The sequence below is a fragment of the Arachis ipaensis genome, chromosome B6 (assembly GCF_059453495.1).
Source record: "Arachis ipaensis isolate K30076 ecotype BB chromosome B6, ASM5945349v1, whole genome shotgun sequence".
In the NCBI taxonomy this organism is placed as follows: Eukaryota; Viridiplantae; Streptophyta; class Magnoliopsida; order Fabales; family Fabaceae; genus Arachis; species Arachis ipaensis.
In genome coordinates this window covers 146,133,018-146,258,939 of record NC_142441.1, presented here as the reverse complement: position 1 = coordinate 146,258,939, position 125,922 = coordinate 146,133,018, and the positions used below count along the sequence as shown (strand labels likewise).

The following is a 125,922-nucleotide window of genomic DNA, read 5'->3' as shown; positions in this document are numbered from 1 at the left end:
CAAGAAGATGAGGAGGTGAATTTCTTACTCTAGAAGAACGAGTAGAGGAATGAGGCATGACAACAGGAGCATCGTCCGGTCTGGAATCATCAGGAGATGGAAAAGATGAAAGAGGAGGAGGCTCGAGGGATGGACTTGAGATAGAACCTATAGTATCATCACTAGAAAAGAGATCAACATTAGGGTTAGTAAAAAACGGTGACAGAGTAGAAGGAATGGACTCAAAAGAGAAAAAACTAGAGAACATGCGATACTCCCAAAGACAACATGACGAGATATACAAATACGTCGAGAGATAGGATCCCAACAATGATAACCCTTGTGTTTAGAGTCATAACCAAGAAAACAACACATACGAGCCCGAGGTTCAAACTTATTGTATTCATGAGGCTGAAGAAGGACAAAACAAACACAACAAAAAACACAAAGAGAACTGTAATCGGGAGAAGTATTATAAAGACGCTCAAAGGGAATAGTGTTACCAAGGACAAAAAAAGGGAGTCTATTGATAACATGAACAGTAGTGAGAACAGCTTCACCCCAAGTACGCTCAAGACAGGAAGAGAAAATAAGCATTGCACGAACAGAGTCAATAATATGACGGTGTTTATGCTCAGCTCTGCCATTTTGTTGAAAGGTACCAGGACAAGAAAACTCAGACAAAGTACCCTATTCAGTGAGAAAATTTAAAGGTTTGGAGTCACGATATTCCATAGCATTATCACGTCTGAAGATATTAATGACCTTTGAAAACTGAGTTCGAATTATAGTGGCAAAGTTAATATAAATCTGAGGCAGCTCATGACGATTAGTCTTCAAATAAACCCAAGTAAAATGTGAATAATCATAGAGCTCACCAAAGAGAAGAAACTGCAAATTCGGGGCAGAGAACGAGAAAACGGAAGGCAGAATCAGAAAGAGCTCACCAAAAAATCTTAGAGAGGGTCCCACTTGTCTGCCACGTCAATGCCACATCAATAGCCACGTCAGCAGAAGGATGACACGTGGCGTCATCTGAATGGGGAAGAAGACATGCTGGCGAGTGAACTAGAACACGGGTCAACCAGCGAATCGGACCGGATCGTGTGCGGGTTGCTGGGAAGCTTGGCGGCGCGACACATGAATGCTCTTAGACCGTGCGATCGTCACCAAGATCCAACGGATGCTGAAGCGTCTGGAGAGGAGAACAATGGAGGCGAGCAGTAAGGTTGCGGCAGTGCATGGAGGCGTGTCCGGCGGAGTCAGACAACGGAGAGGAACTCTGTGTACTTGTGATGATGAGATGAAGACAATGATATGGTCTATGACAAAGAAAAAGATCGAGAAAGCAAGCAAAAATAAGGAAGAAAAGACTGCTGGGAGAAGGAAAAGAAACAAGAACTATGAACGAACATTCATGGAGAAAAAAAAATCTAAACTCTTGATACCATGCTAGAAACACGAGAGTAATGTGAAGAGTGTATTATTGAGTCTATGTCAAAGTACAATGTACAAGGGGTATATATAGGTGCTAGAAGAATCAAAGTAATAAAAGCATACAATCTTACAATTAATATATAGATATACTATATAAATATAAATGATACTAATTGATCTAAATTGATTCTAATGATTCTCTAACAATGATGTTGTACATTTTTCCATAAAAAGTACTAGAAGTTCATTACAATTTATTATTTGTAGTTATCAATTAGTCATCAATATTAAAAAATATAAATTAAAATATTTTATTAAATTACTAGACTTAAAAAATTAGAATAATAACTAAAAATAACGAAAAAAAAAACAGTAAATTCTTATTACCCTCTAATATTTCTCTTTACTAATAACTAACACCAATGACTAAGTAACAGAATCAGTAACAGTATTGCTAACTAGTTCTATAAGCTCAATTGAATTGACATTTTTGGGCCTCTCTTTATCATTACTTCTACGACCCCCTTCTCAAAATCATAGTGTAGGGAAAATGAAAAATTATTAACAAGGGTTTTTGAAGGATGAAAAATAATAAAATACAATTGATGTATTGATATATTAATCAATAGTGATTTACAAAGCAAAGTTATGAGTATCTTTGTTCAATCCTCAAGAAATCTTTATGGTTAACAAGCACAAAAAATGAATGCAATCCATAGTGTTCCTCTTCTTGCATGAAACAATTACAAAATCCATCTAATATAATGATGATGAAGAGCAAAAATGGACATCAATTTGCAAGAACCTATGAAGATAAGAATTAGTAGTAGAAACATTCCCTTTACTCTCTTCCTCTTCTAATTGCCTAAGTGGCATTGCAGCAAGGAAAAGTTTGATGAACTCTTTACAACATTCTTTCCCTTTACAAACAATTTTCTTTGAAGGCTCATTCCCATTTTCATTCTCCATTTTCTCCACCTTTGAATGCATCAAACTTGAACCATCAAACTTCAATATGAATGCTCTTTTGCACCCTTGAAATAATCTTTCCCCTAAAGTGTCAATTATGTAATAAGCATCTTCTTCCACTTTTAGAACAAAGAAATGGTCCTTCCAACTCACAATATAAACTCTCGACTCATTACTAGCCCTACTTATCTCGTCCCAAATCTCGTCGAACGACATAGCGCCTTGTAGGCACCGGAACTTCTCCGGGGCGAAGAATCCGGTGTAAGATTCCGAAGGAAGAACAATCAAAGGCCTCAAATTAGCTTCCAAGATTGTCTCCAAATCAAAATGCTTATCCGGAAAGAGCTTTAAGTATGAACCAATTTTACAAAGCCTTCTCCATTCAGAGGAACCTTGTGTTATGAGCCTATCAAATTGGGACCTTGTTGGTAAGTCCTTGTTAGAATGGAGGAACCAATGTGCTATGAACACTGCTAGTGCTGAACATGCACTATCACCTGAGGCTTCTTTGCTTCTTTGGTCAAATGATGCAAACAACACATTTGTTTTCAGCTTGGAATTCCCATCTCTGCTTTTAACTTCCATATTTTCCCATCCCTGCATGGATTCAGAGTAAAACTTGTTAGGTGAAAATTAAAATTCAGATGTAGTTAAATTTACGTGAAATTGTTAGTTGAATGCAACCTAGCCGCTTGTGTAGTAGATTTCTTGTAGCAACTGCCCTTGAAGTAATTTTACATTTTTTGCTAGTAATTCAAATTATCACCTTTCTTTTAAGAAATTACTAATTAGAAGGTAATACATTACTTTCAAGAGTAAGTTACTATTTTTTATATGTGAAAATTCAATTCATCGTAATAATAAATAATAAAATTAACTTTGTATCCACGAAAAATAAGTATATTATTATGTATACTTTTAAAAGTATAGAATATTAATAAATTTTTTTATGAATTAAATTAATATTTGAAATTTTTTGGGGGAGATTTTTTTTCATAAATATAAAGCTAATTTCTTTTATTTTTGAATAATTTTATTAGCATTAAGAATTTTTATAAATAAAAATAATAGTTTATGCTTAAAAAAATCTAAATTACTATTCACTAATGAATGTGATTCAATAAAACAAGTAATTCAAGTAAATTAATAACATAATCATTTAGATATATACTACATGAACACAAAAAATATTTTTTTTTGTATTTATATACAAAAATCAATTATGCTGTTGTTATAAAAATATGAGTTAATGTTCGTTCTTAAAAGATCATCCTTTTTTTAAATTGATCTCCAAAACTTTTTTTAATCAAATTTAATGTTCAAATATTTTTTTAGTCAAATCAGTTAAATATATTTTTGTTCATTAAACATCTTATAAATTATCCAATAACAAACATCATATCAAGATTTTCAATAAAAAAAAAAAATAAGTCTGTCCTTTTTCACTAATCTTCTCAAGAAAATAAAATCTTTCCCTAAACATTAGCCATTTCCCTTGTAATAAGAACAATATAATTAAGAAAAAGAAGATTATATGATGTTTTTATTACATACCATAGAAGAAGTTAGATGAGAGGTGAAAGTCTCTTGTTTCCTTTTAGCTGCTATAGACCTCCAACATTCCTTAAAGCTTCTACTCCATGCTAACATTGATCCATTTCTATTCACTCTTGATCCTCCATAATAGCTTCCATTGCTACTACTGCTATCACTGCTGCTGCTTGTGGACTCAATTGTCGACTCATCGGAATCAAACTCGGTCGAACCGTCCGATTCATAAGGATTCCGTTGAGTTCTTTGATCAAACTCCACCATCTCAATAACCCTTTGTTTGTTCTCTACTTCACCCATGTTTTCAAATGTTCTTGGCAAGTAATCATGAAAATTCCTCAAGTCCATTATGCTCAAAGAGACCTGTCATCAAATGTATCATAGTGATTATCAATTCATTAGAGCATAATTAGATTAAAAGTAAACGGAAAAAAATAAATCCTTGACTTTTTATCTCAAAAATAAATAAGTGGTGGACTAATTAAAAATATAAAGGCATCCCTCACGTTTTAAAGTGCGAGACATCTAAGTCTCATAAGGTAGCGTTTGTTTTGAAGTATTCAGATAGAGACTAAGAGATTGAGACTCAATATCATATTTGTTAGTTCAAAGACTGATATTAAAATTTCTGTCTCTATCCCCAAAATTTCAGTATTTCAATACTTCTAAAGAGTAGAGACACAAGAGACTAAAATTTTTAGACATAGAGACTGAAATTTTAATAACATTTTATACCTAAAATACCTTTATTTCAATTAATTAATTCTAATTTTACCCTTTGTACAAATTAAATTAAAGTTTTATTCTTGTTTCAATTTCTGTCTTCCACTTTATACCAAACAGAATATTGAGATTTATTTCAATCTCTGCCTTTCAGTCTCAGTCTTTCCGTCTCTGTCTCTCTACCAAACGCGAGACCAATGTATCTTTTATATTTTAAATAGAGAAACTTAAATATTTTGTATTTTAGAAAGTTAGGAACGTATTTATATTTTCAATAATTAATCAGGGAGTCATGTATTTTTGAATTAAAATATTAAGGACGTATTTATTTTTTTCTGTTAAATTAATATAAATGATTATACAACAAAATAACTCTTTTTTCTATGTTTTAATAATTTGACAAATTAAAATGAAAATAAGGAAAATGGACTAGGAATATACCGAAAGTGTGGACTTGATGTGCAAACCATGAAGATTCAATTGAATTGGAAGCGTTTTATGAAGCAATTGAGAATTAGATTTAGTTATCTCTTCCATTGTAACATCCATGGAAACTTCTCCAGCTACCACCATATTATTAGCCTTACATTCTCCTGCATCATCCTCCCCCTGCATTTCATTTTCAGACACACTTTATTTAAAACAAAACACAAACACAAACATCAAACTCATGAATTATATTTATATACATGAATCAAACTACTAAAACTTTGATTGTATATAAAATTCTCCATATTAGATTGGGAATTTGGGATAAAATTATTTTGCACTATAAAGATATCTAATCATATATTATTAAGTCAACAAAAATAATTGACTCAACTATCTATTATCTTAAATTTTTTTAATAAATACTTTTTTTCTAATAAAAAAATAAAAAATATATTAAAAATTTAAATTTCGTATATTTTTATAATTAAGAAGTTTTAGGTAATAATCTTAACACGTGGATATATATTAATTAAACTCAAATAATAATTAAACTCATTAATAACTCCAAAAAATTAAAAAATAAAGTCAGTACTAATAATAGTTCTAACAATAATTATTAAATATTAAATAGAGTAAATTTTGACTATTTTTTATCAAATATTTCACTAATAATTAATGGTGAAAATTCAGTTGCATTTCACGTGAAATTGATAGTTGAGTGCCATTAGATGAAAATTTAGTCAAATCGATCAAATCATGTAACAGCTCTCAATTATCAACTTCACGTCGACTGCACTTGGGTTTTTACCATTATGAATAATGAATAACATGATGTTAGTTCTTACATGTAAGATATGAAATTCCACGTGGCATGCCCCAATTGAGGACCGGTTATCTTTGAGTGCAAGTTGAAAACCGGATAGATCACGTGCGTACCACGTGACAGTTGTGGGTTCTTCAGAACTCAGAAATGTCTTGATGGTTGTGTTGTGTGTATAAGCAGGTTTCGTAATACCATGAAGAAAGGGAAAAAGAGTGCTTCTCCAAATTGAAGAAGAAGAAGAAGAAGCTTTTACTTTCTGGGTAGCTGTTCCCATAACCTGAATAACGAACATGTTATTAACGTTGTTGTCGGTTCCAAAAGTTCCCAATTCCAACTTCAATTGATTCAACTTAACCACATACTTGTCTTTCTTCTGCCACTTCATCTTCATCTTCTTCATATATTATTTGACCAAATTAATTAAGATTTCATGGATGGGAATAATGATTAATGAATCTACTTAATTTAATTTGGCAGCTCATGGCTAATAATATGTATGGCGATTGAGTTTTCAACTACTTATATATAAGTTTGATTTTGATTTATGACATATCGTGTGTGCATGAATTTAGTCACGTGCGTGTTTTTAGATAGATAGACATTGTATGTTTTGGTGTTTTCCTCCTTTTTCTTGCATATGATGTGTTAGATGTGGATTCAAAGAGGCAAAAGTGTTCTCCGATCGATTAAGACCACGTGTTGATTAATGATAAATTTAAGAAAATACAAAATAATAAATTAATTATATTACGTTTATGTATAAAAATATATATTATTTTAAATTTTTTTAATATATATTTTATATTTTAATGTTTAACTGATAGTTAATCTAGTGACTAATTCTTTTTATGTATATATAATAGAATTGTAAAACTTTTAATAATCAATAATTAATTATTGATATAAATTTTGGATACATAGTAAGTTTTAAATTTTAAACGTGATATGATATATATATTGTTGGTTATTTTGTTCTATTCATAAAATCGGTTACTTTATTAAAAAAATGTTAGATATACAATTTTTTTTTCAATCAAAATTACAGATTTTTAACGACACAAATCGGTTGAAAGTTGACATAAAACTTGTGTATGTAGAAGAAAAGCTCTTAATTGGAGTAAAGAATTAGGTTTAATTTGTGGATAGTATATGCTAATGATATGCGGGTCATTCTTAAAGAAAGACAAACAAGTGGGAGAGGACGAAAAATTCAAATCCAAAATCTATATCTAAAATCTAATAAAGAAAGATAATGATATGGGGACGATTATTATTAGCCATGCATGCACGACTCTTAAGTATGAGAGATTTTCTCTTTTTTTTTTTAGAAAAAAAAGACAAATATGACTAGTTAACTAATTATTAAATTATAAATTTAATTATACGTAAAAAGATAAAAATTCAAGTGTAGTCAACTTTATGTGAAATTAATAATTAAAAATTGTTAAATAAAAATTTAATCAAATTAATTAAATTATTTATTATCTCTTATCTATGATCAACTTCACATGAAGTTGACTGCACATAAATTTTTATCATATAAAAAATAATTTTTCATGCATACCTGCGTCTCACTAACTTACAAGTAAGGTTTATCAAAAGATTTTGTAAGTATATTAAAAATATTTGTAGAATTTATGTTCGTATAAGTTCCTTTTTTTTTTCCCTAGATGATGTAATATTTGCACCATATATTTACCTAAAATATTTGAGCCATATTCAGTTACTTTACAAAACAAAATATATGCTTATTATTGTCCTTAGCTTGTAAAAGAAATTATGGCTGAGAATATATGAATAAACATTAAACAATGATTATTAGTGATTAGTGGATACGTCAAATGTGACACATGATAATACACGGAAACACGTGGAATTCATTTTGCACCACCTAATTAAGCTTCCTATAATTTTGGCTCTTATTATATTGCGAGTACATTTTTTTATTTTAATTTTGGGGGTTGTCTTTTCTCTCTTTAATGACTATTTTATTCATTTGATCAAACAAACAAAGTACATCAGATATAATATTAAGGATTTTTGCTAAATAGGCAGCGTTATTTAAGTTATTTAAATAATTTTGATAATGAGATAAAGATTATATATAAGCATAGAGTAAATTCCTAAATTAATTTTCAAAAAAATTATTATAAATTTGATTCTATATTTTTTATGAAAAAAATTTAAGAACTAACATAATTTATTATTTTTTGCTAATATTTATAGTCATTAACCTAATTTTTTAATCTAATAATTTAATAAAATATTTTTATTTATAATTTTAAATATTCATAACTAAATACTGACAAAAAAAATAAATTTTATTAACTCTCTAATATTTCTCTTTTTTATAAGTACTTTTAAAAGCTTCATTAGATAATTTTATAAATTTTTTTTTTCTAAAAATTATTATTTGATTTACAAAATTTTTATTATTATTTAAATCTTTTTATCTAGGCCCTACAATGCTACTTTTTTTTTCAGTTTTATAATATTCATCATTTAAAAAAAATGACCCATTTTGATTCAGTTTATATTTTGAATAAATAAAAAAATGCATAAAATCTTTTAAGATGATGGTTATTAGGTATTATGAAACGAGTAAGTAATATAAAAATTTTCCATGATTATTAAATTATGCTGAATATAATCTTTACTTGAGTCATGCATCCGCTGTTGAATTATTTGGTCGTATCATTGAAGGATAATATTTGCTAATAAGTGACTGTTTCTTATCTTATTATATATCAGTTCGGCCATTTTGTGTGATTCACTAAAATTCACGAAACGAACTCCATAGAACTCTGTGGTTGGGATTACTTTGGATTATGAGCTGTACACAAACCAATTTCATTCAATTATTAGGCAACCTTTTTTGCTGTCTGCTCCTTGGAATCTAGCTGTATATCTTATGCTCTTCGATATCATCATTATTTATATCTAAATCCACGGCTTATAGATAGTATCCGAATTTCGGGGTACATGTTTAAGGAAATGAGTCTTTTCAATTTTTTTTTTTAAATAATATGATCTTTTATTATTTACTATTTTCTTTTATATGTGTTCAATATTAAATAGTAGACTTAGGAAATGAATTTTTTTATTGTTTTTAATTTTCCTATAAAATGTGATCTCTTATCGTGTAATCTTTAAATAAAATTAAAAAGAAATATGTAAAAAATTATTAAATAATAAAAAATTACACTTTTAAAAAAAATTGAGAGAAATTATTTTTTTAAACACATATTATTGGGATAAATATTCGACCCATAAAAAAATTTGACGCATAGAAAATCGAAATACACTTAAATGACTCGGCTACTTGGCCGATTAGGGAGAACTTCTTTCGACTTCGACAGAAATGATCAAATGAAGGATAGTCAAGGTCGAGAGATTGCTGGTTTGAGGTGAGTCGATCACTAGGGTCAAAACTAGATACACCACGTGGATAAAATGAGTACACGATGCAAGAACGTGAAGTTTGGAAGACAAGGCAAGACAGAAAGTGAGGATACCACTAAAAAGATTTTTTAGGGTCAAAGTAAGGTCGTAACTTGAGAAACAGGAGGAATTAAATTGTGGTTAAGATTTTTCAGGAATAAATTTATCCTCATGACCTATAAATAGGAAAAACTCAGAAGAGTTAAAAGATTTCAATTAACAACACTAGATCCTCACATAAATTTATAAAAATTTTCAGTTTCAGTGACGCAAATGAAGAACATAGAGTATTAGTGTAAGTGCATGTGAATATCAGGAGTCTATTTTTATTTTATTTTTCTTTGTTTTCTTTTTCTCTGTTTAATCCATTTTCTTTCATTTTTTCACTTTTTCGATGTTATTATATTCTTCTTGAAACTTAAGTTTTACTCTTATTTATCTAAAATTTTTCTTTACTTATCTATTTTATTTTTCTTTATTCGTCATAAATTTGCCACCAGCATTTCGATGCAATTTGTTTCGATACTATTATAGAGAGATTCGAATTTGCGATTTCTATGCCATTTGAGTTATAACTCATTGGCCAAATAGATATAAATTAATTTGTAACATTGTGTGAATTTAATTTAGTTCTAAAAAATTAACTCGTCAAAAAACAGTGAAAAGGGTCCAAACTTGTAAAAATGATTCCCATTACAATTTTAAGTAATGTAATACTTTTAATAGATTTTTGCACTTAAAAATACCATAACTTAAAATATGCATATGACTTTTAATTTTTCACCCATTAATCAATTAATGCTCTTGCAATATATAACTATAAATAAATATATCTTGAAATATGCTGAATTGTTAATCGACTAATGCTCTTATTAGACTAATGACAAATATATCAATCTATTTATATAACTTATATAACACATTCACTATTCATTTTTAAGTAAGAAAATTAATAAACTAGACATGTCAACATTAGATTGGTTACTATTTGGTCCCTGTTCAGAGGAACCAATAAAAGCAAGCAATTGAATTTGAGTCCTCCACTTTTCATATTTAATGTTCTATTTTTTCTATTTTTTATTTTGTTACATCTCATAAGCCGGCAATTTTACCTAATCACATTCTATGTATAATAATCTAAGGTACAAAAAGGCAATTCAATCATCCAAAATTGAAAGCGTGTATAAAGGTGATTATTGGCTTTTGAAACTCTCTCAAATCCCTTATACTACATGTTTTCAAAATTGAAATGGTTTAGCATGAGTGAAAAAATATATATTAATCATGGTTTGGCGTGACCAAATATATAGGTTTCAACACTTTAAAATATATATTGAAATGGTTTGGCGTGACCAAATATAGATAGGTTTCAACACTTAATTAACGTGCACGTTTTACTCAAATACATATTAATCATGGGGTTATGACTTATGACTTATAAATTATGAAATAGAATTATGGAGAATCAACTAACCAACTTTAAAATTTAAGATTTATAATTTAAGATACAAGATTAACGATTTATAATTTAAAATTTAAGATAAATAAAATCATTTTAAAAAATTTGACTACTATCAATTAAGAAAATTAGTTACCTAATATTATCTATTGAAGTTATTTATACTCGCGTTTAGGAGTGTTCATGGATCGAATTCGATTCGTATATCTGCGGTATTTATCCGAATCTGATAAAAAAATGCAGATATCGATCCGATCCGCAAGGTTATTGGATCGAATCGGATCCGCAAGATTATCGGATCGAATTGCAGATTTCATGCAGGTATTCGCATCCGCGGATCCGCAAAAATAAATAAATAAATAAGTAAATATTTTTTTATATTTTATTTCAACTAATAATTATCATATATGTTGTATTATTTTATTTTTATTATTTAAAAAAAATATGTTTAATAATATTTTAAGAGTAAATATATTTAAAAAAGTAGAAAAATAGTATTTTATTGATTTTTTTAAATAAAAATAAGCTTTTTAAAGTATTTATATATTTTGCGGATATATCCGATCCGATCCGATACGCAATGTACGATCGGATTGGATCGGATCCAAACTAAAAAATTATGGATATTAGATTCGATCAATAATTTTAATGCAGATCAGATTAAGATTTTGATCATATCTAATCCAGTTCGCATTCACCCCTACTCGACGTGAAACTTTAATTCATTCTCTTCCTTTGAAATCTTTCAAAATCTGAAAATTCAATGTCAATATAGATAAAAACAAAAGAATAATATAAGTTGTAGTTTAAAAAAATTAAAAGAGCCTGAGTCTTTTGATTTAGAAAATGAAGAGAGAAGGAACCATTGGTGAATTTTTTATTTTTTTTATTATTAATATTTAAATTTTGCTAACTTGTGTCTTAAGAACCCAAATTAAGTATATTATAAAAGAAAATATTTTGTAAAAATTATTGTAAAATTATTTAATATTTTTACGTTTTTAAAATATTGAATACATTAAAAATATTAAAAAGTTTTTATTATTATACTTTAAAATGGTACCCTTAGACACAAGTTAGTTAAATCCTTATTCTTTTTATATCATGTGTGCACATTAATTGAAGGATTTTTTACGTATATAAATTTAAAAAAAAAATCAATATTCCATTATTCTTCTAAACGAAAATCAAAATACACAAAACAAAGGTGTTGGTCGTTGGAGCAAGATTTGCCTAGCAAACAAGCCACTTTACATTATTTATTATGATCACTTGATATTTAATAAAGTCGTCTTAAACCATCTAACCAGAGCATATACAATCAAAGGATTCAAATATCTATGTGCGTCTTTCCACAGCACTAGAAATGAGTTCTAAGAAAAGATAAGTCAACTTTGCACTCTTAATCAATTGAGGAATAAACAATAAGTTCTGATATATATGCAAGAATATTCTATACAGTTACCCTGACAAATTTTGAACTATTTTACCATGTTATAAATGATGATTATGCTTTGTTCTAATAAAATTAGTCAAATTATCCAAAGTATAATATATCTCAGATGATCTTATGTGACTTTTATCACCAGCAAGAAACACATGAACCCCGTCTACATCTTCTATCCAACTGCACCCTGGATTCTTCTGCATTCCCTTCTGTTTCAGCAATTGTCTAATTTGAGCAAGATCATGCCACCTACCAACAGAAGCATATAAATTTGCTAACAATACATAGTTTGCAGTGTTATGAGGCTCCAATTCTATGAGCTTCTTTGCTGCAATTTCTCCTAATTCAACCTCACTATGAATATAACAACCTCCAAGTAGAGCACTCCATGTCACTGAATCAGCTTCCATTGGCATGTTCTTCACAAGCTCGTACGCTCTCTTGAGCTTGCCAGCACGGCTCAATAGATCAACCATACAAGTATAGTGCTTCAGTGTGGGAGTCACATTGTAAGTATCCATTAATAGAAAGCATTCATGCCCAATTTCGACCGATCCAACATGAACACATAAGGAAAGAACTGATAGGAAAGTCACATCGTCTGGTCTAACCTTTCTCGCCAACATCTGGCGAAACAGAGCGATTCCTTCTTCCCAGTCTCCATGCATCGCATACGCTGTTAACATGGCGTTGTGAGACACCAAATTAGGGAGTGATATCCTATTGTAAACAACATAGCAGTACCTAAATCCGCCACATTTCGCATACATGTCTACAAGGGCAGCTCCAATGTAAACATTAGTATCATACCCTGCTCTTATGGAATATGCATGAACCTGTTTTCCCCTTTCCATTGTGGACAATTTAGAGCATGCTGCAAGAACTATTCCAATTGTGTATATGTCAGGCCTTAAATTCAAACTCTGCATTTCGATAAACAATTTTATCGCCAAATTGTAAAGTTTATTTTCCACGTAACCTGCTATAATACCATTCCATGTATACACATTCGGCTCGAAACCATCGTCTTTCATTCTCAGAAGAAGCTCTCCGATCACTCTAATTCTATTACAGCGTGCATAGCCGGAGATTAAAGCGTTCCAGGTTGCTAAATCTCTCTCACTCACTTCAGAAAATGCCGTTTGCGCAGCCACAATTTCATTGCATTTACAGTACATTTCCACCAAAGCTCCACCAACAAAACTATTGGAGTGCAAACCTCTAACAATCGCATGGCTATGTATCACTTCCCCTGTTTCTATACAAGCCATATCAGCACAGCCATTAATCAAACTTCCAATAGTGAAAGAATCGGGTTCGATTCCTTCATTCAGTGAATCTTGAAACAAGATAAAGGCTTCTTCAAGCATAAAATTGTCAACATACCCTGAAATCATAGAATTCCATGAAATTCTTTCCATTTCTACACCTTCTTCCCTCATTTGATCAAACAACTTCCTAGCCTTCAAGACTTTACCATTTTCAGAGTACCCAGCTATCATTGTATTGTAAGAAGCTGCACACTTTCCTGAAAATTTCGAAAACACTCTAAATGCACTTCCCATGTGGCAGCACCTTCTATACATGTCCATTAATCCATTCACAACAAAACTATTCAAGAAGATCTCATGCCTCATGATATATCCATGGAGTTCCTTGCCAAATCTAATCCGTTGTAGCCTCGCACAAGCCGGAAGAACACTAGCCAGTGTTTGCGCATTCGGTTTCATACCACTTCCCAGCATCTTGGACAGTACCTCAATTGCCTCAATATCATAACCGTTTCGTGAAAATCCTCCAATTACTGCACTCCAAGAAACAAGATTGGGCGTTAAGCCACTCTTTGACATGATCTTCAAAAGATCAAATGCCTCATTTACCATTCCATTGGCAGCACATGCATTTATCATAGAATTCCACGAGACGCAATCCTTCTCGGGCATCCCTTCTAGAACCTTCTTCGCATCTTCTAAGCTCCCACACTTACCATACATATCAATCAACGCATTGCAAACGTAAACATTCGCGACAAATCCTTGTTTCACAAGCATGCCATGCAGCTGAATTCCCAGCTCCAATTCTCCAAGACCACAACAAATGTTCAGAACCACAGGGAACACGAAGAAATCGAGTGGCGTGCATGCCGGTTCACGTATCAACTCCTCTGACAATTGATAAGCCTCCTGAAGAAGCCCCAGGTCAACGTGAACACGCAGGATTGCGGTCCAAGCGTGCGAGTTTCTAAGCGGCATTGTGTCGAACAGTTGGCATGCATCGTCCAAAGAGCCGTTGCGCGCGTACATTTGTAGGAGCTTGGTTTGTACGAAGCCATGGCCGCAGAAACCGGACTTGAGAGAGTGAGCGTGGAGCTGTTTTCCAAAAGTGAGGGAGGCGCAAGAATCGAGAACGGAGGCGTAGGTGGTGGTGGTGGGAGGGTTTTTGAGAAGTGTGTTGTGGTGAGTGGGGTTTGAGGGTTTTAGAGATGAGTTAGTTAGTGGTTTCGTTAGGTTGTTAGTTGAATGTTTTGGTGGATTTGTTGGTGTGAGAATGATGGGTTCTAAAAGCAGGGTTTGCATGTTATCATATATGAAGGGTCACTGCATCCATGCATGGATACAAGAATTCTCAAACCCTTTTATCATCTCATAGTTTAGAAGTTTTTGGAACAGTAATACAACAAAATTCCAATAGGTCTAAATTTTTTTCCTTTTTAAATTTAAACAACTTCAAGTACTTGCAGACAATTAAGAAAAGGAATTCAAAAATAGTGTTTTGCAAAAAAAGTGTATTGAGATGGCATAATATAAAAAAGGTTTAATTATGATGTGGATTCTTATAGTTTTGCAAAATTTTTAATTAAGTTTTTATATTTTTTTTAATTGGGTCCTTGCATCAAATTTTATTTTTAATTGGGTCCTATATTTTTTTTTCTTTTATTTAAGTTCCTACACTAATTTTTTTTAATTGGGTTCCTATATAATTAAATCAATTACTGTTAAGAGGAACTTAATTGAAAAAAAAATTGGTATAGAGACCCAATTAAAAGGAAAAAAAGTATAGGAACCTAATTAAAAATTTTGCGAAACTATAGAGACTAACAGAGTAATTAAACCTATAAAAAAAATATAGACATCGAAAATTCGTTAGGAGCGAAAAGTAATTTCGCTGGGCAAAAAAAAGTTTAGCTTGGAATAAAAATTCGTTAATTCTGTTATTATTGATTTTTTTTTCATCCCACTAGCTAGGGGTGTTCAAATCTAAATCGATCCAAATTAAACCGCTCATCTAATCCAATCTAAATAAAAAACTTATTAAAACTGCACTAATTCAGATTTGATTATATTTTATTTTTAGCAAATCGCAGTATCGGATCGGATTTTGGATCTACTTTTCATAACCGATCCAATTCAATCCAAACTGTACAATGTGCTATAATATTATTATTTTATTTACAATTATACTTATAACATGTTCAATTTGTTACACATTTTTATATTATTAATGTATTATTATTTAATAAATATTTTATGTTCAAAATGTTATTTATTTATTTTAGATTAAATCTTTATAGTGGTCTCCCAGATTCATTTCGTATACCAATTTAGCCCCTAAAATTCTAATTGCACTACTCTGGTCCTCAAGATTGCGTTTCGAGCTAGATACTAACCCTTCACTCAAATTTCGGCGTGAGTCGACAACTGGCTTGCTGATGTGGCACAGTCACTGCCACCTAGGATCTACATAACGGATAGATAACGTGGATAGTGTTTTGCAATTCCCTAATTTAGTCCCTGTCCCCTTTATAAACCCTAAAGCTTCTTCTGCTTCCTCTCATTCTGATTCTCTCCATCGACGTCTCGTTCTTTATCTCTTGTCTACATCAATAGTCGTCCTCCATGATAGGAACTGGGAGTCACATTGCAAGAAGCTCAAACTGGTTATCATTGACGAAAAACTGGACAAGAAGCACAACACGAAGCAGGCATAGGTGGGTTCCGGAGTGGTGCGGCTGTGGTTGTCGCTTTGTGCTTAGGTGGTCAACGACAGAGACACATCCTAACAAGCCATTTTTTATTGTCCTAACTATAATGTGAGTGAAGGTAACTTCTTTGTAATTTAAATTTTTTGTGGTTGTCATATTAATTTGTAGAGTGTAGAGGGTTGTTTGCAGACAAGTAAAAAAAAAGGTGTGGCTTATTCGTTTGGGCAAATTGTGTGCAAGAGGAGCTGGCTGAAAAAGTTGTTCCAGGAGATGATGATGGTAAAATGAAAATGAATTTTGCATGGCGGCTGAACAAAATAGAAGCAGACTTTAGAAATCTGAAATTCATGATTCAAGCTCTTGGTTTTGGGTTTTTGGTACTTGTTGTTTTTGTATGAATGATGCTTCTAAAGAGTTGAGAACATGGCAATGTAACATAATGTAATATAATGAATGAAAGTGTTTTGGTCTATTTTAACTATTGTGGTTGTAGCTCTATGAACTCCATGGTTCTATTATTGATGTTATTTTTATATAATGTAATATCATGTAAAATGAACAGACAATACAGTTAATAATTAATAGCAAGGTTGATTCAAACCATCCATAGTATTACTTAATCAAAATCAAAATACCACAGAACATTCATAGTTTTTACACAATGCAACCATAAGTATTTGACAAAAGCAAGTAATATGACATACTTGACCAAACTTAACAACATGAACAAATTAAAGTAGCTTATAGTGAGCATAGTCACAGTTTTTTAAACAAACGATGAACAGTACTAGGTCGCAAAACTGATATCTTAGTCTTAAGTTCCACTTCTTCCGTGGGTGCTTGAATCTAGGAGTGGGTACAAATTTCAGAAAATTTGTGAAGCGTGAGGTAGAGGCTGAATTTGCTCCTTTCATTGGATCCACTACTATAGAGGGTGTTGGAGGTGGTTTAGCACTTGCTTTAGTTAACTACACAAAAGACATATAAGGAAGGAAAACCCAAACTCATAGGCCACTACCAAAGACTCTAAACTTTTTTGAGAGTTATTAGTGAAGACGTAATAAAAAAGTTTAATGAAGAATTATTATTAAACCTTTTGAGAGTCTTCTAGTTCAGAACAACTTAGTTGTGACAGATCGATCTCTGAAGCGTGACCAGTTAAAACATCAGTATCTGTTGCAGGAACATTATTTGTAACAGTAACAGTAGCAGCAACTGTACCAGTAACAGTAGCAGTAGATGTGGATGTAGTAGCAATAGTAGTGGATGAATAGTAGTAGTAGTTGCATCTGAAGTAGCAACAGTAATAGCAGTTGCAGTGACCTGAGCAGTAGGATTCTTAGACCATCTCCAGTAGGGAACTCATCCCAGTTCTTGTTTATGGCTTACCTGTCATAAAAAGTAACTCCACATCAGCTTTTGCGTCATAAACAGTAAATAGGAACTCAAAGCATCTCTCTCTTCTCCATTAGGAGGAACTAACTTTAATCCCTGTTGTGGTCCCACTTAATTAATTAATTAAAATACTTAAAATAAATGTAATTAATTTTTTCAATAATATAATTTAAATTTATAAATTAAAAATAATTCACAGTTAAAAGATATTAATATTAAATAAAGGATAATTATAGTGTACAGATTGTGAGTTACAGATATTTGGATAGGAAGAAGGCAGAAGTGACAAGTGTCTATGAGCGTTGCGGCTGGAAGCAGCTTGTAAGTCTTTGTGGAACGGTGCGGAGCCGCTGAAGCTGGAACGGTGATTGGCTCCGTTTGTGTTTTTTTTTTTTTTTCTGTTGGAATCTCAAAATAAATAGTTGGAGCTAAGCATGCTGTTGCAATGATTGGGTCAGGGACCAAAAACGTTGCAATAAGGCTTTGGTTGATGTAAGTGGTATTATGGATAGGAAAAACCATAATGTAGGAGGAATATAGCATTGAAGAGTATATGACCCCTGAACAAAAAATAAGAGAGTGTACGACCTAGAATTAGAAGTGAGTCAAGTTAGCTTATGAATTAACTTAAGTTTGACTCGTTAATAATTTAATAAGTTAAATTTGGGAGTCGAACTTAAGCTTGGAATTGAGTTTGTAAATTAAATGAACCGAACTTGAGTTTGAATAAACTTACCTCATTAATATTATATATATATATATATATATATATATATTAACGATCTTAATTATTTAAAATTTTATATTTTTTTATATATAATTTTGATGTAGAACATAAATAAAAAATATATAATTTATTGGTAGATAGACAATATATAAAATTGATCTTTTAAATATTTTTTAAAATATATAAGATATAATTTATTGATATAGATTTATAGATTATGATCCTATTATTTGAGCCAGCTCGTGAGTTTGAACCAGCTTGTGAGCTTTCGGTGAGTTGAGCTTGAGCTTAAGAAATAGGCTTAATGGTTAATGAGTCGAACCGTAAGCCAAACTCAATTTTCGTGAGCCAAATTTAAATTTGGTCTAGTTCGATTTAGTTCGGCTCACTTCCAACCTTAGTATGACCCAAATAAACAATATATATATATATATATATATATGAGGCTAGGAAAAATATTTCTAAGTTAATATAGGATGTGTGATTTAAGTGATCTTAAATATGTGATTAGGCACAGTAAAATTAATAATAGATATATGACACCATTTTTATATATATATATATATATATATATATATATATATATATATGAGGCTAGAAAAAATAGTTAATATAGAATGTGTGATTTAAGCGATTTTAAATATGTGATTAGGCACAATAAAATTAATAATAGATGTATAACAGTTTTTTTTTAAATAAATTGTATAAAACATTCTAAACCTCTTTCTGGGTATTGTTAAAAAATTTTAAGTCATTTTTAGAAATTTCGTTATAAATAATTAAGATAAAAAATTTTATTAAATAACTTTGTGAATTTTCGAAGATTGTATTTCACTTTTTTTTTTATAAATTACTAAAGTTATAAAACTATCAAATAATGGAGTTGATACTATTAAAATTATATTCTCTCCTTTTAAAATATTAGTCTTTTTGTTAGAAAAATACACCAATTTATTAGATTTTCATCATTATATTTGTAGAAAATAAATAAATGAATAAAATTATAAAAACGTATATATATAATTAAAAAGTAAATAGTTTATTGAATACGAGTACTTAAACATAATGAATATATACAAGTTAAAATTCTCACTGTTACATCTTTTTATATAATAACATTTTTTGGCCTATTACAAAACTTATGTTGTTAATCATGTATAATTTAATTATATTGTATCACATGTTTTTTATTTTTTATTTTTTGTATACTCACATCAGGATTTATAATCTTCATTGAGTTTTAGATTTATTGTCTATAATCGAAGTTCCTATAGTTAGAATGCTTGATTTGATCATATTTCCAATTAAACCAAATAACTTAACTATATATATAATAAAGACTTGATGAAATATAGGAAAATGATTATCTATTAATAACTAATGAAGGAAATTCTTTTGTATTTACCTGCATTGAACATATCCTTAATTTAAGTATTTTTTTAATTTGGATTTTCTGTGAATTCAAAGGAGGACAACCCAACCAAGCTGAACACAACTCAAAATATTTTTTCACACAACCCATATGATTCATAGTACGCATCAAAGTCTCAGAAGAAGTTATGTTGCCCCACATAATGAGAAAGAAATGACATAAAACCCACCCTAGTATCATTATGGGACACAAACGAGTGGGCAGATTGGAACCAATCTTTTTTTTTTAAATGCATTGCAACACAAAACCAATTCAGAACTAACAGCCATCCGCTTCGTACACTAACCCGAGGCAAGAGTGCCACCGACCTGGAAGAGGGCCGGAGGCACAACCACTCCCTCGCTACGACGATGCAACTGGCGATTTGCGAACTGCGAAGCGAGCTTCGCCACGACGGTCCGCGACGAGCACACACAGCTCCCGAGCCACCAGCAGCGACAGCAAGCAGACCAACGGCGGCGATCCTCGTAGACGACGCTAGGATATGCTTTGCTGAGAGGATAGGCATGACGTAAAGACTCAACTTGCCTATCGTATTTTCCTCAATTTTGTTTTTGGAGCGCTCACTAAGGCCCAAAACGGAACCTCTCACCAACGGAACCGGCACGGACAAACTCCGTTCCATCTCACGCAATTCCCTCGGCTCACTCGACCCACCCATCAGCGCCCACACTTAGCTGAGACGCTAACAGCCTGCTCCAGCCGCACAAAGAAAACAATACGTGTCAGCTGGAGATATAAGGAAACGACATATCTGTAAATCTGTACAAAGTTACCTCTGTACAGTAGATCGACCCTTAAATAAATTCATATATAACAATAATACACAATATATAATTCGGGATTACACTAATTTGTAAAATTAATTAATACAAAGAAAAACATAATTAAGCTCTAAAGTTGACGACAAACATTATGAAATTGCCATATGTATTCAATCAAGTTCTCTTTCAATTGTCTATGCTGCTGTCTATTTTGAAATTGGATATTTTTTTGGAAAAATATAAAAATTAAATTTATCTTTTGATGTAAGTAAATTTAATTAATTATAATTTAATATGATACTATAAATAATATTTAATATTAATTATGATATAAATCATTAATTAAATAAAAATTTAATTATTTAATCTAATTAATTATTATAATTATTAATAAATTAATTATAATTTAATTACTTAATTAATTATTATTTAAATAATTAATATAAATTATTAATTAAATAAAAATATAATTATTTAATATAATTAATTATTATAATTATTATTGAATTATTTAATATACCTATTTAGTTAATTAACATTATATATAATTATTTATTTTCTAACTAACTTGCCAAATGGCAAGTGTTGATTGTTTCACAGGAGTCCTTGTTCAGAGGGACTCCCCCTCCTTGGAATTTGTGTGGGAACTCCTTTCCTTTCCACTCCAACGCATAAGCCTTCTTTCCTTCTGACATAACAGCAATTGAGCTTCAATTTTTACTCCTGTTAGAGATGCTTTTAGGATCTTTAGCAACTTTGGCAGCTTTTGCAGCTACAGCAACATCAACTGCAGCTTGAGCAGCATCAAAAGCTCTCTTCTTTTCACATCTTCTCTTGGTATAATCCTTTTACAGACAGTACTTACAGGTGAATTGTCTTAGCTGTCTTTTCATGGTTGAACTTGGCTTAGATTTTTTGGTAGAACTAGTGCCGTCATCGGCATCCTTCTTCCTCTTTGTTTAAAGATTTTCTGGCTTTCTCTTGATTGGTGGTCCCAATGACCTGTTATACTGACTTTGTTAGCAGAAAGATTGACCAGATAGAGGATTAATGTGGTACTTATATATTTTTTTATAAGACTCCGTGTTGATCAATTTGTGAAAAAATCTTTCGAGTGCTTGTTCACTCTGGCAAGTGTAGCACAAACATGAAACATAGAATCCTTACAAATTATCATTTTAAGACATTAAAAAATATAAGATTGTATAAGACAACATTAATAAGCAACAATTCATGAAATACTTGATGAACTGGATTAAAAAATATAATCTGCCAACCTCTAAAATTGGCAGGTGCACAGTCCGTTTTCCAAGTCAACCACACGGTTGGTAGAACGCCCATAAACTTCAAATTTCTAATAGCGAGTATCTCCAGCCCATGAAGTCTATTGTTATGTTATTGTTATTTTTTTAAAATATTGCTGAGACTTGTTATGTCATTGTTAATTATTTAAAATTTGATGTTAAGACTTATTATATGTATTTAATTTTTTTAATTTACAAAACTGGAAATCTAATCCAATCCAAACCGCTTGAAATTGGATCGGATTGGATCAGATTTTTTTAAAAAAATCATCCAATCTAAAATCGCACCGCAAATAAAATTAGTGTTCAAATTGAATGAATTTTTGATTCAAAATCATTCCAAATTGTACTGTAAACACCCCTACTACTAACAAAAAAATTTCTCTACTAAAAAAAATTTTCATCTCTAATAAATTGCTTACTTTGATATGTACTTCTGTCATTCAATTAAGACTTTTAATATACACATTAATTCTTCTGTGTTAAAATATTTAAGCCTTGTATTAATACCAGAGATTAGTTATTATTTAAAAAAAATAATAATTGTTTTGATTTTTTTGTTTGTAAGTACAAAAGGTGCCCGAGAGGCCAAGACATAAAAGAGCATTCCAAATGGACAATTTCAAAAGTCCAAGACATTATACTAGCTAGTGCAAGAATATACCCCAAAGATGCATCCATCATAAATTCATAATACAAAACATTCTTAGTTAATTTAGATCGGTCTAGTGATTACTTCATTAGTCTGTTTAAATAAATATAAAAAATTTTAATTTCATCTTATATATGTAATAATTTATTAATTAGTCAATGATAAATTTTTAAATAAAACTTAAATTCATAATAAATTAATTATTAACTTGTTAAATTAAAAGATACCATAAAAAATATAAAAAAAAAAAATACAAAACATTTTTGACCGTCGCTATCCGTGCCATCACACATTTTCTGTACTAACAGTTCCACTCAAGATTTTCTTTCTTCACATGATGTATTGTGCTCAATTTCTCTGCCCTTCTTCAATTTGGTACATATTAACTAGGAAAATCAAGCTATTTTCATGGTCATTCATTATTTCATTTGACACGTGGATTTTGGGTCCATTTTTTGGTAAATTATAAGATGAGTTAAACTAATTTTCCACATAGATATGCCAAATTATATATGATATTATTCTATATATATAAAGTAAATATTATGGACTTGATTGGTTTTTATTTTTATTTTTGTTTTTATTTACAGCATTTTATATTTTTATAATTTTGTGACAAAAATAAAAGAAATAAAAATAGAAAAATCATATCTTTACAATTTACGGCGTAACTTTTTATAAAATTTTAAAAAGCAAAAAATAAAAACACTAACATTTCTTATACATGTGCCACTACCTTCTAAAACAACCATATTACTTATATATTAAAATCAGTTACCAAAATCAGTCACTAATATAAAATATACGGTAAAATATAAAATACATATTAAAAATTAGTTAAACAATACGTATATTTTATATATAAATATATAATGACTGATATTAATGGCTAATTTTAATATACAAATAATTCTAAAATATTAATATAAATATATATATAAAAAAAAGTATTATTCATAAGAAATCAAGGTGTCACGTGCCCTGCACCAGGGCTTGGTATAGATTCAACAAGAACTCTATCTCCATTGCCATGACCATTACTAATAAAGCTTGAATAACTCTCACTTGAAGAAGGTAGGGTACCCTGCAAAAGAGACACATCTTTTGTTCCCATTTTGACACTAATCTTTCTTGCATCCAAGAATGAGGAACAGCACACAATAACAATAATAAGAGTGATGAACAAAACAGAGTTTATGCGAGCCATGTGGAACACACAGATAATAATGAAGAAGAAGAATATAAGGAAAGTAGTAGTTAATGTGTATTTGTTCTTGTGATATATGCTGAAGATAGATTGAAGCATGAGTGCATGGTGCTATTTATAAGTAGTTGAATGAAAGAGAGAGGGACAAGTATGAATCATGTTATTTGGCCAAATTGTTGCACTTGCACTAAGAATTATTGGGTTCATGTGACCATAGAGTACAAAAATATTTGTTATACTTTATTTTCTAAGTATAACATTAAACTAACTAATTTATTATCCATCATTAAATAGACAGAAGATAAGTTAGTTTTAGGTTTATTTTTAGGTATTTATTGTCTACCATAATGATTCAAAAAAAAAATGAAACAATGACTTTCAAAATTAAATAAAACATCATGATTTCTTAAAGATTATTTCTATTTCTCAAAATGTACTAAATACGCCGTTATATATTTTTAAAAAAGACTCTAGAGATTTTTTATTTTTAAAAATTTGATAATTTTATACTAAGTATTTTTTTCTGAGATTTTTGTTTATTTTATTTATGCTAATGACCGAAATTAGAAAAAGTCATAAAAATCAAAATTTCTCCTTATTTTTGTATATAATTTATATATAATTATTCAAATATTTTAAAAAAGAATCAAATGCACCATGCAAGTTATTTATCATTTATTAAAAAAATGCATTTTGTCAAACAAATAATTTTTAAGAGGTCATGATATTGTTTATTTGTGTTTAGATAATCATTTATAGGATGATTCTTAGAGTGCTAGTAAAGTGGTGAGTTTGATTCGTAGTTCAGTAAGGGAGTTTCACACTATTTTTGTTATGCATCAATCTTTGTCTTCTCCTTCGCTTTGTTTGCACTGGGTTTCACCTCCAGTTCATTCTGTTAAATTGAATTGTGATACTAGTTGTTTTGCTCCTTTTGGCTATGCTGGTTTTGGTTGTATTATTCGCAATCCTGATGGATGTTGGTTGAAAGGTTGCACTGGAAAAGTCGAAGTGTGCAGTGTTCTTTTTGCTGAATTGTATGCAATTTGGAGAGGTTTACTTTTTGCTTGGGAGAATAGATTTCGTGAGGTTATTTGTGAAACAGACTGTTTAAAAGCTCTTTTCTTGGTAAACCAAAGAATGCTTGGTAAGGATATTCTGGAATGGGATTTGGCAAAGCATATACAGGAGGTTATGAATTGGAATTGGAGAGTCTCTATTCTTTTAATTCAGAGGAATGCACATAGTGTTGCAGATTGTATGGCTAAAGCAGCTACTTCTGGCGCGGACATTCACTCGAATTGGAGCCAACCATGGAGTGAGCTTCAACATCTAATAGATTTAGATATGAATCTAGCTAATTAATTTGATTTTGTCTCTTTTTTTTTTCTTTCTTTTCTATTTAGTCAAAAAAAATAATCATTTATAGAAAATTGGATTTTGAGAGAAATAAATAAATAAATAGTGGCAATCACACAACTCACACAAGAAACATGAAAGTTGATGTTGGGTTAGGTACACGTCAAGTGAACTTAGACACGGTGGCTTTGGTTTTAACAATGAGATATTCGTTGCCCTTATTACATGTTTGCTCCAAAGTTCTTGGAGTTACTTGGAGAGTAGAGTTTTCCATAAATGTCACAATTTCTTTATTTTTTTATTTTTCACATTGTTTAATTAACAATATATATATATATAGAGAGAGAGATTCAAATTATATAAACACATAACTAACTTGAATTGGTCAATTAGTTAGTTCACTCGTGTGTTGATGTAAGTGTTGAATATTTGAATATTATTTAATACATATAACGACTCATTAGCCAATAATAAACCTTTAAATAAGGTTCAGATTCACAACAAATTAATTTTAAACTATTAAACTGAAGTAATCCCGCGTGAAAAAAATAATTATATGGACACATCACTTTAACATTCCATTTATATAGTGGTCCTAGCCTCACATTTCCATCGAAGACACTAGTCTATGTTGGTTCATGAATGAATTCAATTATGCATATTAACTTTGACTTTGAAACTTTGATGGCTAGCAACTCAAATGTATTGGAAATTCGTGGAAGTTATTACGAACTTTTCATTAATGTCTAAAAGATATTTCCTTTCATTTATTTGATGTCATTGTCACTTTTCAGAACAAATGTTATTTAAATGAATTATTCAAATACATCAGCAGTTAACCCAATATTTTTTATGATAATTAAATGAGTTTTAAATGTAATTTTACAAGCTTTTTTTTTAACGGGATTTTTCAATCCGATGTCAAAAATTATTTTGTCACGGATTGGAATATCATCGTCTAATGAAGTGTTGCATGCATAAGTAGGATTCAAATATCTAACATTTACTTTACTTAAATAAATAAATAAACTAACCACTAATCAAACCTAAATTAATTTGTTATAATAAGTTTTTTTGTACAACACAGAGTTAATTAGTGACTTAACTCTTAGAGATGTTTGGGTTTGATTTCATTATGTTTTATTAGAAAAAATCATCTGATCCAATCATCCAAAATTTAATTGGATTGAGCTGCTAAGCGAAAGAAAAAAGTGAAAAAACTTAACTTTCTCTCTTACAACATCACAATTTACTTTGATATGTTTTGTCTTTTTTCAGAAAACCGAGTTAGCAACTATATGTGATGTCGATTGGTTTTTCACTTGTCGCAAAACAAGTTAAATGGTTGTGGATGATGAATCTTGAGATCTTTTAATGACCACATCAACTATCATCCTTATTTTGTGATTTGTAAGAATGTTAAAATTTATCAGTTCAAATAAAACTGCACATTGTTGGATTCAAAAATCATAATAAATTATATATATTTCGAATAGAATTGATTTTGATTTTAAAATCGATCTATAAAGTATACAACAAATTCCTCTAATGAAAAAATGAAAATAGAGTAAGTAGATTGACCTGAGAGTAGGGGGAACGAGCCAAAATCCGTCGAGCCAACTTACGTAACTCGCCAAAAAAAAAATCGGATGGGTTAAAAATTTGAGTCTGCTATAATAAAAAAGTCCATCTAACCCATACCGCCTAATCCACGATTTTTAGTGAGTTTCGGTTGGCGAGGCGGGCTTGTGTAGTAGATTTTTAGCTTTAAGATGATAATTGAATTTGTAACATTTTTTTTTCTTGTATTTGAAATGTTTGTTCATTATACTTTAAGTTATAATTTAGACTATGTTTGATTGATTAGAGACTTGAACAATGTTTAATTATGTATTTTGGATAATATTTGTTTTATTTTAGAGAATGTTGGTGTTTTGGCCCAGTCCAATAAGGGCTGGAGGTCCACCCGACCTACTTCCGAAACCAACCCAGACCTGCCCGAGCCAACTCACCTTTTGCGGAGCCATCCTCCGGAGAGGGTCTGGACAGCTGGTAGCCTGGACAGTTGGTGAATGCTTCCAAACGCAGGAGCCCAAACAAAAGGGTCCACTCGACAAGTACAAATAAAGGGAAGGGGACCTACCCCTCTCCCAAGTACGTCATTCTTTTACCCTAATTAGCCACCTTATCATACAGACACTTACTTCAGCATTGGAGTGTCCTTTCAGGTGGCCCTACCTACCGACCTACCGACGCTCGTGACCGCACTCCCCCTCGCCAAGCTCACACACAGGTCCAGATTCCTTACATCCCACCGTTGCTCACACCTAACTGCCCAACCGACCATTCATTCCAGCTAACCACCGAACATTGACGCCGTCTGTAGGAACTTGACGCGAGCATGGAGCTTATCCCTCGTATGGAGGAAGTACGAGAGGCGGGAGGAGCTATCCGGGCATTCAGGGGGCCGCCTTAGGAGTAGAGTGAGCTCGGGAACCTCCCAGGAACGTCGAGGGACCTCCTCTCACCAAGGCGACACCCATGCTCGATTTCTGGAAAACCATCATGACAACTCTCAAATCATGCAGGAACTCAGGTACAGAGTCCAAAACTTGGAGCGGGAGTTGGCGGCGAGAGATCGCTACCATCCCGAACATAACTGGGACTTTCACTTACGTTCAGAGGCTCATCTGAGCCTTTCGCGCACTCGAACTCCCTCAAGGAAATTGGAAGATCACCAACAAAGCACCAAGAGGGACGATGGGCGCGATCAAACTGACGCTCACTCCCTCACCTATACCCATGGCAGATCGAAAGCCCATGGAGAACAAAGGGGAAATCGAAAGAGGAAACGTCGAGATCCCATCATAATGGGAGCGACTCCTTTCCATCCATCCATCTTTAAGGTCCAGCTGCCGAAGAACTTCAACAAGTCAACGGACATGAGGTATAATGGAACCAAGAATCCACAAGAACATTTAACGGCCTTTGAGGTTAGAATGAACCTGGAAGGTGTGTGCGATGCCGTTAGATGCCGTGCGTTCCCCGTGACCTTGATGGGATTAGCGATTCGTTGGTTCAATTCCCTTCTCCAAGGGTCCATCACGACCTTTGCAGATATCGCACAGAAGTTCCTAGCATAGTTCACCACCTAAATCGCCAAAGCGAAACACCTATTAACTTGCTAGGAGTGAGTCAACGGGTCGGCGAACCGACGAGAAAATATCTTGACCAATTTAATGATGAATGCTTGGAAATTGACGGTCTCACGGGCTGGGTGGATAGTTTGTGCCTCACTAACGGTCTGGTAAATGAGGATTTCAAAAAGCACCTGACCACCAGACCAGTCTTGACGATGCAGGAGATTCAAAATGTGGCAAGAGAGTACATTAAGGACAAGGAGGTCAGCCAAGTGGTAGCTGCCAACAAACAGTAGCTAGCTAACCCGCCGACTCGCCAGACCGGCAACACCGAAAAGCCAAGAGAAGTGTCGAGAGAAGGGAATCCGGGAAGCCATACAAACCGGTTTCCCAGGTGGACAAGTTCACCAATTACATTCCATTGTCCGTTCCCATAGTAGAAGTCTACCAGCAGATTGCAGAGAAGGACATCCTGGCCAAACCAAGGTAGTTGAAAGACAGGACCGGGAAAAACAAGAACCTTTACTGTAATTATCACAAAGGTTTCAGACATAAGACACGAGATTGCTTCGATTTGAAATATGCGCTGAAGCAGGCCATCCAAAAAGGAAAGCTAAGCGAGTTCTCACAATTCATCCGAGAACCAAGGAGGAGGGAGAGAGAACGTTTCGAAGAAGATCGAAGTCGAACTGTGAAGCTAAGGCAAGGTTTCCCCGAGAACCCGAACACAACCCTAACGATGGTGGTAAATGTAGTGGTCAGAAGAAACGCCTTACCTAAGTCAAGATCGGTAGTGAAGAAAGACGCCATGGTGTTAGCCGTGTCCTCAGGAAATCACAAGATTCATGCTGGAAAACTCCCTGAGATATCATTTGGCTCGGGGGACCGCTGGTGTGACGACCTTCCTGAAGACCCAACAATGGTAATCACAACGAGGATCAGGACTGGTCTGGTCAGATGAATCTTGGTGGACACAGGGGCTGATTCGAACATTATGTTCCGAAACGTGTTCGATATTCTAGGGCTCAAGGAGAGCGACCTCAAGGACCATCGTCATGGAGTCGTAGGGTTGGGTGACGATTACATCAAGCTCGACAGCTCTGTCATCCTACCAATTTGCGTAGGTTCCGGGGCGAGTAGGAAGTGCACAATGGCTGAGTTTGTGGTCTTGAAGGATTCTATGGCGTATAATGTCATCATTGGGAGGAGGACCATCAACGAACTATCGGCTATTATTTGCACATAGCTCCTCGTAATGAAGTTCGTAGCGAATGACGAATCAGTGAGATTGATCCGGGGAGACTTGGAAACGGTGGTTGCTTGTGACAATGCCAGCTTAACATTGAAAAAGAAATCAAAAGAGGCACCTGAGGTGTTTTTGGCGGACCTCGACACCAGGGTTGACGAGCACCCGAGGCCTGAACCACAAGGTGACCTGAAAGATACGAAGGATAAGTTCACGTTATGAACTGTAACCTCCCCCATGAGTTAAAGGAATCTTTGATTGATGTTATCAGAGCTAATGGAGACCTCTTTTCTTGGACTCCAGCCTACATGCTAGGGATAGACCCCAGCTTCATCTCACATCACCTGGCCGTGAAGCCGGAGGCCCAGCCGGTCGCACAGCGAAAAAAAATATGTCATCAGAGAGAGCTGACGAAGTCGCCTGACAGACAACTAGCCTGTTGGAAGCCGATTTTATCAGGGAACTCGACTACTCCATATGACTCTCAAATGTGGTGCTTGTGAAAAAGGCGAATGGAAAGTGGAATATGTGTGTTGATTACTCAAATCTCAACAAGGCGTGTCCCAAAGACTCGTTTTTCCTTCCCAACATTGATGCCATGGTAGACGCGGCGGCAGGCTACAGATTTTTAAGTTTTATGGATGCATATTTAGGATACAACCAGATCCCAACGCACCGGTCTGACGAGGACAAGATGGCGTTTATAATGCCAGGCGAGACTTACTGCTATAAGGTCATGCCGTTCGGGCTGAAAAATGCGGGGACAACATACCAAAGACTGATAAACAAGGTCTTGAGGGACCATAATGGCAAGTGAGTAGAGGTCAACGTAGATGACATGCTAGTGAAAACGACCGAACAAGCAGCTTAGTAACCGATCTGAAAGTCAACTTTGACTCACTCCGAAGGCACAACATGAGGTTGAATCCCCAAAAGTGCGCGTTCGCCATGGAAGCAAAAAAATTTCTTGGATTCATGATCGTACAGAGAGGAGTAGAAGCCAACCCGGATAAGTGTGAATCCGTTTTTCGCATAACAAGCCCTGGATGCGTGAAAGATGTACAAAGGCTAGCGGGGAGATTGACGGCCTTATTTCGCTTTCTCGGCGCCTCGGCAACTAAAACGCTACCTTTCTTCAACTTGATGAAGAAGGGGATGGCCTTCGAGTGGACCCCGGCTTATGAAAAAGCTTTCAACCACTTCAAGATAATCTTATCGAAGCCACCAGTTCTCGATAAACCAAAAGAAGGAGAAATCTTGTACCTATACCTGGCTCACCTCTCGGGGAGCCATTTTCCGGAGAGGGTCTGGACAGTTGGCAATCTGGACAGTTGGTGGATGCTTCCAGATGTAGGGGCCCAAATGAAAAGGCCCACTCGACGAGTACAGATAAAAGGAGGGGGACCTACCCCTCCCTCAGGTACGTTATCCTTTTACCCTAATTAGCGGTTTCATCATACAGACACCTACTTCAGCATTGGAGTGTCCTTGCAAGTGACCTCACCTGCTGATCCACCAATGCTCGTGGCCGCGTTCCCCTTCGCCAAGCTCGCACCCAAATCCAGATTCCTTACATCCTACCGTTGCTCATAGTTAGCTGCTCAACCGACCATTCATTCAAACGAGCAACTGAACATTTGGTTTCATTATTTTATCTTAAAAAAATTGGTTAATAATTATATTTATTAAATATTTATAATTATAAAAATTTTAGCGTTTGTAAATTTAAAAATTATAATTTTTTTATATTTTTAAAAATTATAAATTTATTAAAATATTTGTGAAATTATATATTTTTTAATATTAAATAATTTAATAATTTTTTAAATGAGACGGAATAAAAATTTAGAACTACCTTAATAAATAAAATAAAACGGACTAACTTATTGAAAGACAGATTTTTGATGGAGCAACACCCTACCTAAAGGGCATGGAGAGTGAGGGTAGAGGATTATTCTTACTATTAATGTTGTTGACGAATGAAGGATGATATTGTTTTCTTTAGTTGTGACATTATCATCATTCAAGTTAGATTTCAATGCTTCATTTATTGCCGATCTACTTTGCTTCAACAGTATAGTAGAATTTTTTTTTCTTTTGGGAAAAAACAGTATAGTAAATTTAACCAGTTGTCCTATGTAAAAGAAAATCTAACATAAAATTTTTTGTTTATATACGTGAGTAATTTTATATTTTTTATGATAAAAACTTAAATATAATTAATTTTATGTAAAGTTAATAAAAAAGAGTCATTAAATGACAAATTTATTAATTTATTTAACAATTTTTAATTATCAATTTTACATAAAATTAACTGTACTTGAATTTTATTTATTTATTTTATTTCAAAAATAAATTTGTTTTAAAATATTATTTTTAAAATTGAATTAAAATATAAATAGATAAAATCCACTACAAGAGAGGCGCTACATTGCGCGTTTTTTTTTTAATTGGGTAAATTAGTTCATCTTTTGACTGAAACAGTGTTTGAATGATAACAAATCTAAAAGAGATATATCAATAGAAAACACGATTAAATTTCGACAAACTAATTCAACTACCATTCGGTCTAAATAAAAAACATTTATTTGAAACGATTGAAATGCCTTCAAAAGAAGAAAATCTTAAGTTCCCATTCAAAAAGAATGCATAACGTGAATCATTAACAATGTATTAATTTGTGTTAGCTAACACTATTCTTTAGTAATCTTAATATTCTTTATCCAAAAGTAGATGTGGATTTGATACCACTAAAATTTAGGGATAAAGAAAAAAGTGTTTAAATTTAAAATATACATTATATTATTCCAAAAATAAAAGTGATAAATTAGTGTAAAACATAATAAGTGCTAAAAACTTAAAATATTCTCCCACTATCTCTTAACGAAATGAATAGTATTAAAACTGGGAACGAATTTTTACATGTAAAAATTTTACATAACATTGTTATATGTTAATTTAATAATTTTTATCGTTGATCATGAAATTATGTAGGAGTAGATATGTAAACCACAAAAATATTTAACCAATGATACCAAAAAAAATTTTGCATAACTTTTACAAAAAATATCAAGAATTTAATTTTAATATATTAATAATATAAAATATTTTATATAATTATTCAATTATATTTAATTTTTTATATAATTATTTATATAATTAATATAAAAAATAATAATAAAATTATTTTATAAAATACATCAAAATTAAATTCAAATATCAATAATGTCCTAAATTTATTATATAATGGCAAACGTGTTGTATGAGTTGAGGACTTGAGGTAGAAATAGTAAACACCACTTTCTATTTCATTTCCCAAGTTCTCAATTCCCTCTCCTTTCAAATGAGATGGGAAAAAGTTGAAAGCAAATTAAATACGTCTAAATTGGGGTTTTATTATTGTTTATTTACACTATGCTTGTTTGAGAGGAAAATGGAAGGAAAGAAAAAGAAAGAAAGAAAATAAAAAGGAAAATGATTATTTTTTTTGTTTGGTTGGGAAGGAAAATTAGAAAAAAAAAAAAATGAAAGGAAAAAAACTGGTGGGATCCACCAATTTTTTTTCTTTTCAACATTGAAAAGAAAATAGAGAGAAAACTAATGTTTCTCTATCTACTTCTAATGTTATCCCTTCACTTTTTCAATATATTTTATAATATAGGAATAAAATTGTCTTTTTATAACATTTCTTTCTTTCTTAATTTCCTTCTATTCAAACACATCTAAAGAAAATAAAAATTCACTCAATTTCTTTTCTTTCCTTTCTTTTCTTTCTATTTCTTTCCTCTTTATTTCTTTCCTTCCAACAAAATGAGTAACACAACAAATAGTTTTTTTTGGATAAAATATTAAATAGATCCTTAATAATATTTAATAATAAACTTAGTTATAAATCTTTGAAAAAAATTAAATAAATTTTTTAAAATTGAAATATTAAATTAAATTTTTTTTATCTTAGTTATAATTCAAATGATATAATTTTTTCATACTCACTTAAATTCAAATCTCACTCTTAAATTTAGAAAAAAATTTTTTAAAGATTTACTTTGACACATTTTTCTGTTAATAACTCCCAAAAACCACACGGTGCTCATCCTTCCAGCTCACAGTTTGAATTCCTTCTTTCCTGTTCTCTTTCTTTCTTCATCTCAAGATTTTTTTTTTTAAAAAAAAACCTGAATTTTATCAATGTTTTCAGGTATGAAATCAAGACTCATGAAACTAAGGTAAACCTTTTTGTTGGTCAATTTCCCTGGTCAACAATGTAATTTAGTACTACTTATCTTTTAAAAGCTTCTTTTCATAGTTTCCACCTTTTAATTTGTTTTTTCCTTCTCAAAGTAAGAAAAATTCAGCTTAGAACATATCCTGTAGCATGTTCCTGGTAAGTGGTTAGAGTAGAACACATTTATGTTCTTTATCTTTTGAACCTTGTTATATAATAATCTCAGCATTATCATTGAATTTCATAGCTTCAACAAAGAGAGTTATTTGTTAGACATTAGGTTTTTGGATAGCAGTCGTAGGACAAGTTCATGGCAAAAAATTGGTCTCAATTCAATGTTAATATGGATACCTTCTTCTGTTTGGGTATCCTTCTACAGTGTGAGATTGTGTTTGCTAGTATTCAAAGGGTAGGAAAGGTATTTCCAGGTCTAGAAGGTTCTCAAATGAATTGGGTAGATAGGGATGGAAAGTTTCTTGTTTCCAACAATAAAGAATTCACCTTTGGGTTTGATCGAACCCAAAATGATACCACATTGTTTCTATTAGCAGTGGTCCACACTGCTAGTTCCATGGTTGTTTGGTCCGCGAACAGAGCGGTTCCTGTTTCGAATTCTGATAGATTTGTGTTTGATGAGAAGGGTAATGCTTTTTTGCAGAAAGGGGGGAAAATTGTTTGGTCTAGTGACACAGGTGGGAAAGGGGTTTCTTCAATGGAATTGAAGGACACTGGGAATTTGGTTTTGATTGGGAGTAATGATAGTGAAGTGATTTGGCAGAGCTTCGATGATCCGACCGATACATTGCTTCCAATGCAGGAATTCCATAAGGGAATGAAACTTGTTAGTGAGCCTGATTCTAACAACTTTACCTATGTTCTTGAGATTGGAACGTCCGGTGATGTCACTCTTTCGGCCGTGTTACAAACTCTGCAACCAATGCCATATTGGTCTATGCAGAGTGATAGCCGCAGAATCGTCAATAGAGGTGGCAATGAGGTGGCTTCGGCAACCATTGTTGCGAATTCTTGGAGGTTCTATGACAAGAATAAGTCATTGTTGTGGGAATTTGTTTTCAAAGATAATGAGGCTGTGAATGATACTTGGACTGCAGTGTTGGGAAGTGATGGTATTATCACATTCTACAGTCTCCAAAATCAAGGATTGGATGGCGTCGCGCCAAGAAGAATTCCAGAATATTCTTGCAGCACACCGGAGCCTTGTGATCCCTACAATTTATGCACCGGTGACAGAAAGTGCAGCTGTCCTTCTGTTCTAAGCTCTAGGCCTAATTGCAAACCGGGTTTTGCCTCTCCTTGTAACTCGAAAGGTGCAATTGAGCTAGTTAAGGCGGACGATGGACTAAACTACTTTGCGCTCGGGTTCCTTCCACCCTTTTCGAGAACTGATCTGATTGGTTGCAAGACTTCCTGCAGTGAAAATTGTTCATGCCTTGCTATGTTCTTCCAAGAAAGTTCAAGAAGTTGTTTTCTATTGGATTGGATTGGAAGCTTTGAGAAGTCCGATAAGGATACTGGTTTTGTCTCTTACATTAAGGTCTCCAGGGATGGTGGCACTGACAAAGGTGATGGTGGAAATAGTAATAAGCAAACCGTGATTGTTGTGATAATTGTGGTTTTAACATTGCTTGTTATTTCTGGTATGATCTTTCTTGGCCTAAGATACTACAAGAAAAGTGAACATTCAGCCGAGACTCCCCAAGAGAATTCGGATGGTGACACTTTCTTGGAGAACTTAACTGGCATGCCAATTCGCTCTGGCTACAATGATCTTGAAATCGCGACTAATAACTTCTCTGAGAAGCTTGGGCAAGGGGGTTTCGGCTCGGTTTACAAAGGAGTCCTACCAAATGGAACAGAACTAGCTGTGAAAAAGTTGGAAGGAATTGGCCAGGGGAAGAGAGAGTTCAGAGCTGAAGTTAGCATAATTGGTAGCATTCATCATCACCATCTGGTTCGGCTTAAAGGATTTTGCGCCGAAGGAACTCACCGGCTTCTTGCTTATGAGTACATGGCTAATGGCTCCTTGGATAAATGGATATTCAACAAAAACAATGCAGAATTTTCATTGGATTGGGACACAAGGTTCAATATAGCGCTTGGAACTGCGAAAGGACTCGCATACCTTCATGAAGATTGTGACTCAAAGATTGTTCATTGTGATATCAAACCAGAAAATGTGCTTCTAGATGAGAACTTCAATGCCAAAGTTTCAGATTTTGGTCTAGCTAAGCTCATGACGCGCGAACAAAGCCATGTTTTCACAACACTAAGGGGGACTCGAGGGTATCTCGCCCCTGAGTGGATAACAAACTACGCCATATCAGAGAAGAGTGATGTATACAGCTATGGTATGGTTTTGTTAGAGATAATTGGCGGCCGGAAAAACTATGATCCGGCCGAAAGCTCGGAGAAATCCTATTTCCCATATTTTACATTCAAGATGATGGAAGAAGGGAAACTAAGAGACATTGTTGATTCAGAATTGAAAGCATATGAAGATGATGAGAGGGTAGACATTGCAATCAAAGTTGCATTGTGGTGCATACAAGAAGACATGAATCTAAGGCCTTCAATGAGCAAAGTTGTGCAAATGCTTGAAGGTCTTTGCACTGTTCCTAAGCCACCATCAAGATTTTCTCCATTAGGATCTAACATTCACTCAATTCCTTTTTCTATGTCAACTAGTGAGGCTGGAACTTCTTCATCAGCACCATCAGATACTAACACTGAAGCTTTTCTCCGTGGGGTTCAACTTTCAGGGCCAAGATAAGTAGATAACACTATAATTCTACCTTTTTTTTTTGTTTCTCTCTTTTCATAACCTTTTTGTTTTTGAGGTGTTAAATGAAAAAGGTGTCAGTTGTAGACGGTTAGATAAGTAGTTACTTGTGCAGACTTTGCACATATTAAATTCTTGTAAAATTTTGCTATATACTCAAACTTTGTCTATACTTATACAGTATATAATAAAGATATAAAAAGGATTGATGCATAGTTTTTTTTTTTTAAATATTCTTTGTTATATATAATTTATATATAAAAAATTATTATTTTTAATATTTGAACTCCAAATTTTTTAATTAAATTATAAACCGTCATTTTAACCGATTTCACGTTTATTACTTTTAGACAGCTAATAAATAAATAATATCTTAAGAATGTTTTTAAGCAACAGTAAAAAAATTAAAATATTATATTCTTCATTTAATTTTTATGCAGTAATTTAGTCAATATATATAAAAAATAATAAAAATAGAGAAAAATTCTAACGACCCCTAATAATTACTCCAAAATATAACGAGGTCCGAACAAAAAAAATATCTATCAATTCTAATTGACACTTAATAAAAAAAATCAATAGTTTGATGTGTTATATAGACATGTTCCGTAAACCAGGATAAAAAATAGGGTAAAGGACAAATAGGTCCCTAACCTTTTAAGACGCAGACATTTTAGTCCCTTAAAATTGGAAAATACATTTCGATCCCTCACCATGTAAATTCCGTGATAATTAAATCCTTCCGTGGAATTGGTACTCAAAACAGTAATGGAAATTGCTGAGGTGGAGGGGTGGAGAGTGATGTCGTTACAGTTGTTGAAGTGGATGGAGAACAAATTGTTGAAGGACAAATTAATCTTTAATGACCAAAACGACGCCGTATATGCATCCCCACTTTCATGCCCATCATCTCATACCTTTCTTCCTCTCTAGCGTCCTACACCATCACCCTTTCTTCTCTTACCATTCTCTTTCTTTCCCTTCTTTTTTCTTCAAGTCACTTAATATATATATATTTTGAAAGGGTCTATTATGTAAATCTATAAAAATTATTCACACATATAGATTTTATGTGTTTAATTTAGATTAATGACATTAAATATTTGTCAATACATCTGAATATTTTATTATTTAAATATGATATTATATTAATAAAAAATAAAAGTTATCTATTATAAAACTTTTTATTTGTTAAGCATTCTAAATACTGGAATTCAATTCAATTTTATAGTTTTACTAATTCATTCCAAATATTAGAATTCAATTCCTATATACTATTAAAAGTTTCTAATCAGGCTGTAAAGTATAATTTTTATCTCTAAAATTTGTCAAAATTTTTAAAAATATTTTTAAATTTATTTTATTTCAATTTTGTTTTTGAATTTTTTTATTTGAATCAAATATATCCCTTATAACTAAATTTTTAGAAAGTTTAAGACTAATTCGATAATAATACATGACAACTATGTCTGATTTACTTGTGTTGAAGCCTTGAAGGTTGTTCTTGTGAATTATTGTTAAATTAATCCTAAATTTTTTAAAAAATTAGCCACTAGATGCTTAAAATTTTTTGGAACAATTAAAATAACATAAAATTTAAAAATATTTAAATTTTTTTTAACAAACTTCAAAAATAAAAATATACTTTATTCTTTATTAACTTAAAAGTTGTGCCAGCATTATAATAGAAAAATACTGTATTAAAACGATAACGTTAAAAAGACAAAAAAAAAGTCTAAATTTATTTTATTTAATTTTTATTGATTATTATAATTTTTATTAATTATTTTTTGGCTGGTTTAACTAATTTTTTTTGTTATTGAATTTTTTTATGTTAATTATTATTATTATTATGTAGATAAATATGAATCATCAATCAGCAACGAATTTGGAAATAAATATCCATAGCAATAAGGAAAAATATGAGGTATTTAAAGATTTTGGTAGATTGAGGTAAATATATTTTTGGTATTTAGATAAAGATGATTTGATAATAAAAAATGTTATGGAAAAAAAAAAAGAATCAGCACCAAATCAATTACTAAAATAATAATGTGATCTTAAAAAGAGTGTATAACCAAAAAAGGAAGAAACTATTAAATTGAATTGGATTTTAATTTTTTTAAAATAACAAATAATTATTTTGGGTATATACATATGAAGAATTTAATTTTCGTGCATTATTAACATAAATTTTTTTTTTACAAACAACCAATTATATATTAGCACATTAATAAAAATACTTAATTTCAAAACTTATAACTTATAAAATTATGCAAAAATTTGATTAAATAATCATATATAGATATAGAGATGACAGAACGAGTCAAACCCACCATAAAAAATAAGTTGGACTAAAATTTAAAACCCACAGAATAAAAAAAAAGCGCAAAACTTGTACAATCAAATTCACATATTTCGGCAGCGAAGGACAGACCGGCCTCTTAAGTCAAAAATTTTTTTTTTTTTAACAAAAGAGTTATTAGTGTTATAAAAATTAACAATTATATAATTTTTAAATATATTATTTTTATTTTTTTGGTTATCTATAATATTCTTTAGCATGTTAAAAATTAATTTGCTGTAAATTTAAACTCCATTAAATTTATTACTGACCAATAAAATATTGCTGGTTATTTTAAACCTATTTTTATTCTTCTTTTTGTTTTTTATTTTAATTATTTTATTTTACACTTTCATGTATATATTCAAATTATATTATTTGTTTTTTAAAATAAAAAATATTTTATTAATAAATATTATTTTAAATATTTTTTTTTAAAGTTTAAAATTTAAAAGAAAATAGTAAAACTATTTTTATTTGTATTTTTTTAGTTATAATTTTTTAAGTTAATTTTATTATTTTATTTTAAAAAACTTAAATCAGCTAGCATTTTAAATCCGCTTTATTTAAAGCAGGCCACCTTCCTCTCTCTTTTTTTTTGGACAGATTTTGGCAGGAGACGGACTATTTTTTGCCACCTCTAATCATATAATAGGATAATACTATTTAGTAATTTACTCATTTTATTTTGTTTACAAACATTATTTATTTCAATTTTTAATTAATCTATCAGTAATGTTAGAGAGATAATAATCTAAAATCAATTTATTTAATTTAATATCTATAATTTTATATATATAACATTCATAATTATATACTTATTATATCTAATTACTCAATTATTTCAATAATAATTAAAAAATAAAATAAATAATAATTAAAAATATAAAATATGATCATTTAAAATTATTTTAGGTTAATTTTTTATTGTCTCCTAACATTATTTGTTAGTCTACCATTATGACCAATTCTGTAATTTGTTATTTACGTTAATTACTATAATTTTTCTCCTTATATAAAGATCTACAACTTCAGAAAATTTAAGAAATCTAAAATATACATTATTTATAAAATAGATGATAATTGTGGACTCAATTTTTTGGATATGAAATCAATTAACGCATTGTTCTTAAATATGAAGAACATGTTTGTTTATAAAGTATATGGAGGTGTTTCTTTATTTAAATTCAGAAGAACAAATCGGATGCACTAATTTAAGTAAAGAAAAAATTTGAGGCTCCGAATTTAATTTGTTAAAAATTGAAATTAAGTAGTTCACTATTCGAAACCTCTGAATTGTGTGTAAACAATTTTTTTTTTTTACTTCTAAGAAATCGGTGCCTCAATTTTTAATGATAAAAAGAATAAAAAAATTAAAAATCTAAATTAGCAGGTCAGTTTTGCAAACAAAAAAAATTAATTATAGAAAAATTGAAATCTGAGACTCAGATTTGTATACATATATATACACACCAGTGGCCGCCTTGCAGAAATTTTATCGTCTTCCACTCATCTTCTTTCTGATTTTTTTACCGTTTTGAGTTTCTTCCTTTTTTATTTTTTTTTTAATTTTTGTCCATATAAACTATCAGTGAAGCATAGTTTTAAACAAAATAGAAGATAGGATTATGTTAAAATTATATTACCATGGTCAAATCTTATTACAAACACTTGAGGGTGTAAGATTTGTATGCAAGAATCCATGTGAACTTGTTGTTCCTTTTACATTACTATTTGAAGAATTGAAAGGTGTTATTTGTGAAAGAGTAGACACGCATATATCAAAGACCATATCGAACATTTTGTATCGACATCCTATATTAGTGTTTAGTGGGTTCGTTAATTTCCAAACGAAGTATGTCACTGATGAAGGAGTATGCGAGAAATGTTTTCAATCTATTGTCAAACTCGAGCACAAGTGTCCTATATCGAGTTATACATTGAGTTTCAACAATTTGAAGCTGATCAGAATATCAAATGGAGAGATTACAGCAGTGACAACAAAGATGAATTCGAAGGCAACTATGAGGTTGTTGGTTCAAATGAAGATGATGATGAAGCTGATGACACTATAGAGACAGATGTGGAAGAAGTGGCAAATGCACTGGTTAACCAAAATCTGTTTGAAGAGCCATCTTTTATGCGCGTGTTAGATTTGGAAACTATACATATACTAAAATTTTTAACATATTTCAATGCGGGCAGTAGCTTTATAATATAAATAATTAATTTTGGTATAAAAGAGTATGATTAGTATTAAATTCTTTATGCAATTAGTGATGTTTAATTGTATTTATAGAATAATAATAAGATTAGCATTATTTAGTTATATATAAAGTATAAAAAGTATTAATGTGTAGATTTTATAATTTTGGTTATTTTATTATTTTATATGTACAATTTTATAAATTTATATCACATATTGAAATATATAAAATCTATATATATGTGTAATAAAAATTTTAAAATTTAATTATATGTTTAGATAATAAATTTTTATATGTATACTGTATATTTATATATTTAAAACGTATATATTTATATTATATATGATACATATTTAAAGTGTACTTCTAACTATGTAAGCATTAATGTAGAAATTTTATATATATATATAATTTATTTATGTATAATCAGATTTATTTAGGAATGTTATAAATATTTGAAGTTTCAATTGTAAATTTATTTATGATATATTATATATTTTATACTAATTATGTAAAATTTAAAATCTACGTATATACTTATTTATGTTATATATTATATATTTCATACTAAATAACATAAAATTTAAAATGCGTATATATTTATATATTTATTTACATAAATTTAAAATGTATAATTATTGATGTAATATATTATATATTTTATACTAATTATATAAAATTCAAAATCTAAGGTTATATATTTATATATTTATTGATATAAATTTAAACTGCGTGCTTATTTATGTATAAGTATACTTTTAAGAGAAAATTAAGCTCTACATTTTCCAAAAAGCATCAGTATACATGTACATCAAGATGTTTCTAATTCAATAGATAAGAACATATTTGGTCTTCCTGAAACGTATCTAATAATCCCCTAAAATATCTATATGGCCAATTCACACCTGTTAATACGCTATCTATTTACACATTTTTTTTATTACTAAAATTTTTATACAGATATTGAAAAACAAAGTAAAACATTTTTCAAAGTTCTATAATAAGTCATATTATCAGTTAGCTAGCGGAAAGTGTCATGGGACACCAGAAATCAGAATAAGAAATGACATATGAATCCAGGTCCAGATATGCAATAATGTCAGTGGATCGTTAATCTCTTTACAGTCAAAGCGAGTTGCTCTACACAATGCTCTATACAAGTGTGTTAGGGATGCTGATTTTTAACCGATTTCATGAATCCGAGAGAAGTTACGAAGCAATGGTAGAAATTTTCAATAAACTGCTGACCTAGACTTATCAGCAAATAATATTGATCCAAACAATAATAATATGTGACATTTCACATACCTCTCCATGGCAACTTGATCATTCAAAATCAATCAGTCTTTTACATATTTGATCCAGGTCATATTAATGGAACTTCCTCTGCAATCACTAGTACTAGGTGCAACTCCAAATTGATGTAAGCATTCAGCTTTCATGTCCTCCTGACTAGTTATAGTTGTTTCTGTCATAGGAAGACCATTTATCGGCAGACCTAGGATTAGAGCCATATCTTCCAACGTAACAGCACACTCGCCTACTGAAAAATGGAATATGTGTGTATCTGGGTGCCATCTCTCCACTAAAACTGTTACTAAAGCCAACTAACTTTAGATCACTCCAAGTTAGAATACCTGATAAAATCCAGTTGCCCAAACAAGATGCTCGACAATCAGATTATATGATTTCGGTGAATTTCTTTAGACACACCTCAAATTTCTTACACCCTACAAAATATAAACAAATAATAACTCAAATTATCTTACTTAATTAATCATATATAAATTAAAATACGTAATAATTAATGTTAAATTTATTGAAACTTACACAAAATTATCAAGTAAATCAATTTTTACTTAATTATCATTATAACTAAGTATCTTTATCAACAACATCCACATGAACATATTCAATTTGTTTATAACAACAAATAAGCCTTTATCCTATACAGAACCATAAACAAAAAGGCCATAATTAATTATGGTTTAACACATAATCTAATTAATTATTATCTTTAATAACATAATTATTTTTTGCAATAATTAGTTCAAATTCTTATCTATTCTACTACAACTATAGTTTATACATTAAAACCAAAAATTCTAATTCATATGTGCATATAATTTAAAATAATTACTCAATTTATCGACAAACTAAGCTCTATTAATTTATTTGTTAACATTCTTTAATTAATTCATCACGAAACTAACATTAAAAAAGTACTACCAACAACCTCAAATTCAGGTAATATAACCAACAAACTAAATTTCAATTACACATTCTACTAACAAATACAATTAATAAATTTATAAAATAATTATAATTATAGCATAACAAATATAATACTAATTATTATTCTCAACCATCATATTATTATTAGATTTAATTACTCTATTAATTCTTATAGTTTCGCAAAATTTTCAATTAGGTCCCTATATTTTTTTCCTTTTAATTGGGTCTCTGCACCAATTTTTTTTTAATTGAGTCCCTACACTTTTTTTTCTCTTTTATTTGAGTTCCTGTACCAATTTTTTTAATTGGATCCATATACAATTAAGTCAATTACTACCAAGAGGGACTTAATTAAAAAAAATTAGTGCAGGAACCCAATTAAAAAAAAAATATAGAGACCTAATTAAAAATTTTGTAAAACTATAGAAATTAACAGAATAATTAAATCTTATTATTATTATTATTATTATTATTATTATTATTATTATTATTAACGTAAACTAGCTACGTTATTGTTATAAACATATATATGCATGTAAAACTAACAACGATCTAAATAATGTTAATATTATCATTTATTTACTATAACTAATATTAACTCACAAATATTATTATTATTATTATTATTATTATTATTATTATTATTATTTAAAAAAATACTTACATAATTAACTTGGCTAAAATAGTTAACAATGTAAAGTTTAGGGTAATCAACTTCTTTTATTTTTTTTTTTTGGCATTATGATTAATTTTTTGGATGGGTAGGAGATGAATGATGAGAGTAAATAGAAGTGTTGCAGAAAAGGAATCGAAGAAAGTAATGTTGATAGGTGGGGGTGGCCACAAATCTGACGCTCAGATTTGCGGTCCACTCCTCACCGTTAGATTAGTTTCATTTTTTTCTTGGTCGTTAGATTTTAAGAGTCTCAAATCTGAGGCTCAAATTTTATAATCTCTATGGCTGCATTTATTTATAGAGATAGGACATTGGGACATGGATACAGAGACACAAAATCATGTTTGACAAAAAAGACATAGATAGAGATAATGTGTTCAGAGACACTGAATTAGTGTATTTTGTGTCCACCCTGACAGGAAGGACACGGAGACATTAACAAGGGACACAACTTATTTTTTATTTTTTCTTTTATTATTCTTATTAATTTTTCATAATTATATTTTTTATCTCAAATTTTTTGAATGGAAAAAAATAAGAATAAATTAGATTTTTATAATTTGTTCTAATTTATCACCAAACAGAATACAAGAACACAAAATTTTGTGTCTCTGTCCATCAATGTCTTATCTTGTTCTGTTCTCAGTGTTTTGTCCTGTCTTGTTCTCAGAAACAAACGCAGCCTATCATAACTGTTGGATCTCTTCAATTTAAATCTGACCGTTTGATTTTTCTCCCAAAACTCAAATCTGAGCCTCCGATTTGTCTTCCACGCCGTCACGAACCGTCCACACCCGTGGATAACACACACCGGCAATAACGGTGAAAAACACCATTAAAGTCCCAATATTAAAATTAAAAAGCGTCCTAATTGTGAATCCCATTCGGGAGAATGTGTAAAATATTATATTTAGACATATTTCGCACCGAAACTAATTTGCTTTGTCACTCTTCCATTTTGTTGGGCTATTCCTTGTGATCAAAGATAACAGTTGAGTTATTCAAATTCAGACTCAAAAAAAGTTACTTATAAACCATCAATGTTTCAGGGATTTGGATTCTCTAAAGTTTGAATTTCACTTTAGAGAGTAAAGTGTGATCTCTCACCATTTATTTTATAGGTGGACTAAGAATAAATATGAGAAAGAAATCATTCAAGGGTAGAAGATCACACTTTACCCTCTAAAGTACAAATTTAAAATTTAGAAGATCCAAATTCATGTTTCAGACCCCAAAAAGATAATAAATAAAAATGGAAAACCCCTTCGATTTAACTAGCAAAAAATAAGACCATCGATTTTTTAGCTTTTTTCAACCATGGGTAACTCTGTAAAAGGTAGCGTGCATATCCATAAAAGAGAGATAAAAAAATCTGGACAACACATAACACTGACAATGAAAAAGTATCAGGAACTACTGTTAAACTTGATGAATGAAAGTATCAAACAACAATTATGAGGATAATATTCAATATCCTTCAGCATTACTTGCACATTTTGGACTTTTCAAAGTACATATTTATCATATACATTGCTGCATTATTTAGAACCTATAGCTGTAAGGAATAAAGAATGAACATTATTATCACACTAACTAGATCACTCACCTACTTTTGCTTGTTTGGAATAACAAACAGAGTTTAGGCTGTTGAAAAACAGTTATTTTGGTACAAATAGAATGAAAATCTTATTTTCAGATTGATGCCTCAGAGAGTAAGCTGCCACTAGATTTTTGAGATCTCCTAGGTTGCCTCTGAAAATAAGGGTGTACATCGCGAACTCCATCCAAGTACAATGGCGTTTGCATTTCTACAAGGCGCGAAACCTACCAAGCATTCCAAGAAAGAGCCAATGTTAATGATGTTCTTTCAAAAGGTTAAAAAACATAATCAGCAGTGTTCTTGCTTCCATTGAAACTAAAAGCTGGGAGGTCATACTTACAGCTCTATGAAAGGCAAACATCTCTTCTTGACCGGATAATATGGATGTGATACCAACAGGAGTACCTCCTGAGCCCACATTGCCTTCTGCTAAGACATCACGGCGAAGTTTAGCATTTTCGGTCTCTGTTTCAAACTGGAAACTGAAACCAAGACGAGATTGTGGAGGTTCAGTTAGCAATGCAACCTTGATCACTAGAATACCACCACCAACAGAGTTGATAAGCCTTATATAAGCACTAGTTTATACACTACTGAGAAAATTCTAATAATAGGATATACATAAATCAGTAGCTATTTATCAAATTTATGTGCCTTCTATCCCAAATTTGATAGAAACCTGAGAACTAAAAAATTCAGATTTCAGATACAGGGTATTTAGGGCCTCCAACTTTTTAACTAAATCAATAAAACATCACTTTTGGAATCTATCAGTACAAATATTGCATTTGCTAACAATAGAGATTGGTGAAATTATGACTAAAATTCCTTATTGCCTCGCCTCACATATTATGTATGCCACATTTTAGCAATTGTAACGCGGTTTGTAAATCAGTCAACATAGACTTGCAGCACACTTTCGGGATTTTGAAAACAATTTTACAGGGTCATTCTAGGAAATAAATACATATGATAAATGTTTCACAATTTCTTTATATACAAGGTCCTCCCCCCCCCCCCCCAAGGACATTGCAATTCATGAAAATACCTAGATTTGGGAATTCAATGAAAAATGTTTATAATCTGAGCCATCTGTTCCCAGCTACATGGCATCAGAAGAAAATTTAAGACTACAAGCATAAGAATCAATTACCAGGTTAGAGCTCCTCTAAAGGATTCATACTTTTTAATCTGAAAGTTCTTTCTGCACAACATAAATAACAGAAATCAACAAGGTTACCTCTCCAAGTCAAAAAGTGTGCCATCCTCAGTTCCTTGAAATAATTCATCAATTGAGGAGGATGCCAAGCAACAAAGGCAACAATGATGATTGTACAACTCGTCAATTAGGGTTATAAATCTCCTTGCCTGAAAAGTAAAATATATACAACATAATAATCAAAACAAGACAGGACTATGCAGAAATAATTGTACAAATTCAATGCAATGGCTGTTATTTAGGAATATTCTATGAAACAATGCAGATACAGAGTGAGAGAATATGAGTTTCATAACCTAAAATTTCCCTTCATAGTAAAATAAGGCAATTATCAATACAGTTGAGGTCAACTCAACCTTTCAGTAACAATACCTTGTCACGGATGCGCATACTCATCACTGGAATATCAGATATGAAAACAGTGTGATAGTTTTCAGCAACAGCAATATAGTCAGCTGCACCCAACTGAAAGCTGAGAGAGAGAGAGAGAGAGAGAGAGAGAGAGAGAGAGAGAGAGAGAGAGAGAGAGAGAAAGCAAGTTGTCGTATATGCACAAACACTAGAAAAAAACTTGAAAGCAAGTTACATCGTAAGAATGGGGATTAAGGAACAACAACAAAGCATGATATTGTACTATTCCTACCCTTTTTCAATTTTCTAGAGTTTTTTAGTGTTTTCAAGGATTTTTCTAGGGTTTTCTATGATTTTCTAGGATTTTCTAGGGTTTTCAAGGGCTTTCAAGGGATTTTTAGTATTTTCTAGAGTTTTTTAAGGATTTTCTTGGGTTTTTTTTGTTTTCTAGGATATTCTAGTATTTTCTAGGATTTTTTAGGATTTTTTAAAGTTTTCTTAGATTTTCTAGGATTTTCTAGGATTTTTCTAGGACTTTCTAGGGTATTCTAGTGTTTTCTAGGGTTTTTTAGTGTTTTCTAGGATTTTCTAGGATTTTTTGGTGTTTTCTAGGGTTTTTTAGTGTTTTCTAGGGTTTTTTAAGGATTTCTAGGATTTTCTAGGTATTTTCTAGTATTTTTCTAGAATTTTCTAGGGTTTTCTACTATTTTCTATGATTTTTTGGCGTGTTCTAAAATTTTTTTAGTGTTTTCTAGGTTTTTCTAATGTTTTTATAGGGTTTTCTATATTTTATAGGGTTTTCTAAGGTTTTTTAGGGTTTTCTAAAGTTTTCGAGAATTTTTTAAGATTTTCTTGGGTTTTTTTGGTTTTCTAAGGTTTTCTAGGATTCTCTCAGATTTTTTAGGGTTTTTAAGGTTTTCTTGGATTTTCTAGGATTTTCTAGGATTTTTCTAGGACTTTCTAGGGTTTTCTAGTATTTTCTAGGATTTTTTGGTATTTACTAGGTTTTTCTAGGATTCTTTAGTGTTTTCTAGGGTTTTTTAAGATTTTTTAGGATTTTCTCGGGTTTTCTAAGATTTTTTGGTGTTTTCTAGGATTTTCTAGGATTTTTCTAGGGTTTTTTTTAGTGTTTTCTAGGGTTTTTCTAGGGTTTTCTAGGGTTTTCTACGTTTTTATTAGGTAAAATTTATCTTCATTTTATTTATTTAAGAAAATTACCCAAAAAAAATAAATCAAGACAATTTTTTCTTTGGTAAAAAAAGAGACAAATAGTGGTGATGATTATTAAGGAAAAAAAATAAATCACCGATTTGAAGGACCACTTGGAGAATCTACCATATCAGATGTTACCTGTGGTTTTTGATTGGAGTGTTGAAAATAAGACATGTAAAGAATCTTTGAGCAGAGGTACCAACGCTTGCAAGGGAAAAAGTATTTGAGTGGAGGAAGAGAACGGATATGGTTACCGGTGTCAATGCAACCAAGGTTTTAAAGAAAATCCATACCTTCATGCTTGCACAGGTAATTAACTAATTCTATTAAACATTCATCTATTTTTATATAGTTTGTTAACTTTTCTTTGACAACTTCAATTTGTTTTCTCTGTTACTGCAGACATTAATGAATGTGATAGGCAGATTCATACATGTCTAAGTAAGGATAACTGTCTCAATTCAATTCAATTGAATCCTATTCATGCTTTTGTCCTAACGGGCAATCAGAAAAATAAAAAACTAAAACAACGGCCCAGCCCACCTCCCTAAATCCAGTTGGGGATCTGTAACATTGGCTTCTTATTCCATTAGCAGGCTCCCCCTTCCACTACCAAGGCAAACAAGATTATAGAGCTCTGTCAAGCTTATTCCCTGCAACCATCATCTTGCCACATGTCAATACATCCTTGCATCTGTATACATAAACGTGTAGGTGGACACATCCTATGTTAATCCATGATAAACTCTGCTAACTCCTTTATCGTTACTCTAAACTCGTTCTATCTGTCGCTCTCTATCCCACGTTATATTTTCTTCTTTAACCCACCTTCTATCATTCAAGCAACGTATTTTTGGGGAAAATCCTAAAAACAGAATAGTTGATTTGCAGCCATTACACGCGGTAGAGTTTTCTTGGCAAAGCAAGACTGAAGTAGCTTTGATAAATAGTGAAAAATGATGTATTCCCCTTAGAAATGAAAAAACGAAGAACAAGAAAAAAGTTCATGTTTGCCAATAATAAATGAAATAAGAGAAATTTGAATTGAATCCTTATTACATAGAACTACCCATGGATGCAATGAATGTTTATAATTCCGAATATATATATATATATATATATATATATATATATATATATATATATATATATATATATATATATATATATATATATATATATATACTCATATAAGGAGCATTTCACTTAAACTCTCTCTCTCGCTCACAACTCTCTCTTTCTCACACCTTTTGTCTACTTTTTCTTTGTTCTCACTTTCTCTCACGGAATGGACATGTTATTCTTTACTGTTATATTAGTTCTTGTACAAGCAGTAGTAGCTAGTAATCAAATATCTCTTAGTAGATGCCAAAGTAAGTGTTATAGTATTCAAATTCCATATCCATTTGGCATAGGAAATTCATCTACCGGTGCTACCTATTTTTTAGAAGAATCCTTTGGACTTACTTGCAACAGCGCTATTTCCAATTTAATATGGGACAATAAGCCAGTCATAGCCATAAACGTCTCCCAAGGTCAAGTAGATATATTGATTTTTGCCATCTAAGTTTGTTATGATAGTCGCCTTGATAATCCCGTTAGTCTTACCCCTCCCTCGGAATCACAAATAGTCTTTCTTTCATCATTTCAAACAAAGACAACAAGTACATAGTTGTTGGCTGCAGTACTTTCGGCTATCTTACTATCTACAGCAACACCAGCGGTTCTATAGTGGGGTGTGTAACACAATGTCATAATAACATGAGTATGGATGAGGGACATTGTTCCGGCGACGGGTGCTGTAAGGTGGATATTCCTACCAGAATAACAACGGCCACAATTCAAGTAGCAACCTATCTCTACTGTAGCTATTCCTTTGTCGTCAAGAATGGTTACTACTCGTTTTCGAAGGACCACTTGGAGAATCTACTATATCAGATGTTACCTGTGGTTTTTGATTGGAGTGTTGGAAACAAGACGTGTAAAGAATCTTTGAGCAGAGTTACCAACGCTTGCAAGGGAAATAGTACTTGTGTGGAGGCAGGGAGCGGATATGGTTACCGGTGTCAATGCAACCAAGGTTTTGAAGAAAATCCATACATTCATGCTTGCACACGTAATTAACTAATTCTATTAAACATTCATCTATTTTTATATAGTTTGTTATCTTTTCTTTAACAACTTCAATTTGTTTTCTATGTTACTAAAGACATTAATGAATGAGATTGACAGATTTATACATGTCTAAGTAAGGATAACTGTTTCAATTCAATTGGATCCTATTCATGCTTTTGTCCTAACGGGCAATCAGGAAAACAAAAAACTAAAACAATGGCCCAGCTCACCTACCTAAATCCAGTTGGTAATATGTAACATTGGCTTCTTATTCCATTAGCAGGCTCTCCCTTCCACTACCAAGGCAAACAAGATTATAGAGCTCTGTCAAGCTTGTTCCCTGCAACCATCATCTTGCCACATGTCAATACATCCTTGCATCTGTATACATAAACGTGTAGGTGGGCACATCCTATGTTAATCCATGATAAACTCTGCTAACTCCTTTATCCTTACTCTAAACTCGTTCTATCTGTCGCTCTCTATCCCACGTTCTATTTTCTTCTTTAACCCACCTTCTATCATTCAAGCAACATATTTTTGGGAAAAATCCTAAAAACAGAATATTTGATTTGCAGCTATTACACGCGGTGGAGTTTTCTTGGCAATGCAAGACTGAAGTAGCTTGACAAATAGTGAAAAATGATGTATTCCCCTTAGAAATGGAAAAACGAAGAACAAGAAAAAAGTTCATGTTTGCCAATAATAAATGAAATAAGAGAAATTTGAATTGAATCCTTATTACATAGAACCACCCATGGATGCAATGAATGTTTACAATTCCGAATATATATATATCCTCCTATCAGGAGCATTTCACTCAAACTCTCTCAAACTGCATCTCACTCAAACTCTCTCTCGCTCACAACTCTCTCTTGCTCACACCTTTTGTATACTTTTTCTCTGTTCTCACTTTCTCTCACGGAATGGACATGTTATTTTTTACTGTTATATTAGTTCTAGTACAAGCAGTAGTAGCTAGTAATCAAATATCTCTTAGTGGATGCCAAAGTGAGTGTTATGATATTCAAATTCCATATCCATTTGGCATAGGAAATTCATCTACTAGTGCTACCTATTTCTTTGAAGAATCCTTTGAACTTACTTGCAACAGTACTATTTCCAGTTTAATATGGGATAATAAGCCAGTCATAGCCATAAGCGTCTCCTAAGGTCAAGTAGATATATTGATTTCTGCCATCTAAGTTTGTTATGATAGTCGCCTTGGTAATCCCGTTAGTCCTACCCCTCCCTTCGGAATCACAAATAGTCTTTCTTTCATCATTTCAAACAAAGACAACAAGTACATAGTTGTTGGCTGCAGTATTTTCGGCTATCTTACTATCTACAGCAACACCAGCGGTTCTATAGTGGGGTGCGTAACACAATGTCATAATAACATGAGTATGGATGAGGGACATTGTTCCGGCAACGGGTGCTGTAATGTGGATATTCCTACCGGAATAACAACGGCCACAATTCAAGTAGCAACCTATCTCTACTGTAGCTATTCTTTTGTCGTCAAGAATGGTTACTACTCGTTTTCGAAGGACCACTTGGAGAATCTACCATATCAGATGTTACATGTGGTTTTTGATTAGAGTGTTGGAAACAAGACGTGTAAAGAATCTTTGAGCAGAGGTACCAACGCTTGCAAGGGAAATAGTACTTGTGTGGAGACAGAGAGTGGATATGGTTACCGGTGTCAATGCAACCAAGGTTTTGAAAGAAATCCATACCTTCATGCTTGCACAGGTAATTAACTAATTCTATTAAACATTCATCTATTTTTATATAGTTTGTTAACTTTTCTTTGACAACTTTAATTTGTTTTCTTTGTTACTGCAAACATTAATGAATGTGATAGGCAGATTCATACATGTCTAAGTAAGGATAACTGTCTCAATTCAATTGGATCCTATTCATGCTTTTGTCCTAACGGGCAATCAGAAAAACTAAAAACTAAAACAACGGCCCAGCCCACCTCCCTAAATCCAGTTGGGGATCTGTAACATTGGCTTCTTATTCCATTAGCAGGCTCCTCCTTTCACTACCAAGGCAAACAAGATTATAGAGCTCTGCCAAGCTTGTTCCCTGCAACCATCATCTTGCCACATGTCAATACATCCTTGCATCTGTATACATAAATGTGTAGGTGGACACATCCTATGTTAATCCATGATAAACTCTGCTAACTCCTTTATCCTTACTCTAAACTCGTTCTATATGTCGCTCTCTATCCCACGTTCTATTTTCTTCTTTAACCCACCTTCTATCATTCAAGCAACGTATTTTTGGGAAAAATCCTAAAAACATAATATTTGATTTGCAGCCATTACACGGGGTAGAGTTTTCATGGCAATGCAAGACTGAAGTAGCTTTGACAACTAGTGAAAAATGATGTATTTCCCTTAGAAATGGAAAAACGAAGAACAAGAAAAAAGTTCATGTTTGCCAATAATAAATGAAATAAGAGAAATTTGAATTGAATCCTTATTACATAGAACCACGCATGGATGCAATGAACTTTTACAATTTCGAATATATATAAACTCCTATCAGGAGCATTTCGCTCAAACTCTCTCAAACTGCATTTCACTCAAACTCTCTCTCGCTCACAACTCTCTCTTGCTCACACCTTTTGTCTACTTTTTCTCTGTTCTCACTTTCTCTCACGGAATGGACATGTTATTTTTTATTGTTATATTAGTTCTTGTACAAGCAGTAGTAACTAGTAATCAAATATCTCTTAGTAGATTCCAAAGTGAGTGTTATGGTATTCAAATTCCATATCCATTTGGCATAGGAAATTCATTTACCGGTGCTACCTATTTCTTAGAAGAATCCTTTGAACTTACTTGCAACAGTACTATTTCCAATTTAATATGGGACAATAAGTCAGTCATAGCCATAAACGTCTCCCAAGGTCAAATAGATATATTGATTTCTGCCATCCAAGTTTGTTATGATAGTCGCCTCGGTAATCTCGTTGGTCTTACCCCTCCCTTCGGAATCACAAATAGTCTTTTTTTCATCATTTCAAACAAAGACAACAAGTACATAGTTGTTGGCTACAGTACTTTCAGCTATCTTACAATCTTCAGCAACACCAGCGGTTCTATAGTGGTGTGCGTAACACAATGTCATAATATCATGAGTATGGATGAGGGACATTGTTCCGGCAATGGGTGCTGTATGGTGGATATTCCTACCGGAATGACAACGGTCACAATTCAAGTAGCAACCTATCTCTACTGTAGCTATTCCTTTGTCGTCAAGAATGGTTACTACTCGTTTTCGAAGGACCACTTGGAGAATCTACCATATCAGATATTACCTGTGGTTTTTGATTGGAGTGTTGGAAACAAGACGTGTAAAGAATCTTTGAGCAGAGGTACCAACGCTTGCAAGGGAAATAGTACTTGTGTGGAGGCAGAGAGCGGATATGGTTACCGGTGTCAATGCAACCAAGGTTTTGAAGGAAATCCATACCTTCATGCTTGCTCAGGTAATTAACTAATTCTATTAAACATTCATCTATTTTTATATAGTTTGTTATCTTTTCTTTGACAACTTCAATTTATTTTTTCTGTTACTGCAGACATTAATGAATGTGATAGGCATATTCATATATGTCTAAGTAAGGATAACTGTCTCAATTCAATTGGATCATATTCATGCTTTTGTCCTAACGGACAATCAGGAAATGGATCCGTTATAGGAGGTTGCCATGAGAAAATTCACAGAAATATGCTTCCAAAAATTGTCATTGGTAAGCATTTCACCGGTTACATTTATTGTGCAAGCTAGAGATATTAATATAATACAAAAAAATTGTGTATACATCCAATTTTAGTTACAAGTTAGAAAGATTACGGGATCGATCAGTTGGTATCTAATTGGTAGATATTTAGTATACATGTAATATCATTGTAAGATAAGATAAAATATGATATGATAATATTAGACAACATAGTTAACTATTACATTTTGAAAAGGAAAATTATTGAAGAATTGTAATTGTATACAAAACATTACATGCAGGTGCAGTATTCATAGCTGTTTTCGTGGGAACTTGTTTGTTATACCTCAGATACCAAAAGGGAAAACTCACCAACTAAAAGAGAAGTTTTTTAAGCAAAACGGTGGTCTTATTTTGCTACATCAACTCTCTACAAGAGAAGAGTCCTCTCGTACAACTAAAATTTTTACTGCCGAACAGTTGAAGAAGGCCACCAACAACTACGATGACAACTTAGTTGTTGGCAGGAGAGGTTTTGGCACAGTATACAAAGGACTTCTAGAGAATGACAAAGATGTTGCCATCAAGAAGTCCAAAACAGTTAATCCTAAACAAGTTGAGCAATTCATCAATGAGGTTATTATTTTGTCTCAAATTAACCGTAGAAATATTGTGAAGCTTTTGGGTTGCTGTTTAGAAACAGAAGTCCCTCTTCTTGTCTATGAATTTGTAAGCAATGGCATAGTCTTCGATTTTATCCGTAATGAAAACAAGATAAATAATTTCACTTTAGAGAGTAAAGTGTGATCTCTCACCATTTATTTTATAGGTGGACTAAGAATAAATATGAGAAAGAAATCATTCAAGGGTAGAAGATCACACTTTACCCTCTAAAGTATAAATTTAAAATTTAGAAGATCCAAATTCATGTTTCAGACCCCAAAAAGATAATAAATAGAAATGGAAAACCCCTTCGATTTAACTAGCAAAAAATAAGACCATCGATTTTTTAGCTTTTTTCAACCATGGGTAACTCTGTTAAAGGTAGCGTGCATATCCATAAAAGAGAGAAAAAAAAAACTGCACAACACATAACACTGACAATGAAAAAGTATCAGGAACTACTGTTAAACTTGATGAATGAAAGTATCAAACAACAATTATGAGGATGATATTCAATATCCTTCAGCATTACTTGCACATTTTGGACTTTTCAAAGTACATATTTATCATATACATTGCTGCATTATTTAGAACCTATAGCTGTAAGGAATAAAGAATGAACATTATTATCACACTAACTAGATCACTCACCTACTTTTGCTTGTTTGGAATAACAAGCAGAGTTTAGGCCGTTGGAAAACAGTTATTTTGGTACAAATAGAATGAAAATCTTATTTTCAGATTGATGCCTCAGAGAGTAAGCTGCCACTAGATTTTTGAGATCTCCTAGGTTGCCTCTGAAAATAAGGGTGCACATCGCGAACTCCATCCAAGTACAATGGCGTTTGCATTTCTACAAGGCGCGAAACCTACCAAGCATTCCAAGAAAGAGCCAATGTTAATGATGTTCTTTCAAAAGGTTAAAAAACATAATCAGCAGTGTTCTTGCTTCCATTGAAACTAAAAGCTGGGAGGTCATACTTACAGCTCTATGAAAAGCAAATATCTCTTCTTGACCGGATAATATGGATGTGATACCAACAGGAGTACCTCCTGAGCCCACATTGCCTTCTGCTAAGACATCACGGCGAAGTTTAGCATTTTTGGTCTCTGTTTCAAGCTGGAAACTGAAACCAAGACGAGATTGTGGAGGTTCAGTTAGCAATGCAACCTTGATCACTAGAATACCACCACCAACAGAGTTGATAAGCCTTATATAAGCACTAGTTTATACACTACTGAGAAAATTCTAATAATAGGATATACATAAATCAGTAGCTATTTATCAAATTTATGTGCCTTCTATCCCAAGTTTGATAGAAACCTGAGAACTAAAAAATTCAGATTTCAGATACAGGGTATTTAGGGCCTCCAACTTTTTAACTAAATCAATAAAACATCACTTTTGGAACCTATCAGTACAAATACTGCATTTGCTAACAATAGAGATTGGTGAAATTATGACTAAAATTCCTTATTGCCTCGCCTCACATATTATGTATGCCACATTTTAGCAATTGTAACGCGGTTTGTAAATCAGTCAACATAGACTTGCAGCACACTTTCGGGATTTTGAAAACAATTTTACAGGATCATTCTAGGAAATAAATACATATGATAAATGTTTCACAATTTCTTTATATACAAGGTCCTCCCCCCCCCCCCCCAAGGACATAGCAATTCATGAAAATACCTAGATTTGGGAATTCAATGAAAAATGTTTATAATCTGAGCCATCTGTTCCCAGCTACATGGCATCAGAAGAAAATTTAAGACTACAAGCATAAGAATCAATTACCAGGTTAGAGCTCCTCTAAAGGATTCATACTTTTTAATCTGAAAGTTCTTTCTGCACAACATAAATAACAGAAATCAACAAGGTTACCTCTCCAAGTCAAAAAGTGTGCCATCCTCAGTTCCTTGAAATAATTCATCAATTGAGGAGGATGCCAAGCAACAAAGGCAGCAATGATGATTGTACAACTCGTCAATTAGGGTTATAAATCTCCTTGCCTGAAAAGTAAAATATATACAACATAATAATCAAAACAAGACAGGACTATGCAGAAACAATTGTACAAATTCAATGCAATGGCTGTTATTTAGGAATATTCTATGAAACAATGCAGATACAGAGTGAGAGAATATGAGTTTCATAACCTAAAATTTCCCTTCATAGTAAAATAAGGCAATTATCAATACAGTTGAGGTCAACTCAACCTTTCAGTAACAATACCTTGTCACGGATGCGCATACTCATCACTGGAATATCAGATATGAAAACAGTGTGATAGCTTTCAGCAACTGCAATATAGTCAGCTGCACCCAACTGAAAGCCGAGAGAGAGAGAGAGAGAGAGAGTAAGCAAGTTGTCGTATATGCACAAACACTAGAATAAAACTTGAAAGCAAGTTACATCGTAAGAATGGGGATTAAGGAACAACAACAAAGCATGATATTGTACTATTCTTACCCTTTTTCAATTTTCTAGAGTTTTTTAGTGTTTTCAAGGATTTTTCTAGGGTTTTCTATGATTTTCTAGGGTTTTCTAGGGTTTTCAAGGGCTTTCAAGGGATTTTTAGTATTTTCTAGAGTTTTTTAAGGATTTTCTTGTGTTTTTTTTGTTTCCTAGGATATTCTAGTATTTTCTAGGATTTTTTAAGATTTTTTAAAGTTTTCTTAGATTTTCTAGGATTTTCTAGGATTTTTCTAGGACTTTCTAGGGTTTTCTAGTGTTTTCTAGGGTTTTTTGGTATTTTCTAGGGTTTTCTATGATTTTTTGGTATTTTCTAGGGTTTTCTAGGATTTTTTAGTGTTTTCTAGGGTTTTTTAAGGGTTTCTAGGATTTTCTAGGTATTTTCTAGTATTTTTCTAGAATTTTCTAGGATTTTCTAGTATTTTCTATGGTTTTTTGGTGTGTTCTAAAATTTTTTTAGTGTTTTCTAGGTTTTTCTAATATTTTTATAGGGTTTTCTATGTTTTATAGGATTTTCTAAGGTTTTTTAGGGTTTCCAAGAGTTTTCTAGAGTTTTCGAGAATTTTTTAAGATTTTCTTGGGTTTTTTTTGTTTTCTAAGGTTTTCTAGGATTCTCTAAGATTTTTTAGAGTTTTTAAGGTTTTTTTTGGATTTTCTACGATTTTCTAGGTTTTTTCTAGGACTTTCTAGGGTTTTCTAGTATTTTCTAGGATTTTTTGGTGTTTACTAGGTTTTTCTAGGATTTTTTAGTGTTTTCTAGGGTTTTTTAAGGTTTTCTAGGGTTTTCTAAGATTTTTTTGTGTTTTCTAGGATTTTTTAGGATTTTTCTAGGGTTTTTTTAGTGTTTTCTAGGGTTTTTCTAGGATTTTCTAGGGTTTTCTATGTTTTTATCAGGTAAAATTTATTTTCATTTTATTTATTTAAGAAAATTACCCAAAAAAAATAAATCAAGACAATTTTTTCTTTGGTGAAAAAAGAGACAAATAGTGGTGATGATTATTAAGGAAAAAAAATAAATCACCGATTTGAAGGACCACTTGGAGAATCTACCATATCAGATGTTACCTGTGGTTTTTGATTGGAGTGTTGAAAACAAGACGTGTAAAGAATCTTTGAGCAGAGGTACCAACGCTTGCAAGGGAAAAAGTACTTGAGTGGAGGAAGAGAGCGAATATGGTTACCGGTGTCAATGCAACCAAGGTTTTAAAGAAAATCCATACCTTCATGCTTGCACAGGTAATTAACTAATTCTATTAAACATTCATCTATTTTTATATAGTTTGTTAACTTTTCTTTGACAACTTCAATTTGTTTTCTCTGTTACTGCAGACATTAATGAATGTGATAGGCAGATTCATACATGTCTAAGTAAGGATAACTGTCTCAATTCAATTGAATCATATTCATGCTTTTGTCCTAACGGGCAATCAGGAAAACAAAAAACTAAAACAACGGCCCAGCCCACCTCCCTAAATCCAGTTGGGGATCTGTAACATTGGCTTCTTATTCCATTAGCAGGCTCCCCCTTCCACTACCAAGGCAAACAAGATTATAGAGCTCTGTCAAGCTTGTTTCCTGCAACCATCATCTTGCCACATGTCAATACATCCTTGCATCTGTATACATAAACGTGTAGGTGGACACATCCTATGTTAATCCATGATAAACTCTGCTAATTCCTTTATCCTTACTCTAAACTCGTTCTATCTGTCGCTCTCTATCCCACGTTATATTTTCTTCTTTAACCCACCTTCTATCATTCAAGCAACGTATTTTTGGGGAAAATCCTAAAAACAGAATAGTTGATTTGCAGCCATTACACGCGGTAGAGTTTTCTTGGCAAAGCAAGACTGAAGTAGCTTTGATAAATAGTGAAAATGATGTATTCCCCTTAGAAATGAAAAAACGAAGAACAAGAAAAAAGTTCATGTTTGCCAATAATAAATGAAATAAGAGAAATTTGAATTGAATCCTTATTACATAGAACTACCCATGGATGCAATGAATGTTTATAATTCCGAATATATATATATATATATACTCATATCAGGAGCATTTCACTTAAGCTCTCTTAAACTGCATTTCACTCAAACTTTCTCTCGCTCACAACTCTCTCTTTCTCACACCTTTTGTCTACTTTTTCTCTGTTCTCACTTTCTCTCACGGAATGGACATGTTATTCTTTACTGTTATATTAGTTCTTGTACAAGCAGTAGTAGCTAGTAATCAAATATCTCTTAGTAGATGCCAAAGTAAGTGTTATGGTATTCAAATTCCATATCCATTTGGCATAGGAAATTCATCTACCGGTGCTACCTATTTCTTAGAAGAATCCTTTGGACTTACTTGCAACAGCGCTATTTCCAATTTAATATGGGACAATAAGCCAGTCATAGCCATAAACGTCTCCCAAGGTCAAGTAGATATATTGATTTTTGCCATCTAAGTTTGTTATGATAGTCGCCTTGATAATCCCGTTAGTCTTACCCCTCCCTTCGGAATCACAAATAGTCTTTCTTTCATCATTTCAAACAAAGACAACAAGTACATAGTTGTTGGCTGCAGTACTTTCGGCTATCTTACTATCTACAGCAACACCAGCGGTTCTATAGTGGAGTGTGTAACACAATGTCATAATAACATGAGTATGGATGAGGGACATTGTTTCGGCAACGGGTGCTGTAAGGTGGATATTCCTACCGGAAAAACAACGGCCACAATTCAAGTAGCAACCTATCTCTACTGTAGCTATTCTTTTGTCGTCAAGAATGGTTACTACTCGTTTTTGAAGGACCACTTGGAGAATCTACCATATCAGATGTTACCTGTGGTTTTTGATTGGAGTGTTGGAAACAAGACGTATAAAGAATCTGAGCAGAGGTACCAACGCTTGCAAGGGAAATAGTACTTGTGTGGAGGAAGAGAGCGGATATGGTTACTGGTGTCAACGCAACCAAGGTTTTGAAGGAAATCCATACCTTCATGCTTGCACAGGTAATTAACTAATTCTATTAAACATTCATCTATTTTTATATAGTTTGTTATCTTTTGTTTGACAACTTCAATTTGTTTTCTCTGTTACTGCAGACATTAATGAATGTGATAGGCAGATTCATACATGTCTAAGTAAGGATAACTGTCTCAATTCAATTGGATCCTATTCATGCTTTTGTCCTAACGGGCAATCAGGAAAACAAAAAACTAAAACAACCGCCCAACTCACCTACCTAAATCCAGTTAGTAATCTGTAACATTGGCTTCTTATTCCATTAGTAGGCTCCCCCTTCCACTACCAAGGCAAACAAGATTATAGAGCTCTGTCAAGCTTGTTCCCTACAACCATCATCTTGCCACATGTCAATACATCCTTGCATCTGTATACATAAACGTGTAGGTGGACACATCCTATGTTAATCCATGATAAACTCTGCTAACTCCTTTATCCTTACTCTAAACTCGTTCTATCTGTCGCTCTCTATCCCACGTTCTATTTTCTTCTTTAACCCACCTTCTATCATTCAAGCAATGTATTTTTGGAAAAAATCCTAAAAACAGAATATTTGATTTGCAGCCATTACACGCGATAGAGTTTTCTTGGTAATGCAAGACTGAAGTAGCTTGACAAATAGTAAAAAATGACGTATTCCCCTTAGAAATGGAAAAACGAAGAACAAGAAAAAAGTTCATGTTTTCCAATAATAAATAAAATAAGAGAAATTTGAATTGAATCCTTATTACATAGAACCACCCATGGATGTAATGAATGTTTGCAATTCTGAATATATATATATACTCCTATCAGGAGCATTTCACTCAAACTCTCTCAAACTTTATCTCACTCAAACTCTCTCTCGCTCACAATTCTCTCTTGCTCACACCTTTTATCTACTTTTTCTCTGTTCTCACTTTCTTTTATGGAATGGACATGTTATTTTTTACTGTTATATTAGTTCTAGTACAAGCAGTAGTAGCTAGTAATCAAATATTTCTTAGTGGATGCCAAAGTGAGTGTTATGGTATTCAAATTCCATATCCATTTGGCATAGAAAATTCATCTACCGGTGTTACCTATTTCTTTGAAGAATCCTTTGAACTTACTTGCAACAGTACTATTTCCAGTTTAATATGGGACAATAAGCCGGTCATAGCCATAAACGTCTCCCAAGGTCAAGTAGATATATTGATTTCCGCCATCTAAGTTTGTTATGATAGTCGCCTTGGTAATCCCGTTAGTCCTACCCCTCCCTTCGGAATCACAAATAGTCTTTCTTTCATCATATCAAACAAAGACAACAAGTACATAGTTGTTGGCTGCAGTATTTTTGGCTATCTTACTATCTACAGCAACACCAGCGATTTTATAGTGGGGTGCGTAACACAATGTCATAATAACATGAGTATGGATGAGGGACATTGTTCCGGCAACGGGTGCTGTAAGGTGGATATTCCTACCGGAATAACAACGACCACAATTCAAGTAGCAACCTATCTCTACTGTAGCTATTCCTTTGTCATCAAGAATGGTTACTACTCGTTTTCGAAGGACCACTTGGAGAATCTACCATATTAGATGTTACCTGTGGTTTTTTATTGGAGTGTTGGAAACAAGACGTGTAAAGAATCTTTGAGCAGAGGTACCAACGCTTGCAAGGGAAATAGTACTTGTGTGGAGACAGAGAGTGGATATGGTTACCGGTGTCAATGCAACCAAGGTTTTGAAGGAAATCCATACCTTCATGCTTGCACAGGTAATTAACTAATTCTATTAAACATTCATCTATTTTTATATAGTTTGTTAACTTTTCTTTGACAACTTCAATTTGTTTTCTCTGTTACTGCAGACATTAATGAATGTGATAGGCAGATTCATACATGTCTAAGTAAGGATAACTGGCTCAATTCAATTGGATTCTATTCATGCTTTTGTCCTAACGGGCAATCAGGAAAACAAAAAACTAAAACAACGGCCCAGCCCACCTCCCTAAATCCAGCTGGGAATCTGTAACATTGGCTTCTTATTCCATTAGTAGGCTCCTCCTTCCACTACCAAGGCAAACAAGATTATAGAGTTCTATCAAGCTTGTTCCCTGCAATCATCATCTTGCCACATGTCAATACATTCTTGCATCTGTATACATAAATGTGTAGGTGGACACATCCTATGTTAATCCATGATAAACTCTGCTAACTCCTTTATCCTTACTCTAAACTCGTTCTATCTGTCGCTCTCTATCCCACGTTCTATTTTCTTTTTTAACCCACCTTCTATCATTCAAGCAACGTATTTTTGGAAAAAATCCTAAAAACAGAATATTTGATTTGCAGCCATTACACGGGGTAGAGTTTTCATGGCAATGCAAGACTGAAATAGTTTTGACAACTAGTGAAAAATGATATATTCCCCTTAGAAATGGAAAAACGAAGAACAAGAAAAAAGTTCATGTTTGCCAATAATAAATGAAATAAGAGAAATTTGAATTGAATCCTTATTACATAGAACCACCCATGGATGCAATGAATGTTTACAATTCCGAATATATATATACTCCTTCAGGAGCATTTCGCTCAAACTCTCTCAAACTGCATTTCGCTCAAACTCTCTCAAACTACATTTCACTCAAACTCTCTCTCGCTCACAACTCTCTCTTGCTCACACCTTTTGTCTACTTTTTCTCTGTTCTCACTTTCTCTCACGGAATGGACATGTTATTTTTTTCTGTTATATTAGTTCTTGTACAAGCAGTAGTAGCTAGTAATCAAATATCTCTTAGTAGATTCCAAAGTGAGTGTTATGGTATTCAAATTCCATATCCATTTGGCATAGAAAATTCATCTACCGGTGCTACCTATTTCTTAGAAGAATCCTTTGAACTTACTTGCAACAGTACTATTTCCAATTTAATATGGGACAATAAGTCAGTCATAGCCATAAACGTCTCCCAAGGTCAAATAGATATATTGATTTCTGCCATCCAAATTTGTTATGATAGTCGCCTCGGTAATCCCGTTGGTCTTACCCCTCCCTTCGGAATCACAAATAGTCTTTTTTTCATCATTTCAAACAAAGACATCAAGTACATAGTTGTTGGCTACAGTACTTTCAGCTATCTTACTATCTACAGCAACACCAGCGGTTCTATAGTGGTGTGCGTAACTCAATGTCATAATATCATGAGTATGGATGAGGGACATTGTTCCGGCAATGGGTGCTGTATGGTGGATATTCCTACCGGAATGACAATGGTCACAATTCAAGTAGCAACCTATCTCTACTGTAGCTATTCCTTTGTCGTCAAGAATGGTTACTACTCGTTTTCGAAGGACCACTTGGAGAATCTACCATATCAGATATTACCTGTGGTTTTTGATTGGAGTGTTGGAAACAAGACGTGTAAAGAATCTTTGAGCAGAGGTACCAACGCTTGCAAGGGAAATAGTACTTGTGTGGAGGCAGAGAGCGGATATGGTTACCGGTGTCAATGCAACCAAGGTTTTGAAGGAAATCCATACCTTCATGCTTGCACAGGTAATTAACTAATTCTATTAAACATTCATCTATTTTTATATAGTTTGTTATCTTTTCTTTGACAACTTCAATTTATTTTTTCTGTTACTGCAGACATTAATGAATGTGATAGGCATATTCATATATGTCTAAGTAGGGATAACTGTCTCAATTCAATTGGATCATATTCATGCTTTTGTCCTAACGGACAATTAGGAAATGGATCAGTTATAGGAGGTTGCCATGAGAAAATTCACAGAAATATGCTTCCAAAAATTGTCACTGGTAAGCATTTTCACCGGTTACATTTATTGTGCAAGCTAGAGATATTAATATAATACAAAAAAATTGTGTATACATCCAATTTTAGTTACAAGTTAGAAAGATTACGGGATCGATCAGTTGGTATCTAATTGGTAGATATTTAGTATACATGTAATATCATTGTAAGATAAGATAAAATATGATATGATAATATAAGACAACGTAGTTAATTATTACATATTGAAAAGGAAAATTATTGAAGAATTGTAATTGTATACAAAACATTACATGCAGGTGCAAGATTCATAGCTGTTTTCGTGGGAACTTGTTTGTTATACCTCAGATACCAAAAGAGAAAACTCACCAAACTAAAAGAAGTTTTTTAAGCAAAACGGTGGTCTTATTTTGCTACATCAACTCTCTACAAGAGAAGAGTCCTCTCGTACAACTAAAATTTTTACTGCCGAACAGTTGAAGAAGGCCACCAACAACTACGATGACAACTTAGTTGTTGGCAGGGGAGGTTTTGGCACAGTATACAAAGAACTTCTAGAGAATGACAAAGATGTTGCCATCAAGAAGTCCAAAACAGTTAATCCTAAACAAGTTGAGCAATTCATCAATGAGGTTATTATTTTGTCTCAAATTAACCGTAGAAATATTGTGAAGCTTTTGGGTTGCTGTTTAGAAACAGAAGTCCCTCTTCTTGTCTATGAATTTGTAAGCAATGGCATAGTCTTCGATTTTATCCGTAATGAAAACAAGAGAAATAATTTCAATTGGAAAAATCGTCTCAAAGTTGCAGCAGAGGCAGCCGGAGCTTTATCGTATCTTCACTCAGCTGCTTCCATACCAATTGTCCACAGAGATGTTAAGAGTGCCAACATTTTCTTAGATGCCAAAGTCTCTGACTTTGGAACTTCAAGATTCATTCCACTGGATCAAGTTGCATTGGCTACAATGGTGCAAGGAACTTTTGGTTATTTGGATCCAGAATTCATGCAAACCAGCCAACTCACTGAGAAAAACGATGTGTATAGCTTTGGCGTTGTGCTGGCAGAGCTTCTTACAGGACAGAAAGCTCTTTCATTTGAGAGGCCGGAAGGGAAGGAAAATCTTGCTATCTACTTTCCTTGCCTGAAGGAGAATCGCTTGTTTGAAGCTCTTCAAGTTGGAATCTTGAATGAAGATAACAAGCAGCAGATTGTGGAAGTTGCTAATGTTACTGCAAAGTGTTTGAAACTCAAAGGGGAAGAGAGACCATACATGAAGGAAGTGGCAGGGGAATTGGAAGGAATAATAATGCATTAAAGTTTGACTAATATACTAAATTATTTTATTAAAAGTATTTCATATTACTCTATAAAACTATTATAAATTTAGCATCTTCAACCCACTCCTGCATAGTGCATTATTTAATGGGGTAAGTACGATTTTGGTCCCTAAAGTTTAGTGCCAGAATCGAATTCGTCCCTCTTCTAATTTTGGATTTATAATCGTCCTTAACGTTTTTTTTCGTATTAAAATCGTCTTTTTTTTTTTGGACAAAAATACCCTCACCATTACCAACACAATTACCTCCTCCACCAACACCAACACCACCGCCACAACCTCCACCAACAGCACCACCAACACCACCACCACCAGTACCACGACCACCACCAACACCACCACCAACGCCGCCGCCATCCCCCTCCCCCTTCCCCTTCCCCTTCCCCTTCTCCTTCCCCCCACCCGCCCCGACGTCCCCTCCCCTTCCCCCCACCCCCACCCCCACCCCCACCCCCACCCCGACGTCCCCTCCCCGCCGCCCGTTCCCCCCACCCGCCCACCCCCACCACGCGTCCCCTCCGCCTCCCCTTCCCCCCACCCCGCGTCCCCTCCCCCTCCCCGTCTCCCCTTCCCCCCACCCCCACCCCCATCCCGCGCGTCTTCCCTTCCCCCCACCCCCACCCCCACCCCCTCCCCCTCCCCCTCCCCCTCCACCTCCACACAGAGAAGCAGAAACAGAAAATCAACAAATTTAACAAAGAAAATCAACAGAAAATCCACACAGAAAGCAACAAATCAACAAAGAAGCAGATGGTGGTTCCTCAGAAATTCAAAGCACAAAGAAGCAGATGCAGAAGGCAGAGACAGCGGCGGACGGTGGTTCTTCATGTGGCGGCGGCGAGGAGAGTAGAAGAAGAAGAAGAAGAAGAAGAAGAAGAAGGTGGTGGTGCAGTGCCAGAGGGCGACAAGGCGGCGGCGGGACGGCGAGACTGCAGCGACGACGGAGGCTCCCGGGCGCCGTCCCCCTCCCCTCTTCCCTTCCCCTCCCCTCTCCTCCCCCTTCGTATACCCTTTTCTTCTCCCACCCCCAACGCATTTTTACGCGTTTTCTTTTTTTTTTAATTTTATAATTTTTATTATTAAAATAGGAATAGGGGTAGTTTAGGAATAAAATAAAAAATTTTATTAAAAAAGACGATTTTAATACAGAAAAAAACATTAAGGACGATTTTAAATCCAAAATTACAAAAGGGACGAATTCGATTCTGGCACTAAACTTTAGGGACCAAAATCGTACTTACCCCTAATTCACGTGTAAAACACTTATAATTTAGCACCTTATTATTTTAAATTATCTTAAATTTAACCCTAGACAATCTTAATATACCAAAATTAACAAATTAATTTTTATTGTTTTTAAATAATAGACATCATATTTAAAAAATAAAACGATAATAAATCCTTTATATATTTTAAAAAAATAATAACTTGTTTTCTAATTTTATTTTTTTAATAAAAAATAAATAATGCATTAAAGTTTGACTAATATACTAAATTATTTTATTAATAGTATTTTCACATTATTAGCAATGTCCACATATACATCACCATTTTCATTTTGACCTTACAAGTTACAATGCATATTCCTTGGTTGTTTTGACCATAACATTCAAAGACACCAAGCAAATTATATTGCGAAGAAGTTTCATCAATTAAATTTACAATTTATCCACTCCATCACAAGATCCAAGATATGATAATACAAGTTTCTTGAATTCTCATTGCTTTTGTTGTTGGCCAATGATCACTAAGAGGCGTTCATAGTTAACATTCTCTCAGAGACAAGAGCGACATCATAAGTTCATAACACACCATTTTTCTTTTAATTTATTTTTCTTGAATATTTAAAAACGAAAAAGATTGTCTAACATCAAAGTTATAGATAATTCTTTTACCTTCTTAGAAAATCTTAAATTCATCTCATAAAAAAAATATATTTTTTTTAAGATACAGCAATACCACGAAGTCTTTGCAAATTAAGCACCAACATGAAACTTGAATAACTAGTTAATTACTTACTGTTGTAATGTACCAATTGGAAGTTGAATAATTAGTTAATTACTTTTATTAAACTAACAATAGCAAATTTATTTATTTCATATTTCAAATAATATTTTATTAAGCTTGCTAATTGCGAGTTCATTATTTTATATTGAAAAGTTGGAATTTGAGTGAAACTGTAGATAGAAATTTTAGTGTTTGTTTATACGTCATTAAATCGATAAAACAAGAAGATTTTTTTTGCAAGTGTGTTTGATAAATTTCTAATAGTAAAAGTAAAAGTAAAAATACTAGTAAAATAAAAAAAAAAACATCTTTGTTGAGAAGTTACAATTTATATCTTTTTTTAAAAGATCTTTTTTCTTAAAAAAAATATATTTTTTATATAATAAATGAAAAAAGTACTTTTATCTTATTTTATCCAAATATAATTAATATATAAAAAGATATTTTTATATGAGATATCTGAACATAAAATCACTTTTATTTTTATAAAACATCTTTTAAAAAATATCATTTAAAAAAAAATCTTTTTAAAAAATGACGTCAAAACAAACCCTTAGTATATTCCATCTTAACATAATTTTCATTTAAAATTCATTTCTGGTATAATGTCACTGTCATTTTGATATAAAGATAAATTACTTTTATATTGTTTAAACCCACCCAACAATAGAATATAAAATAAAAAATATTTACAAAAATATATTTATACATGTTTTACGTATATATATTTTTATCTTTTATGATATCCACAATTCACATATTAAAAATTAATTTATTACATATTTGATATATTTCAAAAAAGACATTTTATCGAACATAGAGGGTCAAGGATATTCACTACATGATGTAGTTTATTTTTTTTTTTTTACAATATACCGTAATTTTTTTTTTTGGTGACTACAATATACCGTAATTATTATTGAGTTATAGTAACTACATAAATCTATATAAATTCAGATTCAATCTTTTGCTAGGAAAACAATTATTTTAAGCAACAATAGTTAGCTAATAAAGTAATAATGTATAGCAAATGTGAGAGGGGAGGGGAGGGGGGGGGATTAGAAATGAAAAACAAATATTGACCGAGTATTATTGGCTTAAAAAAAACTCTCAATCTTGTTTCAAAATTCATATTCGAATTATTTACAAGAAAATAAAAAATGCATGGCAAAATACATGTCACATGAATGATTACCTACCTTATCATTATATTCACATGTTGATTTTTATTTTTAAAATATAAATATATAACGAGACCATTCTTGCAATTCTATATTTTACTGCTAGATCTATGTAAACACTATTTAAAGAATTACATTGATACTACTCAAATAGTTGAACGAGTTAAAAACACATTTAATTTTAGATAAGATTAATATAAAGTTTATAATTTTGTTGTTTCTTAGCTTATAATACTTATAGTTGTTAGTTATGTTTTAAGATATATAATAATATTCATAACTAAAATTTTATAAATTAATTAAATATTATACATTTGATTTTATTATATTATCAAAGTAAAATCTTTATAAAAAAAATTAATTATTTGTTATTACATTAGTAACAATATTTTGATACTTACGCAGTCTTAAATATGCCTTATAAACTTCATATAAATAAATATCAGGATAATCTATCATCTATTAATAATGAATTAAAGTTTGACTAATATACTAAATTATTTTATTAAAAGTATTTCAATATTACTTTGTAAAATTATTATAAATTTAGGATATTGAACCCATTATGGCGTAGTGCATTATTTAATTAACATGTGTAAAAGTAAAACACCTCTAATTTAACACCAATCATTATTGCAAAGTATATTATTGTAGTAAGAAATCTTACGGCAGTAGAAGGAACAAGCTGGTCAAACCTATGTAGATACGGTGTTTAGTATGTGATGAATGAAGATTAACCTGCACCTGTTCATACAAATTATGTTGTTTCGCTTAGAGAGTTTACGTTCTTCTTGAGACTCACCGTATTGCTAGGTAGAAGTTCTTCATGTTCTTGAACATGGAGGCCTAATTCTTGCCACATGTCAATACATTTTTGCATTAGCTATGTCTATAGTGGGCCTATTCTATGTTAATCTATGATAAATTCTGCTAATTTTTTTATCCTTACTCTAAGCTTGTTTTATCTGTCGCTCTCTATTTCACGTTCTATTTTCTTCTTTAACCCACCTTCTATCATTTAAAGCAATTTATTTTTGGCAATGCAAGACTGAAGTAGTTTTGACAAATAATAAAAAATAATATATTCCTTGAATCTGTAATTAAATCAGAGTAAAATAGTCTTACTTTTTACTTGAACAGAAAATTATTCCCTTTGGAAATGAAAAAACGAAGAACAAGAAAAAAGTTCATGTTTGACCTTATGATATATCAAGTCTTTTTTTAGTCGGTGTTTTTGTTTGCAAGAAGAGAAGGTTAGTTGCAAGGCATGTGAATTTTGGGTTGCTAACTAAGTGATTAATCACTTGAAATTATAGGTGTATAAATGTTTTATAAAATCTAATTTAGATATTTGAATGAAGATTAATTCCAAAAAAATTATGTAATATATTAAATCGAATTGATTCCATACATAATTAGTGTAATTTAATTTCATAAATATTATATAATATTTATATTATAATAAATTATTTTAAAACAAAAATAATATCATATAATATTAAAAATATTAATTAAATTATAAAAATATATTTTATTGTTGATTTTAATGTAAAATATATATTTTAAATATATATTCGAAAGATAACTTAAATTTGATTTAAAAATTATATGAAAGAAAAATAATATATCCAAATATAAAACAATACACTGTGAATGTGAATAAGATTTTAGATTGAGTCGATGTTAAACACTTTTTTAGGTCGATCAAAAAATTGTATAAAAAACATGAGTAAATAATTATTTTTATAGCTAACAAAATTGATTTTGATAAAACAGACCTTAATTTTTGTTGACAAAATAAATTTTTAAATATCAACCCCATTTAACAAATAGTATGGGCTATTTTGTCAAAATTAAATATTTTTAATGCTAAAATGACTATATACTTAAAAAAAATGTATACGTTAGGCCATATTTTAATTTTTTATTTTTAAATCGATCCAGTCCGTCAATGAAAATATTGAGAAGAATCCAATCTGAACGGAAGGGTTTTATGGTAAAACCTCAAAGTCTTCCTGACGAGTTTTATTTTGGGTTTTTTATTTAAATAAATTATTTGCTCTCCTATTTTACGTGAATCCCCTAAATGGTTTTCTTGAACGTGAATCCCCTAAACCATATAATATATAAATCGTCCTAGGTTGGTGTGTTTTAGTTAATATATAAAACATTGTACCCTGGGACGATTTATGCATGAATTGTATAGGTGAATAAAGCATAAATCGTCCCACTCTAGTGTGTTTTAGAAGTCGTACATAAATCGTCTTAGGCTAGTATGAGTTATGTGTTTTCACCTAAAACATCCTATTCTGGCACGATTTACGTGCTTCTTCCTAATCCTCTACCCCTAACACGATTTACGTGCAAATTCCAAACCCACAAGTCCTAGGACGATTTTTATTTGTATTTAACAATGATTTTTTTTAATTTAAAAATTAATTTCTAATCAACATTTAACACTTGATTATTAGTAAAAATTATATATTAATTTTATAAAAAATATAAAATAATATATATCATTTTTAAAAATTAATCATTTAATCTTTGATTTTTCATAAAAAATAATTAATTAATACAAATAATATTTTAAAAACTTAAATTTTGGAAACAAAATAAAATTATTTTAAATATTTTAACATTTTAAAATAATTTTTTTTAGTTACAAAAATTCTTATATTTTGTAACAAACAAATAACTTGTTACAAACAATATTGAATTTTGTGACAAATTAATTTTTTTATTACAAAATAATTGGAGTTTTTAAAACAAATGAATATTTTGTTACAAAATATTTTGAACGTTTGCAACAACACACCGATTCGTTACAAAAGCCAAAATAATTTGTAACAAAAAAAATCAAATTATTACAAAATATCAAAACGTTTTGTAACAAATTGTATTGTTGTTACAAAATATTATTATTATGTAACAATCACTAATTTTTATTACAAAAATTAATTTTTTGTAATAATTTTAAATTTGTTACAAATATTTCATTTTCTTATAGTATATGTATAATCAAGCCCATAATGTGATTTACATAAATATTTGTGTAGTAGAATATTCTAGAACAAATAAATAAGTCAACACAATATAAATTTGATGAATAAATATATGAAAATTAACTTTAATTAATATTAGTTTATTTTTATTGTAAATTAATTTTTTTTAATTTAAAATTTAAAACTTAAAACTTAAAATTTAAAATTTAAAATAAAAATAAATTAAAAAAATTATAACTTAAAAAATTAACTTCTTAATTGAACTCAAATTTGATATAGTAGTAAATATGGTGTGATTGCATAAAAAAATGGTTGTCATATATTAAAGAAACACATGTCTTTTTACTCTAGATGAGTTAGAATTCGAATTACACATAAAAGTTTTCACATAAATCGTCCTAGGGGCTTGTGGGTTTGGGATTTGCACGTAAATCGTGTTAGGGGGTAGAAAATTAGGAAGAAGCACGTAAATCGTACCAGGGTAGAGTGTTTTAGGTTAAAATGCATAAATCATCCTAGACTAGGACGATTTACGTGTTATTCATAACACACAGTGGGCTGGGACGATTTATGCCTTATTCCCCTATGCAATTTATGCATAAATCGTCCCAGGGTACAATAATTTATATATTCATTAAAACACACAACTCTAGGACGATTTATATATTATATGGTTTAGGGAATTCACGTTCAAAAAAAACATTTAAGGGAATCAGATAATTTAGGAGCCCAAAAATTTTATTTAAATAAAAAACCCTTTTATTTTGGTAACTAAAAAAAATTAATCAAATTTTTGCATAATTAAATAATCGTATATAAGAATAGCAGAACGAGTGAAACCATAATTAAAAGCGGACGATTAAAATTTAAAATTTTTGAAAAAAAAAATGTCAAATTTGCACGGTCAAATCATATATTTCGGTAGAGGAGGACAGACTAACCTATAAAACTATTCTTTTTTTAATAAAAGAGTTATTAGTGATATAAAAATTAATAATTATATAATTTTTAAATATATTATTTTTATTTTTATTTTTTTTTGTTATCCCATAGTATTTTTAAGTTTGTCAAGGATTAATCCATGCAAATTTAAATTTTATTGCAAATGAATTGCTGCATAAATAATAAGACATGTTTTAAATTTTGCTGATAACGTGTTATAAAATAACTAAATAAATAAATAAATAAGAGGTAACAAATATAAAATAAAAAATATAAAAAAAGAGAAAGAAGTATTGTAACATAAAAAAAGAGAATTATTTATTATTTTTGTGTGTATTCAAAGTCTCAATCCATACTCCTATTTATATATGTATAAGACTTTATTTTTTCAAATTATATTAAATACAATCATCTTTAAAAATAGATATCCATGTAAAATATGAGAAAATATTCTTATCACAACAAATGACAAATTTTTGATGGAGCAAGGACCCTACTTGAAGGGCATGGAGAGGGTAGCAGATGATTATTCTTACTATTAATTAATGTTGTTGACGAATGAAGGAGGATATTGTTTTCTTTAGTTGTGACATTATTGTCAGTCAAGTTAGATTTCAATGCTTCATTTATTGCCGATCTACTTTGCTTCAACAATATAGTAGAATTTTTTTTTTTTGGATAAAAAGTAAAAACAGTATAGTAGATTTAACCAGTTGTCCTATGTAAAAGAAAATCAAACTTATAATATTTTTGTTTATATATATATATATATATATGAGTAATTTTATATTTTTTATGAATTAATAGTCAAATTCGTCCCTAAAAAATTATTCGTTCTTCAAATTAGTCATCAAAAGATTTTTTTAGTCATATTAGTTCTTAAAAGATAAAACATAAGTCAAATTGGTCCTTTCGTTAGTTAGATGATAATGGTTGATGACGTGTCACGTTAAGTGTTATGTGGCATGATAGCGTGACAAGTTAATGTCACGTGTCACAATATGATTGGTTAACGTGTCAGATCAGTAACACCTAGCATACCACGTGTCACTTGACGTGTAAAAAAATTATTTTAAATTAAAATAGTCCCTGAAAGTTTATATGTAAGTTATTTTCATCTTTAAAATTTTAAAAAAATTGATCAAATTAGTCCTTATATAAATTTCTTTTTTTTTCTTCATAATATTAAATTTAAAATATTTTTTATAGTACTAATTTTAATATTATTCTTTAATAAATAATTTTTTTACATAAAATAATAAAAATAATTTAAATTATTATAAAATTATCTTATCATTTGTATTTTAAATTTTATATTTTTAAATTGTAATCTTTTTATAGCAAATTTTTTTATTCAAATGAATTTATGAAATTATTGTTGATTATATATTTAAAAATTTAATATTTTAAATTTTACTATATAATATAATATTTATTTTAAAATTTAAATTTTTTAAATTTTTTAAAATTATAATTTTTATTATTATTTAATATATATAGTAGAACTTAATAATTGAAAAATCGATTTGTAGAATCACTTGTTGAATTTTAATATTTTAATATATAAAATAACTACTATATTTATAGAGTAAGATATAAAAGATTAAAATATTTAAAATAACTACGGTATTTATTTAGTGAAATCCAAAATATTAGTTTAATATTTTAGATTTTACTAAATAAATATAATAGTTATTTTAAATATTCTAATATTTTATATCTCATTAAATAAATATAGTAATTATTTTAAAATATTAAAAAATTAGAATTTTAATATTTTGAAGATATAGTAGTTATTTTAATATTTTAATTTTTTATATTTCACTAAATAAATATAGTAGTTATTTTAAAATATTAAAAAACTAGAATTTTAATATTTTAAATTTTACTAAATAAATATAGTAGTTATTTTAAATATTTTAACTTTTTATATCTCACTAAATAAATACAGTAGTTATTTTAAAAAATTATAAACTTAAAATATTAAATTTTTAAATATATACTCAACAATAATTTGATAAACTCGTTTAAATAAAAAAATGTGACTATAAAAAATTACAATTTGAAAATATAGAATTTAAAAATATAAATGACAAAATAATTTTATAATAATTAATTATTTTTATTATTTTATGTAAAAAGAAATTATTTATTAAGGAATAATATTAAAATTAGTACTATCAAAAAATAATTTAAATATAATATTATGAAGAAAAAATAAAAAAAATTTATATAAGGAATAATTTGATTAATTTTTAAACATTCATCTATTTTTATTTTATTATCTTTTCTTTGACAACTTCAATTTTTTTTCTCTATTACTGCAGACATTAATGAATGTGATGTGGGAAATCATACATGTCTAACTAACAATAATTGTCTTAATACAATTGGATCCTATCGGTGCTTTTGTCCCAAGAAACAATCAGGAAATGATACCAAAGAAGACGGTTGCCACAAGAAAAATTTCCTTCCACGTATTATCATTGGTAAGAAATTTAATTACGTTTACATTTATAAATAATTAGTCAGATATTTTTATTTAAATGCGTAAAATATTTCATATTTTTATTTTATATTAATAAAATTGTAGATATCAGTTTGTATTTCAATAATAAATAGTTGTTATTCTATTCTAATGTATATATAGCATCAGAAAAGACAAGATATACTCCATTTTGTAAAAAAAAAAAATTAAAGAATTGTGTCCAACACATTACATGCAAGTGCAAGTGGAGCAGGATTCATAGCTATTTTGGTGAGGATTGATTTTCTATACTTAACGTACCAAAAGAGAAAACTCACCAAACTAAAAGAGAAATTCTTTAAGCAAAACGGTGGTCTTATTTTGCCACAACAACTCTCTACAAAAGAAGAGTCCTCTCATACTACTAAAATTTTTACTACCGAACAGTTGAAGAAGGCCACCAACAACTACGACGACAACCTAGTCGTTGGCAGGGGAGGTTTTGGCGCAGTGTACAAAGGACTTCTAGAGAATGACAAAGTTGTTGCCATCAAGAAGTCCAAAACAGTTAATCCTACACAAGTTGAGCAATTCATCAATGAGGTTATTGTTTTGTCCCAAATTAACCACAGAAATGTGGTGAAGCTTTTGGGTTACTGTTTAGAAACAGAAGTCCCTCTTCTTGTCTATGAGTTTGTAAGCAATGGCACACTCTTCGATTTTATCCATAATGAAAACAAGAGAAATAATTTCAATTGGGAAAATCGTCTGAGAGTTGCAGCAGAGGCAGCCGGAGCTTTATCATATCATCACTCAGCTGCTTCCATACCAATTGTCCACGGAGATGTTAAGAGTGTCAACATTCTCTTAGACGAAGATTTCACTGCCAAAGTCTCTGACTTTGGAACTTCTAGATTCATTCCACGGGATCAAGTTGCATTGGCTACAATGGTCCAAGGAACTTTTGGTTATTTGGATCCAGAATACATGCAAACCAGCCAACTCACCGAGAAAAGCGATGTGTATAGCTTTGGCGTTGTGCTGGCAGAGCTTCTTACAGGACAGAAAGCTCTTTCATTTGAGAGGCCGGAAGGGAAGGAAAATCTTGCTATCTACTTTCTATCTTGCCTGAAGGAGAATCGCTTGTTTGAAGCTCTTCAAGTTGGAATCTTGAATGAAGATAACAAGCAGCAGATTGTGGAAGTTGCTGATGTTACTGCAAAGTGTTTGAGACTCAAAGGGGAAGAGAGACCATACATGAAGGAAGTGGCAGTGAAATTGGAAGGAATAAGGGAAATGTCACAGCAACAATGGGTCAATAATGCGGACAACAATTTTGAAGAGACCCAATCTCCAAAAAGACATGATAGTATTACCAATGATGAAGAAGTCTTATTGTCTTTATCATATGAAAGGTGATAGGTGAAAATGTTATTTATATTAATTATTTTTAAGTTTGTTATTAGGATGACAAAAAAATAGGTTAAAAAAAAAGTTATAATTGTAAAAAAGTTAGAATATTATAAACGGTGAAATGTGTAAAAAAAAAATTATAGTTAGAACAATAAATATTACAAATTATAATATTCATTGAATATTTGAATATATTTTTTTAGAAAAAAATTCAATTAAAAAACTTAAAAGCGTTCCACGTTGTGATCCTCCATGTTGTGTAATTGTCTTCATGAAGTTTATCTTGGATTGGGACGAAAGCGTTCTTGGATGCAGGTGTTGAATTTGATAGACGAAGTGCCATGATTATTGCTGCAAAACAGAAGGTTGATTTGGAGAAATAAAAACAAGAAAAATTGAGCATGATCTTGATCAAGTTATGGCTCTGGATACCATATTGGAGTTTTGGAGATGAAGCAATGCGTGAGTAATCGAGAAAGAGAATTAGAATTAGAATTAGAATTAATTGAAAGATGTGTACATTCTGATTCTAGAGTCTAAGCTTATATATAGCAAGATAATGCAACAACCTTGCTTCTCACTCTATAACAAACTGAACCAAGCCTCACTTTTCTAAGCTTATATATAGAAGCACATGCTTTAGGCCTCACAAGAAAAAGTACAATTCTGAGACGACGCCAAGAAGAAAGTATAGGAATAAATTGCCAAGACAGTTATCCAAACTTCAAAATCTTAAAATGTAAATAGCATTACAAACACAGTGAAATGGAATTATGTTGTACTTGTACATGGCCCAAAAAAGAGAGTTCAGCAGAGTCAGAGGTAGATACTGTACGAGTCTAAGATAGAAAACAAAAATACCTTTTTACACTCAAATTAGCATTACTGCTAAAGAACATACTTAACACCAAGTCACTGATAATTTGACTTATAACCATGTATTATCTTCATCCAACAAGAGATTATGACTGCTCATAACCAGTAATAAGCCCTTCCTTTGGAATTCATTGCCCCTTCCTTTGGAATCCATTGCTAGAAAGAAATGTCCACCAATAAGAAAATAGCAACAGACATGCAGTTTTTAATCTAACCTTGGACATCTCAACACCAATGATATCTGGTCTTGTAGAAAGGGACTGACCAACTGTATCACCAATCAAATGAATGTAACAAGGATATTGGTATCCTTATGAATGTATGACATAAATGAAGAAACCCATTTTTTTTATGCAATACGCACTAAAGGAATCATATAAAGCATTATAATGAAATTATGATGGAAACTCAACTAAAAAATTATAGTAAGATGTTAAACAGATCAAATTCCACAGCTTTTATAAAGGTTGGGCCGAGATTAAGCATTATTTCCTTTAAATATTGATCAAATCCCCGAAGTTTGAATATTGATCACAGCAACGGCAAAGGAGGAAAATACCTTCCAGTATAAAATATAAGTCAATATGGGCTCACTTCAACAAAGAGCCAAAAAACCATTGAAGGAAACAACTAATGACAAATCCACCTAATATAATATAACGCGTAGCACACCTAACCAAATGATATGGATTTATGTTTATTTATACAAACCGTCAATAGAACCACCTCAATGAAAAGTGAACTCAATTCCCATGATTGAGCTCATATCACTGGAAATTAAGGTGCAGCTCAAGCTCAAGAACTAATTCAAGTTTAATTAAACCTTTTGATAATAATAACCATAATAATGAAGGAATCCAATTGAAAACAGCCAACAGTAGAGTTAACTAAGTTGCAGCTTGCCCCCTAACATTTCAAGCAATTTCAAACAATACCCAATTCATAAAGCTGAATTCCAAATCGAATTAGGCACATATTAGCACACCCCAAATGAAAAACAATAAAAATTTATCATGTTTGTGTACCTGGGTACCGAGGTTGAGGCCAAGAAGGAGAAGAGTAAGGAGGAGCAAGAGGATCCTCGAGATGGCGAAGCCATACTAAGTCTTCGATTTTCTTGGCAACCTGGGGAATGCGGAAGGTCTCAGGCCCAAGTAAGTCCGATATCGATCCCTCGCTTGAGGAAATCCAATAAAAGATACACCATAAACTAACCTCATAAAGTCCAATATCATCATCAGGAATCTATATAGCTGCAGCAGATTTGAACCACGCAGGAGTATGAGGAGATGGCGAGCAAATCTGGCAGACGAGACGAAACAGAGAGCCCAGTGTCATCGTCTTCCTCTGAATGAGCAGAAATAGCACCGATGGTACCTTGGGGAAGAAGGTTTAGCAGTCCAGCCACTACAAAGATACAAAAAGAAAACATAGAGAAAATTAAAATACACTCCTAAACCACCTCATAATGAATCCAAATTAAAGACAACTGATTCTGCCCCAAGTTTATGTGCTGTACTGGGTTTCATAGTAAAGATATTTTGTTTAACAGAACACTACAAGTGATGACAGTGAAATATAGCTGTATTATTGCATTTCCACATGATTAATGCCTATGTTTCATGAATTCAGAATGCAGTGCACTACTTCCATTCCAAATATAAGAACTATTAGCATAGGTTATGTAACAAAACATGTTTAGATTTTATGACTGATTCTGCTTTTTCACAAATATATACCGAGTTTTTAGGAGTTTCCGTGGGTATTCATTACAGATAATTTCCTTTCAAGATCTGGTAGAACTTTACATTTGAACATCACAGACAAATTTCAGACTTTAAAAAAAGTACAGTGAAATACTCCACATTTGATCAAACTATCTTTTATTGATGTTTTTCTTAAGACTACATTACTCTGATCTTATTTAATTATTTTTACATTATTATTAACTAAACTCATGCAATTAAAAGTTATTTGCTCTTTACATATAGAATGTGTCAAGTCATTTTTTTATAACTATAAAAAAATGGTGCTTTTTAATTTTGTTGCCTTATGATATGTAGTTATTAGTACAAGTTAAACACGCAAATTATGTGTGGGCAAGAAAAAGAAAGAGAAATAAGAACGCCAGCACAATTTTACATATCTAATATAATTCTTAACTACGCTTATCATAAAACATAAATGGAAAAGTATAGGTAACCAACAAGATTTTTGAACAATGTGTAAACAATGTGAATTAATAAGGTTAAAAGAGTAAATTTGATTAGTAGTATTAAATTAGGGCGTAGTGTATTTTCATTTGATTGGTGGTTATTCATGTTATTCAAAATTTTCATTGTTCCCCTAACACTCCCCAACATAAATATTTGCTCATTATTTTTTGAAAAAAAATTCAAAAAAATGCATAGGTGCAATGTAGTTGTTGTTGGCCACATATGTTCATAATATCCAATGTTCAATACTATTATATTTAATTGCACAATGAGAGCAATTTACCCTTTACTTTCTGAAGAGTAGTTTTTTCTTTTGTTTTGAAAAAGAAAATCTTTTTCAGGTGTAAAGTCTCAATAGACTTGAATTCTTCTACCTTTTTAATTGTTGGTTTGAATTTTTTTCAGTAGGACCCATTCTTTCTATCTACTGCCTATTACATTCTAATTTCTAAATACCATGAAATAGGTGCTAATTCTCATTATCTAAAAGGTATTTAATTGTTTCAAAATATTTTGTAAGATAATTAGTTAGTTGGAATTGTTGTAGTTTACTTACTGCATCCATTGCTTTCATTTTTTTTAAATTTGTGATTGTGTTATTTCTCTCAGTTGCTATACAAATTAGTGAAATTACTACTTATTGTCAAACATAAAAATCAAAGGAGATGTGCTATTGATGCCAATTTTTTGGATTAAGTTTTTCTTTTAAGTTATTGCAGAATCTTTTTCTTCCTCTTATTATTATAACATTCAGATTTTCTTCTTATTATTATTTGATTTATTGGCTAAAACATTTGAGATTGGTTAGCACCCGAATTTTCAGAGATTTGAACTATAGATATAATTGAGTTTGAGAAAAAAATGTTTCCTGAAAGTGATGCTTAGTTAAGATGATTGAATATATCTTTTCTCTTTTATTCTTATAGTCTTTATGGTAGTTTCAGAGTTATGATGGATGATATTTTATTTTGGGTTTCATTAGATTATATGGAAAATTTTAAACTTTATTTTCCAGGCTAAGTCTATGTAGATATGTGGATGTCGTCTGTTTTATGGATAAATATTTTTGTCACTATTTATTTTGTTTATAATTTTGACTACCACCAAAACAAATCCTTAGTTATCAAAATATTTTTATTGGTGAGGATCATGCTTATGATTTCTCTTTAATATCCTGTTTCTACCCTCTGATTAATCAATTTTCATTGCCTTATGATTTGCTTGAATAGCAATAGAGGTAATTTTTTATGGTCATCCTCTTTTTTCACGTTATATCCTGAGACCTGAATTGAACTCAAAAAAATAGAAAAATAGGATTGATTAAGAGTAATTCACCTTTATCTTATAATAATGATATAAGGGAACTCATATTTTTTTACAAAATTTTTTAGTGCATTTATAAACGAAAATCATCTTATGTATAATGCTCTTTGTATTTTTTGTTCTTATTTGATTAATTGCACTTTTTCTACTTTCTTTGGTGAAATTATTGCACTATCAGTAGATCTCAATTCTTTGAGGCATTGAAAAATTATGATTTTAGGTGTTGATATTAATTTTGATTACAGGAAAGACAAAATGTCAAACTTGATGGTTTTAAATTCCAGTTGGTTTGGAGAGTTTATACTCATTGATGATGAACACAAGTTAACATACCTTCAATAACAGCTTTAGGATTCATACTGTGTCAAATCGTAATGATAATGTATTGTAGAAGCTGTGTTTTGGGGTTTTTTATGATCTCTGTGAAAAATGTGTTTTATCACTTAAAAACTTTTTTTTTTATGCTTTTTGGTTTTACTGTCTTGAAAATAAAATGGTTGAAGATAATATATTACAGTTCATTCATGCTTGATATATTTATATCATTATTATTTTATCTTTAAATTTATTTGTTTCTCGCATTATTTTTTTAGTTATAATTGTCCCTCTAAAATTAATTATAAATTATATAAGATTTTGAATGTTATATATAATGATAAAATAAAATACTTTAGGCAACAACAAAAAAAAATGGTAAATTATAATAATAGTTAAAGTTTTTAAACAGTTTCACTATTTTAAGTGTTTTACATGTTTATTATGGTATTTTATTTTCTAATTTTAAGTTACTAACTAATATAGTACAAAAATTTATGTGTATAATTAATAAAATTTTTTAATATTCCATTATTATATTTTGTTAAGCCTAGTTAGATTTTGGGTTACACTATGATGACAAACATTCAATTGGGTTGAAAGCCCAATAGTGTTTAATGTGTGCTTTATTATGGCAGGCCCAAGCATACTAGCTTATATTGCAGCAGCCCATCAAAGCAAATAGAAATGAAGCTCACATTGTTCCTTAATGCAGTAACCGAGTCCAACAATTTCTCATAGCACATTCAGCAACATTAAATGATTATGTAAATATTTGCTAAAAGCAATATGAGGACAGCTGTATCATGCAAGGACAAGTGTGGCTCTGAGAAAGCAAGCAAGGACATCACCAAAAGCACTGCTATGGATCGTGGTTATGCAAAACACAAACTTGCATAGAGTAGCAGCAAGGAAATGGAGCAGAATGGAAAAGAGGAACATGCCAAGGAAGAAAGAAACACCAAGGACAGCAGAGGTAGTGGGAGAGCTCCTCGGACAGCAGAGGAGGTGGAGCAAAATGAAGAAAGGACTGCATGCCATCAAGGACCACTCCAACGGGCAGCAAGAAAAAGCAAAGAGGATGAAGCTACAATGAAGCCTAGCTGAAGTTATATAAGAAGACTCATTCCATCATTTCAAGTCAAGAAAGAGAGCACACACATTCAGAGCACCTTCTCTAACATAGAGCTGAAATCTCTTTCTTCTACTCAAGCTTAATTCTGATTTATTGTTATGGCTGTCTTGCGTTATTCTTTGTTTTGAAAAAGGCAATCATGTGAGGATCAAAAGCCAAGAGAGAAAAGGCAAGAGTGATGCAGAAATAGCCACTATTTGTTTTTCTGATGTAATTTGGGTTTATGAACTAGGATTAGTTCCCCTTGCCAAGTTGGGTTAGCACTTGGTGAGAATTGAATCTGTGTAGATTCCCCTTCCAAGTTGGGATAGCACTTTGGGGTTGCTAAGCTTTGGTGAAGAAAGCTTAGGGGTAGATACTAGTTGAATTAGGGAGTAATTCAATAGTATTGGTGTATGTAACCTGAGAATTATAGTGAAAATTCCACCATGGTTTGTGGTGGAGACTGGATGTAGGATTCATGGCACAAAGAATCCGAACCAGGATACATACTGGCCTCTTTCTCCTCTTCTCTGCACTTTTAACTTTCTGCGTATGAGACTATTTCAAATAATCTCCTGCAACTCGAGCAACAGCAAAAACAGAGTTTGAAACTTAAAGTTTTAAGCTAACTTGATTCAACCCCCCCTTCTCAAGTTCAACTAGAACCATCAATTGGTATCAAGAGCCAGGTCTCAAGAAGACAAGCTTCACAGCTTGGAGTAAAGATCCATGGCCAACAACATGAATCCCAACATCGTGGCTTTCACTCTCACTGAAGGGCAGTCCAACAACAGACCTCCCTACTTCAATGGCAGCAACTACTCTTACTGGAAAGAGAGAATGAGAATCTTCGTGCAGTCGATCGACTACAACATCTGGAAGATCATTCTCAATGGTCCAGACGTTCCCACCAAACAGAATGCTGATGGAGAAGTTGTGGCAAAGGAGGACAGCGAATGGACAGAAGAAGAAAAGAAGAAGGTTGAACTCAATGCCAAGGCAATCAACCTGATGCACTGTGCAATTAGTTTTGAAGAGTTCAGAAAAGTGTCAAGGTGCAAAACGGCTAAAGAAATCTGGGATAAGCTCAGACTCACTCATGAAGGCACTAAGCAAGTGAGGGAGACCAGAATTGACATGCTGATGAAGGAGTATGAAATGTTCAGTATGAAGGAAGATGAGAGCATCGATCAAATGTTCGAAAGGTTCTCAATAATCATCAACAATCTGGACGCCATGGGAAGAAACTACTCTGAAGAAACCTTGGTAAGGAAGATTCTGAGGAGTCTTACCAAGAAATGGGAAGTGAAAAGCACAGCCATCTCTGAAAGGAATGATTTGATCAAAATCACCTATGATGAGCTGAGAGGCAAGCTGCTGGCTTATGAAACCACTCACATGTCTCAAGACAAAGATGACAAAAAGAAAAGTATAGCACTAAAATCAAGAATGACAGCCCAAGGAGAAGAATCTGATGACAGTTTCTCAGATGAAGAAATGGTGCTCTTTGCAAGGAAAATGAGAAGACTACTAAGATACAAAAACAAAGGCAAAGGAAGCTCTTCATCCAAGGAGGTCAAGAAAGATCAAGTCAAGTTCACATGCCATCACTGCAAGGAACCTGGTCACTTCAAATCAGATTGCCCTCAACTTAAGAAAGGCGAAAATTTCAAGAAAAACAAAAAGAAGGTGATGATGGCAACATGGGAGGACTTGGAGAACGACACCAGCTCAGAAAGCTTAGATCAGGAAGCTCAACTATGCCTGATGGCAGATCATGATGATGAAGATGAGGTAGATCTCTCTGACTTATCTATTGATGAACTGCACTACATTATCAAAGACATTTCTGTGAGCTCTAAGAAACTCTTGGATAAGTATGCTAAATGTAAGAAAGAAAATGAGACTTTGAGGACAGAAAATGATCTTCTTTTGAAAAAGGTTAAGGCAAATGAAACTGACAATGAAAAGTTTTTAAAAGAAGAAAACATTGTCTTGCGAACTGAATTAGAAAAATTCAAACTCAAGCATGAAGTTTCTGCCTCCACTGATTTGATTTCTGAAAACAAAAGGCTGAATGAACAAATAAAAAGTTTGAATGAAGACTTAGCAAAGTTTGTTCAAGGTTCTCAAAATCTGAACAAACTACTTGCTTGTCAAAGGTTTGGATCTGAAAAATCTGGACTTGGATTCATAGAGGAAAACAAGGCTGTTTTCAAACAAAACTTTAAAAAATCTGAAGCCTCCTCTTCCAAGCTTTTTAAACCTAAAGGATTCAGCAAACCTAAAAAATCAGTAAGCAAGAATCATTGCTACAAGTGCAACATAAATGGTCATGATCCTCCTCAATGTTTCATCTTTCTTAAGTCTTTTGGTAATGATAGTAAGCTATATAAAGTTGTTCATGATTTTAATGCTCTTGGGCAACCAAGAAGATTTCACATCAAAGGATCCAAATGGATTTGGATACCTAAGGTTAGTTGAAGAACATGCAGGTTTGCCTTGCATCCAAGAAGAAAATGGACATGTGGTATCTTGATAGTGGATGTTCAAGGCATATGACCGGAAGGGATACTTTCTTCATTAAACTCAACAAGTATAATGGAGGATTTGTCACCTTTGGAGATAATAGTAAAGGTAAAATAATTGCCATTGGTAAGGTTGGCAAAGATTTTTCAACTTGCATTGATAGTGTCTTTTTAGTTGATGGGTTAAAGCATAATCTATTGAGCATAAGTCAACTGTGTGATCTTGGATATGCTGTAACCTTTAGAAAATCTGATTGTAGAGTCATAAATGAGAAAACAGGGGCTGTTTTATTTGTTGCCAAAAGAAGTGACAATGTTTATGGTATCACTCTAGATGATCTAAAAGTTCAAAATGTAACTTGTTTCTCTTCAATGGAATCTGAAAAATGGATGTGGCATAAGAGGTTAGGACATGCTAGCATGTTCCAAATCTCTAAGCTTGTAAAGAGAGGCTTAGTTAGAGGTCTTCCTAATATAAAATTTGATAAGGACATCATTTGTGATGCTTGTCAAATGGGTAAACAAATTAAAACCTCTTTCAAACCCAAGGAAGATGTCTCTACTAAGAAACCATTGGAGTTGTTGCATCTTGATCTGTTTGGACCTACTAGAACTCAAAGTCTTGGAGAAAAGAGTTATGGCATGGTAATTGTGGATGACTATACTAGATTTGGCTGGGTGTTCTTTCTTGCTCATAAACATGAGGCCTTTTCAGTTTTTGAGAAATTCAGCAAAAAGGTTCAAAATGAAAAAGGTTTAAAAATTGTTTCAATTAGAAGTGACCATAGTAAAGAATTTGAAAATCAATTTTTTGAATCTTTTTGTGATGAACAAGGCATATCACATAACTTCTCTTGTCCAAGAACTCCTCAACAAAATGGTGTTGTTGAGAAAAGAAATAGAAGTTTACAAGAAATGGCTAGAGCTATGTTATGTGAATATGAAATCCCTAAGTTCTTATGGGCTGAAGCTGTGAACACAGCTTGCTATGTTTTAAATAGAACCATCATTAGGAAGTTTTTGAAGAAAACACCATATGAACTTTGGAAAGGGCATCCTCCTAATCTTAGTTATTTTCATGTGTTTGGCTGCAAGTGTTTCATTTTGAACATCAAAGAAAATTTAGGAAAATTTGATCCCAAAACACATGAAGGAATTTTTCTTGGTTATTCCACTAATAGCAAGGCCTATAGAGTTTATAACAAGAACTCCAAAACTGTTGAGGAAACCATGCATGTCACATTCTGTGAATCTAACTCTGTTCCTAGTGTTTTCATTGATGATAGTCCAAGTTTTGAAGTTGAAGTACCTAAGAACAGTGAACCAGTTCCACAAAATCCAAGTTCTCATGAAGCTGCACCTGCTAGCAACGAAAATCCCAATTCTGCAGGAGACAATTTGGAATTATTTCCTGTCTCTGCAGAAAATACTGATGCAGAGGCCATTGTTGACCAAGAGGAATCTGAATCCTCAAACCAGTCAAGAAGACCAAGAGAATGGAGGTTTCTGAAAAACTACCCTGAAGAGTTCATAATTGGAAATCCCTCCACTGGTAGGACCACTCGTTCATCTTTGAAAAGAGCCGAATCCAACAACATTGCTCTTCTATCAAAGATTGAACCTCAAAACATCCAAGAAGCTCTTGCTGATCCATCTTGGGTGTTAGCCATGAAGGAAGAATTGCAGCAATTTGAGAAGAATCAGGTCTGGTCATTAGTGCCTTATCCAAATGGAAAGAAAGTCACTGGCACTAAATGGATTTTCAGAAACAAGCTGGGTGAAGATGGATCCATAGTCCGAAACAAAGCCAGATTGGTTGCTCAAGAATATGATCAAGAGGAAGGGATTGATTTTGATGAATCATTTGCACCTGTAGCTCGAATGGAAGCCATCAGATTGCTCCTTGCATATGCAGCTCATTGTGGTTTCAAATTGTTCCAAATGGACGTAAAGTGTGCTTTCCTCAATGGCATAATAGATAGAGAGGTTTATGTGGCTCAACCACCTGGGTTTGAAAACAAAACTTTTCCTAACCATGTTTTCAAACTAGCTAAAGCCTTATATGGTTTAAGACAAGCTCCTAGAGCTTGGTATGAGAGGCTTAGCTCATTTTTATTAAAAAATAACTTTCAAAGAGGAGCCACTGACACCACTTTATTTATTAGAAATTATCATGATCATTTTATTCTTGTGCAAGTTTATGTTGATGATATTATATTTGGTTCGGCTAATGAGGATTTGTGTGCAGATTTTGCTAAGCTTATGACCAATGAATTTGATATGAGCATGATGGGAGAACTTAATTTCTTCCTAGGCCTGCAAATCAAGCAAACTGCAGAAGGCATATTCATCCATCAAGAAAAATATGCAAAGGAACTTGTCAAGAAGTTTGGGCTGAAATGTGCTAAACCTATGGGAACCCCCATGCATCCTAACATCAAGCTTGATAAGGATGAACATGGTAGAGATGTTGATGAGACTCGTTACAGAGGGATGATTGGATCCCTAATGTATCTAACCTCCTCAAGGCCTGATATCATCCAAAGTGTTGGAGTTTGCTCAAGGTTTCAATCAAAGCCTAAGGAGTCACATCTCTCTGCTGTCAAGAGGATCATCCGATATGTACTTGGTACCACTAATTATGGGTTATGGTTTCCTAAGACTGATTCTTTTCAATTAGTGGGTTTCTGTGATGCAGATTTTGCTGGGGATAGGATCGATAGAAGAAGCACAAGTGGCATGTGTTGTTTTCTTGGGAAATCCCTCATTGTTTGGTCTAGCAAGAAGCAAGCTACGGTAGCTCTTTCAACAGCCGAAGCTGAGTACATTGCAGCCTCCTCTTGTTGTTCTCAATTATTATGGCTGAAAACTCAACTAGCTGACTATAAATTGAATGTCTCAAATATTCCATTATTTTGTGACAACATGAGTGCTATCAATATTTCCAAAAACCCTGTTTTGCACTCAAGAACAAAACACATTGAAGTTCGTTTTCATTCTATAAGAGAACATGTGCAAAATGGAAATTTAGATATTCAGTTTGTTAATTCTGAGGGTCAGCTAGCTGATATATTCACCAAACCACTGATAGAGGAGAGGTTCTGCAAGTTAAGAACAAAACTGGGCATTCTAACTTCATCTCTGTTTTCTTAATGTTTCTGATAATGAGATCTTTTGTATTTTGTCTCATAAATCGTGGTGAGATTTTCTTTGGCAGATGATGAGTAACCTTCATTGGGTCACTATGAAGCCTACTGGATTCAAGCCTGAATGATGAACATCACGTGCTGGAGCAGTCTCGACATATGGGCTTTCTTTACTGAATCCAATTGAGCCCATTTCATAGCTGCTTTTTCATTTTTTTGAAAATAAGTTTTTGGGCCTCATTTAACATTTGTTTTCAAATCCAAATTTTATTTTGCTTTTGTTCCCATCTGCAACGTACAACAATTACAGCTGTTACTTCCTATACGTTTTCAAAGTTGGGATTTTTATTTTTTCAAGGTGCAACCTTTACACTTCTCTAAGTTTATAATAACTTCCCACTGCATGCATCCATTCACACCACACTCTCCACTCTCCACTCTTTCATCTTCTCCGAACCAGTGCTTCTATATATATGGCTCGAAAGAAGAGAGTTGCTCACAGAGGCTCCCACAGCGGCACCCTCCGTTCTGATCACACACACTCTTCTCCCTCTCATTCCCCCACTCATTCCTCTCCATCTCCACCACCAAACCCTTCTCCTGACATGGCCCGCACGAAGACCACTGCTCGCCGCCCTGGCGTTGCCCCTCGCCCTACACCTCCTCCTCCTCCACCAAACATGTCTCAGCCTAGTTCTTCCAAACCTAGCTCTTCCAAAGGAAAGAGGCCTCTTCACGAAGACGAAGAGACTCGCCCCACTCAGAATCGCCATACTCGCGGTACAGTCATTGGCTTTGACCTCCGTCCTGTTGCTGAACCTAGACTCTCAAATCCTATTGCTTACAAGTCATTTTATGCTGATTTTCCTGATGAGTCCTTTGATCGTCGTCGTTTTCAATCTCTCATGAACTATCTGTTTTTCTGCAAAGATGTTTACAAGCGTAAACTCTGTCCCTCGAAGCTTGTCAATCTTGACAAACTCCGTAGGAAAGGCCTGAACTTTATCCCATTGTTTGCATATCAAGGTTGGACATCCATACTGTCCATCAAAGAGAAAATTTACCCTGATTTGGTAAAACAGTTCTATAGCAACATGTCCTACAAAGGAGGTGGAGCAAAATGAAGAAAGGACTGCATGCCATCAAGGACCACTCCAACGGGCAGCAAGAAAAAGCAAAGAGGATGAAGCTACAATGAAGCCTAGCTGAAGTTATATAAGAAGACTCATTCCATCATTTCAAGTCAAGAAAGAGAGCACACACATTCAGAGCACCTTCTCTAACATAGAGCTGAAATCTCTTTCTTCTACTCAAGCTTAATTCTGATTTATTGTTATGGCTGTCTTGCGTTATTCTTTGTTTTGAAAAAGGCAATCATGTGAGGATCAAAAGCCAAGAGAGAAAAGGCAAGAGTGATGCAGAAATAGCCACTATTTGTTTTTCTGATGTAATTTGGGTTTATGAACTAGGATTAGTTCCCCTTGCCAAGTTGGGTTAGCACTTGGTGAGAATTGAATCTGTGTAGATTCCCCTTCCAAGTTGGGATAGCACTTTGGGGTTGCTAAGCTTTGGTGAAGAAAGCTTAGGGGTAGATACTAGTTGAATTAGGGAGTAATTCAATAGTATTGGTGTATGTAACCTGAGAATTATAGTGAAAATTCCACCATGGTTTGTGGTGGAGACTGGATGTAGGATTCATGGCACAAAGAATCCGAACCAGGATACATACTGGCCTCTTTCTCCTCTTCTCTGCACTTTTAACTTTCTGCGTATGAGACTATTTCAAATAATCTCCTGCAACTCGAGCAACAGCAAAAACAGAGTTTGAAACTTAAAGTTTTAAGCTAACTTGATTCAACCCCCCATTCTCAAGTTCAACTAGAACCATCATATTTCAACTTTAAACTATAGTAATTAGATAAGTTTTATTGTTGCATTAGTTTTAGTGATTAAAAATGATTAAAATTTGACTTATAAATAAAATATTAACATATAATAAAAAATTAAATTTAAAATAAAAATAATTTTTTCTCTTATAATTTTTTATATATGATTATTTTTATCAAAATAACTTTTTAATTGTATTTATAATTATTATTTTATTATTATTTTTATTTATAAAAAATAATTTTTTATAATTATTTTACTAAAATGATTTTTTATAATTATTTTATTATTATTATTTTTAATAATTTTTAAAAACAACACCAAAATTATTTTTTCAATTATTTTTATTTTAAAAAATAATTTTTTATAATAATAATAATAATAATAATTATTATTATTATTATTATTATTACCAAAATAATTTTTTTATAATTTATTTTTGTAATTTTGAAAAACTAACACTAAAATGATATTCTCTCTCATAATTTTTTATGATTATTTTTAAATTAACACCAAAAGAGAGAATATCATTTTGGTGTTAGTTTTTCAAAATTACAAAAAAAAATAATTATAAAAAACTTATTTTAGTAAAAATAATAATAAAAATTATTATAAAAATTATTTTTTAAAGTTAAAAATAATTAAAAAATATATTTGGTATTATTTTTAGAAATTATTAAAAATAATAATAAAAAATAATTGAAAAATAAAATTAATTATAAAAAATTATTTTAGTAAAAATAATAATAAAATAATAATTATAAATATAATTAAAAAAATTATTTCGTTGTTATTTTTTATAATTATAAAAATAATTATAAAAATTATTTTGATAAAAATAATCATAAGAAATTATAAAAGAGAAAAGGAATCATTTTGGTTTTAGATTTAATTTTCTTGTCATACCATGTATTAGTATTTTATTTGTAAGTCAAATTTATGTCATCCTTAGCCACTAAAACTAATGCTACCATAGAACTTTCTATTTTATACACATGAGCACTACCAATGCACTTACTTCAGCTCTAACAAAATTTTCTCAACCGTAACTACCTGCATAATTATAGAGACTTATATAGAGAAAAAAAATTATAGTTAATAAATATTACAAATTACAATATTCATTGAATATTTGAATATATTTTTAGAGAAAATTCAATTAAAAAATAATAAAATATAAAATAATACTAAATTCAATAGATAAAAGGTTATCTAATTTATTAAAGACTTGCAAATTCTCTATTAGTTTATATGAATACAATTAAACTAATATTTATTCATTTATTTTTATATTTTGTCTAATGTAAAAAAAAATTAAAAAACCAATAATCTAAAATAGCACAAACTTACATTAAAAAAAACTTGTAGTTATATTCAATTAGTTTTTCTTTTCATCAAAATAGCGGGTAATAATGAGATTGTGTTAATATTAAATATGGGTTTATTAAGTTGTTAGATAATTGTGGCTGGAAGAACATGATACTAACTAATTGAGCTAATTAGTCACAAAAAAAAAAATTAATTGAGCTAATTTTATTTTTTATCTACATGCTACTTGTTCATACTTGGCCCAACATCAAGCCCAAAGTCCAAATAGAATAAAAAGGCACAATTCATAGATTGGTCTCTCCACGCAACCGACCTCCTCTAAAGAAGTCGGATTCGGCACAAGCTCCACTCTAAGGAAGTTGGGATCAAAGATTAGATGGTAGATAACACTTATTCAATTAAGTAACTGTCCCTAAAATCTCTCAACCCACTTTCAGGAGCCATATCTCAACTTTTCTAAGATAAAGGGACAGTTATCCTCCTTAAAAGGTAGAACTACTCCGACGGTGGTTATTGGTTCACCACTATAAATACACTGACATCTCTCATGTATCTCTAAGTTCCAATATTCTCCAAACCTGCCTAGACTCTTGCTGACTTAGGCATCAGAGTGTCTTTGCAGGTACCACCCCATTCACTCGCGCGCACACAAGTTGGACGGAGGCTCCCAGACACAAACCTAGTCAGAGAGCTCCCTCCTTCAAGCGATTGGGTCAACCCAACGAGTCCAGTCCACTAATCTCCAGTTACCCATCGTAACACTACTAATGTTTTTATAAAATATTTGGGGCAATATAAAATAATACTAAATTTGATAGATAAAGGTTATCCAATTTATTAAAGACTTACGAGTTTCCTATTAGTTTATTCGAATACAATTAAACTAATATTTATTCATTTATTTTTATATTTTGTCTAATGTAAAAAAAAAAATTAAAAAACCAATAAAGTCTAAAATAGCACAAACATACATTAAAAAAAAACTTGTAGTTATATTGAATTAGTTTTTCTTTTCATCAAAATAGCGGATAATAATGAGATTGTGTTAATATTAAATATGGATTTATTAAGTTGTTAGATAATTGTGGCTCAAAGAACATGATACTAACAAATTGAGCTATTTTCATTTTTTATCTACATGCTACTAATGCTTTTATAAAATTTTTATAAACTATTTGGGACAAAAAGTTGAAAAAAGTGTAGCAATAGCTTTTCGCCCCGCTTTTGAACTAACAGACTTTTGAAAAGGTCACATTTGTAAGGATGCCTGTTATTCTATCGCCACCACGCTTTTTTTATCGCCACACTTTTATCTATTACCACACTTAAAAATATGACAGTATGTGAAATACAACTACACTTTTAAGGCGTGCCAATAGCGACAGATATAGCTACGCTTTATAGCCACTCTTTTAAAGAATGGCTATAAGTTTGTCCAGTAACCTATTGTTCTTTTTTAATCTCCATAATAAAACCTTACAAAATTCATTGATAATTTTAAAATTTCGATAATAATCAGTAATTTTAAATAAACTAATCCAACCTTCATAAAGTTATCACAAAAAAAAGTGTATTTAATCACATAATATGCTCTAACCAAATACTAAAAATCAAAGTCATAACAACTACCCATAAATTTCTAATACATGAATTACAATTCTAACAATTATTACATTATCTACTTCCATTACATATACTTCATTACAAATATGAAACTTCATGACTACTAATAATTCATTATGAGCAAAATTATTTTCACCACTACCTGCATAATTTCAAATATTGTTGTGTTAGTGCATCTTACATTTTATCAAAAAATGAGAGGGCATATACTGAAAACCACGTATTCACGATATTTATCATTTTGCCATGAATCAACAGTACCCAATCAGAAAATTCAATAGGACACAACCAGGAAAAAAAAAAAAAAAAAAACATTATTAATCAGTCATAAGATAATAAAAAAAATTCTCATCATTGATTGGAATCTCAGTACCATGGGAACTTGTAAAAAGCATCAGACTACCAACAGAAGGAAAAAAATTAATAACGATAGTAAAAAAATGTTCACTCATTGATTGAAAGAGTTGACTTGTAGTTTGTAGGGATGGCCAAACCTTTCCTTGCTCCTTTTCTTCTACGTTACATATTTTTTTAGGTTCAGAATAATTGTTAAGATGAAGAAGCGACTGTTTCAGCCTTAGGAGGGTATATATCTTCAATGGGCAAACGCCTTGGACCATGCCTTTACTATACACGATATTCAATTGAATTGTGGGTCATAAAATTAGACCTTTTCTTTGTAAAATAAGCATATTTTTTGATACCTAAACAAATATCTTAAATAGTGTATGTAGATATTGAAAGAGTCAAGCTAAGGCTTCAAACATGTTTATATCAATGAAATCACTTAAACACACTAATGCAGGAACGCCAAAGATAGTCAAATGGAACCTCAAATAATACCCATAGTCACTTGATCAATAAGCTACCAGCAAGCAATACTTATTATTTGAGTAAGATATTTAACAAGCAAAAATAGAATAAAATAACAATTATTATATAAAGGTAGCGGTAGCAACTAGCAAGAGATACTAAACCCCAGAAAAGGTCCCCACAGAAAAGAGCTCAAAGAGCAAGTAATTTAATAAGGCAGTGGAATAACAAAGCAAAAAACAATGATGGGATAAAAAATAAAAAATAAAAATTGAAACTTTTATGAGTAAGAGACAGCAAGAGTAATAATAAGGTTATGGTTTAGTTGGTGAAAGAAGATTATTATGATATCAAAGTTTGAGACTTTGAGACAAAACAAAACGATGTACACAATGAATTGCAGCAGAACAAGGCCTGCAATGTTGGAATCTCCAAAAACAAACACACCCCAGAAAAATAGAACATTCTAGAAAGCACAGTAGAAGAACCAAAGAAGCTTCTTTTTACAACAATCAGATCTCCCACTTCAGTTTCTGGTTTCAAAGAGTGAAGATTCAGAAGATACAAAGTTCAATGGCAGGAAGAAAGAGAGTATGAAAATGGTGAGAGTATGGAAAATGAAAATGGAAGCATAGAAATTTTTTCCAGGAAGCTCAAAGAGTAAGAAATGGGGAAGGTTTAGTCAATGGTGATGACTCAAGTCTCTCTATTTTCTCATTATCCAATAAACACTAAACATTAACAACACTAATCAACAAAAGAAAAACATGAACAAATTTTCAAATAATAATAACGATAATAATAATAATGTGGTCTAATCAGGACTACTGTAAACCAAACAGTAAAAACAGGTCACAAAGTGAGAAAAATAAAATAGTTCTGTTTGATCTCGCACTACCTGAACCTATTGAGCTACATTCCATCTAAAAATATATAGCATAAATCTGAAAATTTGAGTAAGATAGCCTAAAATAATAGCCTATTGAGCTACATTCCATCTAAAAATATATAGCATAAATCCTTCTTAATGCTAACATGAAAATTACTTATACTAGTGGTAGAGCAGGCACAGAGCTTTAGCTTTTTGGAAATTACTTTTTGAAAGAAAAAACTGCATAATTACTTGGTATGGGACAAGAATCCAATTGGTATGGGACAACAATTGGTGCACTGATAAACTAAATTACTTCAAGGCATACGTCAATCTTCATCAATTGAAATATGTGTGAATCCAATACAACTACTATAAATGAAAAACCAGACTAGTCTCTACCATGAAATACCGAACTTTAAAATCTGAATTCCACAAGTTGCTGCATTTCAGGTATGAGGTTTATACAATGTATGCACAGAGAAAATGGGTAACATAAATGGCTAATATTAAATGGTGCCCCAAAAGGATACACTAATATCTAGCCAAAGAGGAAAGCTATACCTGAGATTGAATAAATTCAATCATCTCTAGCAGCCTTGCTGATTGCTGAGAGTTAATCCCACCAGAATTTCTTTCTATTGTTGGTAGTCTTTCTAAAACGATAATTCAATCATCTCTAGCAGCCTTGCTGATTGCTGAGAGTTAATCCCACCAGAATTTCTTTCTATTGTTGGTAGTCTTTCTAAAACGATTTCAAGATAACTCTACCAAAATAATGAACAAGAATAATAGTAAGTTGACCGCCATCCAGATATATTCAGCCCCAGCATTATGCACAAAAGGGGAAAAGGAACTAAAATAAAACAAGTTGAACCTTAGTTGTATATGAGCCATCCAATTCAAGCATTGAACCCGCTGCTGCCACTCCGTCTTTATTAACACCCTAGATCTGAATATATATGGGCCAGGGACATCTCGTAGATGATCAACCTCAATTAGAATCTATGGGACAAAATGAGACAAGAATTTTAACAGCAAGTTAAACTAATTAACAGATGTAAGCCAGGAGATGATCTTGACAAGTGAACATCCTTCTGTGCATTAATATAATGATATATCTTACTGCACAGAAGTACTCCAATCAGGAGAGTTTTACATTCATGGAAGAAGGAAGTCAAGAACAAACTCCTTTCAGCCTTGTAACTCATATAAACAAATTAGAAGTTATTATTTTGGGTCAAATTTAAACCCTAGAAAACCCTAAAAAATCCTAGAATATCCTAGAAAAACCTTAGAATATCCTGGAAAACCCTAGAAAACCCTAAAAATCCGTCCAAAACCCTAGAAAATTCTAAAAAACACTAGAAAACCCAAAGAAAACTCTAGAAAACCCTACAAAAACATAGAAAACCCAAGAAAACCCTAGAAAAAGGTGGATTTTGCGTACACGCGCACCATTCTGCACGAGAATTTGTACAAAATGCTAATTATTAGTTAGCACTACTCTGAGAAATTCAGAAGGAATTATCGGCATCTTCTTTTTCTTATCTTCAATTGGCTATCATAATCATAGTGTTTTATCATAAGGAAATCAAACTAGATATTTATGCTCTAGTTAAAGTCCAAAACCACTTATTTGACAAATATAAATTCAATCTTTAATCACTAAATTCCCTCCATACCTACCGATGGTTATCAGTGGCTAAGAGAATGGGGGTTGAATCTTAGCCCCCTTTTTGCTTGATAATATTTACTGACCTTTGAAACCAACTTTGAAAACTTTTTGCCTTTTTATCTCGTCACTAGCCACGAGACTTTTTCTTTTGTCTCATCCCTAACCATGAGACTTTTCTTTTTATCTCGTCACTTGGCACGAGATATTTTTGGTTTTTGCTCCTGTGCAGTAGAAACAGAAATGGAGTAGAGAAGAGAGAAAATTACACCCAGATATATCCTGGTTCGGCTGCTAAGCGCAGTGCAGCCTACATCCAGTCTCCATCACAAACATGATGGAATTTCACTATAATCTTCCTGATTACAATCTGTAAAGTGCTAACCCAACTTACAAGGGGATTCCCACAGAATCATGAAACACAACATAGATGAACAAAGGAACTCTAAGGACATCTATGGCTTTTTCTTTTAATTTTGCACTCTCTGCCTTTTTCCTCTCTATGGCTTTTTCATACAAACCTCATTGTTTGCCTTTTTTCATGAGACTCAAAACATGACAAAATTAAACAGAAAAATACAAAACAGAATACATTGAAGGAGAAGAAAATCTGTAAGCTTAGGTAGCTCTAAGAATCCTGTGCCTTGCACTCTCACTGCTTACTTCTAACTCCTTGCTCCAAACCATGGCTGTTCTCTCTTTTTTTAGAAGAGGGAAGCCTCCACCTTTGAAACCAAAAACCAAGCCAACTTCTTCTTCTCCAAGAACAAAACCGATTCGGCTAGAGAGAGAGAAGAGATAATCCATGCAATAACCAACATGCAATTACCTCTAATCCTTCCTTGGTCATCACTCTTCATCAATCCGAGCACTCCATCCTTGGCTTGCTCTCCAAGATGGATTTCTGGCCCTTGATGCTTCATGATGATGATGGCTTCTTCTGCTTCAATCTCTGCCTCCTCCATCACTTCGCCACTCTAACTACTTCCTGTGGTGGTTGAGCAGAATCAGAGACAAGCCATCCTCTCCAAGATCTTCTTTCCTGCTGGCCGAATCTCCTTCTCCATTTTTGGTATGGAGGAGCTAAGATCTCATCACAAAATCTTACTACAAGTGATAAAAATCTCAGCCACTACATTTTTTATGTTTTCTTGCCATTATTGAGATGGTCTTGTAACGTGCTCTTCCTTCAATTCGGTAGCTAAGTTTTGCTTCCATTGTTTCCTAGGTATTGCCGAAAAGAGGAGAGAGATGAGAGAATAAAAAATGTAGAAAGAGAAGCAATCAAGTGTTTTTGAACAAATAAATTAAAGTGAATTAATTTACTTCCCTTTCTTTGCTATTGGTAGCGTGCAGCACTATGACAATCAATCAACTCAGCTGCAAATTTCTCTCTCATATTTTCCATGCAATAAATGACAATTTAATGAAATTTGGAATCCATCACATGGTAAAATGCTTGGATCCGTTGGAAGCAATTTTTGCTTTCTTCTTCACTTGATTTCGGATCAAGCTTGAGAAACATTCATCAAAATTAAAATTGGACTTAGTAGCAACAACATTTAGTCTGGCCCAATAAAATTTTGATTCATCCAAACTGATTGGGCTTATGGCAATGTTTGACTTCTTGCCCAATTAATCACAAATTGCTTCAGCCACATATTATAGGAAACATACACCTAGGCTGAATGTTGGTTTTGATTTGGACTTGCAATATTTCTTTTATATTTTGGCTCAAATAAAACCTGCATTGCAAAAATTAATTTAATCAACATATTAATATTTTTGCAATTAATCAAATTAATAATATTAATAATGTTTGGTCATCACATTTTTAATTTAGAGTTTTTCAAACTCATCAATCTCCCCCTTGATGACAAACATTATTAAAATTGAAATGGAAAGAAATTAAAAAATTTGAGTATAGAATACTCCCTTTGAATATTTAAATCTCTCCCCCTTTTCAATTGTCACAAGGCTCCCCCTTAATATATGTCATTTTTACGAAGGGAAGCACTAATCTGTAACATTTTAATCAAGCTTCAAGTAACAATGTTATTTAGCATATTCATTACATGATGCTAAATGCTTGATTTATGAGCAGAATTTGATGATAATCAAAACTCTTTTGTTATCAATAAATTGATTTTCTGCTCAAACATTACACACATCAATTGAGTACAAAACAATATTGTTCAAAAATTTTCCAGTCAAGATATCAGAGCAATATTATTCAAGTAAAGAAAATATTTTTGAATCACACATGATCACATCAAAACATGGCAGCTGAGTTTAAAGAAACTGCCAAAAATAAATTATCAAGCCAGCGTGTTTACCAAGATGAATCAGAATATTTTTATTTTAATAAAGGCATGTTCATCAAGATAAATCAACAACCAGGCAATTTATAAAATCAAAACAAATGTATTGTCAAACATCATCATAAACCAAATGCCAAATGCATTTCCAGCAGCAGTAATCATAGTGAAACAAATGCAATAACAACATGCATCCTTTTAATAAGGGTGATCATGAATTTTCAAACGAAAATTTCATCCCCTGTTTTCCACCTCTGTTTTTCATATTTCAATTTTCAGCTTTTCTCCCCTTTTGTCATTAAAGGGGCACCTGCAAGAAATGTTTAACATAAAAAACAAAGTATGCAAAAGATAACTCAAAACATAATCAAAAAGTGTTAACAGAGTATCACATAGTTATACTACTATCAGTCTCCAACCTAACAAAATAAAGTAACAAATTGATCCAAAGTGTGCCAATATCAAACACTAAACAGAAATTTAATCATCAGAGAGATTAAAGTCCGAGTCCTCTGCCACTGCCTCACTACCCACTTCATCATCAAGGCTCTCCAGCATTAGGCTAACCCTCTCCTTGCATTTGCCGACTCATTTTCATATGACAGTTTGCGAGCAGATTTATGAAATTGAACCATGAGGTCGGACATGTTGGAGAATTCTGTGAGAATATCTCTGAGGAATTCGGCAGCCTTGGAGGATTCTGGCCTACTTTTGAAATCATCATCAGAAGCCATAGACTTCTTTCCCTTTTTAGTAGCGCCGCCTCCTTTAATCATAGAGACCTTGTTTTCTACATCCTCATTTGTTAAATCTACCTTAAAGTACTCAAAAATGCACGTGAGAAACATTCCATAAGGTAAATTAGCCTTTTTTGTATTTTTTACAGATTTTCACATATGTCTAATCATGAGGTAACTAAATGAAATAGACGATGAAGTAACGAGAGCAAAGATTATGAGACAATCAGATACTGTTACCCTGTTATGAGAGTCACTCTGTGGGGTGAGAATGTGAGTTGTAATGCGGTGCAGTAGTGAGTTGGTTGGTCCCAAAGCCTTGTGAGTAGGAACGGTTCCGTCCAGTCCAGACAGATTTTCACAAATTTGATGAAGAACTTGCTTGTATGCAATCCAACGTGTGAATCCCATTTATCACTCATGTAAACCTTCGGCCCTTCATCAGTGTAACCAAGGGCAGAAGCAATGGTCTCAGCATTCAGAGTGATATGCACACATTTCACGTAGGAGTGAAGACTGCCATCAATAAATCTCAGATTCGCATAAAACTCTCTCACCAACCCTGGGTAAACCATTTTGTGAATAAGGAGCAATGGTGACCATTTGAGACTATCAAACAGGGGTTGTAGATTGATTCCTTTGGAGGCTAGAAACTCGAGATTCACAAGTAGGAGGGACACAGATGCTGCTTTTCCAAAACCTCTTTGTGGAATTCATAGAAAGCACATGTAGAAAACCTTGAAGGATCAAAATGGGAGTGTGGTTTGTGAAATTTATTCTTGAACTCCATTTACCTAAGTTCGTGGGTTCTCTGGTCTCATGAAGCACAAAATCCTTGGTCTCTTGAGAGCTTTTTCCAGATGCATGGGAGTGGATTTCTTCGGTGGTGAAGCAGGAGGTGATGTATGAGATTCCTCTTCCTCTTCTTCCCTGCTTCACCACCGAAGAAATCCACACCCCATGCATCCGGAAAAAGCTCTCAAAAGACCAAGAATTTCGTGCTTCATGAGACCAGAGAACCCACGAACCTTGGTTCAATGGAGTTCAAGAATAAATTTCAGAAACCACACTCCCATTTTGATCCTTCAAGGTTTTCTACATGTGCTTTCTATGAATTCCACAAAGAGGTTTTGGAAAAGCGACATCTGTGCCCCCTCCTACTTGGTGAATCTCAAGTCTCTGACCTCCAAAGGAATCAATCTACAACCCCTGTTTAATAGTCTCAAATGGTCATCATTGCTCCTTATTCACAAAATGGTTTACCCAGGGGTTGGTGAGACAGTTTTATGCGAATCTAAGATTTATTGATGGCAGTCTTCACTCCCTACGTGAAACGTGTGCATATCACTCTGAATGCTGAGACCATTGCTTCTGCCCTTGGTTACACTGAAGGGCCGAAGGTTTACATGAGTGATAAATGGGATTCACACGTTGGGATTGCATACAAGCAAGTTCTTCATCAAATTTGTGAAAATCTGTCTGGACTGGACGTAACCGTTCCTACTCACAAAGCTTTGGGACCAACCAACTCACTACTGCACGGCATTACAACTCACATTCTCACCCCACAGAGTGGCTCTCATAACAGGATAACAGTATCTGATTGTCTCATAATCTTTGCTCTCGTTACTTCATCGTCTATTTCATTTAGTTACCTCATGATTAGACATATATGGAAATCTGTAAAAAGTACAAAAAAAAAAAAAAAAGGCTAATTTACCTTATGGAATGTTTCTCACGTGCATTTTTGAGTACTTTAAGGTAGATTTAACAAATGAGGATGTAGAAAACAAGGTCTCTATGATTAAAGGAGGCGGCGCTACTAAAAAGGGAAAGAAGTCTATAGCTTCTGATGATGATTTTGAAAGTAGGCCAGAATCCTCCAAGGCTGCCGAATCACTCAGAGATATTCTCACAGAATTCTCCAACATGTCCGACCTCATGGTTCAATTTCATAAATCTGTTCGCAAACTATCATATGAAAATGAGTCGGCCTGGAAGAAATGCAAGGATAAGGTTAGCCTAATGCTGGAGAGCCTTGATGATGAAGTGGGTAGTGAGACAGAGGACTCGGACTTTAATCTCTCTGATGATTAAATTTTTGTTTACTGTTTGATATTGGCACACTTTGGCTCAATTTGTTACTTTATTTTGTTAAGTTGGAGACTGATAGTAGTATAACCATGTGATACTCTGTTAACACTTTTGGATTATGTTTTGAGTTATCTTTTGCATACTCTGTTTTCTATGTTAAACATTTCTTGCAGGTGCCCCTTTGATAGACAAAAAGGGGAGAAAAGCTGAAAATTGAAATATGAAAAACAGAGGTGGAAAAGAAAACTGGGGATGAAATTTTCGTTTGAGAATTCATGATTACCCTTGTTAAAAGGATGCATGTTATTGCATTTGTTTCACTATGATTACTGCGGCTGGAAATGCATTTGGCATTTGGTTTATGATGATGTTTGACAATACATTTGTTTTGATTTTATGAATGCCTGATTGTTGATTTATCTTGATGAACATGCCTTTATTAAAATAAGAATATTCTGATTCATCTTGGTAAACATGCTGGCTTGATAATTCTGCCATGTTTTGATGTGATCATGTGTGATTCAAAAATATTTTCCTTACTTGAATAATATTGCTCTGATATCTTCACTGGGAAATATTTGAAAATTTTTGAACAACATTGTTTTGTACTCAATTGATGTGTGTAATGTTTGAGCAGAAAATCAATTTATTGATAACAAAAGATTTTTGATTATCATCCAATTCTACTCATAAATCAAGCATTTAGCATCATGTAATGAATATGCTAAATAACATTGTTACTTGAAGCTTGATTAAAATGTTACAGGTTAGTGCTTCCCTTGGTAAAAATGACATATATTAAGGGGAGCCTTGTGACAATTGGAAAGGGAGAGAAATTCAAATATTCAAAGGGAGTATTCTATACTCAAATTTTTTAATTTTTTTCCATTTCAATTTTAATAATGTTTGTCATCAAGGGGGAGATTGATGAGTTTGGAAAACTCTAAATTAAAAATGTGATGACCAAACATTATTAATATTATTAATTTGATTAATTGCAAAAATATTAATATGTTGATTAAATTAATTTTTGCAATGCAGGTTTTATTTGGGCCGAAACATAAAAGAAATATTGTAAGCCCAAATCAAAACCAACATTCTGTATGTTTCCTATAATATGTGGCTGAAGCAATTTGTGATTAGTTGGGCCAGAACTCAAACATTGCCATTATTGGGCCAGACTAAATGTTGTTGCTACTAAGCCCAATTTTAATTTTGATGAATGTTCCTCATGCTTGATCCGAAATCAAGTGAAGAAGAAAGCAAAAATTGCTTCCAACGGATCCAAGCATTTTACCATGTGATGGATCCCAAATTTCATTAAATTATCATTTATTGCATGGGAAATATGAGAGAAAAATTTGCAGCTAAGTTGATTGATTGTCATAGTGCTGCACGCTACCAATAGCCACTTTAGTTTATTTGTTCAAAAACACTTGATTGCTTCTCTTTCTACATTTTTAATTTAGAGTTTTCCAAACTCATCACCTACTGTGGAGTAAAAACCACTCCTTTCTCATAGAATAAATCATAATTTCCAATCTCGACCTGTCCATGCCATTAATCATGTTCAGTAAAAAAAAAAATCTCAGAAGGCCTATTTTATTATAGTTAATGGCTAGGATAACTTTCAAGAAGTATTCGACAACCAAAGGATCAAGTTAGAACTAAAATTGAAGATAAAACTTAGGCAAGTAAGTCGAACCATTAGTGCTCCTGCTTCAACTGCAGCAAATGTCCATATTCACATATTCACACCCTATTAATATAATTAGATCTAAAGTATGGCCTATATCCATGTAATATAATTAGATCTAACACAGAAAATGTCCATATTCACACCCTATTAAGGATAAGTAGCAAGAACACATCAATGAATTAGATAATAATATACCACTACTTTTAACCAAAGAACTTGCAGCAACCATAATCCCAATGAAAATTGTCAATTGAATGCATAATGACTAACCATGATCAGTACAATATGTTTTGCAGTGAACTCGAACATGTTGCTGCGCAGCAGCGGAAGGCGCCACTTAGAAACATCGATTCGACTAGCCTTGGCCAACTTGCTCTTCTTACCCTGGCATATCACTCTTCTGCATGATCTCTATAAAGCTCAGTAGAATTGATATAGATATAGATAGAGTTACAAAATAATGTCTTGCAGAAGAAGTTGAAGGTTGAACTGTTAGGCTCTTACTATCTTAAGTTCTTAATTAATGTTTTCAATTGTTTGCAGTTATATATATTCATGTAAACAAGAAGATGGAACAATTATTCGGAAGAAAGGATCAGAGGAAGAACCTTTTGCTTCCTTGCCGCAAAGCCAAAGAAACTAATCGCCAATCCAAAAACACAGGATAGCCCAACAGCAGCAAGAGCACTGGGATCAAACAAGCTCCCGGAACCGGATTTCAGAGCATCGAAAACCTCAAGATTCTCACCGGTAAGAAACCAGAACAAGGGCGCAATCATGAGAGACAACAAATTGTTGTACAAAACAAAACCCCAAGTGTTCAACCCTAGATTCATGACCATGTGCTTGATGTAAACCATCTCAGTGGTGATTGTGACAAGATAAGCAAAAGCCCAAGAATAAGCAGTGAGGGTAAAAGCGGAATCAGTGGAGACATACCCGACGGCGCCGGCAAGGATAACGACCAGGGAGAAAAATGTGAGCTTGGAGGGGCAAGGCTGGTGGCGGAAGACGGTGTCGGCAAGGGCGACGAGGAGAGGGGTGAGAGATCGGAAGACGATGAAGGTGTCGACATTGGCGTGGCGGAGGAGGTTGGTGTTGGTGAAGATGGCGAGGAAGAAGACTAGTGCGGCGGGGAAGAAGCGCTTGGCGGTGTCAAGAGTAAAGGGGTCGTGGTGGAGGAACCCTAATTTGCCGAGAAGATAGACGCCAAGGGCAGAAGTGAGGTACTGGAGTGCGGTTAAGAGGCCGGGATAGTTGAATTGAGTGATGGCCTATTTGTTGATGATGGCGAGGAGACTGGAGCAGAACGCGTAACCGACTACGAGGAAGGTGGTGGTGTAGTGCTGCTTTGATGCGTCGATTCGAATAGAAGACATTGGCGGTGGAGTGAGAAAGAGGGCTGGGATTGGGAGATCACCGACACATTGAGGAGCGGAGGGGTATCTTGAAGACCAACAAAGAAATCGAGGGTTATCATAATTCTTAATATGGGCCTTATAGTGTACAGATGTGGGTGTAAAGATTTTTGTCTTTTTGTGGCTGAAAAGCGTGTTACTAAAAACGTTGCTTAAAAAAAAAGTGTTACCCTTAATCGTTAACTTGGTTCTGATACCAATTTTTACTCTTCATATTTTACTTCGAATAAGTTTATAATTTGTATAGAATTGAAAATGTTACTTTTATAATTCTAATTTTTATAGTTTTTCAATCTTGTTTTAGTTTATAATAGTCTTTTTTGCATGGATTATTGTTTATAAAATTTTTTATCTGTTTGTCTTTTTCTTGAATATATTTTCTCAAATCTTCAACAACTTCTTTTATTTCTACACTTTCTGTTGTTTCTAAATATCTTTTTAATTTTTCAACCTCATTCTCCATTTTTTCTTTCAACAGCTTTAATTCTTTTAAGTCATAATATGGTTTTCCAGGCATTTAATTTTTTAAGTTTAACTCCGACTTGTTTATATTTATTCTTATTTCTATCCTTTTTATTATGAGGTCATCAATTTCGATCTGAAGATTATTTAATTCCCTTTTATACTCCTTTATTTTACTTTTTAAATTTTTCGCTCTTTTTCTTTTTATTTTATTTTCTGGTCTTTCAATCTTTGCATGCTTCATTATTTATTTTAGAATTTTTGCAAATTCTATCATCGCTTCATCACTATTTTCTAGAGATTCTATTAATTTTTCTAACTCTTCAACTTCTCTTTTTAACTTCTCATAGATGGTTTTTAGAGCTTCAAATGCTCTTTGATTTATTTCAGAAAATTGCAAATAATTCAAACGATTTTCTCTTTCAAAGAGCTCTTGTTTCTTATCTTGATAAGTTACATATATTTCTTCTTTATTTATTGTCATAATTTAGTATTTAGGGTTTCATTTAATTTTTCGACCTTTTTTGTTAGTTCTTTTATTTCAGAATTTTCTTCTTTAATCTTTAACTTAGATAAACTTAAAGGGCTATTAATTTTAGATTCTCTTATTTGAAAATTTGATGAAACCAATTTTTCTGATGGTTCTTTTAATAAAAGAACTGAGTTTTCAGTAGCTTTATATTTTGGTATTTCTGTTTTTACAATTTTCTGAAATAATTCATCGACATAAATTCTTTCTCTGTTTTTAAATATTATATTATGATGGCTATTTGTTAAAGCATAATTTATTGCATATGTAATTGAAAATGGTTCATCATCTTGTTCCATTAGATTCTTTCTATGAAATTTATAAGCCAAACTTATAGATCTCCCAAGATTTTCAGTTGATAAAGGTATAGCATATCCAAGATGGGCATTAAATTTAACATTTACGTTTGCCAAATTTTCGTGAACAATTCTGATTATTTGATCTATTGGGTCATCAGTAATTCTTTTGTCACAGATTGCTAAACTTATTGGTGAATTAATTCCTTTCATATATGTAGATTTGATTAAGACTTGTATAGTACTAATATGAATCCATCCAATTTTAGATCTTTTTTGTTGATCCTTAATTTTCTTAATCTGTTTACTCAATTTTTCATTATTTATCAAAGTTATTTCAAGTTCTCCATTGGCAGATTTTATTTTTATAGGAGCTTCAAGTTGAATTTTTCCATAGTATATTATATTTTTTCTATTAAAAACTTCTTTTAAAAGATTTTGTTTATTGAAATTTTCATTTGATTTGAGGTTTAATTCTGTTTTTAGAACAGCCTGCTTTTCATTATCTAATAAAGCAGTTAATCTATAATAATTAGATTCTTCTGTTAATTCTAAACTTTCTAAATAATTCATAATTGAAAGACTAGAATGAAGATGTACCTTTCTGGAGAAAAACTTCCTTTATTTAGTATATTTTACATAAGGGGTTTTTATCTCCAGAGGGGAGATTGTAGATACTAACTCCAGAGGGGAGTTTAGAACTATTTTTCCCTTAAGGGAATTCTTCTTCAGACTATAGAATCGCCTCGGCTGCTTCCTCCTTGCTCTCCTAGCATATGAGTACTCTTAGCCTCCTGCTTTCTATTTTCTGATGCCTTCTACAATTGCCTAAGCAACCTATTTATAATGGTTGGGTCTGATGGACAATTCCCATCCTTACCCTTCTTATGACGTCATTGCTTACGTCATTGTTTATTATCTTGCACCAGCTACATTGTTGGTGCTCTATGATCTAAGCGCTTACGTCACTATGCAATAATGTTGAGAGATGCTTCAGATGTGCTGTCTTCCTCTTTCATTATGTGACCTTCAGATGCGTTGTCTTCTTCCTTTATCATGCGGGTTGATTCCGTTTTATTATTGCTTTCTTCAGATAACTCTGAGACGCATAGCTGGCACTTGTGGTCTTCTCTGTCTTTTATCAAATAGCAGAGATTCCTCTTTATCCCTTCAGGGAGCTTTTCTAAGAGTCCAGATAAGTTGTAGAATGTTGATTCAAATTCCACTAAGAGTCTCATCTCTCTTTCTTCAATTTCATTCCTTTTACTAGACACAAGCAAAGTATTTCTGCTTTTATAATTAATTCTTGTGTGAGATTCCCTTGTTATCTTTTGAGTTCTTTCGAAGACCCTTGCTAGTGTGCTGGCTAGCCTTCCTTCATGACTGTAGATTGTTAAATCTTGAACTTGATCAATTGGTTGAAAATTTCCTGGAAAGACGGACATGAATATTACTTGGTGTGCTGGAACCAAGCATTCTTCTTCTTCATTAAAAATAGGTTGACTGTTCATAAATTTTAGGAATATATCCCTCGGATTTACGTTGTCAATCATATTTTAAATCTCTTCACTGCATCAACGAATCCTGCAGGAAACTCACTAATAATTTTTAGATCATTAAAAATTAAAATTGTATCAATTAATCCATACTGAAAAAACTGATAGGTGTCCGATGGGGATGCATCTGGAAATATAACCAGCTTTGTTAGCTGTTCTTTGGCAATTGGATAATATCCCAAAATTGCTCTTTTTTCTTCAGTCCAGTTCAGGACTATATTAAGGGTTTCTCTGAGATTTGATCTACAGACCCTTTTCTTTTCTTTGATTTCAACCCTTGTAGGAATGTTTCTTATTATCCCTGTTCTCTAGGTTTGAATTGGAGCTTTATCTGCTCTTTTTAGGGTTTGCTCTGGATGAAGAGCTTCATATTCCCTGAAAGATTCCTTTGCTTCTTTCAGTGTTAAAAACCCTCATTTATGAATTATCCTTGATTGATGTGTAAATGGTGCTGCTTTTTCCCAGGCATCATATACTCCTTTCATGGGGTCATTATAAATTACATAATATTTTTTATCTTGGGTGGATTTTTTGATAATTTCAGCAATTGTTTTATTTTCTGGAATTTTTTCTTCACCTGATTTGTCCACCACGCTTAGCTGGCTGAGCTCTAATGGTTTTGGTTGTTGTGTTGATTTCATTGCTTCGATGGCCTTCTTGAGGGATTGGATCTGTGTCCTTATTTGCTGACAATGCTTGCATTTTTCGAGTTCTTGTTCGTATTTCCGAATTTCTTGATCTAATGCGTTGTAGACGAACTCCATTCTCTTGTTAATGTATCTGCAATAACATTTTTGTCACCCTTAATATATTCAATTTTTATTGGATATTGTAATAAAAATAATTGCCATCTTACCAATCGTCCATGATTATAATCAACTTTTATCGTATAAAACCTGTTAGGTAGCTTGAATCTGTCCTTAATGTAAATTCTCTGGGTAGTAAATCAATTTTTCATTTCTTAAGAGATTTAATTGCTGCTAGAGTTTCCTTTTCATGAGTGGTATATCTCTGTTCTGTTGGAGTAAAAGTCCCTGAAATATACCTGCAAAGTAATTCCTTTGGGAAATTTTTAGAATCTAGTGATTCTTTTCCTTGCTCCAAACTTTTTATAGCTTTCTTAGCTTTTAGACATCCTGACCAGGTTATGTCTGAAGCATCTGTTTCTACTATTAAGTAGTCATTTTCTTCTGGAATATAAAGTTCTGGAAGTTTTTCACATAATTCTTTAATCTTTTGAATTTGCATACTATCTTTTTCATCCCATTTCCATTCTTTTTTAGTACTTATTTTTGGAAATAAGCTTTTAGTGTATTCTGTTATATTCTTTAAGAATCCTTGATCAGAAATATAATTTATACACCCTAAAAATCTTTGTAATTGTTTTCTATCTTCTATTTTATTAGGAAATAAATTTACCTTTTCTAGGACATTTGGCTGAAGTTTTAGCTTTCCTTGAGTGGATAGAATTAATCCAAGAAACTCTATTTCTTGTTTTGCTATTCTTGCTTTCTTTTTGCTAAGAACTAATCCTTTTTCTTTACATCTTTCTAAAACTATTAATAATTTTTGAAGATGATCTTCTCTATCCTGTTTTGTAAAAATTAGTATATCATCAATGTACACTAAAACAAATTCATTTAACTCTTTTAGATTTTCTTCCATAAATTTTTGATAAATACCTGGAGCTTGTTTTAATCCGAATGGCAATACATTCCATTCATAGAGCAACACACTTGTTGATTCTTTTGTTGGACAAGTAAAAGCAGTTAATTTCTTTGTTTCTTCGTCTAAACGAAGTTGCCAATATCCTGATTTTGCATCAAGAGATGAAAACCAAGTTGCTCCTTTGATTTTTTCTAAAATAGAATCTTTTCTTGGAAGTTTATGAGTATCACCAATAGTTGCTTCATTCATCTTCTTATAGTTAATAACCATTCTTCGTTTTCCCCTTTTAATTTCATTATTGTTTTCGACATAAAAGGCTGGAGCCGCATGAGGACTTTTACTTAATCTTATAATTCCTTTTTCCAAAAGATCTCTACATTCTAATGAAAACTCTTCTCTATCTCTTGCGGAATAAGGGATTTTATTTGGAACATTTATCTCTTTTGTCGGATCTTTTAATTTAATGCTTACTAATTCGTTATTTGTATTTTTAATATCTAAAGGATTTTCAGCACAAATTTCATCCAAAAGTTCTTCTATCTTTATTTCAAGATTATTTTTTGGGATATTTATTTGAAAGTATAAATTTAAATAACATGTCTCTAATATAGAAAATATTTTAAATTTTAAGATCTTATCTATAGTAGTAGTCGGTATTTTTATACGTTTTGATTTTTGATTTATTGAAGAATCGTGTGGAGCTTTTAAAACTATATATGTTAGTTCTTGAATGAATGGATGATATAGTTTTAAAAAGTTATTTCCTATGATAAAATCCATTCCAGAATCTAACATGTATATAGATGGAACAATGAACCTATAATTTTGAATAAAATTTCAACCATCTCTGCTTTTTGGTCAATTTTATGTATTGATTTGTCAGCTATTCTAACTCTTAATGGTTTCTTTAATTTTTTCCAATCAAGTTTTATATTTGAACTAGCAAAGCATTGTGTTGCTCCAGAATCTATGAAAGCATTTATAAATTTTTCTGTTATTTTTATAGTAATAAATGTAGCATTATTACTCAGTCTCTGAGTCTGTTTCCGAGACATATTCAAAAATATAGTCTAAGTTATCATCAGATTCTTCTAAAGGTTCCATGAAACAAGACTTAGCAATTTCTATTTGTTTAGTAAGATCCTTTTTATCCTTCTTTTTCGGACATTCATTTGCATAGTGTCCTTCTTCTTGGCAATACCAACACTTACAATTTTCTTTTTTATTTGGGCAATAATCACTTTTTTGTCTCTTATTTTTATTGTTATTTCTTTTTCTAAAATACCTCTTTTTTCTCCAGTTTGGATAGTATTTTCTTTTTCTAAATTGATATTTTCTTTTTCTTTGAAAATTTTTATTAAGACCATATTTTTGAGGTATCTCTTCATTATCCTGACAGCAAATTCTAATTATATTTGCAAATCTTTTTTGAGTTGCTTCTTGCATACAACGTTCTTTTATTTCCTCTCTTATTGCAGAGGTTGCTCCACCAAAATTATTTTCAATTGTTCCTCTATTTATTTCTCTTATAAATCTTCCCATAATAAATTCGTTAGCAGGATATGGAAGTTTTGTTATATACATACTAAGATAATGATTTTTATCTTCTTCTTTTAATTTGTAATAATGTATTCTATATTCACATATATAAGACTCCACATTACATAGATCATATATGTGAATGTTAGCTAAATGGTTTTTTGCTTCTTGATATTCTTTATTATAGACTTCTTGTTTATGATCTATAATATTTTTTCCAAAAAATTCTTTATATAGAATCATCATTATATATAATATCTTATCATAAGCTGTTATTTTTGTTGCTAATTCTTCTATTATTTGGTTTTCTATTGATGTCATATAATCTCTTATAGCTCCTTTAGTATGAAACCCTATGTAATTCCAAATGTCTCTTCCAGATAATTCATTAAGTTTTGGATTAGTAAAGGCTTCTAATAAGAAGGAATTCAACCAGTTTTCGAAAATTTCTTTTTCATTCGTTTTACAGTCTAAATCGAGCATTCTTTCTCCTTCCATTTTCTGGATTTTAGGAACGTATTTTGATGGTATTTTTGTATATTTTGAATCTTTATTTATAAACCCTTTTTTAAAAGCATAATTATCAAAACCTGTTTCCCATTTAAATTGAGATTGATTATCCCTAGATGTTCCAGCTTCATCTTTTACTTGTATTGGAATTGCTGGTTCTTCGTCACTTGAATAATCTAGGATGTGTTCTTCATTTTCTATATTTTCAGAATTTACTGTTTCTTCTTCTATCTGAAATCCTTGTTCCATAATATTATTTTCTTGAGCCATTTTTAATTGTTTAAAAAGCATTGTAACTTCTTCTAATTTTTCTTCAATATTCATAATTTTAGTGGTGGTTTTACTTTTAAATCTGTTATGTTGATTATATTTTGAAATTTTTCTTCTTTTGGATTTTCTTTTTCCTTATTTCTTTGAAATTTTATGGATACTAGTATTTCTTCAAGCATATCTACTATAGAATTTAATTGTGGGTTAAAGGTATGATAAAGATGTGGGGAATCATTTCCATGATAACATTTCTTAGAAATTCCGTGTGAAAAATAAGTTTTTTCAGGTTTTTGAAGTCCTTCAATAAAGCTTATAGTAAAATAAAGATTTTGAGAAAAATCATTTTGTATTGATTTTAAGAATTCGGTGTCATTACAGTTAACATTAGTTAAAATCATTAATTTTTTATCTATTAATTTTGATAACTTAATTATTTCTTCTCTTAAATCTTCTAATTTACTTTTTTCCATTAGGTGACGCTTTTCTTTGTGAAGAACTACGGTTTTAAGTGAAAAGTGTGGTTTTAAAAAGTGTGGTTTAAATAAGCAAATCTTTAAATCTGTACAGATTTAGATCTGTACCATATAATTTTCTTTCTTAATATCTATAAGACCATAACTAAAATTTCATAAAATAATTTGATAATTTGATTTTATTATATTATCAATGTAAAATCTTTATAAAAAACGAATTAAGTGTTCATCTTTATAAAATCTTTATCAATGTAATAGCTTAGATGGTATAAATTCTCCATACTCATCTAAGAAGTTGTGGGTTCGAGTCTTCATATTTTTGATAAAAAAAAATAAAAAAAAAAGTGTTATTACATTAGTAACAATATTTTGAAGTTTACACAGCCTCAAATATGCCATACAAACTTTACATAAATAAATAAATATGAAAGTAATCTGTTAACGAGTTATAATTAAAACGACATAATTTTTCCATACTTAATTAAGAGGTTGCGAATTCCAAAATTAACAAATTAATTTTTATTGTTTTTAAATAATAGACATCATATTTAAAAAATAAAACGATAATAAATCCTTTATATATTTTAAAAAAATAATAACTTGTTTTCTAATTTTATTTTTTTAATAAAAAATAAATAATGCATTAAAGTTTGACTAATATACTAAATTATTTTATTAATAGTATTTTCACATTATTAGCAATGTCCACATATACATCACCATTTTCATTTTGACCTTACAAGTTACAATGCATATTCCTTGGTTGTTTTGACCATAACATTCAAAGACACCAAGCAAATTATATTGCGAAGAAGTTTCATCAATTAAATTTACAATTTATCCACTCCATCACAAGATCCAAGATATGATAATACAAGTTTCTTGAATTCTCATTGCTTTTGTTGTTGGCCAATGATCACTAAGAGGCGTTCATAGTTAACATTCTCTCAGAGACAAGAGCGACATCATAAGTTCATAACACACCATTTTTCTTTTAATTTATTTTTCTTGAATATTTAAAAACGAAAAAGATTGTCTAACATCAAAGTTATAGATAATTCTTTTACCTTCTTAGAAAATCTTAAATTCATCTCATAAAAAAAATATATTTTTTTTAAGATACAGCAATACCACGAAGTCTTTGCAAATTAAGCACCAACATGAAACTTGAATAACTAGTTAATTACTTACTGTTGTAATGTACCAATTGGAAGTTGAATAATTAGTTAATTACTTTTATTAAACTAACAATAGCAAATTTATTTATTTCATATTTCAAATAATATTTTATTAAGCTTGCTAATTGCGAGTTCATTATTTTATATTGAAAAGTTGGAATTTGAGTGAAACTGTAGATAGAAATTTTAGTGTTTGTTTATACGTCATTAAATCGATAAAACAAGAAGATTTTTTTTGCAAGTGTGTTTGATAAATTTCTAATAGTAAAAGTAAAAGTAAAAATACTAGTAAAATAAAAAAAAAACATCTTTGTTGAGAAGTTACAATTTATATCTTTTTTTAAAAGATCTTTTTTCTTAAAAAAAATATATTTTTTATATAATAAATGAAAAAAGTACTTTTATCTTATTTTATCCAAATATAATTAATATATAAAAAGATATTTTTATATGAGATATCTGAACATAAAATCACTTTTATTTTTATAAAACATCTTTTAAAAAATATCATTTAAAAAAAAATCTTTTTAAAAAATGACATCAAAACAAACCCTTAGTATATTCCATCTTAACATAATTTTCATTTAAAATTCATTTCTGGTATAATGTCACTGTCATTTTGATATAAAGATAAATTACTTTTATATTGTTTAAACCCACCCAACAATAGAATATAAAATAAAAAATATTTACAAAAATATATTTATACATGTTTTACGTATATATATTTTTATCTTTTATGATATCCACAATTCACATATTAAAAATTAATTTATTACATATTTGATATATTTCAAAAAAGACATTTTATCGAACATAGAGGGTCAAGGATATTCACTACATGATGTAGTTTATTTTTTTTTTTTTACAATATACCGTAATTTTTTTTTTTGGTGACTACAATATACCGTAATTATTATTGAGTTATAGTAACTACATAAATCTATATAAATTCAGATTCAATCTTTTGCTAGGAAAACAATTATTTTAAGCAACAATAGTTAGCTAATAAAGTAATAATGTATAGCAAATGTGAGAGGGGAGGGGAGGGGGGGGGGATTAGAAATGAAAAACAAATATTGACCGAGTATTATTGGCTTAAAAAAAACTCTCAATCTTGTTTCAAAATTCATATTCGAATTATTTACAAGAAAATAAAAAATGCATGGCAAAATACATGTCACATGAATGATTACCTACCTTATCATTATATTCACATGTTGATTTTTATTTTTAAAATATAAATATATAACGAGACCATTCTTGCAATTCTATATTTTACTGCTAGATCTATGTAAACACTATTTAAAGAATTACATTGATACTACTCAAATAGTTGAACGAGTTAAAAACACATCTAATTTTAGATAAGATTAATATAAAGTTTATAATTTTGTTGTTTCTTAGCTTATAATACTTGTAGTTGTTAGTTATGTTTTAAGATATATACTAATATTCATAACTAAAATTTTATAAATTAATTAAATATTATACATTTGATTTTATTATATTATCAAAGTAAAATCTTTATAAAAAAAATTAATTATTTATTATTACATTAGTAACAATATTTTGATACTTACGGAGTCTTAAACATGCCTTGTAAACTTTATATAAATAAATATCAGGATAACCTATCATCTATTAATAATGAATTAAAGTTTGACTAATATACTAAATTATTTTATTAAAAGTATTTCAATATTACTCTCTAAAATTATTATAAATTTAGGATATTGAACCCATTATGGCATAATGCATTATTTAATTAACATGTGTAAAAGTAAAACACCTCTAATTTAACACCAATAATTATTGCAAAGTATATTATTGTAGTAAGAAATCTTACGGCAGTAGAAGGAACAAGCTGGTCGAATTGTGATGAATGAAGATTAACCTGCACCTGTTCATATAAATTATGTTGTTTGGCTTAAAGAGCTTATGTTCTTCTTGAGACTCAAGCTGGTCGAACCTATGTAGATAGGGCGTTTAGTATGTGATGAATGAAGATTAATCTGTACTTTTTCATACAAATTATGTTGTTTCGGTTAAAGAGCTTATGTTCTTCTTGAGACTCACCGTATTGCTAGGTAGAAGTTCCTCATGTTCTTGAACATGGAGGCCCAATTCTTGATGCAATTCTTGTGTATTTAAATTATTTTTTATTAATAATAAATATATATTTATTTGTTGTAATTTTTTTATAGTTAAAATATATAAAAATATATAATATATAAGGTGTAATAATTTAATAAATATTTTTTAAAAGAGCTTTTCATTCTTTTCAAAATGACTTAATTTTTTTTTCTCTCAATCTTTTTTTGTTTATCAAATTATTAACATCAATTTAAATAATTTAAGGCATAAAATTTTTTCTATGGAAATTGCCATTGTAAAAGTACATGCTAGAGAGGTTACCGTGTTATATTTTAGATAAATTTTGTTACGAATCATGCCTTATACTCTCTCTTTAGAGCTGTCAAATGGACTAGTCCAGTCTATATAGGTCCGGTCTGTTAAGTCTATAGATTAAACGGGTTGACCCGTTTAAACCCGCTTTATTCGCGGGTCAAAATTTTTTAGTCCGGACTGTTTATAGTCAGTCCGATGGGTTAAACGGGTCAGTCCGTTTATTATTTTATTTTATTTTTTGAAAAATATTTTTTAGTTGATGAGTCGGATTTTCGGGTCGGATGGAGAGAAATATTAACTAAAAGTGCTATTTTTTTTAAACGGACCACCTGTTTAGCCCACGAGTTAGCCCGTTTAACCCGTCATTTTTTTTTGTTAATCGGGCTCAGCCCGTTTAGCTCAAAAATTAAACGAACTTAATTTTAGAAACAAAATTCGCCCATTTAAACGGGTAAACAAACTGACCCAATAGATTTAGCCCATTTTGACGGCCCTACCTCTCCTACAATGCTAGCTAGTAGTTATTAGAATTTAAAAATGTTCTTGCCTTGTATGACTGACGCATGCATCAACAAAGGAGTGGTACCCTCTCCTACAATGTTAGCTAGTAGCTATTAGAGTTTAAAAATGTTCTTTTAAAGTATACTATTGAAGGAACGAGCTTCGGTGCTCGGACATATGTGAATGCTGCGTTCAGTATCTGAACCATGATCAATCTCCACCTGTTCATGAAAGTCAAGTTTTTTCCTTGAAGATGCTGTTTATCTTAAATTTAACACTAGACAATTTTAATATACTAAATTAAGAAATTAATTTTTTTTAAATAATAGACATCATATTTAAAAAATAAAACAATAATAAACTTATATATTTTTAAAAAATAATAACTTATTCTCTAATTTTATTTCTAATAAAAAATACTTTGATGAAAAGAGATTAATCTGGCGAAAATTTTAAAAATAAAATATTTTGAATTATTTTTTTAATTAAAAACTAATTGATTTGGTTATTATTATTATTATTATCTGGTATTTTATTTTTATTAAATTTTAATATAATAAACTCATTTTAATTTCACAATCAACAATATAATCATGGGATATTATTTTAAAGATAATTACTGGTCATTATAAAATTAAAATTTAATTAAAGGTTTGAAGTGAATAGATTAACCATTTGTAAAGAGGAGGAATGTGGATGTGTACTAAGGGAAATAGTGGTTAAGCGATCTTATGATATATCAAGTCTTTTTTTTAGTTAGAAGATATCAAGTTTTCGGTGTTTTTGTTCGGCAAGAGGAGAAGGTTAGTTGGAAGGCATGTGAATTTTGGGTTGCTAACTAAGTGATTAATCACTTGAAATTATAGGTGTATAAATGTTTTATAAAATCTAATTTAGATATTTGAATGAAGATTAATTCCAAAAAAATTATGTAATATATTAAATCGAATTGATTCCATACATAATTAGTGTAATTTAATTTCACAAATATTATATAATATTTATATTATAATAAATTATTTTAAAATAAAAATAATATCATATAATATTAAAAATATTAATTAAATCATAAAAATATATTTTATTATTAATTTTAATGTAAAATATATATTTTAAATATATATTCGAAAGATAACTTAAATTTGATTTAAAAATTATATCAAAGAAAAATAATATACCCAAATATAAAACAATACACTGTGAATGTGAATAAGATTTTAGATTGAGTCGATGTTAAACACTTTTTTAGGTCGATCAAAAAATTGTATAAAAAACATGAGTAAATAATTATTTTTATAGCTAACAAAATTGATTTTGATAAAACAGACCTTAATTTTTGTTGAAACTTGCTCTCTAAAACTAGAAAGCTCGTCAAGGGAATGGCCAAGGCCGAACCCCTCTGGCTCAAAGCCATGGAAGAGTCAGTTACTTTCTCTCTTCCTTTCTTATTATTGGGATTTATGTTTGAACCCTGATTTTGGATTCAATCTCTTCAACCACTGCAATTAATTGGGCATTTAACATGGCTTCAGTCAAATATTTTGCTTTCAGATTTCAGTTTAGATTGTAAATTTATTTATGTATTTTTTTTTCTGGGTGGGAACAATTCTATTTGCCGGGAAATTTTAAAGGGGCGCGATGCAAATCATTCAATTTCAACGCATGAATAATTAGGACATGAATTGAAGATGTGTTTGTTCATGATTATATACTCAACGCCCTAGCTTAAAGAAACAATCATGTTAACCCTGTGGCATAGAAGGTATTGCAATAGATAGGAAAATTACCAAACAATGGAAGCTTTAACATGGCTGGACTCATATTTCTGGTCAAATTTAGGTTTTTTCTATCAATCATGAGAAGCCTCGTGCATTTCATTTCATATTATTGTTTAATGTTATGATTATTTTCTTTTTTCATTCTCACTAAATCAATGTAAGCATTTTTAGGTTGGTTATTATTTACTTAATTCTTCAAGTTGTGCGATACCAATCTTCTAATGCTGTAGAGGCAGAATCTTGCCTTAGGCAGTTTAGTTATGTTCGACAAAGGATTTCAGAGGCCCCAGTATTTAAGAGAGTATCAAATGCAGAATAGTCATTTAGCTAGAGAGGTAGAGGGAAGCTTAAGAAAATTATAAGGAAAATTATTTTTAAAAAAATATCAAATTTAATGGTTTGAAGTTTGAACATGGTTATGATTCACAATAGAGTAAGTGTATCTAATGGAGGGTAGTCTTATAGCTAGAGATAGAGAATGAGACATAGGAAATTATATGGGAAGTTATTGAAAAAACTTTACATATAAGTTGTTTGGACATGGATATGATTCACAAAAGAGTATTTTGAAGGCATTTGATCCATGTAGTTGATACCACCTAATGAGACAAAACATAGCTGTTGTTATCGTAGTTGTAGTAGTGTTAATATTTTTCATGGTCATTTTTTTTCCCATAAGGGTGACCACTTTCCTGTATGCTCCACCAGCAACATTCCTCGAGCAGAGGGGAAAATTCAAACCATTACTCTTCCTGAGGATGCCTACGTTATATTATTATTATTATTAATTCAAACCATTACTTTTCTTATATTTTTAATTTTTAATACTACTCTTAGTTATATTATTATTAATAATTATTAATATAAATTTAGTTTTAATATATTATTATAATAAAAATTCATATTTAAACATTATATATATTAAATAAATAATTTAAATTAAATATATAAAATTATAATATTTTATAATATTTATAAAATGTAATAAAATATGAATAAATAAAAATATTTATACTTTATTTTATGATAAAGATATTAATATAGTTTTATACTATTATAATTTTTTTTCATTTAAACAAAAATTTTTTTTTATTTTCTTTCTATTTATTTTTTATTCATTTAAAAAATATACAAATAATTCCACTTTTTCTTTTATTTTCTTTCTTCTTATTTTTTTCCTCTTATTTACTTTTCTTTCATTTTTTTTCCTACATCCAAACAAAATGTTAATAATTTATTAAAGAGTAATAGGATATTTGAAAATTCTTTGAAATTCAATTCCAGTATTTAAAACAAAAATAATTAAATTAGTTTAGATATAATTCAATTCAATTCTATTATTTTTTTTTCAAAATCAGTTCCGACCTAAATAGGTCCGATTTGGAATTCTATTCCATTGTAATTTTACTTAAAACTTAAAATGTTTAAAATATCCTTATAACCTAATTACTTCTTCTTAACTTTTGTCATTCACATTCTCTTAACATCTCTTACTTTTTAATACACATTCTCTTTTCTCTTATCATCTTCATTATCTTTCCTTCCATTCTCTTTTCTTTTCTTTCCTTCAAATCACTTAATATAATATATACCTATTTTTTTTTAAAAGGTCTACTATATAGATCTAAAAAATTATCCACACGTATAGATTTTATGTGTTTAATTTAGATTAATGACACCAAATGTTTGTCAATATATCTGAACATTTCAAGTGAAGTTGTGTCAATCATGATACTAGCAAAAAGTAGCATAATTTTGTTTCATTTTAATAACATGAATTAGTTGCTATAATTTAACGTTAATAACTAGTTTTGTTTTACTTGTTATGTCTTTAAACCACTCAACAAGTTGGTACTTGATAGTTTATATTTATTTTCTATTGTTGGTTTGTTGTTGGAACCAAAACATGAAGAACCATTTAATTTTTTTACTAATAATAATATTTTCTCAATTTAATATTTTTAGATTAATTTATTTTTTTAAAAGAAGTAAACAAATTTTAGTTAAAAAAATAGTTAAAAAATATAATTTTTAATTATTGTATATAATTTAATATATAAATATATTTATTATTTAAATATGATGTTATAATAATAAAAGATAAAGTTGTCTATTATAAAACTTTAATTCATTTGATAAATATTCTAAACACTAGAATTCAATTCAATTCTATAGTTTACTAATTCATTCCAAACATTAGAATTCAATTCAATTCTATACTATTAAAAATTTTCAAACAGGCTGTAAAATATAATTTTTATCTCTAAAGTTTGTAAAATTTTTAAAAATATTCCTAAATTTATTTTATTTCAATTTTGTTTTTGAAATTTTTTATTTGAATCAAATATATTCCTAACAGCTAAATTTTCAAAAAATTTAAGACCAATTCGATAATAATACATGACAATTATGTCTAATTTGCTTATGTTGAAGGTTGTCTTGTAAATTATTGCTAAATTAATCTTAAATCTTTTGAAAAGTTAGCCACCAGAAGTATATTTGAATTTTGATGCAAATAAAAAATTTTTGGGATAAAATTAAAACAAAATAAAATTTAAGAATATTTTTAAAATTTTTAATAAATTTTAAAGATAAAAATATACTTTATTCTTTATTAAAATACTTGAAAGTTGTGTCAGCATTATGATAGAGAAATATTTTGTGTTAAATTGGTAACGTTAAGGGAAAAAAATCCAAACTTGTCTTGTTTAATTTTTATATAATTAATAAAAATTAAATAAATAAATTTTGACTATTTTTAGTTAATTTTTTTTGTTATTGAATATTTTTTATGTTAAATATTATTATTATGTAGATAAATATGAATCATCAATCAGCAACGAATTTGGAAATCAATATCCATATCAATCAATAAATAAGAGGTATTTAAAGATTTTGGTAGATTGAGGTAAGTATATTTTTGGTATTTAGATAAAGATTATTTGATAATAAAAAATGTTATGAAAAAAAAAAGGAATCAGCACCAAATCAATTACTAAAATAATAATGTGATCTTAAAAAAAAGTATAACCAAAAAAGGAAGAAACTATTAAATTGGATTTTATTTAAAAAAAAAAAAGAAATAACCATAAATCCTATAACCAAAAAAGGAAGGAAATATTGTATTGGATTTTAATTTTTTAAAAACAACAAATAATTATTTTGGGTATATACAAATGAAGAATTTAATTTTTGTGCATTGTTAGCATTAAAGAATTTTTTACAAACAACTAATTATATATTAGCACATTAATAAAAAACTAATTTTAAAACTCATAACTTATAAAATTATGCAAAAATTTGATTAATTTTTTTTTGGTAACTAAGAAAAATTTAATCAAATTTTTGCATAATTAAATAATCGTATATAAGAATAGCAGAACGAGTTAAACTCATAACAAAAAACGGACGATTAAAATTTAAAATTCTCAAAAAAGAAAAGTCAAACTTGCACAGGCAAATCACATATTTTGGTAGAGGAGAACAGACTAACCTATTAAGCCAAAAGCTATTCTTTTCTTAATAAAAGAGTTATTAGTGATAGAAAAATTAATAATTATATAATTTTTAAATATATAATTTTTATTTTTATTTTTATTTTTTTGTTATCCCATAGTATTCTTAAGTCTGTTAAAGATTAATTCATTGCAAATTTAAATTTTATTGCAAATAAATTGCTGCATACATAATAAGACATGTTTCAAACTTTTTTTATTCTTTTTTTTTTGTTTTTGACTTTACTTATTTTATTTGACACTTTCATGTATATGTTTAAATGATGTGATTTGTTTTTTAAAATAAAAAGATTTTATCGTTGAATATTATTTTAAATAGTTTTTTTAAGTTTAAAATTTAGAAGAAAATAGTAAAATTATTTTTTATTTGTATTTTTTTAATTATAATTTTTTAAATTAAATTTATTACTTTATTTTAAAAAACTTAAGTAAACTAGCATTTTAAATCCGCTCGTAGAGCAGGCCGCCTTCTTTCCCCTTTTATTTGGAAAGCCTTCGCAAGGACAAACTATCCTTTGTCACCCCTAATCATATAATAGGGTAATACTATTTAGTAATCTACCTATTTTATTTTGTACAGAAATATTACTTAATACTTATCTCAATTTTTAATTAATCTACCGATAATATTAGAGAGATAATAATCTAAAGTTAATTTATTTAATTTAATATCTATAATTTTATATAGGTAATATTTATAATTATACACTTATTATATTTAATTACTCAATTATTCTAATAATAATTAAAAAATAATAAATAAATAAATAATTAAAAGTACAAAATATGATAATTTTAAATTATTTTAGACAAATTTTTTATTGCCTCCTAACATTTTTTGTTAGTGTACCATTATGACCAATTCTATAATTTGTTATTCACGTTAATTACTATAATTTTTTTTCCAAATATAAAGATCTACAATTTCAGAAAAATTCAGAAATCTAAAGTATACTACATGTATAAAAGAGATGATAATTGTGAATGCCATTTGGGAGAATGCGTAAAATATTATATTTAGACATAATTTGTACCGAAGCTAATTTGCTTTGTCACTCTTCCATATTGTTGGGCTATTCCTTGTGATCAAAGATAACAGTTAAGTTATTTAAATCCAGACCCAAAAAAGGTTACTTATAAACCATCAAATTTTCAGACCCCAAAAAGATAAATAAATAAAAACGGAAAATCCCATCGATTTAACTAGCAAAAAAAAGACCATCAATTTTTTAGCTTTTTTCAACCATGGGTAACTCTGTAAAAAGTAGCTTGCATATCCATAAAAGAGAGAGAAAAAATATGCACAACACATAACACTGACAATGAAAAAGTATCAGGAACTACTGTTAAACTTGATGAATCAAAGTATCAAACAACAATTATGAGGATAATATTCAATATCCTTCAGCATTACTTGCACATTTTGAACTTTTCAAAGTACATATTTATCATATGCATTGCTGCATTATTTAGAACCTATAGCTGTAAGGAATAAAGAATGAACATTATTATCATACTAACTAGATCACTCACCTACTTTTGCTTGTTTGGAATAACAAGCAGAGGTTAGGCCGTTAGAAAACAGTTATTTTGGTACAAATAGAATGAAAATCTTATTTTCAGATTGATGATGCCTCAGAGAGTACACTACCATTAGATTTTTGAGATCTCCTACGTTGCCTCTGAAAATAAGGGTGGACATCGCGAACTCCATCCAAGTACAATGGCGTTTGCATTTCCACAAGGCGCGAGACCTGCCAAGCATTCCAAGAAAGAGCCAATGTTAATGATGTTCTTTCAAAAGGTTAAAAAACATAATCAACAGTGTTCTTGCTTCCACTGAAACTAAAAGCTGGGAGGTCACTACTTACAGCTCTATAAAAGGTAAACATCTCTTCTTGACCGGATAATATGGATGTGATACCAACAGGAGTACCTCCTGAGCCCACATTGCCTTCTGCTAAGACATCACGGCGAAGTTTAGCACCTTCGGTCTCTATTTCAAACTGGAAACTGAAACCAAGACGAGATGGTGGAGGTTCAGTTAGCAATGCAACATTTAATTAAGATAACTAGAATACCACCACCAACAGAGTTGATAAGGCTTATACAACCACTAGTTTATACACTACTGAGAAAATTCTAATAATAGGACATACATAAATCAGTAGCTATTCATCTACGTGTCTTCTATCCCAAGTTTGATAGAAACCTGAGAACTAAAAAAATTCAGATTTCAAATACAAGGTATTTAGGGCGTCCAACTTTTTAACCAAATCAATAAAACATCACTTTTGGAACCTATAAGTACAAATACTGCATTTGCTAACAATAGATATTGGAAAAACTGTGATTAAAATTCCTTATTGCCTCGCCTCACATATTATGTATGCCACATTTTAGCAATTGTAACGCGGTTAGTACATCAGTCAACATAGAATTGCAGCACGCTTCTGAGATTTTGAAAACAATTTTACAGGGTCATTCCAGGAAATAAATACATATGATAAATGTTTCACAATTTCTTTATAAACAAGTCCCCCCCAACACCAGAGAAATTGCAATTCATGAAACTACCTAGATTTGGGAATTCAATGAAAAATATTTATAATCTGAGCCATCTGTGCCATCTGTTACCAGCTACATGGCATCAGAAGAAAATTTAAGACTACAACCATAAGAATCAATTACCAGGTTAGAGCTCCTCTAAAGGATTCATACCTTTTAATCTGAAAGTTCTTTCTGCACAACATAAATAACAGAAATCAACAAGGTTACCTCTCCAAGTCAAAAAGTGTGCCATCCTCAGTTCCTTGAAATAATTCATCAATTGAAGAGGATGCCAAGCAACAAAGGCAGCAATGATGATTGTACAACTCGTCAATTAGGGTTATAAATCTCCCTGCCTGAAAAGTAAAATATATACAATATAAAAATCAAAACAAGATAGGGCTATGCAGAAATAATTGTACTAATTCAATGCAATTGCTGTTATTTAGGAATATTCTATGAAACAATGCAGCTACAGAGTGAGAGAATACGAATTTCATAACCTAAAATTTCCCTTCGTAGTAAAATAAGGCAATTATCAATACAGTTGAGGTCAACTCAACCTTTCAGTAACCATACCTTGTCACGGATGCGCATACTCATCACTGGAATATCAGATATGAAAACAGTGTGATAGTTTTCAGCAACTGCAATATAGTCGGCTGCACCCAACTGAAAGCAGAGAGAGAGAGAGAGAGAGAGAGAGAGAGAGAGAGAGAGAGAGAGAGAGAGAGAGAGAGAGAGAGAGTAAGCAAGTTGTCGTATATGCACAAACACTAGAATAAAACTTGAAAGCAAGTTAACATTATGATAACCATAAATCAAGTGGTGGTGAAGTTTGAACTACAGGTAACATAGAGATTCATCTGAAATAAAGAAAAATGAAAGAATGAAGTTACCTGTGCCAACATTGCCATATATGTAAAGTCCTTTTGAAGCACACCAGACGCTTCGGCACGGCACGAGCAGAGGAACAAAAATGGAGCACAACATAACAAGGCCCGGGCTCCAACTGTGAGAAACACCACGAAGGCGACAGCAGATGAGGGATTACATCAGTGCCGTGTTCCGTTAAACCCTGAAGCAACGTAGAAGATGTATAAGCCCGATTAGACCACTGATGACCGAAAACAAAAAACTAAAACAACGGCCCAGCCCACCTCCCTAAATCCAGTTGGGGATCTGTAACATTGGCTTCTTATTCCATTAGCAGGCTCCCACTTCCACTACCAAGGCAAACAAGATTATAGAGCTCTGTCAAGCTTGTTCCCTGCAACCATCATCTTGCCACATGTCAATACATCCTTGCATCAGCTATGTCTATGGTGGGCCCATCCTATGTTAATCCATGATAAACTCTGCGAACTCCTTTATCCTTACTCTAAACTCTAAACTCGTTCTATCTGTCGCTCTCTATCCCACGTTCTATTTTTTTCTTTAACCTACCTTCTATCATTCAAGCAACCTATTTTTGGGAAAAATCCGAAAAACAGAATATTTGATTTGCAGCCATTACACGCGGTAGAGTTTTCTTGTCAATGCAAGACTGAAGTAGCTTTGACAAATAGTGAAAAATGATGTATTCCTTGAATCTGTAATTGAATCAGAGTAAAATAGTCTTACTTTCTGATTGAACAGAAAATTATTCCCCTTAGAAATGGAAAAACGAAGAACAAGAAAAAAGTTCATGCATGCAATGAATGATATATATATATATACTCCTATCTGGAGCATTTCACTCAAACTGCTTTTCACTCAAACTCTCTCTCCCTCATAACTCTCTCTTGCTCACACCTTTTGTCTACTTTTTCTCTCTTCTCACGGAATGGACATGTTATTTTTTACTATTCTATTAGTTCTTGTACAAGCAGTAGTAGCTAGTAATCAATTATCTCTTAATGGATGCCAAAGTGAGTGTTATGGTATTCAAATTTCATATCCATTTGGCATAGAAAATTCATATACCGGTGTTACCTGTTTCTTAGAAGAATCCTTCGAACTTACTTGCAACACTACTACTTCCAGTTTAATATGGGACAATAAGCCAGTCATAGCCATAAACGTCTCCCAAGGTCAAGCAGAGATATTGATTTCTGCCATCGAAGTTTGTTATGATAGTCGCCTTGGTAATTCCGCTTGTTTGACCCCTCCCTTCGGAATCACAAATAGTCTTTCTTTCATCGTTTCAAGCAAAGACAACAAGTTCATAACTGTTGGCTGTAGTACTTTTGCCTATCTTACTATCTACAGCAA

At 31.4% G+C, this 125,922-nt stretch overlaps 8 protein-coding genes, 1 long non-coding RNA gene and 3 pseudogenes across 12 annotated transcripts; 5 read left to right on the top strand and 7 right to left on the bottom strand.

Annotated features, from left to right (window-relative positions):
- Positions 1-2,007: 2,007 nt before the first annotated feature.
- On the bottom strand, positions 2,008-6,412 carry LOC107647642 (uncharacterized). Its single transcript, XM_016351705.3, has 4 exons — positions 5,937-6,412; positions 5,101-5,268; positions 3,940-4,299; positions 2,008-2,982 (listed from the first exon to the last, which is right to left on the bottom strand). The coding sequence occupies exons 1-4, from the start codon at positions 6,312-6,314 to the stop codon at positions 2,173-2,175; spliced, it is 1,716 nt and encodes a 571-aa protein (XP_016207191.1). The 5' UTR covers positions 6,315-6,412; the 3' UTR covers positions 2,008-2,172.
- Positions 6,413-12,224: 5,812 nt separating this feature from the next.
- Positions 12,225-14,931, bottom strand: LOC107605363 (pentatricopeptide repeat-containing protein At5g16860-like). Its single transcript, XM_016307224.3, has one exon. It carries the CDS (start codon positions 14,835-14,837, stop codon positions 12,309-12,311), a length of 2,529 nt encoding a protein of 842 aa, XP_016162710.1. The 5' UTR covers positions 14,838-14,931; the 3' UTR covers positions 12,225-12,308.
- An 18,625-nt stretch (positions 14,932-33,556) lies between these two features.
- Positions 33,557-36,707, top strand: LOC107605362 (G-type lectin S-receptor-like serine/threonine-protein kinase SD2-5). Of its 2 annotated transcripts, XM_088491722.1 has the most exons (2): positions 33,557-33,695; positions 34,353-36,707. In XM_088491722.1, exon 2 carries the CDS (start codon positions 34,407-34,409, stop codon positions 36,483-36,485), a length of 2,079 nt encoding a protein of 692 aa, XP_088347848.1. In that variant the 5' UTR covers positions 33,557-33,695; positions 34,353-34,406; the 3' UTR covers positions 36,486-36,707. The 2 variants fall into 2 exon arrangements, with proteins under 2 accessions (XP_088347848.1, XP_016162709.3); XM_016307223.3 differs by lacking the exon at positions 33,557-33,695 and having other exon boundaries at positions 33,857-36,707.
- An 8,941-nt stretch (positions 36,708-45,648) lies between these two features.
- Positions 45,649-47,171, bottom strand: LOC148563070 (uncharacterized). The gene is made up of 4 exons (XM_088489912.1): positions 47,148-47,171; positions 46,797-46,924; positions 45,897-46,038; positions 45,649-45,780 (listed from the first exon to the last, which is right to left on the bottom strand). Exons 1-4 carry the CDS (start codon positions 47,169-47,171, stop codon positions 45,649-45,651), a joined length of 426 nt encoding a protein of 141 aa, XP_088346038.1.
- Positions 47,172-55,595: 8,424 nt separating this feature from the next.
- LOC107605360 (uncharacterized) lies at positions 55,596-57,172 on the bottom strand. Its single transcript, XM_021105168.2, has 4 exons — positions 57,095-57,172; positions 56,744-56,871; positions 55,844-55,985; positions 55,596-55,727 (listed from the first exon to the last, which is right to left on the bottom strand). The coding sequence occupies exons 1-4, from the start codon at positions 57,116-57,118 to the stop codon at positions 55,596-55,598; spliced, it is 426 nt and encodes a 141-aa protein (XP_020960827.2). The 5' UTR covers positions 57,119-57,172.
- Positions 57,173-60,265: 3,093 nt separating this feature from the next.
- On the top strand, positions 60,266-76,591 carry LOC107647640 (putative wall-associated receptor kinase-like 16). The gene is made up of 6 exons (XM_088491143.1): positions 60,266-60,328; positions 60,441-60,460; positions 61,547-61,857; positions 63,594-63,860; positions 74,895-75,056; positions 75,306-76,591. Exons 1-6 carry the CDS (start codon positions 60,266-60,268, stop codon positions 76,451-76,453), a joined length of 1,971 nt encoding a protein of 656 aa, XP_088347269.1. The 3' UTR covers positions 76,454-76,591.
- On the top strand, positions 64,103-65,414 carry LOC107647641 (wall-associated receptor kinase 1 pseudogene; annotated as a pseudogene).
- A 566-nt stretch (positions 76,592-77,157) lies between the features above and the next one.
- On the bottom strand, positions 77,158-79,182 carry LOC110263601 (uncharacterized). 2 transcript variants are annotated; one of them, XR_002349453.2, is made up of 4 exons: positions 79,063-79,182; positions 78,539-78,730; positions 78,349-78,448; positions 77,158-77,591 (listed from the first exon to the last, which is right to left on the bottom strand). It is a non-coding gene; the product is annotated as an uncharacterized LOC110263601 (long non-coding RNA). The 2 variants fall into 2 exon arrangements; XR_002349452.2 differs by lacking the exon at positions 79,063-79,182 and having other exon boundaries at positions 78,539-79,002.
- A 3,841-nt stretch (positions 79,183-83,023) lies between these two features.
- On the top strand, positions 83,024-84,778 carry LOC148563069 (uncharacterized). Its single transcript, XM_088491142.1, has one exon. The coding sequence runs from the start codon at positions 83,024-83,026 to the stop codon at positions 84,776-84,778; it is 1,755 nt and encodes a 584-aa protein (XP_088347268.1).
- A 2,468-nt stretch (positions 84,779-87,246) lies between these two features.
- Positions 87,247-87,975, top strand: LOC148563068 (secreted RxLR effector protein 161 pseudogene; annotated as a pseudogene).
- Positions 87,976-96,576: 8,601 nt separating this feature from the next.
- Positions 96,577-104,493, bottom strand: LOC110263600 (GDP-fucose transporter 1-like; annotated as a pseudogene). The gene is made up of 3 exons (XR_015886143.1): positions 103,623-104,493; positions 103,285-103,425; positions 96,577-102,863 (listed from the first exon to the last, which is right to left on the bottom strand). The product of XR_015886143.1 is annotated as a GDP-fucose transporter 1-like (transcript).
- Positions 104,494-122,738: 18,245 nt separating this feature from the next.
- LOC148563067 (uncharacterized) lies at positions 122,739-124,272 on the bottom strand. Its single transcript, XM_088491140.1, has 4 exons — positions 124,249-124,272; positions 123,898-124,025; positions 122,991-123,132; positions 122,739-122,873 (listed from the first exon to the last, which is right to left on the bottom strand). The coding sequence occupies exons 1-4, from the start codon at positions 124,270-124,272 to the stop codon at positions 122,739-122,741; spliced, it is 429 nt and encodes a 142-aa protein (XP_088347266.1).
- Between the last annotated feature and the right edge of the window lie 1,650 nt (positions 124,273-125,922).

Coding starts and splice junctions, on each gene's coding strand:
- LOC107605363 (XM_016307224.3), bottom strand. CDS start 14,837: ATGCAAACCCTGCTTTTAGAACCCATCATTCTCACACCAACAAATCCA.
- LOC107605362 (XM_016307223.3), top strand. CDS start 34,005: ATGGCAAAAAATTGGTCTCAATTCAATGTTAATATGGATACCTTCTTC.
- LOC148563070 (XM_088489912.1), bottom strand. CDS start 47,171: ATGAGTATGCGCATCCGTGACAAG. Junction 46,925..47,147: donor GTATGCGCATCCGTGACAAG/GTATTGTTACTG, acceptor TTTACTTTTCAG/GCAAGGAGATTTATAACCCT. Junction 45,781..45,896: donor TGTTTGCCTTTCATAGAGCT/GTAAGTATGACC, acceptor AATGCTTGGTAG/GTTTCGCGCCTTGTAGAAAT.
- LOC107605360 (XM_021105168.2), bottom strand. CDS start 57,118: ATGAGTATGCGCATCCGTGACAAG. Junction 56,872..57,094: donor GTATGCGCATCCGTGACAAG/GTATTGTTACTG, acceptor TTTACTTTTCAG/GCAAGGAGATTTATAACCCT. Junction 55,986..56,743: donor ACACTTTTTGACTTGGAGAG/GTAACCTTGTTG, acceptor TCTTGGTTTCAG/TTTCCAGCTTGAAACAGAGA.
- LOC148563069 (XM_088491142.1), top strand. CDS start 83,024: ATGGCCAACAACATGAATCCCAACATCGTGGCTTTCACTCTCACTGAA.
- LOC107647642 (XM_016351705.3), bottom strand. CDS start 6,314: ATGAAGAAGATGAAGATGAAGTGGCAGAAGAAAGACAAGTATGTGGTT. Junction 5,269..5,936: donor TGGAATTTCATATCTTACAT/GTAAGAACTAAC, acceptor AATGAAATGCAG/GGGGAGGATGATGCAGGAGA. Junction 4,300..5,100: donor ACATCAAGTCCACACTTTCG/GTATATTCCTAG, acceptor ATTTGATGACAG/GTCTCTTTGAGCATAATGGA.
- LOC148563067 (XM_088491140.1), bottom strand. CDS start 124,272: ATGAGTATGCGCATCCGTGACAAG. Junction 124,026..124,248: donor GTATGCGCATCCGTGACAAG/GTATGGTTACTG, acceptor TTTACTTTTCAG/GCAGGGAGATTTATAACCCT. Junction 123,133..123,897: donor ACACTTTTTGACTTGGAGAG/GTAACCTTGTTG, acceptor TCTTGGTTTCAG/TTTCCAGTTTGAAATAGAGA.
- LOC107647640 (XM_088491143.1), top strand. CDS start 60,266: ATGGTTACTGGTGTCAACGCAACCAAGGTTTTGAAGGAAATCCATACC. Junction 60,329..60,440: donor ATACCTTCATGCTTGCACAG/GTAATTAACTAA, acceptor TGAATGTGATAG/GCAGATTCATACATGTCTAA. Junction 63,861..74,894: donor ATACCTTCATGCTTGCACAG/GTAATTAACTAA, acceptor CTATTACTGCAG/ACATTAATGAATGTGATGTG.